General features: G+C 41.9%; 2 protein-coding genes across 5 annotated transcripts; both read right to left on the reverse strand.

Annotated features, from left to right (window-relative positions):
- Positions 1-34,613: 34,613 nt before the first annotated feature.
- On the reverse strand, positions 34,614-46,021 carry LOC147618972 (uncharacterized). Of its 4 annotated transcripts, none has more exons than XM_086774180.1 (9): positions 45,772-46,021; positions 45,120-45,202; positions 44,765-44,845; positions 44,629-44,673; positions 43,934-44,372; positions 43,720-43,804; positions 42,044-43,588; positions 41,472-41,935; positions 34,614-37,514 (listed from the first exon to the last, which is right to left on the reverse strand). In XM_086774180.1, the coding sequence occupies exons 2-9, from the start codon at positions 45,137-45,139 to the stop codon at positions 34,884-34,886; spliced, it is 5,310 nt and encodes a 1,769-aa protein (XP_086630306.1). In that variant the 5' UTR covers positions 45,140-45,202; positions 45,772-46,021; the 3' UTR covers positions 34,614-34,883. The 4 variants fall into 4 exon arrangements, with proteins under 4 accessions (XP_086630306.1, XP_086630305.1, XP_086630304.1 ...); XM_086774179.1 differs by having other exon boundaries at positions 41,472-43,588; positions 43,934-44,037; positions 44,125-44,372; positions 45,772-46,018; XM_086774178.1 differs by having other exon boundaries at positions 41,472-43,588; positions 43,934-44,049; positions 44,125-44,372; positions 45,772-46,018.
- A 26,400-nt stretch (positions 46,022-72,421) lies between these two features.
- Positions 72,422-118,189, reverse strand: LOC147618973 (uncharacterized). The gene is made up of 5 exons (XM_086774181.1): positions 117,978-118,189; positions 116,779-117,607; positions 115,613-116,582; positions 113,334-115,497; positions 72,422-72,784 (listed from the first exon to the last, which is right to left on the reverse strand). The coding sequence occupies exons 2-5, from the start codon at positions 117,527-117,529 to the stop codon at positions 72,755-72,757; spliced, it is 3,915 nt and encodes a 1,304-aa protein (XP_086630307.1). The 5' UTR covers positions 117,530-117,607; positions 117,978-118,189; the 3' UTR covers positions 72,422-72,754.
- Positions 118,190-144,179: the final 25,990 nt, after the last annotated feature.

Genomic DNA, 144,179 nt, shown 5'->3' on the forward strand with positions numbered 1-144,179 from the left:
ATATAAAGATGATAATGGCATTTGAGGGTCTTTAGCACTGTTGTTGATCCAACTAGACTCAGTGAAGTCTCCTTGCTTGCTGGCTTTCTTCGCATGAATGAGTAAGTTTCTCTCAAAACACAATGCGCATGTGATCCTTCTCATTAAATGCATCTGTATTAAATTTTTGTTTTTTTGGAAGCTTGAATGAGCATGCAGTCATAGTCACAAATCTGAAGGATACATTGGTCAATGCAGCAAATATTTGTGAGTGTGACATTAAATCCTATTTGCGAGAGCAACCTGCTAATGTGGCTAAAACCTTGGAAGCCAAAAAGAAGCTTGAATCAAAGACTTCACCCCCGTGGTATCCCGTGGCTAGAGAGGATTTGGCCCAGCTTGTTTACCAGGTAAATATATATTTGGGCTCTTTCTTGTTATGAGAGGATGCAATGATTTCCCCAAAATTTTGTAGGTTGAGTTTTAAAAGGAAGTAAGGACCAAAGTAGTTGAAGTGACAAAAGCTCTAAGTGCGGAGGAGAGGGCTTTAAAAGAAAAGGAGATCTCCACTAAGTTGCGACGAAAGTACACTGATCGTATGCAAAAAGTATTGCAATGTTTGATTTGTTTAAAATTATTATTGTTGTGTTTGTCTCCTACTAATATGAAATGGTTTTGGTATATTTATTAGGTTTTGAATATTATTAATCCATCCCTTGGCAAGGAATGGAGAGAAACTTTGTTTTCTCTTCAATTTGATGGAGCGGACACCATTGTGGGTATTGAAAAGTTGAATTTGATAGCAATCTCTTCCGTCAGTGCGGAGAAAAAGATAACTTGGTTGAGATTGCTTGAGAGTTCAGGATTTGTTCGCAATATCCATAGTATGCCATCAACAAACACAGAGTTCAGAGCATAAGAGTTTTTCACTTTTCTTGCTTTATCTCTATGCTTTATAGAAAAAAATTGTCTTCGCTTTGCATGTTTTCATGCCTTTCATTATTTCTATCATTGTAGGTGGTTGTCTAGGGAGCTGTTGTTGCTGGACATGATAGAAAAGAATGCACTTCGTTCTTTGGAGCAAGAGATAAGAATAGCAGCTACCACAGAGCATCCAATTAATTTGCCCGATGAGCAGCCCTAGAAAAGAAAAAACAAGGTGAGAGGCTAAAAATTCTTCTCCTTCTTCACACAACAAAAGAGGTCTACAAAGAAGATAAAGAGACTAACACACATAATAGAGTATATACAAGTGGTCCATAATGTGAACACGCTAAGTGGAGTGGGAAGATGTGGACTAGTCGGTGTAGTCTAGCTGTAGAATCTCTGGTGAGATATGTCGATGCTAGCTACCAAACCCGCTAGTGACATAAATGTTGAACGGTCATGCAGGTGCCTCATGAGTGTTAGATCATGTTGATCTTGACATCTCAACAAAGATGGAAATGAATCACTAAAGAGAAGAAGGTAATGGGGAATTTTGTAATGTTAGTTCACCAAATTGGTGTGTAGAGAGAAGCGCTACCTCATGAAGTTGGATGCTCTTGCTGTACATGAAGGCATGAGTTGAAGGGGCATATAATCGATAGCCTTTCACCACGACTAAAGGTTTTAAATCAGAGAGCCACTCTCTATTGTACGTCATATAATGCATGGCACCAGTGTGTAAAAATACTAAATATCGCATCCCAGGAGAGAGTTTCTTAGGGAGGGGGCATAAGCTTGGATAGGGGAATCATGTTCATCTTGATTGGAACTATGATCTGATGGAGGTCGCCTAGATCAAGTAGAGGTTTTGTGAAAGCCTTCTATGAGCTGGTTTCTATGAGCTAGTAGGACAACCTTTTCCTCTAAATTTTGGTTTGGGTTTATACAAATTGGCAACCATGGCCATTGGGCATGATGATGAGGATGGGTTAAGGAGGGTGATTCTCATGACATCCTCTTGCAGAATATTGCCACTTAGGGTTTGAACTGTGAGATGGGCAACAGTGGTCTAGTTTGTAATAAAAGGCCGCCATGTATTTGGAAGAGCTGCCAATAAGATCTTTGCCTAGATTGTGTCATCCAGGACCAACCCGGAGATAAGAGCATCATCTAGAATGCCCTACTAGTCCTCTAGGAATTTGGGAACATTTGTACCCTCTCGCATGATGTAATTTATAAGCTTCTTGAGGTAGAAAACCCTAGTGGCTAAGTCAGTGTACTCATAGAGCACTTTCAAATGATCCCAAATCACCTTGGATGTTTGTAATTGATACATAGCTTAGACCTACTTGTCCCCTACGTGAAGGATGATCTCCATTCGTGCTTGGAGGTCCTTCTGTTTCCATGCTACCATATCAATTCGTAGCGGGTGGTGCTACCTCTGTTCCGTTAACTATTGGTGAGAGTTTGGAACACTCAAGGAGCATTTTTATTCACAACTTCCATACTTGGTAGTTTCTATTGGTTAATTTTTTCACTACATATGCACAAGTGGTGGGCACTATAGTAGGGTTCGGGTTTGCCATGAATAAGTCGTCTAGATTGACTATTTAAGGCTATGAGATTAATTAATTAATGTGTTAATCTAGATTCTAATCACAGATACCATGCAAAAACTAGATCTATCTAATTAATCTTAATTAACAATAATAGAACTCACATACTTGCAAAGAAGAGCTCATAGAGAAATTGACAGATGGATTGATTTGAGGCCAATCGGCCTAATTATACATAAGGCAAGACCAGTCAGGCGTGGGCTTTTGCATGGTTAAATGGCTTGGCAAGCCCTACTCATGACCTTGATGATTTTGAACCATATGACATGTTTGCACACCACCTATCTTGTTAGCTACAAGCTTATAGGCTCAAGTTCCTTAGGTGGCCCATAGGTTTTGGAAAGATAGATCTAATCTTAGGCACCCAACCCTTGTTTTCCTTGTTGAATTCTCACCTCCTTGGGTGCTTAGTTGGGAGGCCTAAAAGTCATTTCAAATGGCTACATGAATCCAAATGAATACATAGACAAATGTTTATCATATATGTGACCTACTTCAAAGCTTCAAAAGATCACCTTGTCTACATTTCTTCAATCCCATCCCCCTTGGCCTCTTCAGGAGTCACTTGCATTGCTAAGTACACCTCCTCTACGCTCCATAAAGGCATTTTCAACCTTCGTCAAACCTTCCAATCTCCTTTAGCTTCTCATGATCCTTTTTTTCATGATGCTTAGAAGATTCTCAATTACTCCTTGGTTCCTCCTAAAAGTCTCTCTTTTGAGATCCATCAAACATTTTTGATCTCCTTGAAGCTTTTTGAGGTACTAAGCTTTCCAAGTACTTCTTACAATCTCATTGAACCTCCTTAAGGTACCTTAAAAGCATCCTTATTAGTGCTTTAAGCTACTTAAGGTCCAATAAACTTACCATCAAATCCTTTTGAGCTCCCTTGCGAGATCTTCAACCATTACATAGACTCTTTTGAGCTCTTTTGTAGCTTGCTTGAGCTCCTTTAAGATTCTTTTAAACCTCCTCCAAGCTCATGAGCCCTCCCATAGAACCTTCATGAAGCACCCTTAAGACTCTTCTTAGTGTTCTCAAACTTGTTAATTACCTCCTAGTGAGCCATTTCAACTCTCAAGGTTGGCATGAAGGCAAAATGCTTTCCTCTAGGGGGTTGATGCCCTTATAGAGAGAATAGAGTCAATGGTTGTATAAAGAAGCTTTATTAGGCTCACTTAACACCATATGGGGTTAACTTTGGCTTCACCTTGGACAACACCCTATGTTCATGGTGATTGTCTTTTAACTTGATCTCAATGATTATGGCTAGCTTGCCCTCTTTCCTATCTTCATTGGAGATCACGGCTTCCACTTTTCTACCCTTGCCTTCATAATGAGGACTACCTAGATCACCACGCTTGATGGGATTTGGATCTAGCTCCAAATTTTGGACTTAATGTCTAACATCACTTTATTGTTCTATATCTACAAGAAAGCCACTTGTGACTATGTCTTCTTGATGTTTGATGCTCCTGTGAGTATGCGGAGCATTTGGGTGGATGTGGTGGAGCTAAATTATGGGATTATAATTTTGAAGTTCTTTGGTTACTCCTCTTCAATTTAATTTTCTTTGGAAACCACCTTCGTTTACCTCATTATCACTTACCCTTGCTCCCAAATGTGTTTGACATCTTCTTTTTCCTCATTATCACTACCCTTGGCTCCCAAATGTGCTTGACATCTTCTTTTTCCTCATTCCCACTACCCTTGGCACCCAAATGTGCTTGACTTGATGGACCTTGATGCACTCCCTCTTGCCCTTGGAATCATGAACTTGGTTGCATGGAATGCACTCCCCCTTGCCCTTGGAATCATGAACTTGGTTGCATGGAATGCACTCCCCCTTGCCCTTGGAATCATGAACTTGGTTGCATGGAATGCACTCCCCCTTGCCCTTAGAATCATGAACTTGGTTGTTTGGAATACAACCCTTGGCTTAAGGCAATGTTGGTTAGCTTATCTTCTTCTCTTGGGCACCCAACATTTAAAAACTCTAGCACCATCCTTTGGTCCTTGATGGGCAACACCCAACATTGCGAAAATTCTAGCACCATCCTTTGGTCAATGGGCCTATAGCATAGCTTTTGGCACCCATGTTTTCATGATCCTTGTCATTTAAGGATGTTTCTGGTGAGAATGGCTTTTATGTATCCTACATGGTTCTCATCAGGCCCTTGCTTAAACCCCACAATGCTTACTTCCTCCTATGGCTCTTGCAATATTATGGATTTTCAACTTAATTTGTGATAATGGGAATTCCTAAGTGGTTTTTGGCAAGAATCTCAAGGTGTATTCCATTCTTGGAGACTTTCATGGTTGTGAGTCCTCATGCTTCATGCCTAAAATTGATCCAACTTCAAACACAAACACTATGGTTGGACTTTGATGTGGTTGGTAGGCCTCATGCTTCATGCCTATAGTTGATGGTTGTGTGTCCTCATGCTTTTGCCTAAAGCTGATCCAACTTCAAACACAAACACTACAATTGGATGTTGATGGACTAGATCATGTGTAACCCTGGCCCCTTAATTGTTTGTTTCCTTTGTGGCTTTGTTGCCACAATACTGTAGATATGACTCCTTTCCTAGATCTAGTGGTGATGATGATATTTGTGTTGCTTTGGCTTGGATACCCATTGTAATAGGTACCCAAAGCATCCAATTGTTACTAGCTCATGCATCTATTGTCATTAAGTGTTTCCATGTCACTACTACAAGAGCTCTACTTAGTTCTTCTTGTTGTGTTCGATACAAGATCAAGGTCCTTAAGTTCCATTGGCTCTTGATCCTTAATTTCGATTGGCTCTGACACCTTGAAAGTGTGGCTTTCCCATAGCTTTGGTTTACTTTGCATGAAATTCACTTTATATTCCCCATTATAAGAAGGCATCATACCTACTTCTCCATCCACTTATATTCCCCATTATAAGAAGGCATCATACCTACTTCTCCATCCACTTTATATTCCCCATTATAAGAAGGCATCATACCTACTTCTCCATCCACTTAAGTTTTGTCTTTTTTCATTTCTTTAGTAGCTACCATAGATCCGGAGTGATACCAGCTAATGGATATTAATTAGCATGCTAATCAATTCTTTCCCATAGCTTTAGTTTACTTTCATGGCATTCACGTCATATTCCCCATGGCATGCTAATCAATGCTTTCCCATAGTTTTGGTTTACTTTTCATGACATTATCTTCATATTCCCCATTGCAAGAAGGCATCATACCTACATATGCTAGGGTTTTGTCTTTTTCCATCCACTTCTTTAGTTGAGCCTACCCTAAATCTAGACTAATACCACCTATTGGACATTAATTGGCATGCAAATGAATGTTGGAAGTGATTTCATGCTAGAAACATTGGGATAGAAACAATTAAATAAAGTTAGGAAAGACTTTAGGAAGTGGGTGGCTATCTTGGTTATTCCTGAAGGTTGTTTCATAGATGCAACAAGGCAATCTCCCCTATGGGAAACATGTACACCATGCAAAGAAGGTGTCAAGCACAGTTTCTTGAGAATCTCCTTTTGGGCCTTGAGGTACTTCTTCTTCTCAATATCTAGCTTGGGGTATGCTCCGTGACTAGTATCTGATGTTGTTGTCTCCTCGCACTCCTTTAATTGGTTAACATTTCCCGTTTCACGTATAGTTTTCAATGACTTTCTCTCACATCTTTTCTTTGTCTTATGTTGCCCCTTACAACTTTTCCCTTGTCGAGTCTCCTCAATCAAAGAGTGATTAATATCCTTCTCTTCTTTGTGTGGAGGCTCTTCTAGGGCAATGCCTGTAATCTTGTTGCACTCTACTTCTTCTTGTCTTAGTCCTCGCGCCTAGCCAAGGTGGATGATCTCATTTGACAGTCTTTATAGAGCTTGTTCATTCCAAAATCCTTCACACATTTGTTTGCATGGCAGTTGGTTTGGGCATTCCACAATCTCTACACATTTGTTTGCATTGCACTTGTGCCACTTTGTTTGGGAATTCAACCCTATGATTCCCTTTGTACCTAAAATACACCATGCATATTGTGTTGCTACATAGAATAAGAAACATCCACCCCTTTCATCGTCCATGTGGTATAAGATGTTACTTTCTTCCCCTTGATCTTCATAGCCATAGCCACCTCCAAAATCCCCCGCAATGGTATTACTTGTGTTTACCTCATACCTTATCCTCATCCCCCCTTCTTGCTATATATGGCAGTGGTGCCGTTCTCTCTTACATTCTAGGAAGAATGGCAGTGGTGCCATTCTCAAGGCCTCCTATCACTTCATTGGGAGAACAACAATGGTGCCATTCTCCCATACATTCAAGAAATGGCAGTGGATCCATTCTCAAGGTCTCCCATCACTCACTTTGAAGGGGAGAATGGCACCACTGCCATTCTTCCTTGAATGCAAGGAATAATGCCAAGGAAGAATGGCAATGGTGCCATTCTCAAGGCCTCACATTCCATCATCTTGAGGGGTAGAATGACACCACTCCCATTCCCCCTTACTTTTAGGGATGAATGGCACTGGCTTCTATTCTAAGGTCCTCCCATTGCCTTGAGGGGGAGAATGGCACGACATGCCATTCTCCCTTGCATTCAAGGAAGAATGGCAGTGGTGCCATTCTACCTTACATTCAAGGAAGAATGATAGTGGTGCCTTTCTCAGGCCTCCTATCACTTCATGGGGAGAATGGCAGTGGTGCCATTCTCCCTTACATTAAAGGAATGGTAGTGGTGCCATTCTCCCTTACATTAAAGGAATGGTAGTGGTGCCATTCTCAAGGCATCCCATATCTCACCTTGAGGGGGAGAATCGCACCACTTCCATTCTTCCTTGAATGCAAGGATCGCACCACTTCCATTCTTCCTTGAATGCAAGGAAGAATGGCAGTGGTGCCATTCTCAAGGCCTCACATCCCATCATCTTGAGGGGTAGAATGGCACCAATGCCACTCCCCCCCCTTTTTTTCACAGAAGAATTGCAGTGGCTTCCATTCTCAAGTCCTTTCATTACCTTGAAGGGGAGAACGGCACGGCATGCCATTCTCCCTTACATTTAAGGAAGCATGGCAGTGGTGCCATTCTCTCTTACATTCTAGGAAGAATGGCAGTGGTACCATTCTTAAGGCCTCCTGTGACTTCATGGGGAGAATGGCACTAGTGCCATTCTCCCTTCCATTCAAGGAATGGAAGTGGTGCCATTGTGAAGGCCTTACATAACACCTTGATGTCATCTTAAATGGTAGAATGGGACCACTACCATTCTCCTAACATTCAAGGAATGGCAGTGGTGCCATTCTCAAGGTCTCACATCCCATCACATTGGGAGGTAGAATGGCATCACTTCCATTCTTCCTTGAATGCAAGGAAGAAATGTAGCAGTGCCATTCTCAATGTCTCTTGTCCCATCACCTTGAAGGGGAGAATGGCACCACTGCCATTCTCACTTACATTTAAGGAAGAATGGCAGTGGTGTCATTCTCCCTTACATTCTAGGAAGAATGGCAGTGGTGCAATTCTCATGGCCTCCTATCACTTCATGGGGAGAATGGCACTAGTGCCATTATCCCTTACATTCAAGGAATGGAAGTGGTGCCATTGTCAAGGCCTTTCATCCCACCTTGATGTCTTCTTAAATGGTAGAATGGGACCACTGCAATTCTCCTTACATTCAAGGAATGGAAGTGGTGCCATTCTCAAGGCCTTACATCCCATCATTGTGGGGGGTAGAATGGCACCACTGTAATTCCCCCTTATTTTCAAAGATAATGGCACTGTCTGCTGTCGGAAATTCCGGACACGGAATCACCTTGCCTCTATAGCTGTCCACTCCAACAGCCTTGGAAACACTAACACGAACAGGGGCACCACCAGCCACCGGCTGGAACACTTCTCTCTCAGTTCACCACACCACCCACGCCAGAAAGACAGCGCAAAACAGGGGCACCATAGACAAAGCAAACACCCAGCAATTATATTCCTAGTCAACACTGTATACAAGCTTCTCCCGATACAAAAGCCTTACTCACACAACTTACAAACACTCAGGCCTGGATTTACTGCCAAGGGAATTCCACCACGGCCACACCACCTCAGGAATTATGACCTTGCATCTGACGACCAAGCCTTTTTAGCCACAAACACATCAACACTTCTCTGCACTGCACTCTCTCCACAGTCGGCTTTTCCAATCACCGCGAACCTCTCGCCTGCGTGCTGTGCCAACCACACCAGAAAGAACCCGACCACTGTCCCTTCTTTCATCAGAGGGCGCCCCACTAGCAACCCTCAACTCTCTCTACAGCCCATCACTTCTGTGTGTGTCGCCAGCAGCTACACCAACACCTCTCTCTCTCTCTCTGTGCTGCAACCTTACAACCTCACTTCCTCTGCCACCTCAGGCAGCTTCTCTGCAGTGCTACCGGCCCCACCAGCCAAGCAGCATCACTGTCCTTCTCTTCCAGCGGCCCCCTCTCACACGTTGCTAGCCATTGTCGTCGCCCAAAAACCCAACCAATCAGCACCCTCTTACACGTTGGCACCACAGTCCTTGCCTGCTTCACGTTTCAGCCAACCGCTACACATCCAAAACCCAAACCCTCCAAAACACCAGCTTCAAAGGCTCTTCAGACCCATCGCCAGCCTATCAGCTACGCCAGCCCTTTTCTCTGGTACCACCAAGATGACCCCTCTCACTTGCGCATGAGAGGTGGCTCTCTCACCAGCCTGTCACTTCTGGTTGCAGCCCTTCGGCTCCTCTTCGCCAGCTGCTCTGCCCCACTGCTCCAGTCACCGCCAACACTTGTACGTCGGCGTCTCCAGTCGCCCGTATAGCCGCCAGCTCTACAACGTCGCCCAGCTGCTCTGCTCCTTCTTTGGAGAAGCCTCTCCTGTCCTTTGCAGCTCGCCAGTAGCCCCTTGAACTCCTTCCAGTCGTGAGCTCTCCACGCTCACCAGAGCACCTGTGGCAGCGGTTGCTACCCCTTGCGCTTGCACGCTCACCCGAGAGCCAAAACAAAACAAGGCGGCAACCCACTTTTCGTTTGCTCTCCACGATTCGCCAACCTTCTAGCATCTGCGCTGGCAAGGTAGCTGGCTGCAGCTCAAGCCTCCATGTGGTCATTGCTTTGTTGGCCACATGGATGGTCATTTTATTTATTATTTTTAAAGCTTGGAAAATGGCCACCTTTCCTTTCCACACCATGTTCAAGGCAACACTGGCCCCTTTCAACTTTAATTGCTTCTCCCCATGCTTCCATGTATACCTTCAAATACAACTTGCTAGTGCCCATTGTACTTGGGACGCGCACACATTTCAAGCGACCGAGTGGCTGATATCATCCCCAGCAAACCACGTTTCGAACAGGCCTGCACAAGCTCAAAACAAACCGTCCACCCTGTACATCTGCCAACGCATTCAAAGGCCAAGTCTTCACACATGCCATGCATCCATATGTACACAAGCCCAAAACCATTTTCAGAAAAACACCTGACATACTTTGCCAACCCCCCCATCTGCTAGAGCATTCATGCTCAGCAGCAAAAGACAAATCCCAATAGCTATCCACCAGGATCAAAAGGAAACATCTGTAAGTCACCATCCCATTTCCCAACATCTGTGAAAAACAATGGCTGCATCACTACATACCAAATGTCAACCATATGTGCCAGAAAATCATTTACGTCCATCATTTGATAAGCATTCACAGACTCTGACCACGCAGCATCACCCTCAAATATTTCACCCCCAACAAACCTCCTCGTCTTGTGGCATTGCAACATCTAGCATTCAATTCATCAATACTAGTGAAGGCCAGGTTCCAACATCTTGACCTTTCTGCACACAAAAATCCAGATCCTTTCCAACAGCAGTGTCCACAAACACTTCCAGCTCTTGTAATGTAGGCATCTCTTCACAACCATACGACTCAGCTGGTTCAGAATCCTTGTTATCCATGGACTTTGCCTTTAGCATTTCAGCAACATGCAAAGAAGCCTTAGTTACACTTTCAACCATATCTGCATCCATGTCTATCTCTGGCTCCTGTTCATCAAGGCTAGCAACTTCCCATATATCATCCTCAAGCACAATACTCACATCACAACGCTCTTCATCAGCCCAATCTACATGCATACCTTCTTGAATGTTGCCAACCCCCCTAGTATCATCGTCCAAAGACTCCCCAGCACATAATGCATCAAATGGAAAATCATCCACATCATTCATTGCAGGTACCATACCACCATCCACCAGCTGTTCAAGAAAATCCATAATAATAGGATCTTCCTCCATGCTCTCCACATCCGCATTACAAACCATCTTCACTTCATCACAAGTCTCTACCCCATCCTCCTCCCTTGTAGAATCTGGCAAAGAATCTTCCTCAAAGCATTCTATATCCAACTCCTCTTCCTTCTTATCATTAGCCAATTCCTCTTTGCTTCCATGTGCATGCATGTCATCCAAATCCGAATACAAATGATCTTCAATAGAACATTCCAAATCACTGTCATGTACATCCATGACGTCCTCATCCAAAGAAGAATCCACTGGCAACTCCTCATCTGCAAAAGTCTCAAACCTTGAGCTAGATTCCTCATCCTGCTTTTCATCCACCTTCACCTGCTTTAAAGACTTTGGAAAAAAATCAGAAGGCACATAAAACATCCCCCTTTTGCACCCTTATCGGCCTTTGAGGCTCCTGTCTAATCAAACTTTGCATAGGACTCTTATCCACCTCAACCAAATTCACATGCATATCCCTTGCAGACACAACACCTTCATACGGATAAATACCCATCTCCATTTGCTTCAAAATCTTGCCTTCCTTTTCCCTAGCAACCCCTATTGCATTATCAAATGACTTGGGATTCTTCAACTCAACCCTGACCCTCAAATGGGGTAGCAAACCATCAATAAACAAGCTCTTCTTCAAAAACATAGGAGGAATTTCCTGCTTCAATGTCATACACCACTTACCCCATAAACATGTAAATACCTTCACAAAATCATCCAGTGATTGCCCATGGACCTGCTTCAAGATGCTCAACTCCTGCTAGGCTCCTCCTCTTGCTGCTGAAAATGCTCCAAAAGGCCTTCTTTAAACCTGTCTAAAGTCAAAACACCATGTAGCTCATATGCCGCATCCTGTGCTTCAAAATCCTTAAGCCAGCTTCGGGCATCTCCCTTCAAGAAAATCTTTATCAGCCTCAAAACCTGCTCTTCATCTGTCACATGATTGCTAATGCATGCCAACTCCATTTGCTCCAAAAAGTCACACACATCTTCACCCTTCCTGCCATGAAACTCTGGATAAGACCACATCATGAAAACCTGTAACAATCCCAGAGCTCTCCTTAGTGGGACATACACCCTTCTAGGCAAAGAACAACACCATAGTTCTCCTCAGTGGGGGCATCAGAAAGCTGTCGGAAATTCCGGACACGGAATCACCTTGCCTCTATAGCTGTCCACTCCAACATCCTTGGAAACACTAACACGAATGGGGGCACCACCAGCCACCGGCTGGAACACTTCTCTCTCAATTCACCACACCACCCATGCCAGAAAGACAGCACAAAACAGGGGCACCATAGACAAAGCAAACACCCAGCAATTATATTCCCAATCAACACTGTATACAAGCTTCTCCCGACACAGAAGCCTTACTCACACAACTTACAAACACTCAGGCCTGGATTTACTGCTAAGGGAATTCCACCACGGCCACACCACCTCAAGAATTACGACCTTACGTCTGACGACCAAGCCTTTTTAGCCACAAACACATCAACACTTCTCTGCACTGCACTCTCTCCACAATCAGCTTTTCCAATCGCCGCCGCGAACCTCTTGCCTGCGTGCTGTGCCAACCACACCAGAAAGAACCCGGCCACTGTCTCTTCAGAGGGCGCCCCACCAGCAACCCTCAACTCTCTCTGCAGCCCATCACTTCTGTGTGTGTCGCCAGCAGAGCAGCTACACCAACACCTCTCTCTCTCTCTGTGCTGATCCTCTGCCAGCCTCACAACCTCACTTCCTCTGCCATAGGCAGCTTCTCTGCAGTGCTACCGGCCCCACCAGCCAAGCAGCATCACTGTCCTTCTCTTCTAGTGGGGCCGGTAGCATTGCAGCTTCTCTGCAGTGCTACCGGCCCCACCAGCTAAGCAGCATCACTGTCCTTCTCTTCTAGTGGCCCCCTCCACACGTTACTAGCCACTGCCGTCGCCCAAAAACCCAACCAATCGCTCGGCACCCTCTTACACGTTGGCACCACAATCCTTGCCTGCTTCACGTTTCAGCCACCGCTACACAAACCCAAACCCTCCAAAACACCAGCTTCAAAGGCTCTTCAGACCCATCGCCAGCCTGTCAGCTACGCCAGCCCTTTTCTCTGGTACCACCAAGACGACCCCTCTCACCTGCGCATGAGAGGTGGCTCTCTCACCAGCCCGTCACTTCTGGTTGCAGCCCTCCGGCTCCTCTTCGCCAGCTGCTCTGCCCTGTTGCTCCAGTCACTGCCAACACCTGTACGTCGGCGTCTCCAGTCGCCCGCAGAGCCGCCAGCTCTACCACGTCGCCCAGCTGCTCTGCATCTTCTTTGGAGAAGCCTCTCATGTCCTTTACAGCTCGCCAGCAGCCCCTTGAACTCCTTCCAGTCGTGAGCTCTCCACGCTCACCAGAGCGCCTGCGGGCGGCCGGCGCGGCTGCTACCCCTTGCACCTACACGCTCACTCGAGAGCCAAAACAAAACAAGGCGGCAACCCACTTTTTGTTTGCTCTCCACGATTCGCCAACCTTCTAGCATCTGTGCTGGCAAGGTAGCTGGTTGCAGCTCAAGCCTCCATGTGGTCATTGCTTTGTTGGCCACGTGGATGGTCATTTTATTTATTATTTTTAAAGCTTGGAAAATGGCCACCTTTCCTTTCCACACCATGTTCAAGGCAACACTGGCCCCTTTCAACTTTAATTTCTCCCCATGCTTCCATGTATACCTTCAAATACAACTTGCTAGTGCCCATGGTACTTGGGACGCGCACACATTTCAAGCGACTGAGTGGCTAATATCATCCCCAGCAAACCACGTTCCGAACAGGCCTGCACAAGCTCAAAACAAACCGTCCACCCTGTACATCTGCCAACGCATTCAAAGGTCAAGTCTTCACACATGCCATGCATCCATATGTACACAAGCCCAAAACACCTTTCAGAAAAACACCTGACATCTGCCTTTGTAAAGTCCTCCCATCACCTTGAAGGGGAGAATGGCACGACTGCCATTCTCCCTTACATTCAAGGAAGAATGGCAGTGGTGCCATTCTCCCTTACATTCTAGGAATAATGACAGTGGTTCCATTCTCAAGGGCTCTTATCACTTCATGGGGAGAATGGCACGAGTACCATTCTTCCTTATATTCAAAAAGGAATGGAAGTGGTGACATTCTCAAGGCCTTACATCCCATTATCTTGAGTGGTATAATGGCACCACTGCCATTTTCCCTTACTTTCAGGGAAAAATGGTAGTGACTTCCATTCTTAAGTCCTCCAATCACCTTGAAGGGGAGAATGGCACGACATGCCGTTCTCCCTTACATTCAACGAAAAATGGTAATGGTGCCATTATCTCTTACATTCTAGGAAGAATGGCAGTGGTGCCATTATCAAGGCCTCCTATCACTTCATGGTGGGGAGAATGGCAATGGTGCCATTCTCCCTTACATTCAAAGAATGGCTGTGGATCCATTCTCAAGGTCTCCCATCACTCACTTTGATGAAGGGGAGAATGGCACAACAACCATCCATGTGATTAGATCTCCAAGATCCGGCAACATTGTAGTAGTTTTTTTGAAGATGTGGTCATGACCATGGTTTCACTGGCTAGAGGGACGTATGGGTAATTAGTTAGGATTTCATCTAGGGCTCTATTCATGCTTATGTTAGATGGCTCTAGGACCTTTTCTTGTTTTTGTGGAGCAATTGATGGCTTTGTCAAAAATCCCACAGATTTCATGCTAGATGCCATTTGTGAATTGGCTAATGGCTTGTCCTCTTGCTTAGAGGCTCAAGTAACTATAGGTGCATCTGTCTTTCAGAGCTCTTGAGATTCCTTGGCATGGGTAACGATGTTTTGCTCTTTTCTCATTTCTTCCACAGAGTGATCTAGTCCCATTATCTTCAAATGAAGACTCGGTTTGATTCCAAAGTCCTCGATGGCTACTTGCATAAGTTCTTGCCAAACCAAAGGATAGCATTTCACAGTGACAAGATCCATAAGCATGTTTGTTGCTATGTTATACTCCCAATCTTTTCCCTTTAGAAGTCCTTCCATCCATATGCTTAAGGGTCTTTGAGAAGTTTGCTTAGGGTTCAGATCGATACCAATGGTCTTTTTTTGAATAACCCTATAGTTTGAAGTAGGTGATTGAGGAGTTTTGGGCTATCTTTAGGGGAAGTTGTTGTTATGTCCACTAAAGAGTCCAAAGAGCCAATAGAACTAGCATTTGAGCACCTAGCACTAGCAATCGGTCCTCCTTGTGGGCCCACGCTGCAGTTCTCAGTTGAGCTAGGCATATTATTCATTTTCATAGCTTGTGAGATTGAGCTAGAAAACTCACTCTCCTTGGATGCTACCATAGCCACATTAGTAGTGAGCATCTTGTTGCCATCCCCCTTATGTGCAGCCATTTTTGGAGCTTGTTTTTCTCGAAAGCCCGGTGGTGGCATGATAGATATATTTCTTGAGTAGAGGTCACAATGTTTGGTACCTTTCGTATATCCACAAGTGTTTGATCAATGCACTTAAGAACTTGTTGGAGTCGTGGCTCCATTCTCGTAGCGTGGAAGACTGTTGAGGTAATCTCATGCCAAAAAAGACGATGAGATTGCATACTAATAAGTAGGTCCATTAGCATATTGGTTCTGATGTTGTAATGAGGGTTCTATCAATCCATTTGTCTAAAGGTTCTATCAATCCATTTGTCTAAAGGTTTCATGGAATCTCCAATGAGTTTGCCAGTTGGGGAAGGCACTATTTACATAGATTTTGAGTTTGACCAAGATGGCATGAAAGTTTCTATGCCTTTAGTAGATGTGGGTGCTGTTGTGTCCAATAGAGAGCTTCAAATACAAGGAGATCTAGTGTCAAGCTATAGGGTTTTCTCTTGGTCCACTATAGGATCATTGGTTAATTGCGGTACACTTGATTGTAGGGAGCCTCTTATAGGTATATTGTGCCCTTGGAGTTGTTGTTGTTGATATTGCACTATTGAATTAATGCACTCTATGACCTCTTGGAGGTGTTGTTTCTAGTGCCCATGATTGTGTGGAAAATCTCCTGCCAATAGATGTAGTAACATTGATGTGTTACAAGATGTGTAAGCAGTTGTGTCTCAATATTGTATTGCCAATCAAGTGTTTTAAGTACCCCAGAAGCCCATGTGGTCATATAGCCTGTAAAAGGAGTCATTAGCATGTTAGCTTGAGTAGGCCCGGTTTGAGTTTCTCTCGAAAAAATGTGTGCTAGTGTGGTGCAATTCCTAACAACATGAGTAACGCCCATAACCTGAATCTGATCAATCAGAGCGGTTTTGAATCATGGACCACCACATCGGTGTCCAATTCACACAAAGCATCGAAAATCGGCCAACAGTTTGGTGTAATGGGTGAACCTTAGAGGTTGTGATCGACCCACCGCATCCGACCTTATCATTACGTTCCAGCTCAGATCTTGCTGAGAGTGAGCCCAACAGTGCTCGAAAAAAACTCGAGTTTAGTGTAATACTACCTTCAAATTTTAAAAAATACTTGCATATTTATAGCTTTGAAGGTGCCAATAGTTGCAAAATTTGAGGAAATATAATACAAACCTTTTAAAAAAGAAACTCTTCATTCATAATTTCTTTATTTTATATATGAAGGTTTTCCAATTTTTAAGAAAATAGTTTTTTTCGAGCACTAGAGCCGAACCGTGAAAGTTGCGTGCAAATGCTATGATGTGTTCCCACCATTGCATCTGAAATAGCTTTCCATATGAAATTTTCCATGATTAAAAAATAATAATAATCTATGGAAGCCAATTTAAAGGAGCTGTAATGTTTTTCAGGAGTAGAGGCATTCGTCATGCACATTAAAGGACAATCTTGTGTTTTTATTATTAAAGTCTCATCTTGATTAATTTTAACCACCTTACTAACTCCCAAAAAAAAAAGATTTTTGCAAAGCTCAAAGACCTCTTTCATGCATCCTCTAAATCATGGCCAAAACTCATAGCACACATACGAGAAATGTCAATTATGCATAACCTCTCCAAAACCAGCTCTAAAATCAAGCACAAATCTTGCCAAATCGTGCGCACATATATCCTGATAGACTAATTGGCATCCTCCAGACACTATGGCAATGTTTGTTTTTCCCAGTTTTGACAATTTGAGAGCTAAAAGGTAGTTTTGGCTGTCTCTTTTTGCAAATAACCAAAAAATTTTATGCAACAAACTTCTTTGCTACATATGTCAAATTAAAGCTCAAATTTTGTCGATTCATGTGTACACACATGAAAATAGACTAATGGGTATGCTATGGATGTAATGCTAGGGTTTGTTTCATCAAAATCCCACGATTTTGTGCTCAATTGAGCAATTTGTTTTTCATTTTTCTTGAAAAAATAGTGCAAAACTAGACAAAACTTTACAAAATTGACCAACAAACTTGAAATTGCAAGGATTCAGAGTAACAAGAAGTGATTAGAAAAATGAAAAATATGAAAGTGATGCAAAAAACAACAAAAACACATGATTTTGGGGGATTGTTGTTAATTGAATCATTCCTCTCCTCATTAGTGAAATCCGCTTCAAACAAGCAACTTATGCAAGATGCTTGACAAGAGATTGGTCTCCTAGCAATGGAACGATTTATGTCAGGCCTTTTTGCCACTCAATGGGGATCTTCTCTCATGCCTTAGGGAGCCTAAAATCTAACCTAAAACCAATATGCCATGGGAAAAATACAATTCATTAGTGAGACAACTCTCACTAACCTCTATCTCATTTACTTGAATCGGGTACTCCTTGTGGTAGCTATGTCAATGGAAGCACACTGGAGTAGCTCAGCAAAGCCACAACCACCATGCCTCAAGTTTAGCCACTACTCTCTCTCACTGCCTCCCTCACACACATACTCACACAAGCATTGAGAAGGAAAGAGATAGGCAAGGTTTGAGAGAAGAATAGAGCACTATCTTCACTTGAGAGTATACAAGAATGAGGATTTAGAGTTACAATTTGACATTTATACTTGGCTCATAGTGTTCACACTTGGTTGGCCAATGTAAAAAATGAGGTCCTAGTGCATCAAAGACTACCTACACTACTGCAAACGCCTTGTCCTAGCTAGTAGCTCTAACCTTATTGTCCCATAGCGTGCCTTTCATATACAAGCAGCAATCCCACATGTAAAATAATCCATTATAAGAGAATTATGAATTCTCTAGTGCCTAGGCCAATGAATGTCAAAATATGTGGTGGGCCGACCACAATGTCATACAAGTCTTCAACCCACATCACTTAACATCATCATGTTCTCATTTTGTGGTTTAGCACATTGTTGGCACTAGTCACATCCTCTGATAAATAATGCACAATCTTTCAAAGAGCGTGGGTCATGAGTACCCTGCCATTGGAATATTTTTGTTGCATAATAATATATGATGAAAAGTACCCACTAGCTACCCCTTTGGTGTGCTTGTTTCATGATGTATAAGTATGCATCCTCCCTCGGGCAATGTCTCAATATGTCATCCTTACCTCTTCTACAAAGAGTTCCAGTAATCAATTGGTAAGGTTTTTCTTCTTTAAGAAACTTACTTGCTACATTAATTGGTAAGGTTCTTCTTCGTTAAGCAACTTCCTTGCTAGATCTTTCCTTTGGAAAACCATTAACTAGATACTTCATGGTTTTCGTACTCCACTTTGGTATAGTCTCAACCTTAAATAGTGTAGCATCATGTAGATCATCATCTATTCTAATTCTTGCTTTACCACCATTAGGTACACGAGATAGATGATCAACCATGACATGTTTCTTACCAGGTCTTACCACTACTGTAAACTCAAACTTGAGAAGACTCACAACAACCTAGTGATTTTTTCTATGTGGAGCAAGGTTTATTGATATAACAAGGTAAATTAAGGCTTGATGATCAACATAGAAAACAAATTTATTAGATCTGGTGGTATAATTTATTAGATCTAGAAGGTAATACCATAATTTATTCATGTCATATACCATTCTTTAAACTTCATGCTCCATGGTGGTATAATTTATCTCATCCTCGCACAACTGTCAAATTAGAAAAACTTATGGGGTAGTACAGTTTATGTTCACTTGAGTAGGCTAGAAAACATCTAATTACAAAGTTAGAATCATCAATATGCACATGGCAGATAACATCCCAGTTTGGCACTCGTAGTATTGAAGCACTAGCCAAAGATTGCTTTCAAGTGTCATATGCTTTTTGTCATTCTTCTATCGACTCGAATATGATGACAAGCTTGGGATGTGCAATCTCGGTATTGAAGAGGATGAATCACCCTGTAGTAGCCTACATGTCATATAAACCTTTGGACTCCCTTGTAGTTTATTGGTTAGAATAATTCCAAGATAATCCTAATTTTACTCTCATCTATGGAAATCCCATTTTTGGACACTACATGTCTTAATATGACTCTGTGTTTAACCCAAAATTGGCATTTGAATGGGTTTAGAGATAGGCGATATCTACATCATTAAAATACCTTTCACAAGGAAGATAAATGTTGCTTCCATGAGTGATGAATGAATGTAAAACTCATCTAAGAAATCTTCAAGAATAATCCTTAAAAAATATTTAAATGTAGTGTTCATAAGCCATTAGAATGTGGCTAGTGCATTTTTCAAGCCAAATGGCATGACTCTATAAGCATAAACACCGTGTTCTATAACAAAAACAGTTTTCACTTGATCCTCAAGAGCAATGAAAACTTGGTTATATCTTGAATACCCGTCCAAGAAGCTATATGCTTCCTTGCCAGCTACTCATTTAAGTATATATTCTAAATACATCAAGGGTAATGATCTCTTCTTGTTATACTGCTGCATTGACCTTTTTGAGATCAACACATACTTGCAATTTTCCATGTTTTTAGGCACAACCATGATGGGTGACACCTAGTCCAAATGTTCAATATCATAGATGAATCCAAATTTGATGAGCTTGTCTATCTCTTCTTTAACAATTTTAGCATACTTTGGATTCATTGGACATTTGGTACCATGGGGAATATGTGTTGAATAACCTCAACATGTAATCCCTTCATATCAAGGTAATTCCTTATATTCCTAATTAAGGAGATCAATAAGTTTAGCTTCCTAATTTGGAGTGAGGTATTATGCTATAAATATTGGCTTAGGGTCTTCCCCAGGTTCATTAGCCAAGTCTACTTTTTTACTTCAATCAAACCATCATAAATGCCTTCTGCCACACTTGTTGGTTTTCGTGTGGCAATATCAAACACTAACTTGTGGTCTCCAATTGTAAAATATTTATAGTATTCTAGGGCAGGGCACAAGTTAGGTGTTGGCTTCTTCTTTTCTTACCTTAGCTACTGTAGCTTCCACGTCCTCCTCTTTTTTGGCCAACTCTTTGTTCTTTTTTTGCATTGGAGTGATTATGCTTTGGTTCATCCATGACATCTATTTTGGCTATCAACTCAGTGGGATGAGGGTTGCAATACATAACGTTTTGTATTTCATTTCTCTAGTTGTCAATAAACTTGTGATGTACATCAAGTGCACGAACATATTACAACCATTGGTGGGTGGTAGTTGTCCTCTCTTGTAGCCTTCTATGATGAACTGGTGGCATAGCATTTATGTATTCTCCATTTTCAGAGATGCTCCTTGGTGTTTTGAAGAAATTCATCCCTTTCTTTAGATTGGGAATCTGTATCAGATTCAGAGCTACTCCTTGCAATTTCTTTTATGTTATCAACTCTATTGTGCTTGTGGTAGGAGTTGGTGTCACTTCTGGTCTCTAATTCAGACTCCTCGTCTCACCACCATTGGTGCTTATGTCGGGGTCATCCCATGTGGATTCAAGTTCATTATAAGCATTCCCCTCCACATCAGAAGGTAGAGCACAAATCATTCATAATGGCACAACCTTGGAGAGCTCCTCAATATCTGGGTGTAACTCATGTATATCATCTAGTTCCCCAAATATCTATTGTAGCCATCATCCAATTTAGATTATCTTCAGGCTCAATCGCTTGTTTGTCACACAACATTCTTGTAGGGTGGATCGTTTGCTACATCAGTCTCTTCTCTACAAGTATAGAAGTATTGAGTTGCAACAGTGCTCAATAAGTGGTGGTGTCTCAATGATTTTCAAAATGTCCTCCACTACCCCCATCGAATGTATGCAGCCAATCACAAGATCAACCCGTGGTGATGGAATCATCAAATGGGAGTTAGACATGGTTCTTAGACCAATCATATACCACCTTTTCCTCTGCCATCATAAAGAGGCATCCTAAGATCATCTCATATGATTTTTGGGTTGTTTGGAAAACTCCATAACAATGAAGGTATATTTAACCTGATGTTTAAGAGCCTTGATCTTTAAATCTTCTTACATCTCATTAGGTTTGGGGACAGTCTGTCAGCCATCATAACAATGATATCCAAGACTTCTAGATGTAGATTGGGGTTTTTAACATCGGATAGTGAAGCTCCCTAAAAAAGAAGTGATAGTGTGGCATGTAACGTTACATTTTGGCATCTTAAATCTTGTTTGTGGTGTATCTTGATCATTCTTACTTGAAAGTTGTGATATTGCATATTTGAAATCTACTCATCATAAGCTTCTCATGTCACATGGAGGAGTTCTGACATAAGATTGAAAGGGCTTACTATGGCCCCATGTTTTAGAGAGAGAAAGCATACAATTCCTTAGAGGGTCCCAAAATGAGCTCATAATTTCCCTAATGTTACTCGTGCAGTATCACCATCTAGGACTCCCATTATTGTGATGCTTGGTAATAATATGTTAGACTCATTACCTTCAAAGTATTATCCTAATTTGTTAAAATAAAATTTCACCGTAGATTTGGCATTTTCTTCTTCCACAAGAATTGTTGGCTCTAGTACAATGTACAACTCAAGGGATATATCTTGTATAGCACACAAGTGATATATCTTGTATAGCACACAAGTTTAGTGATACTTCACATGTGGATTTTCACGTGTGGATTCTCGGGTTACTTATGGGGATTAGGACTAAGCTCCTTATGATAGATAGGACATGCTATTCTTCTAGGGCCTTCACATGTGGATTCTCGGGTTACTTATGGGGATTAGGACTAAGCTCCTTATGATAGAGAGGACATGCTATTCTTCTAGGGCCTTCACATGTGGAGATGTTCACGATAACACTATTCCTAGCCTTCATAGTATATGTGGGCAGTGTTCACTTGGGTATAGTCTATGTGTTTAAGCAGTCATGTATAGTGCATGAGGGTATTGTTGAGTTAACTGAGGTGAGATCTCATAGGAGACACATGAAATTTATTCATATGGATCTAGAGAGTTTCACATTTGGCTACGATATTTTCTTAAATCCATTATTGATGAAGATAGACCAATTACTTTAGTGACCTTGGAGATTCTAGGGTTAAGGATTTTAGATGATGATTCCATTTCTCTTGGCATGGGTGGATACGTTGTTAATTCTCAATGATGATGATGTTTATGATTATTGCACTCTTACCTTGGAGGATCATGCACATTTGTTGGGGGGTTCACCTAAAAATATGTAAGTATAGCACTTAAGCTCAAATGAAGCGATTTGATATTCAAAACTTTAAGGTAAATTTATAGAAATACATTTAAAGAAGGGTTTTTTAAATCGGTTTTGAAAAAAAAAACTTGTAAGTCCATTAAGAAAAAGGGGTCATTTTTTATTCATGAAAAACTTCACAGGTGTAAGGAAGTTTTTAAATAAACACATGTAGTACATAGGGTTTCCTAGTAGTGCACCACTCGAGTGATGTTGACATTTACATTCAGTTTTGGATGTGATTTTTGACTTTTGTATATAAATTTTGTATGTGTCTTTTGTGCACGACCACCTTTTGATTTCAAGGAAGAAATTATTGTAGTAGGAGACTACCTTAGCGGTTTCACCTTCCACTTCCTCCTCCTTTTGGACCAACTCTTGGTTCTTGTTTTGCATTTGGAGTGATTAAGCTTCAAATGGTTCATTTGTGACATCAGTTTTGGCTATCAACTCAATAAGAGGAGGGTTGCAATACATAATGTTTTGTAATTTGTCTCCTAAGTTATCAATAAACTTGCGACGATGTGCATTGAATGCACCAATTTACAGCCATTACATTAGGGCCAAAAATGAAAAAAAGAGGGCGCCATGTAAGGATGATTGGATTAACTTTCTTAATCAAAGTGATTTAACTAAAATAGTAGAGACAAATAGTTATATTAAATGCATCTCTTTTACCTATATTTAGAGGAGAGTGTCCTTAATATGCCATCCATTACGTATCTATAGTCTTTAATTCACGTATCCTTTTGGCGGCCCTCTTACCTACTTTAGTACACATTTTCTAAAATAAGCTAATTTTAAATATTTGAATACATAACATACTTCTCTCTTCTATAGGGCATGACATGAGTTTTTCCCTCTCTTTTTTTTATACTATCTTTTTTCTCTCCCTGCCATCTCTTGCTTTCTCTTTGGATCATTTTTTTGCTATGGTGACTCCAAGAGTTGATCAAAACTTAAAGAAAAAGACACCATATCAACTTAGTACTCGACAAAGAATATTGCACTTGGAGAAGTATTCATCACGAAGCTCTACTTGATGAGGCTAAAGCTCAAAGGCTACGTGCAGAAGGAAATAAACATGTAGATTTATGGGTTCAATGAGGTCTATACCCGCTTGACCCATCAACTGGAAAGCCTCCATGATTTAGCAACTTGCATGATCTCTCAGGGGTGTCACTCATAAATATGTAAGCATAGCACGTGGGTTCAACGGAAGGAGTTTTTAAACTACTATTTTTACACATTTTTTACATACAAAAGGGTAACACTTAAAGAGGGTATTTACAGATTGAATAGACAAAGGGTGTGTTTTATTCATGAAAAATTTACAGATAAGGGGTTTTTAAATTAGGCCTTGAAACGCTTGTGATATGGAGGATTTATATATAGCGAACCCCCCGAGCATGATCTTGTTTGATTCATTGGGGATGATAGAGAAGATTTATTTGGATATTGAGATTGAATAATGAAGCTACTATTTTCAAGCAAACTATGCTTGGTGTGTACAACCAATCTGTTAAAGGACTAGAAGATATCATGATCTCACAAACTCAATGTGTAAATAAGTTGGAAAGGCTACTTCAGACATCTCACGAAGAGGTAACAAAGCTTAGACAAACTAACCAAAAATTGAAGGAACATGCACTCCAAAAATCCTAACTAAAAAGCACTCCTTTTGGGTTAAGAGTGAGATCGAGACAGTTTAAAAGTGTCACGTGACTAGCCGCACAAGGGGGTGCTATGAAGAAACGGATGAGGCTTGCTCGAAGCTACATGAAAAGTGTGGGAGATTTCTCCTTGGATAATCCTCTAGATATAATTTCTATGATCAAATCTTCTGTAAAAAACAATGACATGATTGAAATGCTCAAGCTCTCGTAGTGTGTAGGGCTTCGAAGAAAGGTAGTCAAGGAAGTTTGCAATTACTTTCATGACTTGGTCAAGCCTGATGAGGTGGTGGAGGCATGTGCAAAGGTTTCAATAAGCAGAAAGGGATATAGAGCCATATCAAAGCTGCTCATCCAAATACAAACACATTGAAGGTTTAATGACTGTAGAGAAGCCAAAAAAAAAAAAAAGAAATCAGTATTCAACTATGGCATATACAATAACATATTTACAAATGTTAGAAGGGTCCAATCAGTCATGGTGAAGTTCTATCAGTACACAATAGAGGACTGTGAGGGGTAATCTTATTTTTGTTATCAAGATTGATGAGACAAAAATTCTCAAACATCAAAAAATGGAAGGAATTAGTATAGGGCTGATGAACAAAGCTTTAAATTATGCCCAAGGTAAGGAAGACCAATCATTATATAGCACACGATCAGAGATGGAACTATGGTACATAGGGGCAGCTGCTTCAGTACCAGATGAGAGTCATGATACTCTCAAATGGTTGTTTTTGCACACCAAAATTCCAAGCATCATTGATGCTTGCTCAGAATAAAGGAGATATGCTTGTGGTTGATGGGGTAGGAAACTTTACAGTTGAGTGGTACATGAGTGCCGACTGGAAAGCATTGAAGTGCATTTATGGGGTGTGTGGTGTTGCTAGATGTGCAAACCCATGCCTCTATTGCATGGTAGGAATGAACAGTCCGGATTGGTACAACCCTACAATGGATTGTACAAAGCCTCCATCCAGAGATGAGACAAAGCAAGTAACTGGTGATAAAGACCAGACCAAGGCTAAAGGGAAATCAGAGACCAGGAGCAAGGAAAAGTCAACAAAAGTAGCTGAATTCAAGGATGAGCCATGTATTGTGCCTGAGGATCCCAATTGCGATCCCATAATTCCTATATAGCTAGAGAGAGTTCACATTTGTAGTTTACATGAAGAAATTAGAATACTGGATAAGTTATTAAAGCTTCATCTTAAGTATGCTCATTCCATTTTACCATCAGAGCTATTGGATGCATGTTTAGAGCAATGTGAGATTTTACTCTCTAACATGGGCTTTCATGGTGGACATGTGCAACTTGAAAAGGATGACAAGGAATCAGGTACCACTGGTGATGTTTTAGCAGATGTGTCAATGGGAGGAGCTAAAGCTAGGAAGTTCTTGTCAAACTATGAAAACAAACAAGTTAAAACAGTATGGGAATGTTTGAAATCTCTATGTGAGCACAAAACTGACCAAGCTAGTGATCCAAGGATGACAAAGCTTCATGAGGGTCTAGATAGAGCTTGATAATTCTATAAAACTCTTGCGTAAGCAAACCTCTGAAGGCAATTATATAAGTCAATTTGAAACAACAATCAAGATACTTGTGAAAACAATTGTAGTTGCCTCGGAGAACAAGAACATAACCTTCTACCTAGTAAGAGTTTTTGCTTCATGTAATTTGTACATTGACTAATTAATATGATATAAAATGATTATTAATATGTTTTTTTATATGTGAAGCATTTTGTTTGCACATGGCCCATACTTTGTGAGGAACTAAGGGCCTCTTGTTGCTAAATGGAATACTCAAGGCATGGTAAAATCACACTATGCCGCACTTATCAACTATTTTTGTACAACTCGACATGGTGGTGGAAAAACAAAAACAAATACACTATGAGAAATTTTCAACACATTCTACGAAAGGCAAATGCAACGGTACAATGAAATTCTTAAAAATTAGGTTAGTTTATACAACACAAAAACAATCATTGTTATTAACATCAATATATTATAAAATACTTATCATGCTAAATAAAGTGTATCTTTATGCAGGATGGTGATTGAGAAGGAGAAAAAGTCAAAGTGACACAAATTATAATTAAAATTATTCTCAATACAAGTGGAAAAGACTCTTGAAAAAGTTTCTTTTTTACTTTTAATTGTTTGTCTTTCTCAAAGAGACTCCCCTCCTTTTCGGGGCTTTCTTTAGGTAGCTATTGGCCCTCATCTTCAGATAACTACTTAGATTATTGCTTCTTGCTCTTTATCCACGACTGTTTCTACATCCTCAATTTCTTCTTGATTTTCATTGATATCTCCTAGAAATGCTATAGGCTAGGCACTCGAACTCTCCAAACTATTCCTTTCAGCATCTTCAATTCTTGATTGTACATGAATGTAGAAAAGAAAAGCCACATGATGTTGAAGAAGCTTACATTTTCTACTATGTAGTAACGTGCAATGCTCCATAGTTACCTTCACATGGTTAGGAAAAAGTATGTCATACTTTTTCCATAATCTTGCCTTTTTTGAAGTTGTCTGTGATAACATGCTAAGATGATCAAACATTACACCCTCAATAAGAATTCTACTATCATCTATCAATGCATAGAAAGCTTGCATCTCCTCTTCATAATAGTCCTTGAAATGATCAATCACTGAACTCACTTCAAATTTGACATTGAAAGATCACCTATAACATAGAAATAAACTTTCTACACCTGCAAGATATAGGAAGTCAAAGAGTCTCTCTGTTGGTTTTTCTTCTGTTTCATAGGATCACTTTATCACCTAAAGTCATCTCTTTTCAGTTAAAAGCTGTAAGTAGCTAAGGGTTGTACAACCAAGAAGAAATTGTGAGGCTTGGGGGCATTTGGAGGAAGCTGTATTATCCAACAAAAAGAAATTGTGAGGAAGTTGGGTTATACAATAGGAAATTTTGGGGTCTGGAAAAATAACACAATAAATTGGGCAATCCACTTTGGTCGGATTGATCTAATCATATTGTATTTCTATGTTTGATTTGGTGCTTTGAAGAACTACACATGCAAGAGATGATGTGCTAGATAGTGCTTTGAAGCAATGCTGGATAGAGCATGGTGCTTTAAAGCACAACACATGAACTCAATGTGATGTGCTTTACTCAATCTGCATGGTGCTTTGAAGCACTACATGCCTCAGTCAGTCTGCTGGATGGTGCTTTGAAGCCTTGCACAAATGCTTGATTCTATGTGCATGGTGCTTTGAAGTATAACACATGAGCTCAATGATGTGCTTGTTACAATCTGCATGATGCTTTGCAACACTACACATATGCTTGCTTCTTTCTACATGATGCTTTGAAGCACTGTACATGCAAGATGATGTGCTTGACTTAATATGCATTGTGCTTTGAAGAAGCACTATTGCACATATGCTTGACAATGTGCATGGTGCTTTGAAGCACTGCACACATACTTGTTTTAATGAGCATGTTGCTTTAAAGCACATCACATGAGCTCAATGATATGCTTGACTCAATTTGTAGGGTGCTTTGGAGCATTGCTGCACATATGCTTCCCTACTGCATGGTTCTTTTTTGAAGCACTACACATATTGTTCGTTTAATCGGCATGGTGCTTTTAAGCACTGCACATGTAAGATGATATACTAGATGGTGCTTTGAAGCACTGCACAAATGCTTGTTTCAATGGGCATGGTGTTTTAAAGCATAGCACAGTAGCTCAATGTTGTACTTCACTACTTCTACATGGTGGTTTGAAGCTTTGCACATATGCTTGATTCAATCACATGGTGCTAATACTGATGACATTGTGCATACAAATTTCATGTTTCTCTGATTATGGCAGGCTACTTTTGGAAGACAAAGAGAGAACTTTGGAAAAAGCAAGATTGAATTTCAGCTTTATGTTGGAGCTATAGAATAAGGCTAATGGAAGCGCTCGTATCCTTGCTCAGCCTCTTTTGTCAGCTCTGCGTGTGGAATGGTGGGAGGGTATAAGCATTTATGGCTTTAGTAAGTGTTGTGGGTGTGGTTAACCAAAAGAAGTTCTTTTTAGTTGGGATTTTTGGAGTGCATTTTCCTCCAATTTTTGGTTAGTTTGTCTAAGCTTTGTTACCTCTTCGTAAGATGACTGAAGTAGTCTTTCCAACTCATTTACACATTGAGTTTGTGAGGTCATGATATCTTCTAGTCCTTTAACAGATTGGTTGTACACACCAAGAATAGTTTTCTTGAAAATAGTAGCTTCATTATTCAATCTTGAGCAATATCCAAATAAACTTTCTCTATCATCCCCAATGAATCGAACAAGATCATGCTCGAGGGGTTCACTATATGTAAATCCTCCATATCACATGCGTCTCAAGGCCTAATTTAAAAACCCCCTTATCTATAAATTTTTCATGAATAAAACACACCCTTTGTCTATTCAATCTATAAATACCCTCTTTAAGTGGTACCCTTTTGTATGTAAAAAATGTGTAAAAATGATAATTTAAAAACTCCTTTTGTTGAACCCACGTGCTGTGCTTACATATTTATGAGTGACACCCCCAGGAGATCATGCAAGCTGCTAAATGATGGAGGCTTACCAGTTGATGGGTCAAGCGGGTATAGACCTCCTTGAACCCACAAATCTACATGTTTCTTTCCTTATGCACGTAGCCTTTGAGATTCAGCCTCATCATGTAGAGCTTTGTGATGAATACTTCAAGTGCAATATTCTTTGTCGAGTACTAAGTCGATATGGAGTTTTTTTCTTTAAGTTTGGATCAACTCATGGAGTCACCATAGCAAAAAAATGATCCAAAGAGAAGCAAGAGATGGCGGGGAGAGAAAAAAGACAGTCGAAAGAAAAGAGAGGGAAAAACTCGCATCATGTCCTATAGAAGAGAGAAGTATGTTATGTATTCAAATATTTTAAATTAGGGAAGAGCCTCTCACTCGGGGCCTCGCCCACGGATATCTGGATAAGAGACTAATCCCTTGGTTTTTCCAAAACCGAGTCCGGAAAAACTTCCCTCGCCGAGTAGACATAGGCGATTCCTCTAGGATATTTTATTCTAATATAGTCAAGGTCTTAACTAACCAGATTGATCCGACCAAACCCGTAAGTCACATGGTCAGAACAAGGAAGAGACTTTCACTTGAATCATAGAGACCAACACTTTTTTCCTCATCAAGAGGCACGGCCATTGATTCTTTTCCATAGAACAAGGGTTACTTCAACTATCATAACTTAACATAATTGAGTCTCATTTTAGGGATCCATCAGTCCAGCCTAACCCCATCCAATCCCATGGGTTAGCCAACCGGCCAGCCACTGTAATGATAAGATCCATTTATAAATTTGGATATGTTTTTCCCTGGGTACCAGGGAAAAGAGTTCCTAGGCCCCCTACCGGGGCTTCAAGCAAACTTCAAGATAGTCACACCACTTTACACACCCAATATAAAATTTTCTGTTTCATACATTCAGCTATCTTTAAAACAATCTTTTAATGAAACCATAGTATCACTGATCAGAATCCTCCAAAATATCTAGTGAATTCTAATTTCCAATCATTCCTTCATCGGTGTACCTATGGCATCATTGGCAACCAGAACGCTCACCACCTGTTCACTCAGGGGCCTTTTCAATAGTCCCTAGCTCATAGTACCCAGAAATATAATCATATAAGAAAATCCAAATGGACTCTCTGTTGAAGATGAGCAAGATCAACCAACAGATCCATATAAAAGAGCCATCGACTCATCCGTTGAGGACTAGCAAGGCCTGTAAGATTCCTCCCCTAGCCTCTCAGGATGTCCAGTATCTTCCCCTGTAATCAAATCCCTCTTCAGAAATATAAAAGATCTTGTTTCTACCAATTTTGGCCTAGAGAGAGAAAATATTCTAGAAAGAGAATATTCAGATTTTAAATATTTTTGGATAGAAAAATACCTCATCTTATTAAAATAAGTTTCCCTGAAACAGAAGTTCAAAAAGATTTTCAGAAGGTGTATTAGAAATTAACTATAATCTGTTCAAGAGGCATTATCCTGGGGGTGAATATTTTTCGAAATTTTAAATTAAGGTTCCTATGGACCAATAAGATTCATCCAAATGTAGGGAGGAGATAAATAGAAGAATAAAAGAAAAATCTCCCAAAAATGAGTAAATACTCACATAAGATGAAGAGTTGACTAAGGACAAGGTTAATGGTTTAAAAAGAGAGATATTTAGGTGAAATGATGCATTTTTGACACCTCAGTATGGGAGAATTTCCCTCATGAAGGAGACGTCTATTTCACATGCTTGAATGAGTTTTAAACTCCCAAATAATGAGATATTTTCATCTCTCCTCTCTCCTGTTTCAACTAGATCCAAAAAGTGAGCAAAACTGACCTAAAAATGGTCAAAAATTGACCAAACTGATTTGAAAAATTCTAGAATCAGTTTGCTTGGTTAGAGGCTCACTTTTTTCTATAAATAGAAGTCCTCTCCTTTGTTGAAACTTAATAGTGTTTTGCACTGTTACCCTGCCTCTCCCAAGTGCCAAAAACAATGAATTTTACTCATAATTGATTAGTTTTGGACCTTCCCTCTTCCAAAAGATTGGTGGCCACTCTTGTCTCAAACAAGAGTTGAACCCTCAAACCATCAAGCCAAAGGAAAGCTCTCAAATTATCTATGTAAGTTGGAGATTCTTCTCTTTCCCGTTCATTTTATGGTTACTTTAGAATGATTTAAATACTCTTGATGCACTTCTAATTAATTTTAGAGACTTAAAATTGAAAAATGGTCAGCCATACAAAGGAGGTTATGTCAAAATTTTTGAAAAATTTAGAAATAAGTATTATCTTTCATTATTCTAAAAGAGTAATCCTTATGATTTCTATATTCTAAAGTGTCATTTTCATGCATAGAAGATGCATTTTGATTATTTGTATAAAAGAAATTTAGTTTTATTATAAAAGTATTACTTTTATTATTATTGATTTTTATGCATAGAAGTATGCATAAAAGATTATTTTTTTATTATAAAAGTATTACTTTTATCATATTTGATTTTTATGCATAAAAGTATGCATAAAAGATTATTATTTTTATTATAAAAGTGTTACTTTTATCATATTTGATTTTCATGCATAGAAGTATGCATAAAAGATTATTTTTTTATTATAAAAGTGTTACTTTTATCATATTTGATTTTCATGCATAGAAGTATGCATAAAAGATTATTTTTTTAATTATAAAAGTGTTACTTTTATCATATTTGATTTTCATGCATAGAAGTATGCATAAAAGATTATTTTTTTATTATAAAAGTGTTACTTTTATCATATTTGATTTTCATGCATAGAAGTATGCATAAAAGATTTTTTTTTATTATAAAAGTGTTACTTTTATCATATTTGATTTTCATGCATAGAAGTATGCATAAAAGATTATTTTTTTATTATAAAAGTGTTACTTTTATCATATTTGATTTTCATGCATAAAAGTATGCATAAAAGATTATTTTTTTGATTATAAAAGTGTTACTTTCATCATAAATGATTTTATACATAAATTAGATGCATAAAAGAAATTCTTTTATATTAAAAGAGTGATTTTCATCATAAATGATTGTATGCAGAAACATATGCATAAAAGATATTTTTTTATATTAAAAGTGTGATTTTCATCATAAATGATTTTATGCATAAATAGGATGCATAAGAAAAATTCTTTTATTCTAAAAGTGTAATTCCTACTAAATTGGATTTATGCATGGAAAGATGCATAAAGAATTTATTTTAAGCCAAAAAGAGTTATTCTCATCAATTTTGATTTTATGCATAGAAAGATGCATAAAGAAATCTTTTTTTTCAGTTCAATAGTTTCTCTTCCAAGGTTGCAAGTTGATAGAAAGTATCTTGATGCCTATGGAACTCTCTCTCTCTCTCTTATATACCTTGAAAAAGAATCCCCTTAAGGAGTCACTTTGTAAGACAGCTTAAAGCATTAAGACTTGACATAGATCTCTACTACAAATATCAAAAAGTTTTCTTCAATGATCAAACTTGGGAGCTACCACAAAAGCAAAGAGAAAAATCAAGATCATATACACAAAAGACACAATGATGTGCTTATTCTTTCTATCTTTAGCAGTGCATTTGCCCTATCAACTACTCATTTGCTGTACTAATTCTTTATATTTGCTACTTCCCTTAGTACAAGGCTTCATTATGGCTGAGTTTGCCCTGTATCTCCAGAGGTTTGACAAAAACTCAGTACGAAGGGCTTTGTGTGAATATATACTCGTGTGTGTGTGTGTGTGTGTTTGTGTGTGTGTGTGTGTGTGTGTGTGTGTGTGAGCATATCTTGATACAAAGTTCTACACCTACTGTTGGCACTAATGACGTTAGTGGGGACGTCGTCCATACTATGCATAATGGAGTTGATAGTTATATAGTCTTGTGGGTTGACTACCATGAGTATATAACATGCACGTTCCTAAACGGTGAATTTGGGCATGCTCCCGAATTCATCTAGGTTTATATATATCATATAATAAGTTGTAACAACTCAATTAAATAAACACAATGTGAAGTAAACAAGAAGAAATTAGGCTAAGTAGAGCTAAGGGATATGTGAACTAGGTGACTAAAATAAGTTTGTAAAAAACATGGGCCTAAGAAGACACTCAAAATAGGGCTTCAACATTAGAAAGTCCTTGCAAGTCCATGGAATCGTGAGTGTTTATATAGCTCTTGGTACACTATTGAGTGTGAAATCAATGCATTTTTATTATTAATTGCAACAACTATACCTCACCAATCCTAATTTTGCAATGCACAAAATATTTTTGTGTTAGTAGAGCTAATAGTGATGTAGAGGACACCACAATGAGTTTGTGAGATAAAATGTGAAGTGTAGGAGAGAAATTATGTTTGAACATCCTTCTAAAGGCCAAGACACAACCACTCATGCACAAGTCCACAAGTTTTAATAAGCAATTCTAGCCTAATCCATCCACTAAATTTAACAAGGTGTTTAACACGCGTGATCATCTACCTAATAAGTGGCCTTTACCCAACCAAGCAATACCATCTTTCTTAGCTTATCAAAATGTTGGTTTGAAGTGATTGTAAGTTGTATGGACAAACAAAAACAAAAAATTCAACAAGAGGAACGATGTTGCAAATGTGAATGCGGACATTAAAACAACACAACAGAGATGCAGAATCATGACTTTAATCCATTTTAATGGGATACATAAATGCCCTCTATCATGTGAGGAGGAGGAGCCCCCACGTGCAATCCGTTTTAATGGGATACATAAGTACCCTCTCTATCATGTGAGAAGCAGTCTGTGCATGTGCACGTGCACCTAGGCATTGAGAAGGCAAAGATGCAGATAAGAAAGAGGATCACATGATCAAGTACGGCCAATTTTTGAAGCCGTGCACAAGCAACAACACGAATGCATCAGATGACATCTCAAGCAACACCACTCGTCATTATATATATACCTAGATGAATCCAAGAACATGCCCAAATTCACCTTTTAGGAACGTGCATCTTATATGCTCATGTTAGTCAACCCATAAGACTATTTAACTATCAACAACATTATGCATAGCATGGACTAGATACTACGACATCCCCACTAACATCATCAGTGCCCAACAATGGGTGTAGAACTCTATATCAAGATATGCTCACACGCACACACACACATAAGAGCATATATTCACACAAAGCCCTTCTTACTGAGTTTCTGTCAAACCTCCGGAGATACAGGGCAGATGCAGCCATAATGAAGCCTAGCAACTCGGACGAAAACTTCACAATGTGAAATCTACATGTCCACTAATACGACTGAATTATATACCTAGATGAATCAGGAACATGCCCAAATTCACCTTTTAGGAAGGTGCATGTTATATACTCATGGTAGTCAACCCACAATAGCTATCAACAACTTTATGCATAGTATGGACTAGATACTACGACATCCCCACTAACGTCATGGTGCCCAATAGTGGGTGTAGAACTCTGTATCAAGATATGCTCTCACACACGCACTTTTCACACACACACACACACACATAAGAGCATATATTCACACAAAGGCCTTCGTACTGAGTTTCTGTCGAACCTCCGAAAATGCAAGGCAAACTCAGCCATAATGAAGCCTAGCACTAAGGGAAGTAGCAAATAGAAAGAATTAGTCTAGTAAATAAGTAGTTGATAGGGCAAATGCACCGCTCAAGATAGAAAGAATTAGCACAATATCAACTGGCCACAACTCAAACGAAAACTTCACAATCTGAAATTTGCATGTCTGCTTTCCACTTGTCATTATGCATGTTAACAAAAACCAAAATGCTATGGATGAGAGATCCATTCAGAGTCAACATGTAGCAAACTAGATTCTAAAGTTCTTCCCTAGCTTCTTAAGGGAGGTTGCCCTGTTGCAAATAATTCTAAGACAAATCCACGAGGCAGAAAAAAAATCCCCCAAACAAATGAAAACGCACCAGGATGCACTCCCAGGACCGAACATCAGTGCTGCTAAGAGTCAAAAATCAATGTGATACCAGAAATCTGTACAAATATGCAAGATGAAGTGTGTGCACAGTTAAGGCTGCAAGGTAAAAAGGTTCAAAGCCCTAAGAATATGGGTTTACATTGAACTAAGCTTCATGAAACCTCCTTGTCCTATGTTGAGCCATCATACACTTCAGCTTTTAACCTTATATCATCTAGACCAACAATGATAGTAGCTTATCTGAAATCTGCTTGGTTTAAACCTAGGTGCTTGCCCAGTCCACAGCCCTATCAATAGCTGGTTTCCTTTTTAGCAACCCAACCCCTTCTGTCCGAATCAGCAGCCCTCCAGCTACCATAAAACCGACCTCGTCTTGATGGCTTTTTGTCACACCTGCTTGCACATTGATTTTCCACACGGTCCGTCTCTTTGATGCAGAGGTCACCTCTAGGTCTGCCTTGCTCTATTGGCTTAACTGTCTGTGACACAGGCAGGTAGTGATGGTTGGCTTTCTCATTGTCGTCATGTGTGATGTTTGACTTGGTTGAGAAAGGTCTACGGTTGCTACATGTGCTTTGCAGAATACAAGTGGGCTCAACCTGCTTTGCCACATACACTTGTTGCTTGGAACTTTTCGTCGTAGGACCTGTTGTTTCCAAAGCTGACATCGGTTGAGCTTGCTTCCATGGAGACCCATGCTTTTTCTCCTTTATAGAACCCAGACTTCCAGTCTCCCTCAGGGGATCCTGGTCCAGAACTTCCTTGTTTACCCTATCCTGATGCGAAACACCCTCAACATGAGGCTTAACATGCTGTCCAAGGGACAAGGAGAACCCCTTCTGTGGCTGAGGGTGGTCTTTCTGCCGCAAAGGCAGCCCATATGAAGCTCTAACTGAATGCCTCCCATTATTTTTCCATATGTACAAATCACTCGTTGCAGCAGCTTGGCTTGAAGGTGGTAGATGTGTGTGCTTCTTAGATAAGCCTACCATATGTGCTAAGTGTGAAGGATCATTCTCGTTCACTTCTTTGATAAAAGCCTCTTTTGGGGTAAGGTTTTTACGCACAACTTTTGGTCTCCACGATGTATAATACCGACCAGGTTTCACCATCTTGCTTGATGTGTTATCCTCAGACTTAGGCAAAGGTGAGAGTGATCCTAAGTGCTGTTGACTAGGAGCAACACCTGCCTGGCACTCTAATGGAGATGCTTTCCTTGTCTGTTGCTGTCTCTGTCCTTGGTAAGTGGTTACGGCAGACTGCGTGTTATCCTCTGACCTGGAGAAAGATGAGAGTGATCCTGTGGGCTGTTGACTAGGACCAAGACCTGCCTGGCCCTCTAATGGAGATTCTTTCCTTGCCTGTTTCTGTCTCTGTCCTTGATAAGTGGTTTCTGCAGACTGCGTGTTACCCTCCGACCTGGACAAAGATGAGGGCGGTCCTGTGGGCTGTTGACTAGGACCAAGACCTGCCTGGTCCTCTAATGGAGAGGCTTTTCCTGTCTCTTGCTGTCTCTGCCCTTGATAAGTGGTTACTGCAGACTGCTGCATCTCAAGCACAGCTTTATAGGACTGTTTTATCATGTTTCTGACCTGTTGCCCATTTCCAAACTGAGGGGATGATGGAACACTGCTAGAGGATGCTACAACTGGGCACTCTCCAGATGCCTTTTTCATCTGTGCCGTAGGTGTTGATTGGTTCTTTTCGCTTCCCTTCAGGTTGATGACAGAGGCTTCTTTGAGAACCAGGCCCTCCCTTGATTTCTTTTGTCTCCATGAGGCATGCAATGCACCTTGTAGTGAATTTCTACACGCCTTGTTCTCTATCACAGACTTGGCATCTGAAAACGAGCATGATCCTTCACATTGCTCTGATGCAGAGCTATGAGAAGGAGCTGGCTGCTCCTCGTGCAAAGACACATCCTTCACATGGAGTTGCTTCTGTTGCAGCCTGTTGATTGGATTGCTTTCATGATTCTCAAACTTGCGTAACTGAGGGGCTGACAGAGCATGGTCATGCCCTTGGAATCTCTCTTGGAGATGGCAACCTCTCTTTCCAGTTATTTGATACCTAGAAGTAGCCACAGGGAAGCGTCTTTCCCTTATGTTGTTCTGGCTCCATGAAGCATAGAAGTGACCTTGTTTCGTACACGCTGTCCTAAAATTGGTATCTGATGATGTAGCAAGTGGTCGAGCAGGCTTGTCTTTCTCAAGGCTATGACAAGGAGCTGCTTGTCTCTCTGGTCTCTCTCTTATATACAGAAGTTTCTGTCGTTGATAATTCCTTGCTGAGGACTCTTGCAGCAGCACAGATGCAGCTTTATACGACTGGTTTGTATTTTTGTTTAGGCCCTGGGGTTTGCAAAACTGAGAGGCTGAAAGAGAATGGCCAACATGTGAAGCATTTTCATTCTCTTTAGATCCCTCTTCAAACTGCAATGCAGGAACTATCTGGGAGTCTGGACTTGAGCAAGAATAAGAAAGGCTAGGTTTGACACCCTCGCTCATCTTGCATTCTATTCCCAATTTGGCATCCACAGGTCTTGAGGTTTGACGAATCTCAAAGCCATGGATAGGAGATGTCTGCCTCTCTGTTATAGGCATGTCTCCTCTGTGCATCTGTTTCTGTTGTTCATGCTTGCTTGCCACAAACTGCTGTTGCTGCAGTTTCTGTTTTCTAATGGGCCTCAAGTTGTGCCCCTTGTTTTCAACCATCTTGTTCCTGGAAGACAAAGTCTCATTACTTTGCAGTTCCTTGGCCTTTTCTCTTCTTGCTGTCATCGTGTTCAATTCAGCTCCAGTAACAGGTGTCAAGGACATACTTCCACCTGTATGTGGTTTATCCATGGCAAATGAAGGACCATCTCTATAAGGATTTCCCTTTTGCTTTAACTTCTTTTTTAGATGATCATCATGGGATACCTTCATCACAACAGACCATAGTAAGTGTTAAAACTCTCAGTGTGATTTTAGGCAAAGCATGCATACAAGAGAAAGTTATAGACCAAAAAATAACCAGCATCTTCTCACAATAGGATACATTTCAGTACTGCACTGAAACAAAGACAAGGAGGTAGCTGCACATCTTGGAGATCCCTGCCCCCAGCCCCGACCCAAGCCTGTCCCAATTTTGGGGGCTATTTGGCTGCCTGGAAATCAATAATTTGGGCACCCTCAATTTCACAGCCCGCTTACTCCTTTCATAGTCGATCCAAAGTATGCTGTAATCAACCTGCCTCTCGTAGCTCTTTCACAGCTTTAGCTGGTCTTGGAAGTTGGTCTGCTGAGATGTAACATTTACTGCTCCTATTCTCTGCCCCTCGCTCTTATTGGCCAATGCAACCTACACCACCCTTGTAGTTTCCACTCACACCTACTGTCATGACCCTTCGTTTTTCTCTTGACAGTTTGCAACTTGCAAGTGTGCACGGGGACATGGTGGACAGTGTGAATGGCACCAGTTTGGGGGCCAAATGATTAAAGTACCTTCTCATAGCCCAGGGGGACAAAGGTTAGAGGGGACAAAGGTTTAAAAGCCCCTAAAAATAAAAGACCACTCTTTTTGGTGAATCATGGCCTTTTTTTGGAGGGTTATGCTATTATTGGGGGGGAGTCGGGCTGCAGCTTAACGCACGTGCTTTTCTCTTTTGGAGGGGCCTGTTCATGGAGGGGCCGGCTGAACAGGAACTTCTAACTGTTTCTCTCTCTGACGACTGTCGGCCTGGACTGCATGTGGCTGGACTACACGTGGGCTAAACAGAAGAGTAGGGTTGAACAGCAAGCTGGCGGGCTGTTTGCAGGTGGTGCAAAGGGGCTGAACAGCACGTGGGGGCTCTCCCTTTCTTGCTACAAGTCAGGCTGCATGCTGGAGGGGCTCACACGCCTTTTGAGGGGCTGGTGGCTGCAGCTACAGGTTTCTTTCTTGGTGAAAAGCAGGGTCGGCTGCATCTACAGGACCGTTGCAGGAGGGGAGGGGCAGAGCTGGACTGTAGGCGCAGGACTGTTTTATCTCCCTCCCTCTCTCCCATTAAAGACAGCAAACTGCAGGCCGTTTCAGGAGGGGAAGTGCTGGGCTGAACACAGGAGGCGCAGGACTGTTTTATCTCCTCCTTTCTCTCCCATAGAAGGCGGCCAGGACTGCAGGCTATTGCAGGAAAGAGGCGGAGGGCTGAACAGGTCTCTCTCTGTCTCTCTCTCTCTCTCCCTCTCTCTCTCTCTCTCCCTTGGAAGGGAGCGGGCTGAAGAAGGCGCACAGCCAGGACTGTTCTGAGACTGTTTATGGGATGTTTCGGTTGGCTGCAAGTACAGGTCACTTGGATGTGTTTCTTGGCATGGAAGTGATGCAAGCTCGCATGGGTGCATGTTCATAGAGCAGATTGCTTTCTTCCTGCTTGAAAAGAACAAAGGGACCTGCAGTTGTGGGCATATCTATGTTTCATGAGGAAACAGGTCACTGGATGTATTCCGTTGTTGGCATTGTCTTTGAATGGTGCTATGTATGGTTCTGTATGGAAACACGACAAAGGTTTCGAGGGGAAACAAGCCTAAGGGTTCATGTGGAAACAGGTCGTAGGTTTCTCGAGGAAACATGTTTTTGGTTTGGCCAAGAGATAGGTCACATGCACGCAGAGGGTACAAGAATGGACAGTGTGGGTGTCCAACGGAGTCTTCCCACTTGACGGGATCGGTTTCAACTATGCTTCGTGTTTCTCAACAGCGGTATGTTCATGAGTTGCTTGAGGCCTTTGGGATGGAGAACTGCAAGCCTATTACGTCGCCGATGGATCCAAACACGAAGCTGACAGTGAATGATCCTTGTGAGCTAGTTGATGCCTCTCTGTACCGGAAGCTGGTTGGTTCATTGATCTGGTTGTTGAACACCAGATTGGACTTGAGCTTTTCTGTGGGACTGTTGAGCTCATTCATGCAGACGCTGTTTAAGTCTCATTGGGACGTAGGATTGCAGATCTTGCGGTATCTACAGGGTACGAAGGAGATCCAGACATGAGGATATCAACAACGAGATACAGTTTTTCCCTCGGCTCAGAAGCGGTTTCATGGAGCAGCAAGAGGTAGCCAGCTATTGCCTTGTTATCGACATAGGCAGAGTACCAAGCTGCTTGTGGTACTGCTTGCGAGGTTGTGTGGCTACGGAGGTTGCTTGGCGAGATTGGGTTGCCCTCAGCCATCCAGTGCGATAACCACAGCTGTATCGCTATTGCTCGGAACCCGGTCTTCCATGCCCGGACCAAGCACATATAGATACAATAGCACTTTGTTCGTGAGAAGATCTTGGCTGGTGACATGTTGCTTCTTTATTGTTCGACGGAGGACAATACGGCGGACCTCTTCACGAAGTCTCTACCTCAAGCTATGCTCCAGCAGCACTCCAGTTCCCTGGGGTTGGTTCCACATCCAGGAGCTGAGAGGGGGTGTTGGAAGTCATCTCCTATCGGTATATTTACACCAGGGCCTCTGTTGTGAGTGTGCCCACCTTATTTAGGTGTTCTCTCATTTTTCCCCTCCCTATTTTTTCCTTGGTGTGGAGGGCTGTACGATTGCTCTGCTGCCCCCAACTTTCCCCCGTGTGCTGGCCGACATGGTCTGCTGCTAGCCGACTAGGAGATGCTGGCCGATTGGAGGGCAGAGTTGGTCATGGGCATTTTAGCTGCCTGTCGGCTGTTTTTCAGCAGGCCGACCAGTTGCCTGGGGCCATATAAAATGGCCACTTGCCCCCCCACTTTTCATCTTGTATTCCGGAATTTCTCGTGTATATAGCAGAGTTATACGCTTCTCTCTCTCTCTCTCTCTCTCTCTCTCTCTCTCTCTCTCAGTCCCCTGACACGAAAGACGAGGAGAATCCTTACCATAGGTAGCACTTCAAGTTCTATATTAACTGCCCTATTCGATTAGGTGAGTAAGCTAATAAGGACCTTCAAATAAATAATGAACTCTTTCAATTCTCATTACCCACGAATCCTTCCAAGATTCTAAGATAAATCATTGAAGGATTCTCAGATAAATCATTTGGCCAACCCACCTAAATGTATGAGGTTAAAGCTTTTATTGCAAAACACCTATCTCTAATCAAAGCCATGCAAAACAGGCCCTTTGTACAAAGCTCAGCCTCGAATCATAAAAAGCCTTCAAACACCATCTTGCAACAATTACACAAGTAAAGACCAATCGAATGAGATTGCAGGCAAGCTCACCCCAGAATCACAACTCTATCCAGAGCACACCTGAGCTTGATGCTAGAGCTACATCAACCGTGCACATCGCCAAAACCCTGGCTTCCCATACTTCCAGAGTACACTATCCAAATCCAAGTCTCCCACTAGATCCAGGCCATGGCATGATCTGGGTCCTCGTCTCCTGGGAGTCCTGTTAATCCTCTAGGCTTGAAATCATTATTACAATAAAAGCACTGATAAAACCCTTCACATGGAGCCCAATAATTACAAGTCTAATCTCAATAATAAAGCCAGACTAGAGATGTCCTTTAGGCAAATAACACTCCCTACTTCTGTGTTGATTCGGTGAAATAAACGATCTTGGGCTTTCAAGATGGCATCCAAGAATGGTTGCAGCTGATCCTAGGCCACTCTCTTCATTGGGACACCTCTCGCAACATTGAAGGTGGATCTCTGGTTTGCTGGATCCTCTTGGTTTATCCTACATGCAATGAAGGGCCGCCAGCCCGAAAGTACAGAAAGCCATAGAACTACAGAGGTATATTTAAACATATTATTGAGTATAAAGAAGGTAATTAGTACTTGCAAAATGTATCAGAAAAGAAGTCTCAATCAAAGCCATGCTTTGCACTAAAAATGCATTTCTTTTATAAACATATGATTCAAAGGACTGGGTGTACTTTACCTCTGAGATATTTTTAAAGTCCGTAAAAGTTGTTGATGAACTAAGAGCAACGTGGGCCTTGCTGACTTGGAGCCCCGAGACTTTAGGAGTCACGTGGACCTTGCTGACTTGGGGCACAGAAGCTCTCGATGCTGACTTGGCGTCTATGGCAGCAGGCAGTTTTGGCCTCCATTGTTTGACACAACTATAGTAAGCACCTTTTGTCTTTTGTTTATGGTCTTTCGTGCAAGACACGTCTTCAATTTCTGTCTTCTTTGAGCTTTCCTGACTTTTAACAGAATCAACTGCTGCCACGATGTCATGACCACCACTCTGAGAATTGCCATCAGATGCAGTGCAATCTACAGGGACGGAGGAACCACATAATTTCTCAGTGGAAAATGCAGAAAAATTACCAGCTGAGATGGCTCCTAAAGTAGACAAGGAAGACGATGTACTGCCTTGGGACTTGGTCGTCGTGCTGGCTGCAGTGAGAGTGAGCAACATTGACGAATCAACACCCGTTTTGCTCAATACATTCCTTATGTTACAACTTGCTGTCGGAACAGACAAAGCTTCACAAGAACACTCACTGGGAGAGTTTTGAGAAGTGTTGATATCCTTTAGAGCCTTCTGAATCTTTGGCACAAACACTTTACGACCCAGCTTATCCTTCGCAGCAGACCATTTGAGCCTCCATTTCCTACTGCTTTTCTGGTTCAGAGGCCTTGGCTTCACTTCCTGATTGTTTTTACAGGGTGAACTCTCAGCTGCTGTGCTGTTCAAGGTTTCTACATTGATCACTTGATCGTTTGCAGCAGCAGACTCAGTCAGACTAGTTAGTGGAGCATCTTCCTGACCCTTCCTGGCATTTGTATCATGAGTCTCGGCATCAGAGATGACATGTCTAACCTTGCCTTTAGGTCTGATGACACCATTGAGTTTTTTATCAGATACAACAGGCACTTTCATGATGGCTCCGGGACAAGAATGCGATGCAGACGGTGTGCTCTGATGTACTGCAGTCTTCCCATGTGCCTGGAACACCAGCGTTGACGATGCTTCAATAGATTCTGTCACTACTTTGCTTGGCAAGTCTTCCTCATCGCAACTAATGGCCGGGATTGAGACTTCCCTCTTAGCCTCCATACCTGTTTCTTGAGGCAAAATGGTTTCCCTTGCTGACTTCAGGCTTTTGGAAACACCTGCAGCATCACTTCTCTTGATATCAACATCTTCAACAACCTTACCAGCATTTAAGGACTCTATTGGTGCAGTTACGGGCTTGCTTTCATGTTCACCTTCAGGGTCTTCCTTACTGATTTGAACAGAAGAAGGCGAATCAAATGGACCCGCTGCACACCCACCCCCACCATTTTGACTCTCGACTTGGAAGCTATTAATTATCACCTCATGCTGAGACGCTTTTGTCAGCAATGTGATTCGCCTCTCAGGTACAGACACAGCAGACGATGCCTCTTTAGAAACCACTCTCCCATTACGATATGCAGACCTTTGTCTCCCTGTTTTTTTCGACATCCTGTGCTTTTGTGCATTAGACCTGGTTTTTAAGGCCGGAACCAAAGTGGGCATTTGAACCTCATGGACATCTCTCTGCAAACCACCAACAAAATCTTTATCCCTAGAACTTCCACGCACCCAACTATCCTTGTAACCTCCTTGCTCATAGCATACAAACTCAGCTTGTTCACCCAAGAATGCAGAGCTCATGTCAGCAGGTGCTTGAGGCCCACCAGCTAGCATGCCATGCCCAGGTACAACAAAGTGTTCAAAATGTCCAAATTGCAGCGGAAAGTTTCCATACACTCCAGGCCCACCATAATGTTCTGGAAATCCAGGGTGAGGAAGATAGCTTCCATAAAATCCAGGATTTCCAACCATGGTGATGACAACAATATCTCTATCCTTCATACTGCTGTAATAAGGCACATCCGGAGAGCTGTAAAATCCATCGTGCTGAGATGAATCCGGATACATTCCAGGTCCAAAAGCCATCCCTTGACAACCTGTAAGAGGCACTCCTGACCTGCAAAAAGGAGGATAGTTACTGTAAACATCTCCAAAGTAACCAAAGCCTTGGGACTCCGGACCAGCTCTGCTATAGCCACCATCACCACCTGCAGGACAAAACAGACAAATCGACTTGCACAACTAAGGGTTCATTCCACAAGTACAGAACAAAAAATAGTATAATCATAACGCCAAACGCATGAGAGGTAAGTTCATACTACACCAAAACACTACTCACTTTGTTCAGGCCGAAGATTTGAAACCTTCTCAGATCCTTGTGTCTGAGAGCATGCAGGATTGCTAGATTGCCCCTGCTCCTCCAACTGCATTCCCCAGACAATGACTACACATGAGAATGCAAAGGACTCAAACATATGGGTGTATATAACATGGGTCAAAAAACTTTTCAAATTGCCACATTCACAATACCATACGACCAATCCAACTTATACCTTTGCAGCACTATCCCAAGCCTGGCTAGCATTCACTGGAGCAGAGGACAGACTTGTACCACTTCCAGCAGATGAGGATCGAGTCGAATTCTCAGCCAAACTGCCTGCATCACTACCTAAAGTATATCTAGTTTGTACCTTTGCACCACTTTTCCAAGCCCCAGTGCTCACCGAAGATGCATTGCTTGTACCTGCTGATTTATTGCCTCCAGCAGAGGAAGGAGGTGAAGCACTGCTTTCAGCAGATGTGGGTCGTCGGGTAGACCTTTCAGCCAAGCTTCCTACCTCATTACTTGAAACAAATTTACTCTGTGTCTTTGCACCATTGTCCTCCCATGCCCCACTGCTCACTGGAGGTGAAGATGCTGAACCCATTTTTTCAGATTTATTGCAACCAGCAGCAGGAGACCGTCCTGCACTCCCCCAACTAAATGTTCCCCTGCAATCCAAGGCAATAAAGCTTCAACCTCTGAACCACCAAATAGTCAACTGTTAAAATTAATTATTAACATTACAAGCACCCATAGAGGTCTGTGAGGCCTACCAGCATGTTCAATGAGAAATAGAAAAGAATGAAGAGAGAGAGAGAGAGAGAGAGAGAGAGAGAGTAGACAGCTTGCACATTTCTCCAGGGCCCTGGCATGCCAATCCACAAATCATGTAGAGAATTGAAAGTCCACTTCTGTAACACATACCGTGGTACAATCTCTACATCTGGAACTAGCCCCTGATTCTCCAACCTGTAAAAATTGTGCAACATGAAAGTTAACACTAAAAAGACGCATATCCTCTTATGCTCAAAATTATTGAATCCGGCATTAGAATATTTACCTCTGGCTTGGCAGATTGATAGGTTTCGGAGCAGCAGGAATTCTTCCAAGCACAGTCATCCCTCTCCGACCGGAGCCCATTCTGCATAGGGCAACACCATGCAGTAACACATAAGTCAGGTTCATCTGACATGGCACGCAACACATAGCCCTTATGGATCAGGGTCTAACTGGATAATCTAGCTGGCTGGTAGCCTTCTACTAACACTCAGATCATGATGAAATGGGCAGAGTTTCTTCATGGTGTTCCCAAGCCATGGGAAACACCAAGTATCACCCTCTCCCAAGCAGTTAGCACCCTTTCCTATGCTAGCCTACTGCATGCTTAAAAAGAATGAATGCAGGACAACTATTACCTCCTCTCCGTAGTAGCCATTGATGTCAAAGGTCACGCTTTGCAGTAGGGAAGATTCGTGAAGTTCTCGTTCTATGGAAAGGGCTGAAAACCATCAAAATGAAAACTAAGCCCTCCTTGTCAGCATTCAGAAGCTTGCATGTGTATAGTATGGAATCCATGCTAGTTAATCAGTATATTGGACAAATAACTAAAAACCCTAGTTAGTACGTATGACTGACTAGAAACCCTAGACTGTAAGTAGCTGGGCGCAACTAATCCTGATTAACAAACATGCCTAAAAGCAAAACCCTAGTTACCCAGCAAGCTAGTAGAGGACCCTGTTTAACCAGAAGAGAACTCTGAATAGCTGGGATCACTAACCCTGGTTAGTCTGCCAGGAGAACCCTGGCTAACCAGCATGCCTGGTAGAGAAGCATGGGTAACCAACGGAGAACTGTAAACGGTTGGCATGGCTAACCCTGGTTACCCAGCATGCCTAGCGGGTCACCCTGTTAACCAGCATGCTTAACAAGAAAATCCTAAAAAACCAGCTGGCTAAAAACCCTAGTCAACCAGCACCCTGTGTTAACCAGTCGACCAACATGCGTCGACAAAACCCTCCTTGATTTGTAAGCCTTCATACAAAACCCTACATAAACAGAAAGCATTACCTGTACATATCAAGAGCTGGGCAGCCTCATACTTGCCTATCCTTGTGTTTTGAGTGTGTGTGCGCGCGCGCGCGCGCCCGCTTGTGTCTGTTCCAAGCTTACTATGTAGCTGCGCAGCGGCGCAGAAGCAATGAAATGCAGTTGAGTGAGAAAAGAAGCGCCGGCGTTTCTGAGAACACACGTGTGCCAACTTTAGCCTTAGGTCGCAAACGAGGGATATTTTTTCCACCACGTTGACATCATACATACAAACACCCCTAGATTTTTAGCCCTCATTGGAAACATCCTCTTGATGGATTGGGTTGGGTTCACACGACACGCCTTCTAGACTTGAACTCACTCAATGGCTCTCTAAGGCTCTCAACTTCATGTTGCTTGGATACTCAAAAATAAGAAACCGAACAATCTTAAGAGTCACTATCTAGGACCTAATAACCCAGAGTAAACTATGTAACTTCATAGCATCGCTCACGCAATCTCTCACTCAAAGATAGACTTGTACCCTACCATGTGCACTTGTGGGATATTTTTTCCACCACGTCATCATACATACAAACATCCCTAGATTTTTAGCACTCATTGGAAACATCCTCTTGATCAATTGGGTTGGGTTCACACGACACACCTTGTGGACTCGACTACTATACACAATTGTCCACTTGTCAATACATGCCCCATGGGCACCACATTAAACATGTGAGGCCGTCTCCAAGTCACCCACAGTGCCAAATCTACAAATTGAATTTGTGACCCCAGAGAATGTTGGCCACACCCAATTGTAACTCTAAATTTTAGTTGTGATGGAGGCAGACACCCCACCCATCCGGCTCCTCAAAAGGTGGTCGGCATCATGGGGAAGAATATACCCCCTTAAAAAACTTAGCCTTAGCCTAGGTACCTTCCTTGTGTAGCTATGTATTTAGCACATCATTATTGAGAACAACTATTTTTTGGGAGAAGAGGAAGTAAGGGGCAGAGGGGGGAAGAGAAGGACTCATCCACTTCCAGAACAAGTGATGTGATTGGGATAAGCCTACCATGAAATGGGTTTTATTTCAATCAAAGAAAAAGGTATGTCAAAGAGAGTGAGAGAGGTTCATTGACATCTACAAAGGCCGAATATGACCTATGGGACCTTATATAAAGCATACACCATCTAAAGTTATAAAGCTAAACAATTATAAGGTGGAAAAGAAAATTCATAAATGTTTGGAGCCAAGCTTACGTGTATTCCTTTGATGTTTGAGGTTGGGTGTCCAAGAGTTTTGGCTTTCTGAATTTCAAGATGAGAGTTTGCCCCTCATAAAGCAAACCCATTTTCCTCCTTTCCATGCTTGTGTGACCTTTTCTAGCTCAGCTTCTTTATTTATGTTTAAGTTGTGTCGATATGTAAGCTCCTCTAAGATCCACGGCGGATGAATGCCTTTAGCTTTTTAGGAAAATTATTCGCCTTTCCTCTCATATCAAAAGCGATAATAACATGGTCCTTACAAAGCTTAGTACGCTTGATAATGTTTACATCACATTTGTGAGCTTTGTGGAAATAGGTACATTCTCCCATAGAGTGGTGCTTTTCCTGCCATCGGCATTGACTCCTCCCACTCTAGCATAGGTGCTCTGATAGGATATTGTAGGCATATGCTCAGTTATGGTAGTGCTATGTGTGAACAGGGCTTAACCAAGGACACTTTTTCCCATATGGTTTTTCCCCTTGGACATCAAGTGTAAAAGGACACTCTAACATATAATATTTTGTACTTCTATATTATATGGATGTGGCACACATGCAAGGGTTGACTTGCATTTTGTGGATACCACACTTTTGGCTCTCTCTCTCTCTCATTTTTATGTGTGTGAGCTTCTCTATCCTGCACCTAACCCTAATGTGCAGGTTTGTGTGTTTGAGAGTGTGAGTCCAACACCAACAATTGGTATCAGAGCTGGGAGCTGGCCCTAGAATTCTGCATGTGGAGAAGCAGCAGCAAGCCTGCGAATTTTCGTCGACGATTTTCGTCGACAGACTGTGGCTTTTCCGTCGCCGGACTGTTTGTGACGTTTTTCGTGTCGCTACACAGGTTCCGTCCGCCAGTTCCGGCCACCAACAGCCGGCGGCACTAGTGGGGAGTCCACCACCGCCGCTCAGCTCGTAGGCGGCACCGCCCTCTCCAGCCGGCGGCGGCGATAGTCCAGCCGACAGCGATAGTGTAGCCAAATCCACCACCGCCCAGAAGCGCCTGCCTTCCGTCATCGTTGCTCCGTTTCCGCTGGTCCGTCCCTCCCGGCCTTCGCTACTCCCTTTCGGCCCGCCCACAGCCATGGACTGTCGTCGTCTTCGTTGCTCAATACTGGCCGCCGCGCCCAGAGCCGACTCCCTTGCGTACCCACCAGCGACTCCCGTGCTCGTCCTGCGCCCACCACCTCTAGCGCATGCCCAATTAACGGCTCCCGCCCGTTCCGGCTTGCTTGCGACCTCCGTCTGCACAAGCGCGCTCGCCCTGCACCTACCGCCTCCGTCCATAGGTGCTTGGTTTGCTTGCAGGTATATTTTGTTGACATGGCACAGAATGCTACAGATGTATTTGGTGTGCTCACCCAGGAGGACAAGTTGGATGGATCTAACTACTCCCTCTGGAGTTTCATGATCCGTAATTTGCTTGCAGGTATATTTTGTTGACATGGCACAGAATGCTACAAATGTATTTGGTGTGCTCACCCAGGAGGACAAGTTGGATGGATCTAACTACTCCCTCTGGAGTTTCATGATCCGTAATTTGCTGGTAGCCAAAGGGCTTTGGGGCATCGTGTGTGGTGATGACACACCCATACAGCCAGCCACGCCTCAAAGGGAAGGTGCTCAAAGAGCTCCTGATGTAGAACCTGCTCCCACACAAGAGCAGAAGAGATGGGACTCTAGAGCTGCACAGGCCATGTCATTGATAGCCCTTTCAGTGAAAAGGACTATTATTCCGCACATTCGTTCTTGCAAGACATCGAAGCTTGCATGGGACACATTGGAAGCAATGTATCAGGTACGCAACGAGGCAAGAGTTGCCTATTTGAAGAGGCAATTGGATCTTCTTTCTATGGATGAGGGTGACTCCATGGCAGATCATCTCACCAAAGTGAAAGATTTGCAGGAACAATTGCTCAACATTGATGAGGTTATCCCAGACAGACAGATGGTCACCAACACTCTTCATTCTTTACCACCTTCCTACTTGGGCTTTCACACCTCTCTCAACCTCTCAATGAGAGGAGGTGGTGATCCCGTCACTTTTGAAGAGCTCGTGGGTTTACTCTTGCAGGAAGAGCAAACAAGAGCAAACTTATCGAGCAAACAAGAGCAAACTTATCGAGCAACCGTGGTGGAGACAAGGTATTTACAGAGCCAAAGATAAGGGTAAAGCAAAGAGCTTTAAGCATGGGGGACAACAGTCTAGCAAGGCTGGTCATGGACAGCCCTCTTCTAGTGGTGAAAAGTATGACAAAGGGGATGCAAACAAGCCCAAAAAGAAGGGCAAATGTCACTACTACCATAAGCCTGGACACTACATCAGTGATGTAGGAAGCGGATTGCAAAAGAGAAAAGGAAAGAAGCAGGCAATGCAGTAGCAGACTCTTCTGATGACAAAGCACAGCAATCAGCTAATGTAATCCAAGAAGAGTACACCTTTTTGGTCACATGCACTAGTGGCACACCAACTGCTTCAGACACTGATATGTCTTGCATTGCATCTGACAGACAGAATGCATCATGGTATTTTGATAGTGGTGCTTCGAGCCACATCACTTCATGCAAAGATGTATTTCAGCACTTGGTTTATGCTTCAAATGGCCGCTAATCCAATATTTCATGCACGTACCAAGCACATTGAGATTCATTATCACTATGTCAAAGAGAGGCTACATGCAGGGGAGATCAGTTTATCTTACTGCCCTACACATGATAATGTTGCAGATCTATTCACAAAGGCTTTACCTCGAGAAAAGTTTGAAGCTTTCCGCAAAGCTTTGGGCTTACTCTCATACAGAGAGTGACCTACTACCTTGTACAGGTTCACACTTCCACTACAGGGGGGATTTGTAGGCATATGCTCACTTATGGTAGTGCTATGTGTGAACAAGGCTTAACCAAGGGCACTTTTTCCCAAGTGGTTTTTCCCCTTGGACATCAAGTGTGAAAGGACACTCTAACATATAATATTTTGTACTTCTATATTATATGGATGTGGCACACATGCAAGGGTTGACTTGCATTTTGTGGATACCACAGTTTTGGCTCTCTCTCTCTCTCTCTCTCTCTCTCTCTCTCTCTCTCTCTCTCTCTCTCTCTCTCTCATTTTTTTGTGTGTGAGCTTCTCTATCCTGCACCTAACCCTAATGTGCAGGTTTGTGTGTGTGAATGTGTGAGTCCAACACCAACAGATATAGTAGCTTCTAGGAGTTGCATTATAAGCCTATGGGAATCACCACGTTGTTGGATTAAAGGGTGTTACTTGCATGAGCACCTTAAAGAATAGCTTTGGTCACACGGTTTCCCACTCTGATGAGATCTTCATAATCTGTTATAGAAATTTGTGCCAATATATCTTTGTTAGAATGGTTTGCATGTATTGGAAAGGGTGGTGGGTTTATCTCAGTGTAGTTCGCTTTCGTTGGCTTCATGATCGACTTGGGGGTGAATGTGTCAATGGGAAAATCATGATGGAAAGAAGAAGACTCTATGTTAGTAGGTTCCTCAATGCTAGTGGGTTCAGGGGCTGGCTCATGAGAGGGAAGAAGCTTGGAGGATGGAGACCATTAAGGGGATAGGTATAATAATAAGCATTTTCCCCCTCCTTATCTTCATTAAGAGTCTGGGGTGGAGGGGGCTTAGTGGTATTAATCAATGAATTTAGCTCTTCATGAGTACTGATAACAAGATATTCAATATGCTCATATGCCATAGATATCAAAATTTTCTCTAGATGATTATAGATTTTACGATAAAGCTTTAGGATACCATTAGGATGGTATAGTGTACTCTCATGTAGCTTACGTACTTGTAGCTATCGTGAGGCCTCTATCATTCCCTGAGTTTAAAACCAAGCAAATGAGTTAGTGAGAATTTCAAAATTGGGGGGAGTGGAGGGAAGAAAGGTTAGGAAGCATAACGAGCCTAAGCATGTCTTCAATTTCATCCAAAATGGTAGAGTTCATTGGTACTCTACACCATGATATAAAGTTAAGTACTATTGGGTGTACAACATAAGTATATATGGTCATATAAATATAAATATACACCATGATATAAAGTTAAGTACTATTGGGTGTACAACATAAGTATATATGGTCATATAATTTGTAATATAAATATCATTATGAAAAATGTCATTAATCATGGTTAGGTCAACATCTTTATCAAAATTTTGTTGGACTAAAGCAATGTCCCCCTTAGTCAGATCCTCACTAATTTTTAGGTCATAATGTAAGAAGAAGAGGATTAGTGTAGAAAAGAAAAGTGTTAAAGTTTGAGGAGGAGCCCAAGGAATCACTGGCAACAACAAAGCTAATTGTGAAGCTTACTCCACAAGCAAGTTGCTTCATGTGAGCATTCGACTATTTAGCTTATGGCTTGAGTTTGCTAGCTTTGTTGCTCCAATTGGGATATCCTTTGATCTATTTCTATTAATAATGTTGTAAAATAGCCACTTCTCTTGTATCCCTTCCATGCAAAAAAGTTAATAATATCTTGTAGTGGCTTCCTATGCTACTTTGGCCTATTCCTTGAGCTTCAATAGTGTTTGTTGAAGTGCTTCATGCTTCGTTTGTAGCTTTGTCTTTACTTCATGGATGGAGGCTATGAGGTGTGACACCACCTGCTGGTGGTGGTTGATAAGCCATCTCCCATTGCTCCTTGTTTACCTTGATCTCGACATTATTGTAAGATACCTCTTATACCCTTCCTTCTTTCGAGGTAAGTAACACCCTAAGCTTTCTATGAAGATCGCCTAATTAGGAGCCAATCCTTGACTATCTGATATACGAATATAGTCATGGCCTTGGGGGTCTTACCTATATTTTTCTTGGAAAGCAGTTGACTAATTGGGTCCACCCTACCATCCACTTTCCAGATTTGGAATACGGTCATACATGAGGTTTTTAATGGCCAAGCACGTTGTTAATACATATGCATCACATAACAAGGTTCCTTAATTTAATTCCCTTCATTGGAAAACAACATAATTTGGAAAACATCCCTTGGTCCCCTCATTCACCTACAATAACTTAAAACCTATCAATCTCAGGTTTGCAACCCCAAAAAGTAGGTAGTTCCCCAACTCCGTACATAGTCAAGAGTTGGTTGCCCTAGGTGGGGGAATAGCCAATGGCCCCAAACGGATCACTTTGGAATAGTTATCCCCAGGAGAACATGTCCCTTGGTTTATTTAATAGTAATTTTAGAATATATTATCGATCTTTGCCATAATCTTACATCCATATTTCATGCAATAATCCATGCAATAAACATTCTCACATCAGAAAAATAACCTTTGCTATCCTCTCTTTATTTAGTCAAAAATTCCCTAGCTAAATGCATTAAACAATCCTTTCTTAATCAAAAACTTCTAGGTATTGGTCCCACTTACATGACGAGGTGGAGGCCCAATAATCACAGTACGAGGAGGTGAGATGGCCCTCCACTTCCTTGGGAGTGATTTGCAACTATCATCACTTGAGGTCCCATTGTTACCTCGGCACGATTATCCGTTCTTGGATGACCCCTCTCACCTCGCTCCACATGCACATCACCACAAGACATTCTCTACGGATAGAGGCTGGATGCTTTCTCATCTGGGCATGGATCTCCTCTCAAGAGTGACTAATTTTTTGCAGGGAACCCTCTTACTTACAAAAGGAATACTCAACCACTAAACTATAAACACTTTTGATATATGCAGTGAGAATTAAATACTCAATTTTACGGGGTTTAGATAAAAGGAAATTAATTTAAAAGGGGCCTTTTTCCTATACTATCCTATATGTGAAGAGAGAGAGAGAGGAAGTGATATCACACACACACACACACACACACACACACACACACACACACTGAGGGAGCGGTTGTTTATCTCCTTCATCCTCTTGTCTTGTTTTGGCTTCTCGAGGGCTTGCTCTAACTGGTGTCATGTCTTCATTCATGGCCCCTTCTTCTTCTCTTGCTCCATACCTACCAAAATTTCCTTTTTAGTCAGTATGTCTACTTCCTCCAAATCCTCCAAGACATCCTCTTGATGTACTTTTGTTGGTTTTGTTTTAAGACCTCCTTTCATGGGGGGAGAAGTGTCCCTGTAATGTGGCTAAGCACCTTGGTGATGAGGAGGTACGGGTTGACTACGTTGTTATGATATTATGGTAGATAGGTGTAGAGCTCCTTGTGTAATTAGTATGCCTTGCCGTCCCTCAAGTTCGTAGGAATATTTTATAGTTTATGGAGGTCAATCCTATTGTACCTATCTATCGCTGCTTTGATCCGCATAATCGTTAACACTGTTCATCTAATCAATTCATCTACTCTCTCTTTTATATTTGTGTACTCCACCTTGTTGTTGTTGTGAACACTTGCCCCTTAAGCATATTGTCGAAAGGAAAGTCCTTCTTTTCCACATGGTGGAAATGGGTACAGGTGGAAGGGGGTAGCTACATTGCTTGTCAAATGTCATCCTCCCTAATCATGACTCTCCTTGTGTTATCGTCAAGCATAGTGACTTCACTAGTCTTGGTTCTCTTGTCACAAGTCTTAATAAGTTTTCCTTCACTTCCGGTGTCTCCAAGGAGAGCATGCATTTTTCATATTCGTACAGGAAGTATACTTTCCCCTTAGGTCTTGTTCCTTAAGTAGGGACCAAGGTGGGTCAGCTTTTAAGCCCAAGAGACTTTCTTCTAGCCTTTCTTCTTTATTGGGGTAGCACTAGTGCCTCCAGAAGCTTCTAGTTTCAAGGATGGGTAATCAGAATCCTCGTACTCCTTTAAGGGGGGAGCCATGTTAGCCTTCACTGGTCGATAGGGGACTCCTCATTGCTTTTTGTATGCCTTTTTTTGGGGCTTTTTAAGTGCATGAATGTTATATATAGATGTTAGGGCAGCTTTCTTGATATCTAGATTGGATTTTAGTCTCATTTTTCACGATCATGAATATCTGGAGATATTCATGCCAAAAAAATGGTAAGTAATTATTAGTAAAATCATGTTATAATGGTTCAGAGATGTGTGTAGACGATGAATTACGTGCATGGGAACCATTTGTGAGAACTTATGGTAACATGAAAAATGAGTCCGGTTTTTCACAATCGTGAATATCTAAGATATTCACGCCCAAAAAATGTTAGTGATTGATTGATATTGAGAACTTGTTAGGATGATTCAGTTAGCTTTGGGAACATGTAATTAGTAGAAAACATTGTATTCTTCTAGCATGAAAAACCAGGCTACTCTTTTCAGTCATGAATATCAAGAGATATTCACACTAGAAAAATGGTTACTATTAAACAGACTTTGATGCATTTTAATTACACTGGTTATGTCTATGAAGGAATAGAGTTAAACATAGATACAATGTTAGAAATTTTTGGGCATAAAAAACCAGATTGGTTTTCATGTATGATTTTGATAGAGAAAATCACAACAAAGAAAGGTTAACTATGTCATTACTTGTATCAAACCATTAATTAGGGTTAGGAACACAAACCATACCCCAACAGCTCCAAAAAGTCTTAAAAATCATTAAAAAAGCAAGCCAAACTAACTCTCGCATAGGGGACATGAGCCAATAGTCCCACGCAAAAAAGATGCGAGTCCGTTCTGGCCACATGAGCCTATAGATGTGAGCATGGAAATATGAGCTGTGTGAGGTTAGACACGTAAGAGCCATAAGTTTGGACATTTGAGCCTGTTAGACGTGAGCTTGAAGACATGAGTGTAGAGGTAGGTATACCTAATATAGTACGGTCTAGTTATTACTCTGCCACCATAACTCGTATATAGATATACCTATGTCTAGAGATATACCTACCTCTAGAGGTGAGTCTACAGGTAGGTATACCTAATATAGTACGGACCAATTATTACTGCCACCATAAAGACTCATATGGATATATCTACACATGTCCTTGGAAGATTTCTTATCACCCAATCCGTACTAGCTATAAATTCCAAGGAAAATTCTTGTCGTTTGTTATTATTAGGGAATTAAAGTACCTAATAAGTATACACTAACCCTATCTTCATAGGCCAAATTCCTAGATTTCTATGCTTCAAATACGCTAGTTCATATAAAAAAGATGTAAGTCTGCACACATGAGCCTGGACACGTGAGCCTAGAGGTGTGAACCTGGACACGTGAACCTATATACATGAACCTCTGGATACGCGAGCCTAGAGATGTGAGTCAATCTCTTCTAGATAAAAAGGGATCCATCATCATAAGAATACTTAAAATGAGGAGTCCAATTGTTGTCTCCAAAGTATTCTTATGATGATGTGTAGTGCTTCTAGAAAAAGAGGTATCCAACATCATAAGAAAACTTTAAAGTATTCTTATGATGATGTGTAGTGTATTCTGGAAAAAGAGGTATCCACCATCATAAGAATACTCAAAATGAGGAGTCTGGCCGGTCTAATCTTCCTACTACTATTGTTAGCTCTTTGTCATCATAGGTACTATACTTACTTTCGGCCGGTCTAATCTTCCTACTCTCATAAGCAATAGGATGATCATCATGCATAAGTATTGTACCTATGCCATAGCCACTACATCAGTGAGACTAAGGTAAAGAAAGGTCTCGTAAAATCAGGCAATTGAAAAATATGAGTATGTGTGAGTGTGTATTTTAATGCATTGAATGCTCTTTCTTGCCCATCATTCCATATTGTTATGGCTTGCACCCCTTTGTAAGATTGCAAAAAAATCAAGTCATGCTTACCTTAACCTATTGTGGGGACTTACTGATTCACGAGCTCGTATCTCTCATTTGAAGAGTCCAAGCTCCACTAGTTGGTGCTAGCTTCTTCCCCTCCAAATCCCACTCCACAAGGAGCTCCGCATATACACCTCCAAGAGATATCACTCCTCTCACTCTTGCTCACTTTTACATAATGGATAAGAGGCACATGTACAAAGAATCATGCACACTACTCTCAACTCTCTTGCTCATTCAAGACTAGAGCACACGAAAGCAAGTAGATAGTAAGATTCAATTGGCGCACAAAGAGGAATTTTCCTTTAATTATGAGAAAAAGTTACTTACATACATCTAGCCCTTATTCACACTTGGGTGCCCAAAACTTGTAATGAGGTTGGTCATTAGCCAACTTTTCTCATAATACAACATTTTATAGTGCCATTCATGACACTTAGTCTTCAATATAAGCAAAGTCTACCCCATTGTTGTTGACCTTATCTAGCTCTGGCAGATTTCTTTGCAATCCATGTGCTTTTTACTGAAATATATGGTGGGTCTTTTCCCTTTTGGTAACTACAAAGCATCCCCTATATGAGCTATTATGTGACCAAGAGAGGCACTTTTTTTCCACCAGGATGGGTTATCGTACCCCTTTTGGTACCCTAATCATATGACTCTACAAGCGTTTAGTATTGACATGGCACAATCAATTGCTTCGACATATCCTTTCAGCCCCACCTGCTCCAGCTTTTCTTGGGCATCCTCGTCCTTAAGCATCTACAGTGGTATTGGAAATACACTTTTTTTTTGCACCTTTTCCTCATCCAACGATATGCTGCCTTGCACCTTGTTAATATAATCCCCAAGATATGTAATCTTTTACTTGATGGGATTTTGTTAGGATTTTTGTTATATTCGGCTCTTATCCTCGGTAGATGCAATCATACTCAAATGCCATCTTGTTACAGCAATAGTTCAATCTCTTAAGTTACAGAGGCTGGTAGGATCTCCCCCCTTCTTGTGTTTAGGTGTTTGATGTTGGGATGCACATGCCATAATACATTATGTGCAGAAGGGTTTTTGCTTGGTCATGATGGTGGATCACAAACCTTGCAATACCAAGACCCAATTAGAGCTCCCGAGCTAAGGTATCAGAAAAAAGGAGCAATTACTAACTTTTTAAGAAAAATCACATGCTCCCACCAGCATGTTTATCCAAGAAATATATATATATTGTTAAATTACGTACTTTTTACATTGCAAGAAAAAAACATTGATATTACATGATGGCTAGAGAACAAGCACAACTGAATATTAGGCGTTACATGTAAGGGTGGCATGGAGAGAGATTGGTGGATTTAAGACACGTGAATGTAGGCATATGTAAAGGAGATCATGTCCATGTAAGAGACTCCTCTTCATGCACTTAATCAACAAAAGTAGGAAGGACAAGGAGTTCATAGGTCTGTAAAGGAGATTATCCCTGGATACATAGTAGGATATACTTAGATAATGTTGCTGAAAAAAGCATAAGAAATAGCTTTTAAACTTTTCCAATTATAGGTCTAGATCTTTATTTTTTAAATTTCATAGTAAATCATGTTTTTTGTAAGATTTAACCCATACAAAGTGCTCAAATGCAATCTTCCCTTCGATTTGAGTGGCTGGATGACTATATTTGGACATTAGATGTGAGAGTTATGGCAATTTTGAAAAGTTGTCCCAAGTACTTTCCCCAGCGAAAGTACTTGGGCTTGCTTTCTTTCACACTAAGTTATTGTAGTTCATGTGCATGCAGAGGAGATCTTAGTATCTTAGGGACTCCTCCTTAAGTACTTTCCCTAAGGGGGAAGTAGAGAGGAAAAGGAGGTCATGGTAATGTAATGGAGAACATAGCCATGCTAGGGACTCTTCCCTAGGTACTATCTACAAGTAAATAGGAAGGATATGGAGGTCATGTGTGCTTGTAGAGGAGGTCATGCCAAGAAATTCTACTGAACATGTATCCTCACTAACCCTTTTTTTAGTATGTTGTATAATTTCTTGGATAAATATATAAATTAATGCATGTGGAAAATTATAGCTTGGTATTTTTAACTCGGAGGTTTTAGCTCGATAAATGCACATACCCCTTCACATGCACCCACCCCCACACTCATATACTCTTACACATACAGACACTCCACATTCACATTTGCATGCCCACTCACCTTTGCACTTTGTGAACACACGTCACACTTCGATGTGCACATGTGTACATTCACACCTTCATACACACCACCTGTGCATGCACACGCTCTTGCATTGCACACCTACATTTGTGTACACGTGCATGCACCCCACATTCGTTATTCGTGCACCACAACCCCATATGCACAGCTCCCACACTTGCACCCCATCCACATTTGCATGCGCACGCGTGTGCTCATACCCTTGTACTTCGTGTACGCATATCATCATCAACGCTCACATAGGTGCACACACTGGTACACATGTGCCCCTATCCGTGTGCACAAAGCCCTCGCCCCCTTTTCAACACAATAAAATCCACCCCATTTTAACCTAAACAATATATATGTGTAAGTGTGTGTGTGTGTATGTGTGTGTAAACACAACAACAAAAGAAATAAAAAATAATCCCCTCCTCCCCTTTTTTATTTTGTCGATTTTCTTATATTTTTCATATTTTTAATTACTATAAAAAAGAAAAAAGAAAACAAAGACCTGTAATGAATGGGGCTTAGGTTTGAACATAAGGGGAGCCCATGGGCATGGATATGACCGGGCAAGTATGGGGCCCAACATTAATAAGTGTGAAAAGGTGGGCATGTATATAAGTGAACAAATTGTAATTAGGGACATCTTATCATTTTGACTCATCAAATCATACTTCTTGGAGCTTCAAGCTTCTATGGCTATGGTGGTACTCCCTTGAGTGCATGTGGTACTCCATTATGAGTGCATTCTCTTTCTTTCTCTCCCCATCATTACAAGACCTCCCTTTAGGCTATATTTTTATTTTATTAATTAATTAATTAAAATAATAATAATATTAGTATTTTTATTATTAAAAGCCACAAAAAATAAATACCCCAATAAAAAAGAGCAAAAAAATAAAAAATAAAACCAAAAAATTAGGTTCGCCGCCCCTCACCCAGACGCAAGTAACGTGCAAAGTCCAATGATGATTAAAGGACATTTTGGCTCCATTAGGTTGTTAAAAAATCATTTTCTCCTCGTTTTATTACGATTAAGTGTTAAACAACAATTCATTTCATGCGCATGTTGCCGCCCCCCTCGCCTGTAAATAACTAAATCATGCTTCTCTGTATGTCTTATTGTTTTTTAGGCCAGAAGTATGGAGGAGAATGGTGAGGCAGACATAAGAAAATTTGGACGAAGTAATGGGGATCCATGGTGCAAGGGAATAAGCCATGAAAGGTGAGGAAACCTTAGCTCTGCAGAAAACAGTGGCAAGGACAATAAGGAGAAGCCAACTCTGTCTTGAAAAACCACACTTGGGACCTTGTAGATCGTCCTCAAAGACGTAAGTCGAAAGAAACCCGACTTTGGACCTTGTAGATCGTCCTCAAAGACGTATGTCGAAAGAAACATGGCTTAAGGGACCAAGTGAGCAAGTAGAGAGCTAGCTAATAACACTAGTAACACCATTGCTGGACATACCAGCTCGCAAGAGGAAGTTGATTAAGCGCTTCTGAGATTTTGTTGAGAAGGAGAAGGTCAAAAAGTTCAAGGTAGAAAAGGGTTCTGGCACTTGTCTCTTCAAGCTTTCAATGCCTAAAGGGAGTGATGAGTTAGTGTAGCTCCTTTCACAAACTAATTTATGGCAGGTGTGAACAAAGTAATCAAGAACTAGGTCCCCCTCCATGGTGAAAGTTCCAAGCAACCACCTGCAAAGTGAAAGATACATTCCCTACCATCTTGAACATGATTTCACAAATTCAAATTATAAAAAATCCCTTTCTTGTTTCATACCTTTCTTGTTTCTTATCTCTCAGCTCGACCTTGTAGAGGCTTACGGTCCCTACCCATTATCAGATTGGGTTCTTTCATTTTGCAGTATTCACATTCTAAAACAGCAATGGAATGTGGCCCAAAACCTTTCCCATCCACTGCATCATTTCCATTCTCTCGGATATATTGTGGGCTATATCTACTTGGTGGATTGCGTATAAACACTCCAATAAGTATAATGGGCACCTACCCCACAATTACAAGTTAGACATTTTTGTTCAAACCATTGAAAAAACTATTATATACTTATATGTAAACATAGTTTGTGTAGGTCACCTCCTCAGTTCCATCATCATCAATCTGATGGTAAGCTCCTTGCATCTCTAGATACAATGTCTGTTGGAGAGAGAGATTGTGAGATTTCGTGACCTCAACAATGGTTGGAAGATGATTAGGATTGCTTGCTATGACAAATGTCGCATTATCTTTTAAAAACTCATTGGCTAACACACATGTTGCAACCACAAGGTCCTTCGTCCAAGCATTCCATCTAGGCACAATGGGATAATCTGGATCCACAACCAATGATGTAGGGAAATCTGCCCACACTTAAGGGCATCCCTTAACTACCATGGTCGAATGAACAATACTCCCATACTTGTTGAGACCCCCAATAAACATTGCCATATGTGTGGCCCTCCTACAAACAATCATGAAATGTCAAGGTCAATCATTATGGGTTTTAGAAGACACAAAGAAATGATCTATTTGTTTGAATAATTGATAGACTCACAATGGACTAGATCCTCCAAGAATTGTGTCGGCCACATACACTATGCTTTCTTCTATCACCATATGTCGTGGATGAATATCTTGAGATGTTGTTTTAAATCAAAATAGAATATTAAAAACCCAAGAAAAGAGCGTTGCATGAAACTTGCAATGATTAAAATATTCTTAGAAAGAGAATAACATACTAGATGGAGGACCAGCAGAACTAGCTGTATCCCTATTGGAGCGCAATGCTCGAGATCTCGATTGTCTTTTTGTCGAATGCCTAGATTCGGAGTGCACGTCATCTCCCTTCTCTGATGGGCCAAATTCTGATGGAGACTCCTCTCTATCTTCTTCACTACTTGACTCCCCTTGTTGGCCTTTCCCCTTCCTCTTTTGAGTTTTTACCTTTTTTGTTGGAGGCCTCTTACCCTTTTGGAGCTTTTCTGGTGCTTGCTCTTTGCCTTGGCCTTGTGACACACGTGATTTTGCTTTATCTTTGGAGCTTTTACTTCCATGAAGCCCTACACCAATACTTGTCATTATTACATGATGTCAATATGCATTGTTGTAAAGAAATGAATACTACTTCACTTGTTCACAAATCTCTCTTCGGGTGGATATGTGTTGTTTTCATATTCCAGCCACCATGGGCACAATTCCCATTCCTCTGTCCCTGTGAGATCTTCAATCCAAATCTTAGGATAAATGCCTCTCTTCCACCTGACTAGTGACCCATTCTTTGGCTGGATGGTGGAGGGAAGGGACATCAACTTGCTCTTTAAATGTTAGCCACCACCTATTCAAACATATGTCAGCATAAATATAATGTATACATATTCAAAGTACTAATGTATGTTTATTTCATACCTATATAAAACTCGTCGTGCGGTTGACATCATGTGTGGCATAGCATCTACATAATAAGAAGGCTTCATAATAGAAAGCCATGATCCAAACGCATGTGTAAAATGCTTCTTTTTGCACTCCCTAGGTAAGTCAAGAATGGTTCAGCTCCAAGATCCACTACATCCTCGTGAGCCTTTTGAACCTCTGTAGACTCACACTCGATATACCAAGAAATATCTTCAATGTTGTTTGTTTGAGGCAATACCAATAAACATATTTACATAAGAAAGACCGGAATGTATGGTCACTATGACCATAACTTGCATCTATCATTGCTTGTTTTCCACCCGCAATTACTTGTATAATCTTTGCCTTCATAATTTAATTAAAATAAAATTATAAGGGTTATGTGCAAGAGAGATATATGCATGTTCTTTCAACCTTATGTATTGGACACTTACTTTCTCTCAGGCAAGATTGAGTGGCCCAAAAGTTGTAACTTGTCCATGGTCAATTGCTGGCCTTTCACGTTCTAATCTTGGTATTTGAAAATTACATCGAAGAATCCCTTTCCATTGGTAGGATTGGAAATGGCCGCCAAGAGATACCCCCTTTCGGTGTGAAAACCTTTTTTACATCCTTCAAATGTGTTTGGTATACCTTCTCTTCTTCTTCTGTGCGATTGCCTCCACCAGGCAATTGATGTGTCCTCGCGTTTAATGCTGTTTTGAACTCCTATTTCACTCAAGCATGAAAGCTTCATATATTAAGATGTGAAGTTTCAAAAGTAAAGTAATTGCTACAAATAGGCAAGAAAAAATAGCATACCTAGAATACAAATTGGCACAACAAGGTCATGGGCACCTTGTACCATCTTGACCTTGGCTTGTGCTTATCACATGCCGTAATGAGTTCAGCCCATTTTCTCTCCTCATCTGTGAGCTTATCGAGTAAGGTGGTTGGGTTGGCAAGCCCAACCTTTACATTAAAAATATATCATGGGCCAACGTTTGAGGCACATGAACGCATGTCACTTTGCTTAAAGTAACTCATACAAGGTCAAAGACTAGCTACACTATAAAATACATGCAATAATTTTTCCCACTCTATAATCAAAGGCAAGATCAAACCAACATAGGTAATGGAAAGAATAGAGTAAATCATTGAGATGGAAAATACTTACTTTTAAATATTGCATTATTCCACATGCAACCACCCTGTGGTTTCCATCCCATACGATAAGTTTCTTGTTATGAAGGTGTTTCCACCTTTATGAATCCATCGTCTGCAAATTACATAAACACATAACATAATCCTCATGTGTAAAAACCACAAAATAAAATAGCATCAATAAAATAAATATAAGGGGATATGCATACCGCCACATTGAAACGATGGGACTGATTTGTCCAAAATCCATTAGCCCATTTTGCTTCTCGAGGGTTAAATTCCACTAGTTGTTCTCTTAGAAAACTCTCTGACACAATAAATTCACCCTGTGTAGGCACATACCCATGTTGATCAAAACTATCCTCGAGCTCTCTTAGATGATCATCCATGGTCCTTATGGCTAGGTTCACCAAAAGCCTACACAATGGTACCCTTGGAAGCCTTTCTTCCTTGTCCACAAAATGCTTGGACAACCAATCTTGAAATAGTTTTGTAGTCACCAAAACTGGCCAAACTCATCTGAAGGCACATCTTGTGTTGGTGGGTCTTCATGAACTAGCCTTTTCCTAGAGCTTTGGGGGGTCATTGAGCCACTAACATGACTATCCACTACGGGTGTGACTAGGCACTTCGGTGCTTTTGGATCCTTCTGGTTGAGAGACATCCACCACATCATGTTGTGTATGAGCCTTCTTAGAACGTGTTTTAGGAGCCATCTTCTACCTCACACACAACAACGCTTGTTAGGCTCTTAAAAGACAAAACACCATGATGATCAAATAAATAAATACTAAGGAAGGCAGAGAGAGAGAGAGAGAGAGAGAGAGAGAGAGAGAGAACCTGGCAAGGGGGAGGGTTTGGAATGGAGGCTATGATGCAATGAAGGAGGTTTGCTCTATATTTCTAAAGAATAATTAAGATTTAAAAAATAAGTAATGATTAAAAATCCTAATCTAAAAGTAATTAGGATTAATAAATAATAATAATGATTTAAAACCCAAAGAAGGATTAATAAAGATTAATAATGATTTCTAATGCAAAACTTGGCAAAAGTTTCATTATCCAACTTGAATAATAACATTTTTATTGCATTATTTGAGTATTTCTTGCATAGCATCTCACATAATAAATTGTTTTCATTTTTTAACAAAATAAAATTATATAAAATATTTTTTTTGTATGTAAAAATAAAGAATAAGATAAGAACAATTGGTTTCAGAGAGTCTTAAATTGAGTGATATTTTTCTAATCAAGGTTATTCTTGGTTGATTATAATCTACAAAATAGTTCAATTTGGACACACCCACTAATTATTTATGCATATTCTTCTTGTTTTTTGTGCCACATAATAACTAATTTATTAATTATATATTTAAGCACATTTTAGTTTTTATTTTTTTAATAACAAATTATTTTTATTTTTTAACAAAATAAAAATAAAGAACTAAGAACAATTGGTTATAGAGAGTCTTAAATTGAGTGATATTTTTCTAATCAAGCTTAATTTTGGTTGATTATAATCTATAAAATAGTTCAATTTTGTACCCATGGACACATCTACTAATTATTTATGCATATTCTTCTTATTTTTGTGCTACCTACTAATAACTAATTTATTTATTATATATTTAAGCCTATTTTAGTCCCTAATCATAACCCTATATGTAACCCAAACCCTAAACCTAAACCTAAACCTAAACCTAAAATTTTTTAAATTTAAATATTTAAGTTTCTTGGATTATCTCTCCCTTGCCCTCTCTCTCTCTCTCTCTCTCTCTCTCTCTCTCTCTCTCTCTCTCTCTCTCTCTCTCTTCATGGAGGCCAAGCTACTGTTCCGTAGCTTACTGATTCTGACATGTGTGTTCCATTCCTGCAATGGAAAAGATATTGTTAGGCAAGGACTTTTTGATTAAAAAGTCTTATCCCAAGGAGTTCAAGTCCTTAGATGCCATCATTTGTAGAGAAGATGAGGAAAAGCATGTGAGCCTTATTCCACATCAATATATGGAGGGTAATGACCTCTATATCCTTGAGGGGTAACTTTCTCTCTTGTATGAGGTGATGACATTCACTTTAGAATGTCATACACCCATGTGTAATTGGGTCTCTGTGGATCTTGAAAGTCCCTCACAGTTTGTTGATGCAGTTCCCTTAAGGATAGAGGTTCCTTAGACAGGATCACTTTCTCGTCACAATAGTAAGAGCACCGTGGATTTCTTGCTTACAATGAAGAAGGACAACACTTTGACAAAGCTTGTGCGACGAATTCAACGAGTTGTAAGTTGAAGAGCTTCCAAGGTTTTATGATGGAGATGTGATATTCGAGTTTCCAAACATAAAGGGATCTGGTTCAACAATGGCAGGGATGGACCACAAGTTAGATGGTCATATCTGGACAAAGCCAGCCACTTGAAATGTTTCCTTTCAAGGGGTGTGCAGGATTAGCCATTGTATTGGCATAATGGAGTGTCCAACTAACTTGTCCCTGGTATTTAAACACTGGCATTAGCAATGATAGTTGTTTCAAAGGATGCATGAAGAGGACTTGCATAGTGAGCCTCCCAGCCATGCATAATGGGAAGATCATTTGTCACTACTGCAAGAAGCCAGCTACATGCAAGGGATCATGTGGTTGTTATGTGTATTATGTCATGCCCAGTGATGAGACGCTCACTTGGTTAATGATACACGTGGGAAAGCATTCACACACTGTGCAGGCAAGAACATCAAAGAAATTATTAGACAATACAAGAAAAATGGTGGAAAAAGCGGTTAGTGTTGATAGGAATGCCGGTCCAAGAAGGGTGCAAATGTGTGTAGCCACCAAAGAATTGGTTATGACATCATTGGTAAGGGAAGGGGGCCATGCAGAGGCAGCTTGGAGAAAAGGAGTTCAGCGATGTGTTGGAGGAGCTTGGACCTCTAGTTGAAAATAATAAGTATGCATTAAGAATTACTTGAAGAGGTGGTTTTAGCTTATTTAACCAATTGTATATTACAAGTTTCGCACGTCAGTATTGCAAGAACATAAGGGTCCTCCAATAGGGTCAATATAATGATTTCTGCATGACTACTACCCCTATCTCTTGTTAAGTTTGGGTTTTTGGAAACATAACCTACGGAGAAATTATTGGCATTAGCTTATTTGAGTAATTATTGCAGGTAGAGAAGAGTAGTGATCAAGCATGCACACTACGCTCAAAATTATCAGAATCCAAGCATGGAAGTTAGCTAGCCCGGGAGGTTTTCAAGCAAAGAATATCATTATATGATGCTTGTGTCACAAACACGGCCAGTGCCCTCTTGCAAAGTGCAAAACAAAATTCTTACAACTTTGATTGGAGCAGGGCCTAGTCTTGAGAAGCTTGTTGAAAGAGCAAATTCTACCACTCCTAGTCCAGCACACGGCATACCAACTATGAAAAGCAGCACTGCAAGTACTCCCATGTACAAGGCACCAACTCCTTTAAGTGGTGATCGAGAGTCAACAAGGCGTAAGAGGCAATCTTCTGTAGTAATTGATGTGGAGGATGATGCAAGCAATAGGCCAGAGTTCAATGTGCATATTCGAGATAGAAAACCAATTGGAAGACCTAGAAAGATTCATTTCTTAGATGAAGAGACAAGTGAGGGCAGTGAATCCACATATACTAGTGTGGTGGAAGCACCAATACATCAAACCTTCTGGGCAATTAGGAGGACTCCACAAAATAGCAGGGTCAATGTTTGGGGCATTCAGGAAGGATGAGAAAATATGGGCGAACTATTGTGGGATGTGCAAAGGGGGCACCTGCTCCCTTGTTTTTTTCAACAAGGTCTCATGTGGCTGGTAAGACTAGTTAGATGAGCAACATAGATGTAATGCACACATGGGCCATTGATAAGAACATTGATCATCCTCCACACAAAGTCCCTTCAGTTTCGCCTGTGGGGCACAGGGTACCAAACTCTCAAAAGATGAGGTCGATGCATTGCTTCTTGCAGGTTTCAATTTGCAAATGAAGAAAATGGAAGGAAAGATATCCTCGTCTACAATACAAGGAGTGAGCTAGGAGATTCGAAAGGAGGAAACAACAACAGGAAATGTCACATCTCGAGAGGGGCGACACATGAGATACAGGACTAACATCTTAGAGAAAGCAGCAGCAAGAATTACAAGAGCTCTCAAAATGAAAGCAAGGGTAACACAAGAAATGGTGATTGAGTCTAAACAACATAAGGTTTTCGGTGTTTATGATATACATATCAAAGGCCATCCAACATGCACCTGTTCAGATTTCATGGGAAGGATTGAAAAGAGGAAGCCATATCTTGCATGTGAGCACCTATACTTTGTGTACCTGAGGGTTCTCGGCCTCAGCCAAAATGAGAATATGTGTATTCATCAACCAATGTTGACTGAAAGGGATGTCGCTAAGGCTTTGAATAGACATAGGACATACCCAGAGTTAGCCTAGAGTGTAAGCTAGTACAAACATTTGTATTAGGCTAACCTTTTTTTTTGGTTTTTTGAACTTGGCTTGTGAACAATATGGATGCAAAGGGATTCCAAAACTTCAATGGCTAATGTCCTTGTCCACTTAGGGCATGAAGACCTTCTTTTGTATGTAATGACATGACTTTTTATTAATATGGATGGATGAGATTGCAACACTTTAAGCATTATGTGTGATTAATAGATGGAATAGAATGCTACACTTTCTTCACTAATTTATTTGTCCATTTGTCCGCTTTTTTGTTGCAAGGATCTTGTTCTAACATTTTGTTCAAAGGGTGTGGAAAAATAAGTGAGGGGGAGAGAGAGAGAGCTGGTAGAGAGATGTTGGAAAGAGGGTGAGATGGAGAGTGTAAATTAGGGAGTGAGAGTTAGAGTGGGACAATAGAGAGAGAGAGGGAGTGTAGGGATTGGGCATGGAGAGGAGAGAACGTGAGTGAGGGAGAGAGATACATACTATGAAGAGAGTAGAGAGAGAAAAAAGTGCTCGCCAAAAAGGAAGATTCGCTTGTTGGAAATTGCTTGCAAAAAAAAAGTATTCTCACTATGGGAATCAAATTTTTTTCACTTCTCGCACCTCATGGCACACACAAACACATGTAAATAACCTCGTCAATGCCAACCCTCTAGGTACATCTTTGGATGGAGAGACCATAGCGAATGTAAGCTTGGCCCATGGTACGACCTATCACCTAGATACCTTCATCAATGCATGCAATGTCCTCTGTTTTGACTCCAATTCAACACCAACAAAACCTTGTTGTAAAAGATGTATTCTCCACCACGAAGAAGCCTAATCTCTAAGCATGACACTGTGAGATCAGGGCATAATGCCCCATCACGCGCTAAGACGTCTTGGATTGCCGTCTACCCGTGCCAATCGTTCCATGGGACATGGCATTCATCTCGCTGATCACAATGTACAGACCACTTCTACCCCATGATGAAGGGTCCACGCTACTTCCACAACCAAACGGAGGCCGGACATGAAGAACCTCTATATCTCCTATCACTTTCGATAAGCTCCCTCTACCATTAGGGCTTCCCAAAACTTCCCATCACTTTGCTCGTAGATCCGTCTCGAACTATACCACGTAATCTTAGCTCCCACCTTCATGGTGTGTCCTAAACCATCCACTTCTTGGCAGTAGCTTTACCATCGGCTTGGGTAACGCGAGGACATGGGAAGGGGATATTTTAACCAGTCTGTTGGTTAACCTGGTTTCACCCACTCAACCTACCGTAAGACGATTGTTAACCACTCTGTTGGTTAACATGGTTTCACCCACTCGACCTACCGTAAGACGATTGTTAACCACTCTGTTGGTTAACATGGTTTCACCCACTCGACCTACCGTAAGACGCTTGTTAACCACTCTGTTGGTTAACATGGTTTCACCCACTCGACCTACCGTAAGACGCTATGCCATCTTAACTGCGCTTATCATTTGTAAAATGATGCTGGAATATATAAAACAACCTTACCTTGCACTCAATGTCAAATAGGAAAAACATTTCGGAGTTAGTGTACATAATTGCTTAAGACTAGTAAATAGAGGCCGAACCATTTTTAAGTTTGGTTGGCCTAATGTGAAAACTAGTCATGTAAATTTAAGTCATTTTTTACAATAAGAAATACACAATCATTCCTTTGCAATAATTTTCTTATGAGCTTCCGTTCTTCCCTCTTCTTGCTTGCTTGCATGTTATTGGATTCTTACATGCTTGACGGATGCTTGTTTGAATAGTTGTGATTATATGTTTCTCTCTTCCATTAGCTTCTTCATCCCCCATCTTTTGTGAGAAAGAACTATCGTGAGGAAGAACCATCTCTCGATGGATTCTTACATGCTTGATGGATGCTTGTTTGAATAGGTGTGATTATATGTTTCCCTCTTCTATTCACTTATTCATTCCCCGTCTTTTGTGAGAAAGAACCATCACGAAGAACCATCTTTTCTTGCCTCCATCTAGGCATTGAGAGCTCTACCTTCACTCCATTGGTAAAGGAACATTCCGATGTGACGACAGAGCAAAGATGTGACGAATGAGCTACCGCACCCACATTGAGAAGTTACAAATTGCGGCTGTAAGGCAAGACCCAACAACACATGCTTCATCAAGGCTAAGGTAAGCTCTTGACTTGAACATACATAAACCGCGGGCCAACTCTAAAGCATATACTGGGTGGCTCCAAGGCTAGCGACTCACGACCTTCGAAGATATGTTTGAGACTTCCTTCTAGACAAGCTAAAAAGTCTTCCACCGGACTACCCAGTATCCAAAGCCGAGCTACTACTTTTCTACCACTTCTCAATCTACTATTAATGACTCCTGACCATACCTCACCAATTCCAAGGATCGCATCTGTATGTATTAGGGAGAGGGGAGTATGTTAACTGTATTGGTTAATATTGCTTGTGACACAGTTGCGTCTTTTTACAATACCTTTTTATAACTGTGCAAAGCGTTTCATTTAATTGATTTTGAGATGTCAACAAGCTTGCCACCTGTTTAATGTCGGATGATCACTAATTTTATTGACCTTATGACTCGTGTAATGCCAGTAGTATATATATAGCCTAGAACATTAGCTTTCCGGTGGTTTGACATTCATTGTTCATACATTTTGAAGTGAGAAAGGAAAAAATCACATTATCACATTGAGTTTGACTCTCTTGAGCCCTTGTAGCAGTAGCTCGCATTTGTGAATCTTCTCTCTTGTTGAACGCATGCTTGTGGATTCTGATGTATGCTTTGAGTTGTTTCTTTCTTGCTTCTCTTGGTTGAGCTTTTAATAGTTTTCCATAGCTCCATCCCTCTCTACTTACCACCCATTTTTGAGGTCACCCCGCTGGAGACAAGGTAGAGGATCCTAGCTTCTCCACAAGAGAGGGTTGTCTATTCTTAGACGACTAAGATGCAAACGGGCATAGACTCTTTCATTCTTCTTTTCTTCCCCTCGGTGCAAGGCTCAAGACTTCACTATTCCATGAACATTGTGGCAAAACCATATATGAGCTATAGGACTAATGCAAGTGTAGTACTAAAATCATACCCTAAGAGTCCAACATGAGTCATACGGATTACTAAGAACTAGAGCAACATCAATTCAATACCGGTGGTCGAAAGTCTCTGATTTGGGCGTATCCTCCTTTGTATACTGCTCATTTCCCTTCCTCGACTCCGACAGGCCCCCAATGCACACATTCAGTACGGTCACCTTTCTTTTTGTTGTTTTTTCTTGGTTGAATTGCACTGCTACCTTTTGCCTTACCATGGATTCGACCTATTCTTGGAGCATGGGCTCCATCGGTTGGACCTTCGTAGAGATTAATCCTACAATGGTTAATGGAGGATAACCACAAGGTTGGGTTTTCACCTCATGTACTCAGTTTTTGAACTTGATTGAATTGGTTCTTGAGCTCTGTGTTTTCAGCACGCAACTACTTGATTTATTCCTCGAAGGCTAATAGAAGGCTAAGACCAAATCTATCCATATGATGTGAGAGATGGGTTGGCAGCTAAAGCTAGACTTCCAACAAAGGAGAGCTTCTTGCACTTTTTCCTTGCAAGCCAAGCTTACATACAATCCCTTATACAAACTTCATAGAAGGGATGGCACATCTTCAATAGTGACACCTCCCGTACATGGCAAAAGGATCTCGTGTCTGTGTATGCTGTCATGCACATCTCTTGTCGGGCCACGAGAGAGAGGGAGAGGAAACATAGAGGGAGTGGGATCCCAAGGCCATGGAATGCCACATTAATCTATACAAATCTCTTTCAGGTCATCACCCAAAAAAAATAAAATTGTGAGAAACCTCTCCGTGCATCATCTGAGGTAGATGCAATGCATTCAAGCTTGGCAATGGTGCATCCCTTTCCGACTGTTGTAATGTCCCTAAATCCATATAGGCTGTGCAAGAGATGATTATATAGATGCGTAGAGCTTGAAGAGAGCTTCGCGACTATATAGAAACTTTCAAAAACGGGCAACCGAGCGAAAAGTTATGAGCATTTTACTACAAGACTATAAAACTGCCAAAATTCTATAAAAGCAGAGATACACAAAGAATTGCAGTTTTAAACCCATATAGGCTGTGCAAGAGAGGATTAGATAGATGCGTAGAGCTTGAGGAGAGCTTCGCGCCTATATAAAAACTTTCAAAAACGGACAACCGAGCGAAAAGTTATGAGTATTTTACTACAAGACTATAAAACTGCCAAAATTCACCTAAAAGTTAGTAACTTTGGGAGAAATTCTGATCATCAATGAAGTGAGGGATTAAGAAATTAGTTACATATTCACAAATGATCTCATTAATCCCCTTTGGTAAGGCCTAGCACTAAAGGTTCGTAACTGTAAGAGGAAAATTTTCTTTTTCCTAAGTAGATCCTTCTAAAGCCGTCATTCAGTGTCCAAAGGCGTTACAACTTGTAGTCTTCAAGATGGCTTGGTCTTCTTGCTGAAAGGCATTACAACTTGTGGTCACAAAGCTGTCACAATACCAATAGAACCTACATGAACTCAGGGCATCACTTTGTCAACAACTGCTATAGTGGCTAAAGATCACAAGAGTTTGTCCGAGAATGTGCCTGCACTAATACATTACCTAAAAGTTGAAGAACGAGAACATATGATTGAGTAAATGAAAGATGATGTATTGAGGCCATGTAAAGAGATCACATCATACAGAAGTATTCGAGTCTCCAACCAAAGGTGTGACAGCTTACTTGGAGGATCACGTTCACATGGCTTAAAGAACTACAACGTATAAAGCATGTTACAAGCATGATGTTGGTTGACGAAATTTCAACGGCATTCATAGGGGTAAACCCCAGCTGGTAGACTTTCCTTTTCAAAGCATGTAATGAGAGAGGAGAAGTGTCTAGAGAGCTTGGCGATGATGAAAGAGGTTGAAAACAACTCAATCAACCTTGTTGTATACCCGTGGGTTCACCTAGGCAGGGTGCCCAAGAATGTATGAACAATTTGAACTTGGCCTTCTTCACTTCAACCAAGGCCCTATAAATTCTTTATAAATATGATGGAAATATTCCGTCCAAATCCATTGATACATCTGCTTTGTTTCTTTTGCATCCTATTGAGATACTTGGCCATTGTGAGTTTAGAAATTCTAGATGGACACAAGATCTGCAATTCATTTGGTGATCGCTAATGCAATTACTTTTGCATTACTGGATGTTCGAACACTATCACCACCCTGGATTTCTAGTGTCAGATGTGGTGCTTCACCAAATGCAAAGGAAAAGGGCAATGACATTATCTTTGTAATTATGATATTGAAAATTACAAACTAAATGTTACGTATTCCATGCGCAACATTACAATCTAAGAAAGTGCGTTATGCAGGTGCACCCATGCATATGCACGCATGAAAGATGACCATCACTTGAAAAGAAATAAATAAAAAACAAAATCTTTCAGAAAACTGTCAATAAAACTCGGTATTCACCTTAAATACATGACAGTCGACTTCTTTAAAGAACCTCAACACTTTTCATCCTTCAATGGAGCAAACCACATGCTTCAGGTGGTCTCAAACAAAAATAAAAATAAAAATGGGAAGCATAAACTGAGCACAACAGGGGCGCCTTCCCTCATAAAGTACACGAGTGAAGCTAAATAGAGCACAATTATAACTTCCTCTTCCCATGAGGTCATCAAAGAACCTCATGTTCATTCTATCTCCAGGTCTGAGTGTCAGCATATTCTTCCTAGATTCTTTAGGCTGCGAGTGGGTCCCTTTCTCCACTAAGCCTTTTGATATTTACCAATATATCCCTGAGAACAAACACAACAAGTCCATGAAAAACTCCATCACTACAGCGTGTCAAATGAGAGCATGAACCACACTTACACATTGTCTTTAACAGACAAAACTGTACCAAACAGTAGTTGACCAAGCATATCTGACATGCGCAAGAAAGAAAGAAAGATTGTATTAAATGTCTACAAAAGACCCAAAGGGTCTATGAGCCTAAGAACAAGTGGATGTGATTCATAAATAAAACTGAATGTCAGAAACATGAAAAAGAAACATCTATCGAAGAAAACGGGCACACGTACTACATGCCCCAGTGTATACAATGAAGAGGTTCAAAGCTCATCAGATGTCATTCTCCTCCTGAATGGTGTACAGTGCAGCACTGTCCACCTCCTGTGGCACTACATTCTGTGGCATCTAAGGATGTCCTGGGTCTGCAGCTGGACGGGGACGTCCAACTCTCTGGAGAGACTGTGTCCTCTCTGTGGTGACTACTCACAGGTGTGTTTCCAGAGGGTATCGGGTTGGGCTGTGACATCGGTGCTCTCAGCCTCTCACTGGTCCAGCTGAGCTTAGGTGGTGGTTTCCGAGATCTGGGTGGGGCTCAAAAAAAATTCTGTGATGGAGATCTGAGAGGTTTCTTGCTGATCCTGCAACCTGAATGCTGGCTCACCAGTCTCCCAATGACCACAAAGCTCCATCAAGGACAAAGCCCAAACATCATTCTGCATCACCAATGAGACATAGCCAAAACCATCTCGGAAGAGGCAATGAAATCTCCCGTGTATCTCACAGTGGACTAACTCAATCTGAAGGCAGTGTAAGGGTATACTCAACTGACCAACGGTGATCCTCATCGCATGCAGCATGTCTGTGGACATACTCTGGTGCCTCAAGGAAGCCATCCTCATAAACCCTCAAGAAGTGCTCTCTATAGAGTTGGAGCTTCATGGGAAGCTTTGGTGATAAACATCCGCCTCATGTGGTACATGGGCCTTACTCTTGATTGTGCATAAAAACATCACCTGCACTCTTCTTGCGCCCCTCCAGTCCTGGTCTCCCAAAATCACCTCCCTAGAATGGAACCCCATAAATCATAGCTGGCCTCACCATGTGTGTCAAACAACCAACTCTTCGTGCTAGGTTCTTGGAAATGGGCCTAGAAGCACTCTCTCCAAACAGGCCAAAGCAGCATACCCTCTCCCCAGGCAACCCTATGTAGACAGGTGCATGGTGAAGATAGGACCAGTGAAGGTAATCTTCACATAGACATATAAAGTAACTATATCCATGGCCTTGCTTCTTAATGAGAGTCACTTGGTTGTGGGTTAGACAGCATAATCTTGGTTTTACCAGGATTCACTGTGAGATCTCTCCTCACAGTAAAAGTCCAAAGTGCATCCAGATGTCTCTAGAGTCTACAACCCCTCTGCAAAATCCAAGGTGATATGCCATGTGCACTCTTGTAGGGGAGGGAAAAGCCATGATCTCAGCACAGAATTGAAGGCCTTCTTGAAACCCACTGAGCAACAAAGGATGTGTTGCTTCCGTGCCCTCGCTGTCTTCATCAGGACTCTAGGCACAGCTTCATCTTATCATTCCGCAATCACATTAGTAATAAACAGGCAAGACGGAGAAACAGCTTTCTCAACCTTCAGCCATTGTGTTGGACCCAAGTTGAGGAGTACAAGTAGTTTCAGATGGATTCGGCAAAGTTAAAAGCAATCGAAAATAATGCATGAGGCTGGTCTTTGTCCACAAGAACTTCATACAGCAATTTGTGCTTATGGTCTCTCCACTTCGTGATTCAACCAACAAGAAAGCCAAACTCTTGTGGGGAACCACCGAAAAGAAAGCTTTCTATCATCTCAAGAGAGCCATTTGTTGGGAATCAAGGTGTTAGCTATGCGTGAACACACTCTTATGAGTGCGGTAGTGAGTTTGTGCATATCTAGATATTTGTGTGCGGTATGATATAAGCAATGATATCAGAAGGTGAACCTTTGTAACCTCTAAAGGTACTTGTACTTCAGTGAATTGATCAAGCAAACAATCACATCATTCAGTTGTGTACTTCAATCTCTCTCTAAGAGCTTTGTTCGTGTTCTCTCTCTATCCTTCTACACACACACCTATGACATAAAGATCTTTCAACCACCATAGCTGAGCATTGTACCTGAAAACCCTAACCCTAGTTGTTTCATCATTTGGTATCAGAGCCGAGGCCTTATGCTTTGCCAACGCTGCCCCACCTGCCACCTTCGTATTGATGTTGCCCGACTGTCTCTTTGTTGCGCTGCTTCGCCCTGTCCTTGCTGCCTATTAGCTAAGCTCAGCCAAGCTAAGCTAAGCATTTAGCTTAGCTGCCAGCGCCAACCAACAGCAACCAGCGCTGACCAGTCAGCACCGCTGTGAGTGTCTACCGCAACCACTACACTACTAGCGCCTTGCACCTGAATCAACAACCGAAAAAAAAGGGCTCCACGACAAAAAACCACTAGAAACGCTTTTAGTCTTATGCTTTGCCAACGCTGCCCAACCTGCCACCTTCGTATTGATGTTGCCCAACTGTCTCTTTGTTACGCTGTTTCGCCCTGTCCTTGCTGCCTATGAGCTAAGCTCAGCCAAGCTAAGCTAAGCATTTAGCTTAGCTGCCAGCGCCAACCAACAGCAACCAGCGCTGGCCAGTCAGCACCGCTGTGAGTGTCTACCGTAACCACTACACAACTAGCGCCTTGCACCTGAATCAACAACCAAAAAAAAAGGGCCTCCACGACAAAAAATGACTAGAAATGCTTTTAGTCAAAAGGTACAAAGCATTCATCAAAGAAATTTTGGGACTCTTTTAAATTTCTGCAAATCCAGCTTAATCACAGTGTTAGTCCCAAATCTTTCATCTTTTTTCAAAATTAAGGGCATATATCAAGCATTCAAGTGTTGTTGGGAAGCAAGACCTTATCTCTATGGTTGTTATGGTCAGTGTGTACTTGATCTAAGTGTGTGTATACTTGGTCACCATTGTGTATTGTTTTCAGTCATGTCTGTGACCTAATCCTGTGTACTCTACCCTTGGGATCCCATGAGAAACTAGAGCCATGAACCTAGATTTATCCTCAACCAAGGTGGTTCCAAACATAGTGAATGATACGTTTAGTACGATTGGAAAATGTGCTGAAAAGATTCCAAACGTAGTGAACACTACCCCCAATATGTATATACAAAATTTATAGTTTACTTATAAAATTTTGAAATATGAAGTTTGAAGATTCATCAATGAACATTAAAGCACTTATTAATACTATACAACCTTTAATTTCAATGAAGAGAGAGAGAAAGAAAGAAAGAAAAAAATATATATTAACGTCTGCAAAAGGCCAAAATTGGCCTATGAGACAAACAAGTAGTACAATGATGTTCCTCCAGTCATCAGAGGAAAATGTGGAGAGAGAGAGAGAGAGACTTGAGCGCCGCACAGAGGCTACCACACGCACGTAAGGAAAAGCGAAAAAAAAACGACATTGACTTGCGTCCATTTTTTTAACCTATAAAATCAAAAGTGCACGTTTACTAACGTTTCCAAACATTCCAAACTTTTGGAACGTTTGGATTACATCAACTATGTCCTCAACACAGAATGAGGTAATCCCATGGGGGGGATTGTTGGGAATCAAGGTCTTACCTGTGTGAACCCACTCATAAGTGTGGTAGTATGTTTGTGTGTAGGGCTATTAAGCCCGGTTCTGTGTGTGAAAGGCTACTAAGCCTTATAATGTGTGTATAAACCACCTCTAGATAATATCTACATATTATCTATTAAGCCTTATATTGTGTGGGTATCAATAATATCTAAATATTTGTGTGTGATGTGACATAAGTAGTGATGTCAGGAGGAGAACCTTTGTACTTATAAAAGGTAAATGTACTTCATTGAAAATCAATCAAGCAACTACCACGTCATTCTTAAGTCGTGCCCAAGACATTCGGGTAGGGGGACTCCCACAGGGTTGGGACAAGCAAGAGGTAAGGGAGCAAACCGAGATTGATGCAGAGGACTAAATCCCTCATACAAACATCTGGAAGAGGAGAATCAGCAAGGTTCTCCCCTCCATCGACATAGGCAATCCATATCTCATTACCCCAAAAGGGGGACAGCAGGCCGGCCTATGCTATGAAACCAAGAAGGACAAGATCAAGGTTTTGCGACAATCCAAGGCACTCCAAGGCATCGAGCTGTGGCTAGCAAACGAGATTACACCTATGCAGCTCAAAAACAAAATGTAGAACTTGCTACCCGCCAAGCTAGAAAGCGGGCTGTCTACCGCGAAGGAAGAGCCATAATTGAAGACTTCTGGAAGCCTAAACCCCACTAACTGGCTCTCTCCTACGCCACAAGCATTTCATATTACACATGGTAGTTGACCCTTAGCTTTTTATTTTTATTTTTATTTTCAATGTTCGCACTTGTGCCTAAGTGAACCTCGAAGTGGATTGTAATGATTGTGATGTCATATCTTTTGGTCCCATATGCCTTCAAGGCATTCTATGGACGCTAATATGACTCTCTCTCTCTCTCTCTCTCTCTCTCTCTCTCTCTCTCTCTCTCTCTCGATAGATACCCCCGGCTAGCCCTGGAGTCCTCTCTCTCTCTCTCTCTCTCTCTCTCTCTCTCTCTCTCTCGATAGATACCCCCGGCTAGCCCTGGAGTCCTCGAGACAGTTGACACTTGAGGGAGATACAGAGTGCTGGTTGCATAGGTAGGCACTTGGTTTGGCATGCACGGTATGCACATGGAGGCACTCCCTGTTAAAATATTGCATCTTTCTTTTTATGCTGTTGTGGAGCTGTCGGCCTGTTTCCTATAGTCGACTGCTTCATGCACAAGTATATAAGAGTTGCTCCCTTTATTCATCCTATCACATCATTCATTGCCCTATTTGCTGGTTCTTGTACTCTGTAACCTCAAGCTAATAAAGCTCAGTTCTTGCTTGCAATCTCTCTCTCTCTCATGTTTATTTGCTTCCGCTTGTGCACATTCTTTCATGGTATCATTCGCCTAGGCTCTGGCTGCTGCACAATCTGTTTCTCTCCGTTTTCTGCTTCCCTAGATTCTCCAGGCTGTAGATCCTTCAAACAGTGGCTGCATTTCTCCTTTCTTAGCTGCGTTTTTTGCTCTACAACCTCTCCGACTGATGTCAGCCTATCAGACTGGATACTTAGAGGACATGGAGTTCACCTAGTCGTCCACTAGGGACAAAGATGGCCTTCTACAGAGATCACCTCCTATGCCTGACAGAGGATGGGTTCATCATCCGTCCACGCTACATGGGCATACACCTATCCTTTGGGGTGAGATGTGCGATCGGCCAGGTCCGCACCTCGTCCCACCAGCTGAGAGTGGAGACTGCCATATATAGGCCTAGGGCGGCCGCACCAAAGGACAGGATATGCAAGCTCTGTCACACAGAGCCCGAGACAGAGGACCATTACATATGCCGATGCCCCGTGTACTATGAGATTCGGGGGAGGTTCCATTGCCTCTTCCGAGCTAGGTTCTGACCACTTTCCAAGATCATGGACTTCCCGGATCAGAGATGCCTGGGACTTTTTCTTCTAGAGCTCCGTAGACACATGGAGTCCTTAGTGAGATCCAGATCAGTTGTACTTGCTCGAGGACTAGCACAGAGGGCTCTCACTAACTTCTTCCATACCAGCACTCCGAGGGCCGATCCCCCATCATACCCAGACCACAGGCTAGTGTAGGAGGTCGGCTGAGAGGTGTGACACTCGACAGCGCCACTGAGTTACGCAGAGCTCGACGCCCCAGACCCCATGGCCCTCGCCCACGGCCACACCACCACAGGAAGATCCGGGCCATCATCTCCCATAATCGCAGGACCTTCACATGCCAGCTCAGTTTTACCACCTTAAGCAACATGTCACAGCAGCCCACGAGGGATGTATTAGGGTGATATGAGAGCTCTCTGCTCATGTACCTAGATCAGATTTTAAAGTTCTAGATTTTTGTTATCTTTTTTATTACTATTTTGTAATACAACTTTCTTTCTTTCTTTCTTTCTCTCTCTCTTTCTCTCTCTCTCTCTCTCTCTCGGCTCCAACACCATAAGCATGGCTTCCATCTATGAGCCTCCAAATCTAGCTGCTCTTTACTTATTTTAACATGGTATCAGAGCATAACTTTCCTCCTTGTGCGCACCCATTCTCTGTTGGGTAGGAGGGCAGCTAGCCTGCACACACACACACACACACACACACACACACACACAAACACACAAGCTCGAACAGAGAACGTGAGCATAGTTCATAACATACGCGTTTGCATGATGAAGCAAACGTTTGCAAACGTTTGAAACATACACGTATGAAACGGGTACGGTTTTTGAAGGCGCCGACCTGCACGCTTTTTTAATGTTTTATTAATAAAAAATATTGCACACTTTATCGCCTCACCTTTTTCGAAGTGCGCCGACCTGCACCTTTTTCAAACTTCTAAGTGCGCCAGCCGCTGACTGTTAGCGTGCTGCACCAGCCAGCCTATAGGCTACAGGTATTTTCGAATTTTGAAACCCTAACCCCTTCCTGCTGTTTCTGTACTTGCAGCCTGCAGGTTGCAGCCTTCCACTTGGGACTTGGGAAGCTTGGTCCCATGCTGTACAGTGTAGTCTGTACATGTTATACAGAGTCTGTACAGTGTGTACTGTGCTGTACAGTGTTGTACTGTAGACTGTAGTGACTAGTTTGTACATGTTCAATGCTATACAGTGTACAGTGCTGTACCTGTACCTGTAGCCTGTAGGGAGTAGTTACTAGTATGTACTATCATCTATGTAGTATGTACATAGGTTTTTCTTGAAGTTTGCAAATTGCAAGCCCCAAGAATTTCGAGAAATGGGTAGACCTAAAGGCTTAGAATGGGAGCATATGACCGTCGCTAAGTCTCTTTGTAACGGGAGGCGGACGCGTGTATTGGAATCGTATAAATGTGAACAAGATTCTGAGCACTTAACACTTGAGCATTACAACCACAAAGCTGAAAATGACAGAACACCACATAAAGGGGCCGATGATAGGCTGACCCCCCCCCTTTAGGTTATATTACCAAAAGAGTCTGCAAAGTACAAGATTTCGGGTGCCTGGGGATTCACCACCAGCCTGCACCTGATTCTTCCAAATACATCATGAATGAATTCATTTCAAACAAGAGAATCTGTAGGTACATCCGCCCTACACACAGGTACATCCGCCCTGCACAAGCCTCTTCACAGGTACATCCGCCCTGCACAAGAGTATCACAATCCTCACAGGTACTCCGCCCTGCACAGGATGTAAATGGATCTTTAGGCCCTGTTTCCACGCGAGAAACTGATCCAGAAACCTGTGTTCTCCGCGAGCAAGTGTCCCCAATGCTTGCCCTAAACACCTGTTACACCAGGAATCCTTGAGACACATCCATGCTCACATATTCCATTGCTGTCCGGCCTGTTTTATGCAATAACCAGTCCAAAACAGCAGCTTTCCATCGCGAGAAATCCACCTGTAAAGGGTCCTACAGCCCTGTGGAGGTCCCTAGAGCTGTCCTGTATTGTCCAAGTTGACTTTGGACACCTGTAACCAGCTCAAAACTCGCAATAACCAGAAAATACAGGTCTGAAATTTACCAACCAGCCCTTTAGAAGAGTGTGGGGATCATTATCCAAGCTTGTGTGAGTCCGGGAAGCAAGCAACCAGCCCTGTAGCAACTCCAAAAGCTTCAACCAGCTCTCCAATGTGTTGAGTTATAAATAAAACAGCCCAAATGGCCTCTTGAAGGAGGCGCCTTTCTCCAGTGCCACCTATGGGGCTTGGTGGGTACACAAACAGGCTGACAAGTGTCCCCATAAGGTGTCCAGGTAGGTGTCCAGCCCATAGTGCTCCATTTGTCCTGTTTGTATAAGTTTAGGTCCAACCAAATGGGAAATGGCCATAAGCTGTCCGGACTTCATTAATTTTGGTCCAACCAAATGCGAACGCATTATAAGTTGTCCGGCCACTTATTAATGAGTGTGGACCTGCAAACCAATAAACTTTAGTAGTAAATGAAATAGGCTGTAAATTGAGTGTGGACGCACTTACCACCTGCAAAACCCATAAGCCCACAATTTTAGGCTCAAACAGGAGTGCACACACGTGTCCACAAGGTGCCCGGGCGTCCCCGGTCCCTCGGACTTCACAAGCCAAAATAACAAGCATTGTCCAGGCAGCAAGACAATGTCACACAAAGTAAAATAAAGTTATGGCATGCATCATTTATGCATTGTGCACATGTAAACTTGGAGAACCACCTATCATCATTCTTGTACTTGAAAATATTCCGCCTGCCATCATAACACACCATGTGTGCATGGCCGGAATCCACACGGGCACCGCCCGAAAGTCCACAAATGTCCTGCCATGTCCTTGGACTCATATGCATCCACTCATATGATCCATACACATGCCCAGGTATAATACATACATGCATCCGCATGTTTCTAGGCCTGACACGCATCCGCATGTCCCTAGAATATAGGGATTTGTGACATCCCCCCGGCTTCTAATCAGTTGACCGCAACTGAAAAGCCTCCAGATAGGCCTTCAAAAGATCTGGGTAATCCTCGAAGTAGGCCTCATCCATCCATTTCGCATCCAAAGCTGAATAATTCTTGAACTTCACAAGGTACCTACGAACAAGTTTGCCTCCCGCAAGCTTTCGTTCCTTGTGAAAAACAATCTGTTCAGGTTGAAGAATCTCTTCCAGCTCATCCACCTCGGGTGGGTCTTCCAAAACCGGCTCAAACGGTGTCGGTCCAACATAAGGCCTCAATAGGCTCACATGAAAAGCATTATGCATGTTCCAATGATCTGGGAGTACAAGCCGAAATGCAACATCATTGATCTTCTCCAAGATCTGAAAAGGTCCATAGTACCTGTTGGAAAGTTTAGGATACTTTCCCTCTTTTCCTGGCCTCTTCCGAAGGCGTGCCTTTTCAAATTTCAGCAAGACCCAATCACCTTGTTTGAATTGTACTTCCCTTCTATGCTTATCAGCTGCCTTTTTATTCTTGGTTTGAGACCTCTCTATGGCTGTCCGTACATGTGCAAATGCAGTATCCAAGTCTCTGACATACTCATCTGCTGCAAAAATCTCATCCTTTGTACGAAGGATGGGTGGTAGTACCACCTTGCCATAGATAATCTCAAAGGGCGCCTCCGTATTGTTGTAGGCAAACTCCACAAGTGGCAAATACTTCTCCCAATCCGATTTGCGGTCGGATACATAAGATTTCAGCAAGTCGAGGACGGCTGAATTTGCTATTTCACTTTGCCCATCTGTCTGTGGATGGTAAGCTGATGAGAAGTTCAGCTTTGTACCCATATTGTCAAACAATGCGCGCCAAAATAAGCTTGTGGTTCTAGGATCTCTATCCCCCACAATAGATTTAGGCATGCCATGGTGTTTGAATATCTGTGCCAAAAACATCCTAGCCATATGATCTGGCTTTATTGTCTTGCGCACGGGAATGAAATGTGCCTGCTTGCTAAACCTGTCAATAATGGTCCAAATAGCATCATTTCCTTGTGGCGTCCTTGGCAAATCCATAATGAAATCCATAGCAATGCTTTCCCATGGTTCATTTGGTATAGGCAAAGGTTGAAGCAATCCAGGTGCTTTATGTCTGTCAAATTTGACCTTTTGACATACCATACATTCACGTACATATGCTTCAATATCCTTGCGAATATGTGGCCAAAAGAAATACCTCTCCAAAGCTTGTGCTGTGGCCAAAATGCCTCTATGACCTGCATATGGAGGAGCATGACACTCATCCATAACCTTATGGCGAAGGTTCTTTACCACACACATACGATTTTGCATCATGAGATATCCATCTCTTATGACATAAGATGGGACAGCAATACCCTCTTGCAAATCAGCCCATACATGTCCAAAATCCTCATCCAGATGATAAGTATTACGCATATCCGATAAGTCCTCATGGTATGCAACTGTAATAGCATGAACGTGTGGTCGTCTAGATAAGGCATCCGCCACCACATTCTTTTTCCCTGGAGTGTGTAAAATCTGAAAATGAAACATTGAGAGGAAATTTGCCCATCTCATATGCTTCTCTGAGAGCTTACTTTGAGTCAAAAAGTATCTCAAACTTTGATGATCAGTTTTGACCATAAAATCAGCCCCTAAAAGATAGTGTTTCCAAATAGTAAGGGCATGAATTACAGCCAACAACTCCTTTTCATAAACCTGTAAGTGAAGCTCTGCATGTTGCAAGCGTCTGCTCTCATAGGCAATGGCATGTCCTTCTTGATTCAAAACAGCCCCTATGCAGTCCCCACTTGCATCACATTCCACCACAAAAGGTTTATGCAAATCCGGAATAATGAGTACCGGTCCCGAGACGATTGCACTCTTCAACTTTTGAAAGGCATCTCTCTCTTCTTGTGTCCATTTAAAGATTGCTTTCTTCTTCGTTAAGTCATGTAACGGAGCGGCAATGAAAGCAAAATGCTTGACGAACCTCCTGTAGTAAGCACATAGACCAAGGAAGCTCCTCACTTCATGGACTGATTTCAGCTCTGGCCATTCTTGCATGGCTTGTATCTTTGCGGGATCCATGCGCACACCATCTTTTGATACAATGTGACCAAGATAGTGAATCTCTGGGAGGAAGAATTCACTCTTTTTTGCATTTATGTAGAGCTGATTTTCCTTAAGCTCTTTAAACACAATAGCCAGGTGCTCACGATGTTGGGCTTCATTCTTTGAGAATACAATAATGTCATCAAAGAATATACCTGTGAACTTTCTATGTTTTCTGAACACCCTATCCATCATCCTGTTGAAGGTAGCGGGTGCATTTGTAAGGCCAAAAGGCACCACCAAAAACTCATAAAGACCAAAGGCTGTCCTGAATGCAGTCTTGTGTACATCTTGAGGTGCCACTCTCACTTGATGATACCCACTCTTGAGGTCTATTCGGCTGAAACATGCCGAACCTTCAAGCTTGTCCAAGATGTCATCAATGCGCGGAATCGGAAACCGATTCTTGATGGTTATCTTATTGAGGGCACGGTAATCAACACACATCCTGTAAGTACCATCCTTCTTTTGAACAAGAAGTACCGGCGAGCAATATGGCGAGGAACTAGGCCGAATCAAACCCTTTTCCAAAAGTTCATTCACCTGTGCCATAATCTCTTCTTGTTGACTAGCACTCACCCTGTATGGTGGCCTATTAGGTGGAGAGCTACCGGGAATTAGATCTATGCAATGATCTTCCGGCCTCTCTGGTGGCAACCTTGCTGGCAAAGCATTCGCAAAACAATCTTTGAACTCATTCAAAAAGTTAAGCTTGTCTTGATCTAATGTACTAACATCAACACTAGAATGTTCAATGGTATCACGTACAAAAACCAAGTAAGAACAAGCTGATTTCTTTATTGCCTTATTAATTTGTACATGGCTTACAAGAGGTATGGTACTTCCAGTAGTACCAGCATCTATAGAGTGCTCACGGCCTCTATGTACAAAGCTGATTTTCTTCTCTTTGTAAGCCTTAACAGGCTCTAAACGGTGATGCCAGGGCATCCCCAACAAAACATCACAACCTGTAAGAGGAGCCACTAAAAAGCTCTCATAGTCGAGGTAGTCCTGTATATGTACACGGAGCTTACCAATGACCGGAGTTACATCAACCTGTTTGCCCTCAAAGGCGGCATCTGCATTCATTTGCATTCCCATGTCTTCCACATTAAGACCTATGGCGGCAGCCATCTGTACGGATATAAAGTTATCTGTGGAAGCATCATCAAAAAGAAACAAAGCGGGCTGATCCTTCAATTTGCCCCAAGCCTTGCATATGACTCTACTCTTGGGCTCATGCCCTGTATTACCCTGCACATCGGGTACAACATTCACAAGAGGCTTTTGCACATTAGGCTCAGCATTCTTAGGATTCTGTGGGCATTTAGGATATATATGATCTTTACTGCCACACTTAAAGCATTTTCCAGCCTTCCTGTACTCTTCCAATTGCTGTTTTGAGAGCCCAAAATTGTGGCGTTTACCCCCCGGCTTCTTTTCGGAGTCATCCTTTGCATCTCGGCCATCTTTGGGAGCATTCTTAGGTGGCTGTCCACCCTTTTTCTGGTCATAACCAGCCCTGAATTTGCTCTTGTTTTGACCTGCAAATGGCTTATTTGTGGGTGCTTTTATGTGCAAGTTCTCCGCAATCATGGCTGAGTGTATAAGCTCTTGTATGGTCTTATTTGGGTACACTCCCAAGCTTTGTTGGATGATGTGATGGAGCCCCGATTCAAACTTTCTCTTCTTCTCGTCCTCTCCAATCTTCATGAAGGGAGTAACCTTGAGAAGGACTTTCCAAAACTTTGCTATGTATGAAGCAACGGACTCTCCCTCATCTTGGGACAGCCAATCCCACTCCTTGCGTACATCCTTTGCAAAGTTTGGTGGTAAGAATTGATCATAAAACTGAATTTTGAAAGAAGACCAAGTTGGGGCAGCACTTCCATCAAGTATTTTTGCAAGCCACCAATCACTTGCCGTATCCTTGAGATGCATTCCCACATGCCTGAGCATAGACTTTTCCGAAAAGTCTTCATTGCAAAAAGCTATCTCAAACTGTCTAATGAAAGCAAGTGCTTTGGTAGAGTCCATCCGTCCCTGAAAGTTTTCAAACTTTACATCCTTGTCACCGGACTTGAACTCTCGAGGCTTCTTCCTTCTATATGCATCCCTATGTACATCCTGTTCATCTGCATGATGATGATGCCGCGATGAAGATTCACGATCCCTCTTCGTTCTCTCTTGAGCCACACTCTCCAAATGAGTGGAAAGCTCAACACGAGAACGGACATGTCTTCTTGGAGCAAAGCGGGAATGAGTAGAGGATCCCTCATCCTTACTCTTCTCTTGACCTGCATCAAGCCTAGCACCAGAGACTCTTGTCCTTTCAGCATTTGGCACTTGTTGTGCTCTTTCTGCTTGTTGTGCATCATGTGCATCACCACGGGCAGCCATGAGGGGTGGCTTCTTGAAAGCCAAACTACCATCTGCTTCAGTGTATACATCACCCTTAACCATTAGGTATGCAAGTGCAAGCTCTCGGGGTTTCTCAACATCCATTTCCTTTGCAATTGCTTCAAAAGTGACTTCATGGACCGAAGCCTTTGCCTTCGCAGCCAACACCCTTTGTACATCCGGGTCATTTTTCAATGACCTAAGCTCTTCGGTTTCAGCCCTATAGCGTCGCACTTGACGCCTCAAAGATTCCAAATCAGAATGCAGTGTCATGAGTACCTGCATCTCCATAGACATCATTGCCTGCAGCATCTCTTGCATCCCTTGTACCATGAAATTCACGGTCCTGTGTGTTCTCCACACTGTCAGAAATGTGGCTGTCCATGACACTCAAATCAGGTCACCACTTATGATTCCAAGCCTCAGACCGTTTTCCAATGAGGGGAAAAACTGAGCTCTGATACCAATGTAACGGGAGGCGGACGCGTGTATTGGAATCGTATAAATGTGAACAAGATTCTGAGCACTTAACACTTGAGCATTACAACCACAAAGCTGAAAATGACAGAACACCACATAAAGGGGCCGATGATAGGCTGACCCCCCCCCTTTAGGTTATATTACCAAAAGAGTCTGCAAAGTACAAGATTTCGGGTGCCTGGGGATTCACCACCAGCCTGCACCTGATTCTTCCAAATACATCATGAATGAATTCATTTCAAACAAGAGAATCTGTAGGTACATCCGCCCTGCACAAGCCTCTTCACAGGTACATCCGCCCTGCACAAGAGTATCACAATCCTCACAGGTACTCCGCCCTGCACAGGATGTAAATGGATCTTTAGGCCCTGTTTCCACGCGAGAAACTGATCCAGAAACCTGTGTTCTCCGCGAGCAAGTGTCCCCAATGCTTGCCCTAAACACCTGTTACACCAGGAATCCTTGAGACACATCCATGCTCACATATTCCATTGCTGTCCGGCCTGTTTTATGCAATAACCAGTCCAAAACAGCAGCTTTCCATCGCGAGAAATCCACCTGTAAAGGGTCCTACAGCCCTGTGGAGGTCCCTAGAGCTGTCCTGTATTGTCCAAGTTGACTTTGGACACCTGTAACCAGCTCAAAACTCGCAATAACCAGAAAATACAGGTCTGAAATTTACCAACCAGCCCTTTAGAAGAGTGTGGGGATCATTATCCAAGCTTGTGTGAGTCCGGGAAGCAAGCAACCAGCCCTGTAGCAACTCCAAAAGCTTCAACCAGCTCTCCAATGTGTTGAGTTATAAATAAAACAGCCCAAATGGCCTCTTGAAGGAGGCGCCTTTCTCCAGTGCCACCTATGGGGCTTGGTGGGTACACAAACAGGCTGACAAGTGTCCCCATAAGGTGTCCAGGTAGGTGTCCAGCCCATAGTGCTCCATTTGTCCTGTTTGTATAAGTTTAGGTCCAACCAAATGGGAAATGGCCATAAGCTGTCCGGACTTCATTAATTTTGGTCCAACCAAATGCGAACGCATTATAAGTTGTCCGGCCACTTATTAATGAGTGTGGACCTGCAAACCAATAAACTTTAGTAGTAAATGAAATAGGCTGTAAATTGAGTGTGGACGCACTTACAACCTGCAAAACCCATAAGCCCACAATTTTAGGCTCAAACAGGAGTGCACACACGTGTCCACAAGGTGCCCGGGCGTCCCCGGTCCCTCGGACTTCACAAGCCAAAATAACAAGCATTGTCCAGGCAGCAAGACAATGTCACACAAAGTAAAATAAAGTTATGGCATGCATCATTTATGCATTGTGCACATGTAAACTTGGAGAACCACCTATCATCATTCTTGTACTTGAAAATATTCCGCCTGCCATCATAACACACCATGTGTGCATGGCCGGAATCCACACGGGCACCGCCCGAAAGTCCACAAATGTCCTGCCATGTCCTTGGACTCATATGCATCCACTCATATGATCCATACACATGCCCAGGTATAATACATACATGCATCCGCATGTTTCTAGGCCTGACACGCATCCGCATGTCCCTAGAATATAGGGATTTGTGACACTCTTGGCAGGGGTATGTTCATATGCAAGTGCAAATACTGCCCCCATCAATGGAATGGAGGCCCTTTGCGCATAAGGGCACATATCTTGCGTCTAACAGACCAAGGGGTTGGCCCATGTGACAATGCCCCTGAAAGCGCAAAAGACGTGCAGAAGGTTGCATGTTGGTTTGATGCCTCAAGGAGAAGCAGCACTATTGATGAGCAAGTTGCAGATTTGGGTGGAACAAGTGGATTCTCAGCCTCCTTTGTGGGTGAAGATGCAATGCCTGCTGCAGGCAAGAGACATAAAGTCTCTACAAAGGGTCAAATGCAAGGGAGTTTATCAAGAGCATGGCAATTGCAAGCTAGAAAGGATGCCATTGTAGCCACCAGAAGGTTCTTTTATGCAGAGGATATCCCACATTTCAAAGTTAAGAGTCCTTACTTCCCTGAAATGGTACGAGCTATTGGACATGTGGGTTCTAGCTTCAAGCCTCCTTCATATGATGCCTTGCGTAAGAAGGAATTGAAGGATGAAGTGAAATGCATTGACAAAGACTTGTTGGGGATACGAGAGAAGTGGAAGAAATATGGATGCACCATAGTTTGTGATGGATGGTCAGATAATAGGCGGAGACCTATTATTAATGTTCTTGCTTCTTCCATACATGGCATTGTCTTTCTCAAGTCTATTGACACAAGTGGACAATACAAGTCAGGAGAGTACATTTTTGGCATTTTGAAAGATGCAATTCTTGATGTGGGACCAACAAATGTTGTGCAAGTATGCATGGATAATGCATCAAATTGTGTGCGTGCAGGAGAGCTCATAGAGCAAGATGGCCATCTATCTTTTACACTAGGTGTACATGCCATTGTTTGGACTTGTTGTTTGAGGACATTGGCAACTTGCCATGGGTTGAACCTGTGTTGGAGCAAGGAAGAAAGATTATGACCTTCATCACAAGGAAACAAAAGGCACTTAGCATCTTCAGGAAATGTAGTAGCAAGGAGCTTTTGAAGCCTGCTGAAACTCGATTTGCCTACATGTTTATAGTACTGGCCAATTTGTTGGATGAGAAAGTTTATAATTGCTTGAGGAGGATGGTGGTATGTGATGACTGGTTGAAATGGAAAACATCCCACACAGTCAAAGGTGAGGAGGTTACAAGAATAATCTTAGGACCCTCTTTTTGGAAAGATGCCAAGATAATTGTCAAGATATGTGCACCCATCTTGAAGATTCTTCGATTAGCAGATCGAGAAGGAGCAACCATGGGGCTGATTTATTAGCTAACAGACTGCATGATGGAGAAGATACAAAACATGGACATTGATACAGCCAAGCTTGCAGATGTTCAAAATCTCTGTGTTAATAGATGGGACATGATGCATTCTCCTTTACATGCTTCAGGTTTTGTTTTGCATCCCATTTGGAGAGGGAAGGGTCAGGAGTCTGACAATGAAGTGCATGATGGATGGATGACGGTCATAAGAGCGATCTATTGGATATGATACAAAGATGCAAGGTATCTTGATTGATAACTTGGATGTGTATAAATCAGAGGGGGGTTCTTTCTCTCGTGCCCTTGCAAAAGAGGAGAAGAGAATGCACCAAGTAGTGAAACGGTGGGAGACATTTGGTGCAAGTACTCCCAAATTGCACAGCTTGCTATTCGTATGCTTTATCAAGGGAGTTGTGCCTCTCCATGTGAGAAATTGGAGCACTTTCTCTCATTCATACTAAGAGAAGAAACAAGTTGAAGCCCTCCAATACAAAAATGTTGGTTTATATACATACTAATCTACAACTCATCACAAAACTTGAGGCTCGAGGGTTTGAGAAGATGGAGATCACCTTGGACATGATCAACAAGGAAAAAGATGATGAAAGGCTGATTTCTTTGCAGGAGATGCAAGAGCCCAATGACATTGGGACAGCCACAACCACAAATGTTGGGGGCATTGAGGAAAATGTGGATGATGAGTCAGATGATGATGGTGATGAGGATTCTTCTTCTTCCTCTCATGAGGAAGAGGAAGAAGTAGAAGGGGATGAGAATACAACAGAATAGGCTCTTCCAAAGTTCCAAGTTTAATAAAGTATTTTATCTCTAGAGTAGTATTTAAATTTCTGCTATGGATGTTTATTGGCTACAAGTTACAACTTGTGCTTTGATTTATCTAGTTTTCACTATTTAGCCTTGAGGCTTGACCCTTGCGTAAGCAATGAGCCTTTATGTAACTTGTAAGTGTTGTAACTTTGTAAGTTTTTATAATGGAACTTGGAGAGCTTGAGTTTACAATGTATATTTGTTGTATCTATTTGTCTAAATCTCGTCCTTTCTATGAGGTATTATATGGGTCACGTATGTTACTCGGCCTAGGCTTGAAACATACTCGAAACATTCTTACGTACCCGAATGCGTATGCGTTTACTAAACGTATGTTATGAACTATGAACGTGAGGGAGAACGTGCTGCTCGAAACGTACTTGATAATGTTGTAATGAAAGTACAAAAATGAAAGTACTAAAAGCCTAAGGCTAAGTGCCCATTACACAAGAGTGTGTTCACATGGGGAAAAAACCTGTGTCCAGCCATAGGGAAAAAATGCTCGAGTAAGCTAGGTTCACACCTGAACTAGCCGGGAGTGGCTAGGTGGACATGACCAATAAACCCCCCTCAAGTGAACGGTGTGAACGGGTAGCAGGGTGATAAAGCTGTGAATGCTGCCCTGCACTATGCTCCACAGCAAGAGTGATCAAGAGAGATCACGGTGGCAAAGATGAACTGAAGTGCCAATGGAAAAAGCAAGCACTATATGACGGGGATGATGAGAAACCCCAATGTCATAGTGCTAAAGCTAGAGCATGTAATGGCAATTTGACCATTTCAAGTTATGGTCAAATTTCTCAATTTTGGGAAGAGGGAAATTGTGAAAGAAAACCTGTAATGGCACCTGCACCTGTAAATGTTCCAAATCCAAGAGAAGCCCTCAATTTCCGACCAAAATCGAATGACATACAGCAGTTGCTACTCACAACACCTTAGCAGTGCACAGCAACACACAATAGCAGCACATAGCAATAGTCTAGTCGTGCGCACAGGTAGTAGATAAGCCGTAAGTCAAAATTTTAATTTTTTCCTTAGGCTAAGTTTACGTTAACGGTTAACCTTGCCCAAATAATAATTTTTTTTAAAAATGATGCGACCGAACTGAGCAGTGTGCACAGCAAAAAGAGCAGCAGCTGTACACAAATCTGCAGCCATACAACTGTGCACGACAGTCCGTACACTGTAAGGACAGCAGCATGATGGAGAAAACAGCAGCAGAGATGGTGTGACCTGTTGAGAGAGAAGTGTGCGTGCTTGCATGCGATAGGCTGAAGCAGGAGCAGAGGACAACAGGAGGAAACCCTAACCTGCTATGATACCAATGTTGGGTAGCAGGGCAGCTAGCCTACACACACACACAAGCTCTAATAGAGAACGTGAGGGAGAGCGTGCTGTTGGAAATGTACTTGATAATGTTGTAATGAAAGTACAAAAATGAAAGTAATAAAAGCCTAGGGCTAAGTGTCCCACACACAAGAGTGTGTTCACACGAGAAAAAACCTCTGTCTAGCCACAGGGAAAAAATGCCCGTGAGTAAGCTGGGTTCACACCTAAACTAGCCGGGAGTGGCCGGGTGGATATGACTAACATTCTCACCACCGTTGTTGCCACCTATCTGCTTGTGTGTGCTCTGAATGTTGTCGCCCTTATTAGAGCTAGAAGCTGCCCCATGTGTGCACCTAAAGCTGCCACCCTCTATCAAAGCTAAGCTAAGCCTAGTTAGCTCTATCTACTGCCCAGCACTATAGTCGCAACAACACATAGTAGCAACAAGAGTCACCAAACTGCGCACGGAAGTAGCTCCAGCCCGCAAGCTTGACTAGTGCAAGCCACCACATCAATTGCAGCGCATGCATCTTGAAGAAAATTATCTACAGAGATTCAAAAATCAACCTATCAAAGTGCTTCCGCAGAATAGATAACTCACAAAATGTACATAAAAATCAATTTGGGGCTCTCCTCATTTTTTCAAAAGATCTGCTCAATCGAAGCATTAATCTCAAATCCCCCCACATTTTTCAAAGTTGAGGGGAGAGTTGCTACCGCCGCCTATAGGATCATATTCAAAAAACCCTAATTTTTCCAGAGCATAGATGAAAAGTCTGCTCTATGTAATGATGCAACCTCTGAGCCACCAAATGAGTAGGCCAAGTTAGTATCAAGGGATAGTGATGATAAATGTGCTACTACAGAGCATAAATGTGTGTTTCCCTATGTGTCAAACTTCTCTGTGTCTTTTCTATGTCAAGATATGTGTTTGTGTTTTGTATGTTAGACCGAGTGTGCTCTAATCACCATCGGCTAATTGAAGGATAATTTGTAGCTCTCTTATATGGATCTGTTGGTTGATCTTGCTGATCTTCAACGAGGATTCCATCTTGATTTTTATAAGTGAATATTTGCCCATCTTTACCACATGTTTTTGGGAGCTATGCTCACTTGTGCTCCTCCATAGTTGTGGTCATGCCCTCCAATTTGATTGGAATGGTAGCATTCATGTCAAAGTACTTACCCACTACACTAACATGCACATCTTTTGTATACCTTTCAATGCGTTTTCTTTGATTTTTTGGTCAATCTCACTCGCATCTCTATCATCATTGTCGGCTCCAACCCATAGCTATCTGCTCTTCTGTTATTCTAATAGTGTTGCTATAGCCTCCTATAGCATCATTTTCAAAAAGCCCTAATTTTATGGAAACCCTAATTTTGGGCTATTATGTGTACAGGATTAGATACTGTTAGATACATTTCTCTATTAAGACCTTCCCAATTTCATAGCATATAATGGCTTTCCACATGTTCATTGAAAAATTCAATGTGGAGAGTTTCCACACCTCGCAGACTAAGGTGAAGTTTAGTCTGACGAGAGAAGACCTCTAACCTTTCATTGAAGGGAAAGAGAAAATGCCCGAGCAAGAAGATGCAACACAAACAGCCTGGAAGCTCAAAGATCAAAAAGCCTTTGGTCTCATAGCCCTTGGCCTCTCTCATAACTTTATACACCATGTTGCAGATCTCCCTACCTCCATAGAGGCTTATGAAAAGCTAGACAAACTCTTTAGAGCTCACATAAGAAACTCCAAAGTTCCTCTACAGAAAGAGTTCTATGGACTCACAATGCAACCACATGAGACCTTTAACACTCATGTGGACAAAACAAAGTCTCAAATGAACCAACTTGCACAACTTAAAGCAAATGTGGCTCTAGCAATATTAATAAAGTCAATGCCTGAAAAGCACTATAGCAACCTCATCACCACTACAGACCCTACCCAATGTCACCTTGGAAGGGGTCAAAGCCTTCTTCAAGGAAGAAGAAAGGGAGCTCAAAAACAGAGAAGCAAAGAGAGATAGCTCCTTCACAAAGAAAGTAAAAAGTGTTCCCTTTGTGGTAGGAACAATCATGCAGAGGACTACTATTCAAAGAAATTGTGTAAACATTGTGCAAAAAACAACCACAATGAAAAGATTTTCTTTCACAAAAAGGCACATGTCAATATCATTGAGGCATCAGAGCTTCCACAGAGGAAGCACACTATTACTATGATGAATGGGCTTTTTGAAGTCCAAGATATGTGTTGTTTTCTGTTGAGTTGAGTGTTGTTTTCAGTTGTGTGTATGTGACTTGATCCTTGTTTGTCCTTACCCATGGGATCCCATAACTAGCCTGTGAAACCAAAGCCATGTGATTTATCATTGACCAAGAAAACTGGCATGAGAAACCATGACCCTAGATTTATCCTTCACACAGTATGAGGTAATTCCTTGAGAGGAGGTTTGTTGGGAATCAAGGTCTTGCCTGTGTGTGAAGCCACTCTTATGAGTGTGGTAGTGAGTTTGTGTGTGAACCACCTCTTAGAGAGGTAAGAATAATATCTAGATATCAAGCAAACAATCACATCATTCAGTCAGGTACTTCACTCTCTCTCTATAAGAGCTTTGTTCTCTCTTCTCTCTCTATCATTCTGCACATACACCAATGACATGAAGATCTTTCAACCACCACTGCTCTTTCAACCACCAGAGCTGAGCATTGTACCTGCAAACCCTAACCCTAGATGTTTCATCGCCATTGTCTCGAGCACAGTGTTGATTCTTCCGGACCTTCAGAAGTCATATGTGATGCGTGTGGAGATTGCATCGGAGAATTCCTTAACCACGAGAACCATGCAATAGTTGCACTCAAGGCAAATGACTACAAATAGCAAAGTGACTTTGTGTATGGAAAGAAATTTATCGCTGTAACGCATGCTTTGTTGCTGATTTACAGCTGAGTTAGGGCGATAGTTTAGTCTACCGCACTTCGGTTATTACTGAAGGCCGGTTTCATACTGTCCAAGTTTTTGCCTTGAATTTCTAGCACATTGGACTCCTGCAATGTCTGGATTGTGCCTTTTCGACTAAGAGCATCGGCAACGGGGTTGTTTTTGCCAGGGACGTATTCAATCATTCCTCCAAATTGTTGGAACGACTGACTCCATCTAGACTAAAGGAAGTGCTTCCAATGTTTAAGAGTGGCCATCACCCCCAAGAGCTCTTTGTCATACACCGAATAATTCTTTTCGGCGTTATTCAACTTGCAGTTATAATAAGCCACTGACCTACCGTCTTGTTGTAATCAATGGCAAGGTTACTGGCATCCGTAATCACCTCGAAAGGATCATCCCCTGATGCCAACTTCAAACTTGGTGACTCAAAGGCAACTTTCTTCATTGCTTGGAATGCCTCGAGAGCCTTGCCCGTGACGAACACTTTTTGACAACGAGTCTTCACGCCCTTGAGCACGTCAATGAGAGGTGCTACAAGGTCAAAAAAACTTGTCCATGTGGGTGTTGTAGACCTGACAAAGACCCACAAATGAGCAGATTTCTTGGGCTGTAGTGGAATATCCTAGGTAATGAATTCCCAATACTCCAAACTCACTCTTCTTGGCATTGATAAACAACTCATTGTCTTGCAAGAGCTGCAAAACCTGGGCCACATCTCGCTCATGCTGCTCTATAATCCTTGAGAAGATGAGGATGTCATCTAAGAAGATGAAGACGCATTTGCCAATGAGATCCCAAAAAACCCGAGACATCATTTCGTTAAACGTTGCTGGTGCATTGGTGAGGCCACAGAGCATCACCACAAATTCGTATTAGCCGCGCTCGGTCCCAAAAAAGGCGGTTTTTGGAATGTCGGCCTCAAAGATCCAAACCTAATGGTAGCTACTCTTAAGATCTATCTTAGAGAAAATCTTTGCACCATTGAAACGTTCTAAGATGTACTCTATTCTATTAGAGTGAAAAGAGAATGAGAATGAAGAAGACGACACAGTGTTGGGTCCCAAATACCCACTAAAAGATCACGCACCCCCCCCCTCTCTTTCTGCAAGTAGGAGTATTTGTTTATATTATTCTTTGGAGAATATTGTACAATGCTCGAGTAAACAAGCGATATGAATGCCCAACGCAAGGATAAGGAAGACCATACGTCGACTGAGTATCCACCAAAACCAAGGCTCTGCTGAAGACTCTTCGGGCCAAGCAAGTCTAGATAGTTGTAGGACTACACATATGCTGGCTGAATGTTGATGAGGACCTTCCTTGATAGCTTGGAGATGACTAGATGTCTATCTGTTGCTTGTACTTGTTGAATACTTGAATCATGGAATGGAAAAGATGCAACTACTTTTATATGTAAGTAGGCTGCTGCTCGGCCAGTTTGGAGGCTGTCGGCCACTTTTGGTGGACCTGAAAATGCCTAAAACCAGCATTAAATGCTGCGCTTAGGTACTGCTGCCCACCATGCTGTTGGCCGACTGCTCCACGACCTGATTGGCTGCCTGGGGACAACTAGCTACTGGCCGACAGGGGCCATGAGGCTTCCTCATGCTGTCGGCTGCCTCCAAAAGAGGTTCAGGGCCGTTTTACAGCCCTTAACCTGACTGTCTACTGAAGCACCAAATCATGGGTTGATAAAGTATGCTTTTTACATGCCTCTAGTGCAAACCTAGGCTAAGGCTGACTGTACATGCACTTATCTGATGAATTCTCCAAGTGGGTTAAGAGGACTGACTCTCAACTGACCTCTAAGTACGACAAATATTCCTATAAAAAGGTACTACTTGTACAAATGTTGCACTGATGATCATGCCAGTGTGTCACTGTGTACCCCAGTGCACCGAGCACATTACATGAGGCCTCATATACTGAGGCCCTTGACATTGATGATGATGATGATGATGATAATGATGACACTGCTCATGCCAATGATACTGATGGCATTGCTCATGTTGAGGAGGAGCTTGATTGATTAATCATAGTGGACGACTCAAGCTATGGCTTTTGTTTGGTTTCTTTAGACTTGATTCTCTTCTTTTGAGTTTTACCTTTGTACTTTAGGCCTTGGCCTTAGAATGTTAATTTTTTGTACCATCATCATCATGTATGGTGTGAGTCATGACGACTTACATGATGATGTCTGGACTCTTAATGTCTTTCAAATCTTACTAAGCTTGGGTTTTGGCTCTACACGCCAGTCACTACATAGTGCAATATATGTCTTGATCATTGATAAAGTTCTAGCTTCTATCTCTCACATTTTTTTATGTCTCCTTGAAAATGACTTAGAGAATTAGGGTTACGTATGTTTCAGGCCAAGGGACAATACCATACTTTCATACCCGTATGTGTATGCCGTATGAAAAAAATATGTATAAGGGTGCTCCAACTTGGCATCTGAAATCTCTGCTATTTCTAACCAAGTTGTGAGCAGCCCTGTGCAGCCTACCAGAAGGAGAATGCAAGAAGAAGGTCAAGCAATCCAGGGGTAAACTGCTATGAGGAAGGAGGTCATCCAAGAGGTTAACAGAACAACTAGGTGCTGCACACTTGTCCATGTAACATGACTACTATGTGGAAGCGTGCTTAATGATGATTAACGCAAAGCAATAAAGACTAATGCTAATCACATGCTCATGACATTGAGAAGTAGAGAGAAGGAGAAGAGAGTGACTCTTTACCTAACCTACTCCTACTATATATTACTCAATGAATGAGTAATTACAATGATTGTCATAGATCCAATGTAGATCTAAACTATGAATGCTATGAATGAACTTATGCTTACTGTCCTCCACTGTGCGTTAATGGAAAACACTGATTTGGAGATGTACTTGGCTGATCCAAACTGTTAGACTACATGTCCTTGGTCTTGGCTCCGCAATCTCTGTCTCTGAATGATTATGAATGATCCATGACCTGCCTTTATATAGTAAAGTGATAGCAAGTCGTAATTAGGTCAGTTTTCACTTTTCAGGCCATAAAAAATCATCAAAAATGTCATAAAATGTGTTCATATTGTGCCCATAATATGTCCCAGCCATCGGTGCATGTCCTGGGCACCTCCGAGCACCTATAGGGCCACCAAATTGGCTCCAAACTGCCCATATACGGCCTCTAACTTTGCCCTTAAGGCGACTGTAAGGAATAATCATGCCTATGTGGCACCGGATTAACGTGTGCACGTGACAGTCCAAGTCAATGTTCAAGGGCCGGAAAGATGGGTCCATAAACCCCCCCCTTCCCAAAAAAACAGTTAAGGATTCTATTCCGAAAGGAGTCTACTCCAAATCATAGTCACAGGGGACGGAAGGGACGGAAGGTTGGAACAGAGGGACGCCGAGTCGAGACGGATCAGCAACAACGGGGACGGCAGGGGACAGTCGAACGTCCCCCTGGAGGCGTCCCTCACAAGGGACGGGGAAGGGGACAGCGGCAGGAACAGGGACGGATGTGGGGGAGCGGCACGGAGCCGTTGCGCACAATCCGACTTTTTTTTTTGCCCGTTTCTAGTCGTTTGCCTTGGCCGTTTCTAGCCGTTTATGGTTGTTTGGCTTGGCCGTTTGGGGATGCCTTGAGCCATGAGGCTGGGCCTTTGAGGCTTGGCCCTTGAGGCTTGGGCCTTGGCCCTTGGCCCTTGCCTCTCTCTTGCCTTGGCCTTTAGGCTTGGGGCCTTGGGCCTTGAGGCTTGGCCCATGCCTCTCTCTCTCTCTTGCCCTTGCCTCTCTCTCTTGCCTATCTAATATCTATATAAGAACAAGGCTACAAGGCTACAAGCACACACACATTTCAAGGCTTCAAACTTCAAAGTTCAAGCAACTCTCTCTCTCAACTTTCAAGCCTCAACCCTCAAGCTACACTCTATGAGTGTATCTACTCTCTCTAGTCTCTCTCCCTCAAGCCTCATTTTGATGTACTTCCAAAGTAGAATAAGTGTAGAGTTGTACTGATGCTTGTACTTTTCAGCACCTAGGGAGAGTCTCCCGGGTTGCCTTGCTTTGTTCACTGCTCTGTTTTTCTTGTGAGCAAGAGAGGATCTTTTGTAGCCCTACGGGCGTTTTTATATAACTAATGAAAGGATCTTTTCTCGAAAAAAAAAAAGAATAAGTGTAGAGTAGAAAAACTTTTAAAAAAAGTATTTTTTGAGTGCCGTTCCCTCCCCCATCCCCCATCCCGTCCCGTCCCCCGTTACCATCCCAGGTCCCCCGTCCCTTGTGACTATGCTCCAAATACAAGTTCACAAGTGCCCAAGATTCCTCATCCGTTTGCACCTGATTACTCCAAGTACAACAAATGCATACAAATCTAGCAAGCAAGCCTAGTGATTCCCAATCACCTAGCCTACCAATTTCCTCTCCCACAAGAATCACCTCGGATTTTCCTATCCTACATGAGAATTCCCAAAGATGTTTCCCTAGGGCCTAGACTCTTCCGCCCCACTTAAGAGCCCAAGAATCAAACCTCCACGTCCAAAGTGGAGTCTTTACAATGTCTTCACAAGAATACCACAGCCACAAGTGCTTGGGCAACCTGGGAAACTTTCTTCACGAGATTGAATGCCCTAGCCACCACTGCTCACATGGTCATGACAATGAGGGAAAACATGGGATGGATGCTTTTAGCCATAAAACTGATGTACATCTTGTTTTGTTGATTTTTAGGCAACGAAATCCTCCAAATATCAATTTTTAGGGTTTTGGTGTCGTTTGTACAACACACCTATATAGTCTGTACAACTCTTTCTACACATCCTTACATGGTGATGTGGCAGTTTATGCAGTGCTACTCCTACTGCTCTTGGCCATAGAGTGCTGGGGGGTGTGTGTGTGTGTGTGTGTGTGTGAGAGAGAGAGAGAGAGAGAGAGAGATTCCTTTGTGTGTCAAAATTGGGCTTGCCCACTTATTTATACTTTAACAGTTACTTTTTTCCAAAAACTCTTGTGAGTTTTTAAAATAGTTTGCTTTCCCACACCTTTGTGTGCATAAGGCTACAATAATAATGTTTCCCTCAATAAAGCATGGACTGGCCAATCACAATTTTAAGAAGTCCATAAACCTGATAAAAGTGAAAGCACATCTCTCTCTCTACTCTCTCTCCATATCTACGTTTTGCATCAGCATGTTGCCAGGAGTGTTTAGGGCTGAAAGAAGACTCCCAGAGCTTCCGCGTGTTACATTGGTATCAGAGCATCAGGCTCAGCAAAGCTAAACACTGATTCAGTCCCATATGATGGTGTACAAGTGGTGTTCCACAGAGCCAGAGGGGATGGCAGTCCTGTGAGCCAAATAGGTTCGTGGGCAACGGTCCCAAGGAAGGTTTACCCTCCAAGGGTGATGTGAGAGTACCAGACTCATTTCTCAGGAATGAAGACCAAGACGGTGTTCAGAGTCAAGGCAAGGATGGATTGTGGACTAGAGGGAACAAATGCATAGATCTTCGTCTGAGACAGAGTGGTTTGGAGATCGGGCCGGAATTTCAGAGAAAAGGGTTGCCAGGGATGGATGGATGACAGAGGGACTTCGGGAAAGGATTGGGATGATGACAGTCATCCAAGAACAGGTTGGATTCCCGTCATCAAGTTTAGCAGAGGGGGATGTCATGTGCATGAAATGCTCATGGACATTCTCAGGGCTAATCTAGAAGGGGCAGCCAAGAAAAAGACCATTAAAGCTAGGATTTTGGAGCATCAAGTGCTGATTTGGCTAGAGGAGACCAGGATGACCAGGCGGCTGCAAGAGGGAACTGTCGGCTGCAAAAGAAGGCTGTCGGCTGGACCAGATTGAGGCAGCTGCAGAACGCATCACCTTTATGGGATTTTACTGGCAGTCGGCTAGCTCATCTATTTGTTCAAGAGCCTATAAATAGGCTAGGATGCTCATTGTTGTAGTCATTCAATCCTCTAGGGATTGGGTCTTAGGGGGTCCAAGTAGGGACTAGATCTAGGGTGTTTACCACCTTTCTATGAAGGCAGCCTAGGACTGTAGCAAAGTACCTTTTTGTACTATATGAAATATACTAAATTTTCCAGCACCTCTCTCTCTCTCTCCTCTCTCTCCATATCTGCGTTTTGCATCAACATGTTGCCAAGAGTGTTTAGGGCTAAAGAAGACTCCCAGAGCTTCCGCGTGTTACAGGATACTACGACATCCCCACTAACATCATCAGTGTCCAATAGTGGGTGTAGAACTTGGTATCAATATACGCTCCCCCACACCCCCCCTCCCACGCACACGCACATAAGAGCATACCTTCATATAAAGGTCTATGTACTGAGTTTTTGTCAGAGCTCCGAAGATAAAAGGCAGACTCAACCATAATGAAGCCTAGCACTAAGGATCATAACAAATAGAAAGAATTATCACAACAAAAAGGTAGATGATAGGGCATATACACTACTAAAGACAGAAAGAATATCTAACACAATATCAACTGGCTTCAACTTGGACGAAAACTTCACAATGTGAAATATGCATGTCCGCTAATACAACATCATCATCATCATCATGGAGGCTGGAGCTTCTATCAGCTTGCTGTCGACAGGCTGTCGGCAGCAAGCAGAGGCTCTTGCAACAGGTGGGACAGCAGTCAGGCAAAGGCCTGCAAGGTGTGGCAGCAGAAGAAGTGAAGCACAGCATTTAATGCATTTATTACCCATATTCCTTGTCCAGTAACTGGCCAACGGGCTCTGCTGCTGGCCAACCAGCACTCCAGCATAATATATAAGCATCAAGTCATAAATCAAGCAACTCATTCAGTCATTTCAACAATCAAGCATTCCCAAAAGTCAGTAGAGCATATGTAGGACCAAAGGTCAACCCCTTTGGGGCTGACCAAGGGCCTCAGCCATGTACATACATTCAACCACCTTTTTTGTACCATATATTACAAAGAAAAACCTGACACCAATCTCTCTCCTCTCTCCTCTGTCTTAATCATGTTTATCTTGATCTTCATCACGCTTAGGGCTATGGATCAGTACAGCAAGGCTTCTGTGCATGCAACAGTCTAGCTTTCTCAAATTTCAGCAACACCCAATCAATCACCTTCCTTGAGATCCATATGTTTAGTATGCTTATCTGCAGCCTTCTTGTTACATGTGTCATGTGCAAGTTTGCCCATGGACATGTCCTAAAACTAGTCCGGAAGGGGCAGCCAGAAAAAGATGATTAGAACTAGGATTTGGAGCATAAAGTGCATATTTGGCTAGTGTGGACTTGGAGAAGGACAAGGTTGATCTGTCAGCTGAACAAAGGGACTGTCGGCTGCAAGAAGTGCTGTCGGTTGTAGGAGGGGCACAGGTCGTGAAGTGTTATTGCATTAAATGTCTAGTCGGTTGGCCGACCAGCAGTCAGCCAGCACTCTGTTGGTCCAAGAGGCCTATATAAAAGGCATGTTTGCTCATTGATGTATTCATTCACTCCCTTATGGAGTGGGTCCATTATGTAGGACGGTTTTGGGTGTTTTCCACCTTTTCATGAAGGCAGCCCATGGCTGCACATTTAGAGGTACCTTTTTGTACCATATGAATATATTGAATTTTCCAGCTCGCGCTCTCTCTCTCTCTCTCTCTCTCTCTCTTCTCTCTCTTCTATCTGCGTTTTTGCATCAGCAAGTTCTAAGTGGTGTTTAGAGCTGAAAGAAGACTCTCAAAGCTTCCGCGTGTTACATTGGTATCAAAGCATTAGGCTCAGCAAGGCTAACCCGTGATTCAGTCCCATATGAAGGTGTAGAGGTCCAAGGTATCGGAAAAGTGCCCAGGTACGAAGCCCAAGGCAAGGAACACAAGATCGGGAAGAGCTCCCAGGAGGTTTGTTGGTGGTGCTCCACAAAGCCCATAGGGGATGGCAGTCCTATGAGCCAGATAGGCTTTCGGACAACGGTCCCAAGGGAGGATGATCCTCCAAGGAGTGGAGTGAGTGCCAGACTCATTTCTCAGGAATAAATACCAAGATGGTGTTCAAAGACAGGGCAGGAACGGATTGGGGACTGGATGGAACAGATGCATAGATCTTATTTAGAGTCAGAGTGGTTTTGGAGACTGGGCCGGGTTTTCAGTGTTGTCAGAGATGGATGGATGACAGAGGGACTTCGGGAATAGAATGGGATGATGACAATCATCCAAGAACAGGTTGGAATCCCGTCATCAAGTTTAGCAAAGGGGGATGTCATGTGCAAGTTTGCCCATGGACATGTCCTAAAACTAGTCCAGAAGGGGCAGCCAAAAGGATGATTAGAACTAGGATTTGGAGCATCAAGTGCAGATTTGGCTAGTGTGGACTTGGAGAAGGTTGATCTGTCAACTGAACAAAGGGACTGTCAGCTACAAGAAGTGTTGTCGGCTACAGGAGGGGCACAAGTCTTGAAGTGTTATTGCATTAAATGTCCAGTCGGCTGGCCGATGTCACCATTTGATCCATCTCCATTGCTAGAGCCACTTCTATGGGACTGTCACTCCATAGAGCGGCCAGATTTGTGCCATGTTCACATGGAGCCAGGCCAGTGTCCCATGTGAAAGGGCCAGTTTTATGGTGTCACATGGACGGGAGCCCACCCGTGTGCGACCAATGCTGCGTCACATGGACGGAAATCAGTTTCGTGTCACCCGTGTGTAATTTGCTTCATGCTATATGGACGGGAGCCTGTTGGTGCCACCCGTGTATGGCCAGGTTGGTGTCTTACCTATGGGACTGTCACTCCATAGGAAGACCAAGACATATTTATTTATATTTGTCGCGCCAGTTTGGTGCCTGACAGGAATCTCTTGTACAAGTTTCATGAAAGGGAGATTTCGTCCATTATTTGTGCACATGCATTTATGCCTGCATGCATAAATTTGTTTTTACATGACTTGTTTGCATGTGTCTACTTGTTATGCCGTGCCAGTACACTGGACGGGGACGCCCCCAGTGTACCGTGGAATGCTGTTTACTGACTTGGTGGTGTGGCGTGTGAACAGGTGGTAAGTATTTTCATTTTGCCCTTTTTAAAAGAAAAAATCCATAAACTAGAGTAAACCTTAATTTTTATAAGGCAATGTGTTCACACATTTATGTTTTCACTCCCTTGTGGAGAGATCTGGTATGTCAGGCCCGTGACACTTATACAAATATAAATACTCCAAGAAATACAAAAAGTATTGAGGGGGGGACTGGCCCTTTCCGGCCCCAATGCTGGTGTCATTTGTATTTTCAATATTTCCAGTATTTGTGTTGCTGATGTTGTTTCCATTGTTTAATAATGGTTAAATTAAGTGTTCTAAATGTGTATATTGTCTTCCGAACTGTAGGCCTCCTGTAGGGAGCGGTCACATTGGTATCAGAGCCCGGTCGTCTCTCTTTCTCAAGAGAGAGACACGGAGTTTTGAGATCGGAAGCAAGCACGAACACTTAATTCAATGGACAGTCAGGGCAACCCATTGGAAGTGCCGAATTCGAGGGGCCAATCAAGTGCTTCACGGGATTCCGAAGCATTACATGGAAGGCATAAGCCTCTTGAATGAGTCTACATGGGACAGCCATCACGTGGTAAAGAACCCATGCACGAGGAAGAGCCCAATGCATTGAGGGCTGAATTAGAGCACATGAAGAGGCTCTTGCAGGCAAAAGAGCAAGAGCTGAAATTCTTGCATGAAGACCCTCCTGTACAAAGTGTCATAGAAGCCAAGAAAGCTGATGCTATGGTGGACATGACTTTTGAGTCTATGGCTCGAGAAGTGGGTAAGAAGCCAAGGGAGCTGGCACTCTCTTTATCTTATCCGCAAGGGTGACCTTAAAGAGGGAGAGGATGGACAGCTTATGTTCAAGAATCCACCCCGTTTGCAGCATGGAGACCCAGCCTCTCAAAGGTTGAGATCATACTTGTATAAAGAAGAAGTTTCGGTCACCTCCCGCCATGCATCCACTGCTCAAGGCACAGGAGGAAACAAATTTATGCATGCTCAAGGCCATTTGGATTCTAGGTATGTACATCATGGGGACAGTGGTCGGCATGCAAGCCAAAAGACCTTGCCTATTGAGTTGTCTCGTAGCGAGACAAGGTATCTTTCAGCGAAGTCACATGCAGTGGGGCCACAAGAATCAAAGACCCATGTCACTTTGGCTAGTGGAACACCTATCATTGCCCATGAAGCTCATGCAGAGAGAGTTGCCCCATTGGATAAGGGGAAGAGAAAAAGAGAAGAACATGTGCCACATCCCAAGAAGCTCAAGGAGTTCAAAGCCGAGGACAAGTCCGTGAAATTTGATGCCTTTCATGGAGAGTATGATGCCTCTAAGGTGCTAGCTTTTGTGGCCCAGTTTGATATTGCTTTTAGTGATGAGGACTTCACTGAGAAGTCCAAAATTCGTCATGCAAGTATGTTCTTGAAGGGGACAGCTGCCATTGGTGGATCACTGAAAAGACCACCAAAGACCCCATTTGCAGTTGGAAAGAGTTTAAGGGTAGATTTTATGCCCAATTCTTGCCTCCTAATGCGGAGTAAACTCTCACCCAAAAGTGGGATAGACTTGAGCAAAAAGATAATGAAAGTGTGCAACAGTATGTCAATAAGTTTTGGAAAGTGTTGCTTGAGGTAACTCCCTTTATGCAACTCTCCGAGGATGAAAGAAAGAGGAAGTTTCACTCCAGATTGCAACCAGCTTATCGTTCGGGCATTGAATTGCACCCGAAACACACTCTACAACAGCTTATAGCCTCTGCTCATGATACGGAGCAATTGGTGCTCAAAATTAAGCAAGATCAAGGGGGTTCTAAGGGCAAAGAGAAGGCTGTCCCAAACCTGCAAAAAGGTGGACAGCCACCTAAAACGAGCTTCCGGGATGTCCAGAAGGGTGGTAAAGCTGAAAATACCCCATCCAAGGATCATGGGCCAAAGAAGAACAAATTTGGCTTGACTCCCGAGCAAAGGGAGCAATATGCAAAGGAGAGGAAATGCTTTTCTTGTGGCAGCAAAGAGCATATGTTTAGACAATGCCCAAACCGCAAACCAAAGTATGAGGACAAGCAACCCAAGGCAAATGTGCATCCAGTTCCCGATGTGCACGGAAACGCAAAGCATGATGGAAAAAAGAGGATGGTATGCAAAGCATGGGGTCAAATCAAGGATCAGCCCGCTCTATTTATTTTTGATGATTGTGCAACAGATAACTTCATCTCTATTCAAATGGCAGCCGCCTTGGGTATTAAGGTTGAGAACATGGAGCCTCAAATTGAAGCAAAAGTTGCCTTTGCTGGTGGTAAAGAGGTGCAGGCTACCCCACTTATTGGGAAGTTGCGCATACATATTCACGGTTATCTTGATCATGAGCATTTCTTGGTTGCCCCACTTAATGGATGTGATGTATTGCTTGGCAAGCCATGGCATCATAGCCTTGAGCCCCGCAAAGAGTACAAGACAAACAGGATTTCCTTTATGCATAGAGGCCGCATGCATGTTATTGATGTTGGCAAGGAAGGGGATTCTATCCCACTTGTATCTCACATCCAGATTAATAAAGCAATGAAAAAGACTCTTTCTGCGTACTTGGTTTTTGTTCGTGATAGCATTGAACCAAGTCATCAAAATGTGGATGTTTTGACTCAGGATAGGCTGAATTTTCTTCATGCATATAAAGATTGTTTTGCTGATGCATTGCCTGGTGAACTACCTTCTCAAAGGCTCGAGGATCATCGCATAGATCTTGTGCCAAGTAGTTCTCCACCTAACAAACCTGCATATCGTGTGAGTGCCGCACAACAAGAAGAGATTATGAAGCAAGTTAATGAGCTTTTGGAGAAAGGTTTGGTTCAGCCAAGTTCCTCACCTTATTGCTCTCCCGTGCTTCTTGTTCAAAAGAAAGATGGATCATTCCGCATGTGTGTGGATTATAGAGCTCTAAATAAGCTCACCATCAAGAATAGATTTCCAATCCCGCGTATTGATGACATTTTGGATAAGCTTGATGGCTCGGCTTGTTTCAGCCGTATTGATTTGAAGAGTGGTTATCACCAAATACGAGTATGTCCACAAAACTGCATTCAGGATAGCTTTTGGATTGTATGAATTTTTGGTGATGCCTTTTGGTCTCACCAATGCCCCAGCCACATTCAATCGTATGATAGATAGGATATTCAGACCCCATCGAAAATTCACAGGTGTATTCTTTGATGACATCTTGGTTTTCTCCAAGAATGAGCAGGAGCATAGGACTCATTTGGCCACAGTGTTTAAAGAGTTGCGAAAGCATAAACTCTTCATTAATGCCAAGAAAGTGAGTTCTTCCGTTCAGAAATACACTATTTGGGTCACATTGTATCCAAGGATGGTGTAAGAATGGATCCTGCCAAGATAGAAACCATTCGGAATTGGCCAGAGTTGCAAAATGTACATCAAGTACGTAGTTTTCTAGGATTATGTTCATATTACAGGCGCTTCATAAGGCATTTTGCTATGATTGCCACCCCTCTACATGATCTCACGAAGAAGAAATTCACTTTTAAATGGACCCCAAAGGAGCAGGATGCCTTCTTGCAACTCAAGAATGCTATCATATGTGGACCCGTATTGATTGTTCCCGACTTGCAAAGGTCGTTCATAGTGGAATGTGATGCTTGTGGCGATTGTATAGGGACTGTCCTAAATCAAGAAGGTCATGTAGTTGCATATGAGAGCTGTCGATTGCATGATGCCGAGCTTCATATTGATATCTATGAGAAAGAGCTCTTGGCTGTAATTCATGCCTTAAAGATATGGAAACATTATCTTATTGGGGTTGAATTTGTAGTCAAGACAGATCATCAAAGTTTGAGATACTTTCTATCTCAAACAAAGCTTTCGGAGAAGCAGATGAGAATGGCAAACTTTCTTTCCATGCTTCATTTTCAGATTGTACATACTCCGGGAAAGAAAAATGTGGCGGCCGACGCATTATCCAGGAGACCTTATGTGGCAGTAGTTTCAGTGGCCTCTCATGGGGACTTATCTGCCATGCGAGATTTGTATCATTTGGATGCTGATTTTTGCCATATATGGATTGATTTGATAGCTGGTCACTCACATGCCTCTTATGTGATCAAAGAGGGTTATCTTATGAAGGATAACTCCTTATGTGTGGTGAAGGATATGCGTCCAAAGGTTATGGAGGAATGTCACGCTCCACCTTATGCTGGTCATAGAGGTATCATGCCTACTACACGCATGATTGAGAGATATTTCTTTTGGCCAAGCATGCGTAAAGACATTGAGGCATATGTACGTGCATGTCTTACTTGACAAAAGGTGAAATTTGACAGGCAAAAACCTCCAGGTTAGCTTCAGCCATTGCCTATTCCCTCGCAGCCATGGAAAAGTATTACAATGGACTTTATTATGGACTTGCCTAGATCCCAGCATGGGAATGATGCTATTTGGACCATTGTGGACAGGTTTAGCAAGCAAGCTCACTTCTTGCCCGTCAAGAAAACCATTAAAGTTAATCATATGGTGAAGCTTTTTCTTGCTAACATCTTCAAGCATCATGGTATGCCTAAGTCCATTGTTGGGGATAGAGATCCTAGGACTACGAGCCTCTTTTGGAGGGCTTTATTTGATAACATGGGCACTAAACTTGAGTTTTCATCAGCTTATCATCCCCAAACGGATGGCCAAAGTGAAGCTGCAAATTCAGCCGTGTTGGATTTGTTGAAGTGTTATGTGGCAAATCAAAAGACTCCATGGGAGAAGTATCTTCCACTTGTAGAGTTTGCCTACAACAACACACTTCATGCATCCACGGGAAAGGCCCCGTTTGAGATTATTTATGGCAGAGTGGTCTTGCCACCCATTCTTCATACAAAGGATGCGATTTTTGCAGCTGATGAGTATGTGCGTGACTTGGATGTAGCCTTTGCTCAGGTGCGGACAGCCATTGCAAGGTCACAAGATAAGCATAAAAGGGCTGCTGACAAGCATAGAAGAGACATGCAAGTCAAGGAAGGTGATTGGGTATTGCTGAAATTTGAGAAAGCTAGGCTTCGGAAGAGACCAGGACGAGAGGGATCATATCCAAAGCTTTCTACTCGATATTATGGACCCTTCCAAGTGATTGACAAGATCAATGAAGTGTCCTTCAAGCTTGCTTTACCCAGCCATTGGAAGATTCACAATGCTTTTCATGTCAGTCTTTTGCGGAAGTATGTGGGGCCAGATCCAGAGGAGCCTGTCACAGAAGATCTGCCAAAAGTTGATGAGCTTGAGAAGATCCTTCAACCAAAGCAGATTGTATTTCACAAGGAGAAAAAGTTACCACATGGGAAGCTTTCCTGCTGACTACCCTCAACTTCTACAGGCATATCTTGAGGCTTCTCAGTTGACCTCAACTGTTTAGAAGCCCAAGCGAATGTCACCATTTGGAACCTCTTGTACAAGTTTCATGGAAGGGAGATTTCATCCATTATTTGTGCACATGCATTTATGCCTGCATGCATAAATTTGTTTTTGCATGACTTGTTTGCGTGTGTCTGCCTGTTATGCCGTGTCAGTACACTAGACGGGGACGCCCCCAATGTACTGTGGAATGCTGTTTGCTGACTTGGTGGTGTGGCGTGTGAACAGGTGGTAAGTATTTTCATTTTGCCCTTTTTAAAAGGTAAAATCCATAAACTAGAGTAAACCTTAATTTTTATAAGGCAATGTGTTCACACACATTTAAAAGAAGGGCTGGACATTTTTCTAGTGTGGGTGCCCATAAGTGTTAATTATGTATTAAGGTTTTATAACCTTTGATAAAGGCTTTAGCATGGAACATTTTTGGAGATTCCCCACGTGGGTGGTGGCTGGTTTCTCTCTCTCTCCATCGCCTGCTCTCTTTCTCCATCGGTTGCTGTACCCGACTGCTGCCCACGCCTGTACCTAGCTGCTGCCCATGCCTGTACCTTGCTGCTGTACTCGACTGCTGCCCACGCCTGTACCTACCTGCTGTACCCGCTTGCAGGGCTGCCCACGACTGTACCTGCTGCTATACCTGCCTGCACGGCTGCCCACGCCTAAACTTGCAGTTGTACTTGCCTGCAGGGCTGCCCACACGTGTTGTACCACCTGCAGTACTCGCCTACTTGTAGCCCACGTGTACCTACTGTACTTGCTCCAAGTACAGTACTTGCATAGTACTTGACTGGTTGTACCTCCACACGTGTGAAGCACCTGATATCTTGATTGTACCTACTGCAAATTGTACCGGTTGTATCTGGATTGTACTCACCGTACCAGGTGCTATCATATTTTTCTCATTTGTGTAATTCTAAAATTTGTCAATTAAAATTCAGAGAATTCTTTAAGTTGTGTAGTGCAAGAGCAAAGCATGTATATGCTGACCATGCTCAGGAATGTTCCTCCTGGTGTGGTCAATATATTTCCCTGTGTGGTGTTGTTAACCGCGCTCTCAAAGCTTCTGAGAGCCAATGAAGGTTTGACTCACCAAGGAACTTGGGAGCAAAGCTCATTGGGGAGAACCAGGCCACATTCCCTCTGCGGTGTACCCCTTGGCCTGTGTTAGTATGGGCGTGCCAGTTGGTGCACGGTCCCGGAAGACCAGTGAAAGACAGGTGTCCACCCAGTGAAGGTGGGAATGAGCCTGTGATTTGGGGCTATTCTGACCAACACCTCTTCATAAACTTGAACCAGTTTTATTTGGTTGTTTTCACTCCCTTGTGGAGAAATCTGGCCTGTCAGGCCCGTGACACTCGTACAAATATAAATACTCCAAGAAATACAAAAAGTATTGAGGGGGGGGGCCGGCCCTTTCCGGCCCCAGTGCTGGTGTGCCGACCAACAGTCAGCCAGCACTATGTTGGTCCAAGAGGCCTATCAAAAAGGTACCTCTAAATCTGCAGCCATGGGCTGCCTTCATGAAAAGGTAGAAAACACCCAAAACAGTCCTACATAATGGACCCACTCCATAAGGGAGTGAATGAATACATCAATGAGCAAACATGCCTTTTATATAGGCCTCTTGGACCAACAGAGTGCTGGCTGACTGCTGGTCGGCCAACCGACTAGACATTTAATGCAATAACACTTCACGACCTGTGCCCCTCCTGCAGCCGACAGTCCCTTTGTTCAGCCAACAGATCAACCTTGTCCTTCTCCAAGTCCACACTAGCCAAATCTGCACTTCATGCTCCAAATCCTAGTTCTAATCATCTTTTTCTGGCCCCTTCTGGACTAGTTTCAGGACATGTCCATGGGCAAACTTGCACATGACAACACGTACGGAAGATTGACCATTTTTGTTAACGGCAATCAAGTGCTTAATCACTGAATCAACATGCCAAGAAGAAATAAAGGGGAAAGAGAGTGCTCACACCTCATTAGGATCCCAGTCACCCAGTCAAGGGTCCCCTCCCAAAGGTGTATTTTCTTGTGTTACTGTAAAGGGAAAAGAGAGTGCTCACAACATAAATTAGGATCCCAATTACCCACTCAAGGGCCCCCTCCCCAACGGTGTATTTCCTTGTGTTACTACTGTAAATACAAAGTTGAAGTACAATGGTCGTTGAGTGGACTGCAATTTGATTTTGGACCTGCACTTGCCTCTGTGGACTAAAATGCACACAAGCTCTCGCATTCTCTTCTATTGCTGCCCACATAACTGCTGGTGGCTGCTCTGCCAAGAAGAGTGCTGCGTTTAACTGACGCACCAGCTGCCTAGTCGACTTGCGAGCTGATTTAAGCCATAATAAGATGGATAATAGGGGAGGCCAGGCTGCGTTTATATAAATGCAAGAGGGCTGGCTGATCACCACCTTTGATCACCTGCCTTATGGCTGGCCATGGGTGGTCGGCTGGCCCAACAGTTCATACCTGGGCTGTTGTATGAGCTGGCCTGCCCCAAAGCTCGCCTTCAAACCAGTATGCCCTAAAAGGCATCACTCTGAGCACCCTTATTGTCCATGTGCCCTTTTCCCTTGCTTCCAAACCAGGCCTAAAACTACGTGCTAGTTACCTAGGGCTTCGGGTTTCACACCTAATGACCTTTCCTACCAGACTAGTAGTGGCTGGACTTCGATTCCGATACCCAGCAAACGGAAACAAGTGTATTACAATGTCTAAATAACTTGCACAACAGGACTAGCATGATACACATAACCAACCTTGGCACCATAGTAGCAAGGAAACGTGCATCCTACCTTTTATAGGAAACCTAACGTTTCCTACATTTGAAACCTTTTTTTATACATTGAATTTTGGACAGGAGTGGGCCAGCAACTGTAATGATAGTTATCTATTCAATTAAGCATCACTATACATGATGTAGGTGATCGTTCAGATGAAGGAAAGCCAGTGGCAACTCTCATGCAGAGCCAGCAGCAGCAAGGCCTGCAAAAGATGAAGAAGCGCTAGAACAAGCACACACAAGCAGAGAGGAAAGCCATAAGAGGAATGAGGAAAGCTCAAGCCAAAAAACCCACAACCCACTACATTCGTGAGACGGGCTCAATGTGAACAAGCTTAGATTCAAGCTCAATTTTCTCACACAAGCAATACCAAGGTTGTATTTTCATATGGAGCCAAAACTCAAAAAGGGAAATGGAGGATTTCAAATAGAGAGGTTATATGGCATTTGAATTAATGGTTGAACAAAATCAGCAAACATTCCAAGCATTACAGGTGGTGGTAACACCAACAATAGAGATCCAGCATACCATAGTCTCCACACTAGTGGGTGAGGTGGTCGTTAGACAAAAGTTCTAGAAGTTTCAGAGTTTTATATAAGATGTCTTAAGAACAGCCTTTAGCGCAATCAGAGGAGTCCACCATTCGCGATGAGCTGAGTGCATGCACAAGAAATTTTGTTATAGAATGGTGAGTTTTTGATCCATCAAACAAAATCCAACAATCCCATCCAAATCTTCTAAAGTAAGTTCATTCCATACACTTCTTCTCCCCAAGACAGGCTCATCATCACACCTACATAGGATTTCTTTACCTAGAACATTATGGAACAGTGATTCTGACTCTTGATAGATTTCATGCTCCCTCTTGACTTTTAACGAGTCCCCTATTGAGGCAAGTTTCCCCATCCTACATTTCAGAAGTCCACAACTTTGGATGCACGTGTGAGATGTAAAAAATGGTGCACCATGTGCACCACACATGTGAGGGAATGCTCTGTGGACACATTCTACCACGCACAAGCCATTGCTCCACCAGCTTTCATCCCCCGACCTGGAAATCACAAAATAGTTGCCAGTTGGACGAAAGCCCTTCCATTTAATGACAATATATTATTGCACACACATGCAGAAACGCAGGTAAAACCTGCCTTTTGGCTTCGCTAACAACTGTCTCGGGAAGGTGAGGCCCACTTTTCTAGGAGGAGGAAAGAAATTATCCTGAGCCCAATTCTAAAACCATCACAAAAGTTTCATGTCGGTCATCATCACGGTGAAAGCAGCTCAACCTCTCCAACTTCCCCCTGAATAATCATCAATGGGATTTCATCCTTATGTCAATGCCCGAGTTGATCCCCAAGGCAAAGGAGTCCTAACCATCTTCTTAAAAGAAACTATACCAATATGTCTCAGTACAATCCACATAAGCAACAATTGATCTAGTGAGAGAATAGAACTCATTGGTTGGAGTCCTCACAGCTAGACTTAACAGCTGGACTCCACACAGGTTGTTCCTCAATGCCTAGAGAAACCATAGGTTCAAGAAGGAAGCCATGAAAGCTTGGGCCATAAGCTCTAGGAAAGGTGCAATGTATAATATGTCAAAAAGTACCAAATACACAAGACGTGTGCCTTTCATAGTCCCAAGCCCATGTGCCCACATGTATAAATAACCCTAAGCCCCCATGTGCCTAGGCCCATGCCCGATGTGCATGTGCATCCTAAAATTACTTCATTACAACAATTCTCAGCCATCAGCAAGCTAGCAAGTTATTAGCATACACAGAAAACATAACCAAACCATAATGCATGATTAAAAAACTAACTTAGCATGCAACTCAGCAAACACAAACCTGTACAAGCTTAGAAATCTTGGATCGGGAGGATGACATAAATTGATCGACTTTTTCCTGAGACTTTGGGATATGGTGACTTGGCAGAGTTGCGGTGACCTTGTCCACTGCCTTTTTGACAATATTTTTAAATGCATCTTTACTCATATGCCCTTCTCTCCAAGTTGGCTTGAGCACCTCCTTTACATGATCAGCTACAGCAGACCTGAGCAACTTCAACCCACGGATGTTGTTCTTTTTTGTCTTAGAGAGCCCTTGACCTTGCCCAGCGTCAACTGCCTCCCCTGGCTGAAGTGGACTCCAATTCTTACTATCCTCTGGGGGACTCACATTCTCAACTATGCCAACAACTGGGTCACCAGCTGCCTCATTTATATTTGCAACATCTGTTTTTCCCATGTCTAGTCCCGGACTAACATTCTCCAAACGGGATGCTATAGTGTTCGACAGCCCACCAAGAGAATTTCCATCCTCAGCTGTCTTAAGGAAGCTATATGATGTTGACTTCAAACCAGATAGACCAGGCTCAAAGCTGTCTGAAAGAGGATCATACTGATCACCAGAAGTTGATAGCTTCATAGCTCCTGGAAGCTCAATTAAGCTTGGGAGAGGAGGTATTGTTGTGAGAGCATAAGAATACGACAAAGATTTCCCTGTTGTTGGTGGCAAATCTAACGATTGCGAAGAAGTGCCCAAAGATCCAGGCATCGACCATGGTGTAGAATTCTGAAGTCCTTGAGCAGAAACTGTGAGTGATGGCGTAGGATAGATATCATGTGGAGCATTGTTTGCTACATTTGAGAAAGTAAAATGTCTCGAGGTATTGCCTGGTAACGAGGGTGGATAGAAAGATTGATGTGGTTGCGTTGGCAAAGAGAAATGAGAGCTGAAGCCGTGTTGGATAGACAGAAGAGCCTTTGTAGAATCAGTTGGAAGGTCATGTTGCTGTGTTGCGGCTGAATTCACAGGCGAGCCTAAGAATCGAGGTGGGAAGATTGGTTGAGAAGTCACTGGGTTTTGAGCAAGACCAGGCTGAGCTTGGAAGGAGGACCCATACGCTGACGGATGGGATGGCACATAATAGGGATTTGAAAATTCATGCATCCCTGGACGAAAAGCTGACTGAATTGTTCCTGAACTACCATGAGGATAAAGTTGATGAGGCTTTGAATTCTCCCTGATCATTAAACCGGGTGGTTGAACTTGAACCTGATTGCCAGCAGGGAAAGCAATCCCTGAACTCCGATCTCCATCATTACCTGTGTTCATGTAAGTGTTACTCATAGGAGGTCTGAGAGAAGTCACTTGACTGTAAGTTGGTAAACTTCCAGGAGATACAGGAGGTTGCAAGGATTTGGGCTGATGGAAACCAAAAGCTCCACTTTCAGTGGGATAAGGTTGGCTAGAAGGCATGTATTGTTGAACAGCGAGGGAGGAGTTCCCTAAAAATTGACTCATCGAATTGGACTGAGATAAAGGTAACAATGAAGGAAGGGTGACTTGAGAGGAGTGGCCAGTTTCCGGACGAAGTGGGCCTGGAGACAGAGGAGGGGGTAAAACAGATTTATCTTCCTGGGCCAGAGACAACCCTCTTGAACTTGCTTGCACAGGGGGACCTAGAGTTGGGGAAACCAATGACCTAGATTTATCTTCCTGCACCAGCATCACAGTCGTTTCTGATTTCACTTCCGTTCTCTTGGCAGGTTCCTCTTCAGAACCCACTTGCGCCTTCTCCATCTCAGCACTGATTTTTGCCTTCAAAACCACACCCACTTCTGCACCGGCACCTGCATTACCAACCACCTCCACTGCTAGTTTCCCTTCGAAATTCTGAGAAGAAGCTGCCACTTTTGAAGCTCCAGTCATTTCTGGTTCTTCAGCCTCATTTATATCTATCCTTCTCTCTGTACAGACATCTGGCTTGTGAACTGCTGGCTCTAGTACTGTGTGCGCCTCATCCAAGTCTTTGTCAGCATTCAAGCCCCCTTGATAATGGAACCTGCATGAATCACCTCGGAAACATCTTCCTCTTGCATAGTTCAAGCATATGTTGGGTCCATTTCCCTTTACTCCTTTTTTCCCTTTCTCCTGGGGCTCCTGATCACCTCTCTCAGCTTCATCAAGCAAAACTCTTGGTGGTGTTCTGCTACTGCTCCTGCGCTCACTGTCAAAACAGTACATGACTGGATGCAGTTAGTTTAAAGTTAGTCACCATTAGCAAGCTCAACAAAAGGAGTACAAAGAGTAAACCAATTCTTTTCTTAATAGTGAATGCTAACCTGTGCGATCCGTTCATCTGTCCCATTCCGAGTGGAGAATGGCTCACGCTCCGTCTCTTCCGACTAATCTCTTCAAAAGATTGGCTTGCACTCCTACTTTTGCTTCTACTCCTACTCCTACTCTTACTACTCCTACTCCTGCTCCTGCTCCTACTCCTACTACTACTGCTCCTACTCCTACTACTACTACTTCGTCGATATCTAATCTCCTCAAAGGTGCTCTCAGAGGCCCCTTTCTGGAACAGTCTCACCCCCTGCAAGTCTCTTTGCTGGACAGATTCCCCTATCACTGACCCACTTTCTCTGGTGCTCTCTGCACTCCCCCGTTGCTCCAAAGCCCTTGAATCACCAACGTCCGTAAACCTGATACCATGTTCCGGGCTAGCATCCTCCTCTCTTCTCCATCCCCTGGCAGCTTGAGACGGACTTTCATTGGCAAGCTGCAGCAGCTGCACAGACTGACCTTCTTGTCGAGATATTTTTGCCACTGGATGCTCTGGAACTGCCTCGATGTCTGCATCTTGTGCATTTGTATTGAAATGGTAAGCATTAGCTGTTTCATCTGAAACTATAAACCCTTTTCTCAGTTGCTGCTGATCTGACAGTCTGCTCCCATTCATGTCCAAATTCTCTGATGGTTCTGAATCCTCAGAAACATCACTAGTGTCACTGAAATAATTATCTATGAGAGAGCCTCTGTAATCGCCTGTCAGCCTACACTGAGCCCGCTTACCCCTATTCAAAACGTGTACTTTTTCAGGAGGCTCTATAAACTCTTTCTTGAGATCCTCAGACAACATAGGTCTTTGTGGTGCAATAGGCAGACCCACTGTCTTTTGTTCAGAAATTTTGTCCATGTCACCAGCATGTGAAGCCTTTTCTGGTGAAAAAAGCTCTGATCCTGAACTGCTACCTGCCATGGCTGGCAATCCAACTGACTCCCTCTTTGGAGATGGCGACACAAGATCATCTATTACAGACTAAAACTATCAGATCGCACTTTAACACATATTACAGAACAAAAAAAGAACCTCATCAGAAAACTTGATCCTTGCATTTAGGACCATATTCAAAGAGTCCCTGGGGACACTTGGGCACTTGACGAGAACAATAGTGCATACCCAACAACAGAAATAAATTAATTGCTTAAACATCAAGCTGCACACCTTCCATGTCCATATCAGACATCGCTGGGGATCCTGGAACCTCTTCGGCCTGCCCAGGCATGTGACTTGCCTGTTCACTCCATCTAGCATCAATTTCTTGATCCAAATGTTTGTTCAATTTAGCCTCAGCCTCCACTTGTGACTGTAGTTGAAGATCTTGTTTTTTCCACTTGTAGAACTCACGATTGATGACAGCTTCAGGACCTGAATCGTTCTCAAACAAAAAAGCAAACTTTGGATCCCCCGCATGTTTTGCACGCGCCATGCTTTCATATCTGGGACCATTCTTTATCACAAACTCTGCCATACCTTCAATGTTATTTAGAATTTCTGGGTCACTGGGCTTGGGGGGTTGTGCAGGAGGTTGTGGGGGTATTAACTTGACAGTGGCTGTTGGTTCTGCAGCTGAAAGGGGAGGGGAAGGGGATGGAGAAGGAGGAGCTGCGGGAGGAGGGGGAGGGGGGGCATCAATTGGGGGGCTATGTGGTAGGGGGGGAACAAAGGGTAGGGGGTATGATGGAAGGAATGGTGATGGACGAGGAAGTGGCACCGGAGTAGGGGGCGGAGGGGGGTAGGCAAGAGGCCCTCCCGATACATGAGGCATCACAAAGGCCCTGCCAGGCATAGGAGGGGGGGCAAAAGGTGGGGCCATGTTCATAGGTGTATTCATGGGTGTGTTCATGGGTGGAGGGGCTACAGGCACCATTCCACCTGGCCTAAAGTGAGGATAATCTCTGCCTGGCCTAAACATTTTCTGCCTAGAAAACCTTCTTTCCAAATCAGCTGCAAAGTATTGTTGTCACATCAGGCAGCTCTCCAGCAGCCGTGTCTGTTCATCACCCATACCGGTGAGTTAAAAAGACTCACAGCCTCTCTTAAGTCTACTGTTTACCCTAAAATTCAATGGTGATGGTAATGGTTATCATGATTGATTATAGTGCTGATGATGGTGATGTTATGCCAGAGCACATACACATGGCTCTACTAAAGCGCTCAGAAGAATCTCTCTTACGTGAATCGAAGATCAAAACCCGGGATAACAAACCGTAATTGTAAAGCTCAATGTATTGCAAACCTGTGATGCCCACCCCCCCCCTCCTTGACCGTTTTTTCTGTGCTTCTGCAGCGCTTGGGCGAGGTGATGTAAAGCGTTTGTACTGTGCATAAAAACAACAAAAGAGGAATGCGAGAGGTCGTACCTTGCAGAAGCCGCCAAAAAAACAGGGACTGTGGAGCGACCTTCGTTGAGGCGGCAGCTATGGCAGCAGTAGCGTCGTCGTGCGCAGCAAACCCCCAACTATGCGGGCAGGTTCTGTGGAAAAGACAACCCCGTGTCCCCAACACACACGATCGTCTAACTCGGTTCATCGTTCTAAAATTTCATAAATTCCAATATATAGTGACACAAGTAGCTTTACCAGAGAGAGTTAAGTGTCCACATGCCGCCCAGTCCTCTTGGGTTAGGGCTTTGTCCTAGGCTGCCTTGAAGTAAGCGGCGGGTCATGTGCATTCTGCTTGGTTTTTATGCAAACAGTAGCATAGGGGTCAAACTCAAATGTTGTGTTGTGGTTCATCCACATGTCATCAATTCAAAAAAAAATCATAATTAAAACATGAGCCTTTGAAATAGATTGCAACTAGCCTCAATCTGTTGATGGTTTAGTGGGCAAGTATAAGGTTGCCAAGGGCAATGCGTAGACTTATGGCATTGACTATGAGGAGACATTCAGTCTGGTTTTACAAAAATGGCAACCGTGAGAGCTAGCATTGCTATGGCTGCAACAAAGGGTTGGTCTTTACATGAAATGATGCCTTCTTGCACGGTGATTTGCAAGAAGTATACATAATGCAGCCACCAGTTTATGAGAGTGATGCACACCTAGATTTTGTGTGCAAGTTAAGCAAACTCTTGTATGGATTGTAGCAGACACCTAAAGCATGGTTAAGTAAGATCGAGGAGTGTCTTGTTACCATTAGATTTCAGATATCCAATGTAGATTTTTCACTTTATGTGAAAAAGACAGATAGAGGGATCATGCTATTAGTCATCTATGTTGATGACTTGATTATCATTGGTGATAGTGATGCTGATATATATGAGGTCAGAAGACTTTTGAAGTTGAAGTTTGAGATGAAGGATTTGGATTAGCTGCAGTATTTCTTGGGCATAGAGGTGGTGAGATCACCTCATGGCATTTTGTTATTGAAGAGGCAATATGGCTTTGACATGTTGTCAGAGTATGGTATGATAGGCTATAAGCCTATTTCAATGCCATTGGAGCATAACACAAAGCTTTCCATAGATACAAGTGAGCTTTTGGTGAGCTTTTGGAGGACCCCACTACATACAGGCGCATAGTGGGTAGCTTGATCTACATAACCTAATATTACTAGGCTAGACTTTGGCTATGTTATTGGGCTTGTCAGTTTATGCAAGCCCCTAAGAAGCCACACTTGGATGTGACTAGACGTATTCTTAGGTACATAAAGTCCACAGCTGATTATGGACTTTTTTATGAGGCTGGTATAGAGATACAGCTACATGGGTGCACAGATGCTAATTGGGCTAGTAGTGTGTTGAGCATACAATAGGAGCTGACTAGTGGGACCTAAGGAACTGGTCGGAGAACACAGGCCGACAATAAAAAGCCAGTACACTGACAGTTATGCACAGACGACACCGCGCACATGCACACTTATTGTAATCATATGTACTTTATTATAACAGTTTGATAACATAATGATTCTTGTAATAGTAAGGGCAATGGTTGGATGGGACAAGAAGAAGGTCCTTCCAAGATAACAAAGAAGGAAGCAATTAGCAGTTAGGAGATAGATATATAGATGGATAGAAGAGAACAATAGACACAGAGTGAGTCTGAAAGCAAAATAACATTGTATAAGTTTAACAGTAATACAGAGTGCTTGAGCATTATTTATTGTGTACTGTCTGAGTGAGTGAGTGAGAGAGTGAGCTTCTATAGTTCTATGTGCATTCTATGTTTAGGCTAACAGCTTGTGAGTTCTGAACCCATTGGGCTTAGGCATTGAGACAGAATTACTTCTAACCAGTGGTAATTATCTTACCTGTCAAATTGACCATTGACACTTTGGCGATCCTGTTAGGGACACTCTCACCCTTTCTCTCATTAAAAATAGACAGTTCAGATCACAGCCTAGACAAACATGGCAATCAGATTTCATAGGAGAATTGAAGTGCTCTTATTGTGACAAAGAGGGTCACAGGGTCCAGCTTGTGAGTTATGGTGCAAACATAGGACAAGGAGGGGTATCCCAATTGTAAGGTACCCTGTAGAGCAGATCAAAATCAGAGAGGAAAGATGCAGCAAAACCAACAAATAACATAGTTAAATGCAGTGACAGTGATAGAGGACCAGTTTCAGAGTAACTCTGATATGGTTGAGAATGTTGCTTGTGATTGTTCTGGATGTGTAGTCCATGCAAATGATAAGGATGGGAAACAACAGGTTCCTGCCTTGGCAGTGACAAGATTATCCTCCCGCAACACTTCTTTGTCTGGCTTCTTGTGAGGCTTATCTTCTCATAGCTTTTGTTCTTTTGCCTCCTCCAAGCTTCTCTCTGTTCCCCTAGGATTCTATCCAATCTAAAGAGATTTCTTTCAATTTCTTTTATGTGCTTCTTGCACCTCCTTTGTCACTGAGTCTATGACTTGTTTTTGTTTTTTCCATTCCATATTGGTTTCCTTCTGACTGATTGGCTCGTTTGATACAACCAGCTTCTCTTTTCCCTTTTGGGATCTGGTGATGATGGCCACAATTGGTTGTACACGATGACATTTATGGATGTTGCTGGTGCATCGGCCCCTCCTACCTTTTCTTGCAGCTCTTGTTGGTGCTTCTGAAATAGCTCATGACAGATATTGCTATTGTTTTTATTGCATTAATATCTGCGCCTACCCTGTTTCTGACATTGTATCGCCAATTAGGTGTCAGGTGTGTGAATATTTGGTAGATGGCACAAGTTGGCTGCATCTTGCATTCCTCTTTTAGATGTCCTTCATTCTTGCATTCCTCTTTTAGATGTCCTTCATTCTTGCAAATCAAGCAGATGACACATGTTTGGTGGTCAGAGGAGTGTGAGGTCTTACCAAAGTTCACAACAAGTTTCTTTTGTAACCTTCTTGGCCAGGACACCCACCTCGTCTTTCTTTCCTTTGCATTTACTCTTCTTGTTGCGTTTGGTGTCCTCCTCAACTTTTGACCCAGATTTTGAGTCTTTTGATTATGACTCGCTTCTGAAGTCATTGTCTGTAGAGTCGTACTTCTTGTTTTTCTCTTTCTTGGACTTCTTTTCCAAGCCCATGTTGCATTCCGCTCATTTAGCTGCTTCCACGAGCCCGTCAAACCCTTCAGTGTCGATGTTGGTGGTTGCCACCATCGGTTTTAGTTTCTTGTTGAGACCATGAGGGAACTAGTCTGCTTCAAATGGTTCGTCGGCTAGAGAAAGTTGTGCACATAGAGTGCGAAACTTGGTTGCATAATCTTTCACTGTGGCAACATCTTTTGTTTCAGACTTCTCAGCTTGTCCTGTAGTTTAGAGTTAGTCTTGACAGTTCTGAATCTTATGAGGAATGCCTCTTTTAGTGCATGGAAGGTGTGGAAGTGGTCTGGATCATACTGGGATACCCATTCAGTTGGTATATCCCCGAATGTGGCCAAGAACTGGTCCCGCTTCCTTTCATCAAGAACATTGGTGCGAGTGTGATTCACCTTCCACATAGCCTCGAATTTCAAGACATGGGTGTCAGGGTCTTCCTTACCCTTGTAGGTGGAGTATTTGTTGTTTCCACCTTGGTGAGCCATTTGATGTTGATGAATTGTGAGGAGATGTGGAGCGTTTGCCAAGCCGAGCGGGGCGTGCTGCTTGTAGTTGATTCCACATTGAATGGGTAATGAGTTGTCTTGCTATTACTTATGCAAGAAGTTTCTATCATTTTAGAGTAATAGTCAGTAGAAGACGGTATGCTCAAGAAGCACATACAGCCTGCCAAGAGCAACAGAATGAAGCGTGGACAAAAAAGTCCACAAAAAGAGCTCAATTAGCAACAGTGAGGCGGAATCCTCAAGCGCTGAAAGGAGACAGCAGCAGCAAGTAACAAAATAAATTCCTTAACAAAATAGCAGGCCACAGGAAAAGGCTGGACAATCTGACATATGGGAGGATATGAAAGGTCTAAAACTGAACATATCCCTTGATCAACTCATGTTCTTAGTGCCCAACTACCAGGAGGAAATTGCTGAGCAATTTGCTAGGTCCCAAGGAAGAGCACAACAGCTTGTCTCATTCCTCCAGCAGTGAGTCAAAAGCCGACTACAAGTCAATCAAAACAACAAAAATCATAGTAATGGACAATGATGGACCCCAGATAATAGTAATGTTAAAAGGGAAGCAGATCCAAGGAGTGATATTGGATGGAGGCTCGAGAGTAAACATACTCTTAGCAAAAGAACTCGGCCTCACAAAATATGGCCATGCTCCTTTTGCTGTGAAGATTGTAGATCACATGGCACAGTCCAGCCCCTAGGATTAGTTTGAGGGAAACACATGTAGGTTGCTAGGTATGAATTCCCAATCATATTTCTTGTTCTCTGAATGGAAAATGAGGGATCATACTCGATGCTGCTAGGAAGACCATGGCTTCGGCAAGGCAAGATCAAACACAATTGGCACATGAAGCAAATCACAATCAGAAAAGAAAAAAAGAAGGTAAAAATCTCCACAAATCCCAAGAGGAAAGTGGATCCCTTTGTCAAGCTGTTGTATGCAAAAGGATTGAACAAATTGGCACAGGGAGCAAATCACAATCAAAATAGGAAAAAAGAAGGTAAAAATCTCCACAAATCCCAAGAGGAAAGTGGATCCCTCTGTCAGGCCGATGTATACGCATTTAGATTACTAGGTATGAATTCCCAATCATATTTCTTGTTCTCTGAATGGAAAATGAGGGATCATACTTGATGTTGCTGTGGGAAGACCGTGGCTCTGGCAAGGCAAGATTAAACACGATTGGCACATGAAGCAAATCACAATCAAAAAAGGAAAAAAGAAGGTAAAAATCTCCACAAATCCCAAGAGGAAAGTGGATCCCTTTGTTAGGCCACTGTATGTAAAAGGACTAAACAGATTGGCATAGAGAGCAAATCACAATGAGAAAAGGAAAAAAGAAGGTAAAAATCTCCACAAATCCCAAGAGGGAAGTGGATCCCTCTATTAGGCTGATGTATACACATTCAGATTGCTAAGTATGAATTCCCAATCATATTTCTTGTTCTCCGAATGGAAAATGAGGGATCATACTCGATGCTGCTAGGAAGACCATGGCTTTGGCACAGCAAGATCAAACACGATTGGCACAGAGAGAAAATCACAATTAGAAAAGGAAAAAAGAAGGTAAAAATCTCCACAAATCCTAAGAGGAATGTGGATCCCTCTATCAGGCCACTGTATGCAAAAGGACTAAACAAATTGGCACACGGAGCAAATCACAATTAGAAAAGGAAAAAGGAAGGTAAAAATCTCCACAAATCCCAACAAGGAAGTGGATCCCTCTGTTAAGCCATTGTATACACATTCAGATTGCTAGGTATGAATTCCCAATCATATTTCTTGTTCTCCGAATGGAAAATGAGGGATCATACTCGATACTACTGGGAAGACCGTGGCTCTGGCGAGGCAAGATCAAACAAGATTGGCATAGGGAGCAAATCACAATCAGAAAGGAAAAGAAAAAAGGCAAAATCTCCACAAATCCCAAAAGGAAAGTGGATCCCTCAGTCAAGCCACTGTATGCAAAAGGACTGAACATGTTGGAAGGGATTAAAGAGGCTGAGGAGGAAAGAATCCTCAAAGAAAACCCACATCTCATATCCTTGTTCTACTGGGCATAGAAAAGATTGTCCAAGTCAGCAGAAGTACTAAATGTGCAATCATCGGAAGAAACTACACAACTGACACAAAACCAGTGTCAAAGGAGCAAACAGAAGAAGCTAAATCCTTAGGGAAAGAAACTACAATTGATACAGAAGCATTGTCAAAGGAGCAGATCGAAAAAATCTGAATTCTAAAAGGAATGCAGAAGAAGACCCATCAACCAAAGGGCTAAAGGAATGGATGTGCATTGCAAAGATAGGGAGCAGCAGCAATCCATCCGAGTACAAGAAAAGGAGCTCAATCTGGGGACAGAGGAGCACCCGTAGATAGAAAAAATTAGCACAAAGCTAGAAGAAGCAATGCAAAACAAATTCCAAGAACTGTTGACCCAGTATAAAGATGTCTTTACCTGGAGCTACACAAATATGCCCGAGCTTCTACTAACACAAAATAAACCTGAAGAAAGATACAGTTCCGATCAGGCAACACAGGTACATGATGAATCCTAACTATACCAAAAGCAAGTCGATGAAATCGACAAATTGTTGGGAGTAGGATTCATCCAGCCAATAGAAAAAGTAAATTGGCTGAGCCCCATTGTGATTGTGCCCAAAAAGAATGGCAAGCTTAGAGTCTGCGTGAATTACAAGAAGCAGAATGTAGCTACCATAGCAGACCCATTTCCATTACCTTTCACATACTCAATGCTGGATGCTATAGTAGGCCACAAAATGTACTCTTTCTTGGATGGATTCAGTGGATATAATGAGGTCAAAATGGCACCTGAAGACATGGAGAAGATTGCATTCATCATTGCATCAAATGTCATGACCTTCAGACTCCGAAATGCACCCGTAACATTCCAACGCATGGTAAAAGAAATTTTCTATGATTATTTAATTAAATTCATGTGTGTGTTTGTAGATGACTTCAGTGTCTTTGGGAAGTGTGTGGAGCATCTGCACCAGCTACACCTATGTTTGGAGAGATGCATGCAAACTATGTTGAAGCTGAACCTAATGAAGTGTGCATTTGCTATGAGAGAGGCGGAACACTCCTTGGACACATAGTGTCCAAAGATGGAGTTGATGTCAATTCGTCGACCAAGGTCATGAGGATAAGCAAGCTGAATCCACCGCGAAACTTGAAGGATCTCAGTAGATTCCTGGGCTAAATCAAATGGCACAACCAATTCCTCATGTACTTTGTTGATGTCGCACAGCCACTGTATAGCCTCACAAAGAAGGGGGTAGAGAATAAGCCAGATCTAACCGAGAAGCTAGCAAGGTGGATGCTTCTATTATTGCAAGAATTTCAGTTTACCATCATGCACACTCATGGCAATCAAAATGCAGTAGTAGACTTCCTCAACAGAATGAACACAGGAAAGCAACCTACAAGGGTGGTTGATCAATTTCCAGATGTACCTGTTTACTATTCAGTCTGTACCCATGCAAAGAAATTGGTACTTCAACAAGCTGCAGTTCATCACAGAAGGGACATTACCCACATGAGCAAAGATCAATGGAAGAAACTGGCTCTCTAAAGCAGGCATTATCGTGAGATTTCAAGAGCTTTGTACAAAAAAGGCATTGACCAAGTTGTCCACATATGTGTGCCAGACCATGAACAAAGAGCTATGCTAAACAGAAGCACATCAAGGAGTGTCAAGCGGGCACTACTCTAGAGAAACAACGGGCAGAAAAAGTCTTGCAAAAGCAAGCTAATGGCGGCCCACGGTACTTAAAGATGCATGAGATCATGTTAGGCAATGTGATGTGTGTCAACAAATCGAACAGCCCCATCAGTTGGCTGATTGGATGCCTCATTAGCCAGTCCTACCACTTCAACCCTTTCAAAAGTGGGGGAATGAATTTTATAGGACCATTCAAACCTTTACTAAGGAGGACTAGTAACAAATACATCCTCGTGGCATATGACTACTGCACCAGATGGGTGGAGGCAAAAGCCCTCAAGGACAATTCAGTAGCAACAATAGCCAAATTCTTGTACGAGAACATCATGAAGACAAGGTTTTACATTCAAGATATGAAGCAACAGTGTCCAAATCTACAACTTGGACGGGCGCCCGTAATGGTCCAACGGAATACTTATGGCAATTTCTGCTTCAAGAGCATATGGTAGCAAGTTAGGATGAAGTCCCAAGTGATGTATTTCATGGATATATTATGAGAGTAGTCATCGTAATACCATTAGGCCTCTTATGAGCCTAAAGCGCCCGACCGGCCATAGTTTAAGTGAGTGTGAACACTTATGGCCATGTATATAAGTGAAAATCTCTCATAATACGAAGAACTCTCTCATTGTGTAATTGAGTGTGGATCTTGCTAATCTCTCTCTAATGCATGCTAGTGTGAGTGAAGTGAGGTGAGAGAAGGGACAAGTGTACATAGTGCAACACGGCAAGGTGAAAATGCAGGCGAGAGGCTATTAACTTTTTCCTAGGGTTAACAAGAGCAACCACCATTATCTTACATTAAGGAGTCAAGGTAGATACACCAAAAAGCCATGCATTCAAGATATAAAGCAATGGTGTCCAAATCTACAACTTGAACGGGCGCCCGTAATGGTCCTATGGAATCCTTATGGCGATTTTTGCTTCAAGAGCGTGTGGTAGTAAGTTAGGATGAAGTCCCAATAATTCATGGATATATTATGAGATTAGTCATTGTAATAGCATTAGGTCTCTTATGAGCCTAAAGTGCCAAGTCGGCCACATCATAATTGGAATTCAATCATTTAAATGGAAAAAGTGAAATTTTTGTCATATTTGGATTAATGGACATTTTTATTCAATTGTGAGGTGAGAGGAGGGACCAGTACACGTAGTGTAGTGCAGCGGTATGAAAACGCTCGTGGGAGGCATGGTTAAATTGCTTCTCAAGGAGTTGTAGAGCTTGGAGACTTCAAGGATTACGAGCTCGGCCATTGGAAATATCCTCACGACAGTTGCAGTTCACCAGGTAATCTTCTTGTTGGATGTGTTTCAAGGGGGGTTTGGTTGAGCCATAACAGAGGCCATGCTCTAATTTATACTTAAGGAGTTGTGAAGCTTGGAGACCGGTAAGGGTTACGAGCTTGGCCATCGGAAAGATCCATTTAATGGTGATTTGTATGTGATTTGGTGAGGAACAGCTCTCTTTTTTTGTTTTGTAAAGAATGCTTTTTTGCTTAATTTTTAGCTTAAATCATTGTTTTTATTGTTGTTAATTTTGTTTTTAATGTTCCTACGGCTTGCACATAGAGTGTATTAGGCTTTGTTTGCTTCCATTGCATCAAAAAATGCAATAGAATGTATTTTTAGCTCTCTTTTTTAGTTTAACATAGAGTGGAAATCATTAATTTTTAGCTCTCTTTTTTAGTTTAACATAGAGTGGAAATCATTAATTTTTGCTTACTATTGGAATTGACTAATCTTCACTAATGGACTGGTTTTTCTCGTTTAAGAGCGATTAATCCATTCCAAGAGTTAAAAAATCACCATGTGCTTCACCTACATATTTTCTTGATGGTGTGCCATTTTTTTCTAGTTTGTTGGAGGAACTACATCGACATATCTTTTTGGTGATAGGCTATTTTCAGCCTATGATGCAGATGCTGGTGCCTCATGCAGTTTCTTATGTGGCAATTTAACAGGGATTACTCCATGTACTTGGAGTAGAGATTTGATTCTTGATGCACGGCTTCATATATTCATTGTATGATATAGCATGGTATCACATGTACATGTTATGTGCACAACCCTGGAATGACACTATCATATGTGTGGATTCATACTTCAAATTTGTATCCGACCCACTAGATGTGCCATGTGTTAACTGGCCGCGCATTTTTCACATTTAGACCTTAGTCTACGCACCTTTTCATATTCTATCCCCTTCTTATCCCACCTTTTACATATGTGCATGAGGTTACAACTACCTCCTTCCTTTGAATACACACAACAATCTAGTGAATGAATGAACTTCCAATGGTAATCAATCTTTGTCTCTGCTCGGTAATGGTAGTTTTACCACAAACATTCCCACTATACCTTTAATGTAGTGTAGTTAGGTTTGCTTTAGGGTATTTCGCTCTGCTAGCTTGTATGAGCTAATCATCTCTATGTCCCAAGTATGGTTGATAATGGTTTTAATGTCCCTTAGCTTGATCTTGATTTATCTTCAAAAGTTTCTACTCTATGTTAACTAGTTTGTCTGTTTCTACTGCTTTCCTGCATTTAATTTAGGTTGTCTATTTCTGCTTGCATAGCTTTCTTGTATTTAACTCAGTTTGTCGATTTTTGCTTGCATAGCTTGGCTTCTTTGAAGTTGTTTGTGAATAGTGAACTCCTTGAAGTACACATTTCTTGCACCCTTAGCCTATTGTTGCAAATGCTTTTGCATGTAGATCAATGCTTCTTCAATAGCTAACACTCCAACAACCAACACTCCTAGCCTTGTGGTGTATGGAGCACATTGGTGTACACTAGTAGACTAGCTTTGATTCCCAAATAGGGTTAGTTGGTTGTATAAGACAAGCTACAACTTATGGCAAGAAACTTGCATTGCATGTCTCACATGATATTTGCAGTCTTAATCAAATTGTTATCATCACTTCTTGCCAAGGTTAATGATTAATCACATTGTCCTGGTAGTAATACTTGTTGTTAATCACTTTCTTGATTATGAACTTCCTAAGCACTTACTCACATTGATTTGGTAATAGTGATACTCCTCTAGTTTTTGTATTTTGGTTACTTTTTTAGGTTTGACATTATGAGGTTCAATCACACAACTGGTGATCCTGTTTGACACTCAACAATGCTAAGCATGCTCTCTTGAGGTTGCTTTTTGTGTTCCTCATATGTCATGTGATTATGATTTTCAATTTGGGATGGTTGGGCGGGTTCTAGTTTCTTGATTAGAGTGTGAGGTGCACTAAGTGACGAATCAAAACTTGTTTTGTCCTCACCAAGTGACGTACTAGAACTTGTTTTATCTTCTGACTTTCCTTGGATTGTTAGGTTTTTATTATGTTTGCCATGCGACGAGAATGAACTTTCTTTTTTGCTTTTGTATCATGTGTCGCACACGTGGGTTTTGTGGTTTCAGGGGTAGCCTTTGAGATGGATGCATTCGCATCATGTGTAGCTTTTGGCTCCTTTGGGGTTAGGTCCTAAACAGGCTCCTTTGGGGTTAGGTCCTAAACAGGCTCCTTTCCTATGTCCTATATTTCAACCTTGGTTTTGATAGTTTGTTGGCCCTTGTTTTTCTTGGGTTTAGACGGTTTTGCATCCTCTCTTGGTTTTTGTTTGAAAACATACTCTTCTACCCATTTTGAAGTGTGTTCTTTTACATTCTTTTTTACTATTTCTCGTGGCTTGGCTTGCATGCGTGTAAGCGCATTCAAGGGTACCATGTACAATTTCCCATTTTGCACAGTCAAGATGTTAAGAGTTGTATTCAAGGGTATCCTTCAAGATAGGCTGCATTGAAGCAACTTGCCTTGGGCATTCTTAGAATATGTGATTAATGCCACATCCTTCACATATGGGTTATAAAGTGTCAGTGATTGTGGGAATGGAAGTATTCCAAACTGTGCAGTCTGCCACTTTGTGCGGTCCACGATAATAGAAACACTGAAGCGTTTGCTTAACTACTTCCTGAACACCCTTTGGACTGTTTCTGTGTGAGGCAAGGACGATTATAGTATTGATGTAACTATAAGTGAATTAGGACATTAAGATGTGTCGTGACCCAAAGCTTTGCAATGTTTGTGTATCTTTACATTAAATGCTCATTAGCTAATGAGTTGTGTAAAAATGTGATTACAGAATCTCATGCCGTGAAGTTTTTTTTTTGGACTCTAGAGAGAAATTTGAGTTTTCTTGTGTGCAAGGAATATTTTTTGAATTTTAAATTGGGGAGATATGGGCATTTTCCCAAAAAGATAACTGGGAATTAAAAAAGTCAACACTTTTATGATAGCCCCTTACACCCTTCATAAATGACCCCCAAAATGGACAAGTTGACAACTCATTGGTATTTTTACATTGAATGCTCAATAGCCACTAATGAGTTGTATAAAAATGTGATGAGAAATTAATCAAAGATTAACTCTTTCACTAATCTTTCCCTCTTGGAGTAATTAAGGACTCTAGTTAACCACTAATCACTAATAAATTCACACCATTGAGCACATCATTGGATAGGACAAAAAATTGCTAAGCTATGTGCATCAATAATGTATAAATTAGTTCATAATTAGATATTAATTAAATTTTTAATTTTAGTCTATTCTCTTTATGCAAAATTAAGCAAAAGAGAGAAAAATTTCTCAAATTAATGTAATTAGGTGTTTTGATGTATTTAGATGGTCTCAAAACACTCAAGAACACTTATTTCGACCTCTTACATAATTGAAATGGACTTTAAACAACATATTTGTCACCACACAAAACCATGCCAAATAGGATCTCAGGATTGCAACAAGAAAGAATGAATGGTCAGATCATCCTCTAAAGAGAACATCATCAAATTTGAATGATCCACCATAGGTACTAGAGCAAGAGTATGCTTCTCCAATGTCAACTAGAGAATCACAATAATCTAACTCAGACATAGCATCAAAAAAGATATCATCATCAAAAGAATGATCGTCTCATGATTATCATGACTATGATTCACATAAACATAATAATTAAGAATATATGTGTCATCAATAAAGGTATGCATTGCATAGCACAAGGAGGACCTTCAAGAAATATATCCCCCATATCAGCATCAAAGAATATAAACACATAAAACCATAAATGTGTAAGTATAAAAAAACCCATACTCTCATGTTGCAACATATAATCCATAAGCATATGCCTGAACATCCATGATATGAAAGAGCATATGAAAATTTCCATAAAGATTTGCATGTCTTATTACCCATCATAGGTAATAAGTTGAATATATCTCTTGTGAATAGTTGTAAACCCAGTTTTGCATGGATAGGCAAATCAGCTCCATCATGCCTCACAAAATAATGGGATAAACCCTCCATCACATGGAAAAATCCATCAACATGGATCATGCATAAAAATATGATGAATATCATCATGGATCAGCATAGCATCATCAAAAAAAAATCATGAGAAACAACATCATCATGTTAAAAATCATCACCATGATGATCAAGAGAAAGCAAAAAATACATAATCATTGAATTACCATCATCATGATAAAAAGAATCATCATAATTAATCACAACATCCAGGCACAATGCATGATCCATAAAAAAACCATCAGCATATGAAGATCAATACCATGAGAACCCGAAGAACCATCAAATAACATCACATCAATGTGGTCGCCACCCACCACCGTTAGGCATATTAGGCTCAATAGGTGGAACCTCCAAATCTAGATCACGAACATCATGTGCAGTAGACTCGATGTGAGTCTCCACACCTACATGGAGGACTGGATCACCATAAATAGAGTCAAAGAGGCTCATCATATCTGCATTAATATCAATACTAGCCAAAGATAGCTCCTCTAGATCATCAAGAATCTGGATGAGATCATTATCCACCATATTTGAAATTGCATCATGTAATGAAGTAGACTCAATCACATAACCTGCATCTCTCTGCAAGAATGTCACAAAGAGCTCTTCAACAAAATCCATGTGAGGTTGTCTCATCATCATGAGACACATCATTGACAACATCAAGAATCACATCGGCAAGTACATACCCAAAGTGCATACCATCATGGTAATTCTGACCATTTGCCAAACCCTGGGATCCATTTGATGCAAAGCTAGGTATATCCAAGAACTCCTCCTCAAACTTTTGGCCTTCATGGTTATCCCATGCAGTCTCAACCTCCACCATATCCATACCAGTAAAATGGCTATCAATGTCAACATCATCATCACTACTTGACTCTGAGTCACTCTCATAAGCTTCCTCTAACTCCTCTATGGTTGGCTGATCGCAAGGTTTCTATCCTCCTCAAACTTAAACAAACTTACATCTACCCCTCTCATGACATAAGCATCATCCAATGTGCCAAAAAACTCTGACAATTTTTCTCTAGCTTTCTCCAATTATTTAGATGAAGATGCTTTGCAAAAAGATTTAATGATCCCATATAACTCCTTTGCGAAATCTACCATGCGCTAATATTTGCATCCATCTCCCTTACCACAAGGCTCACACATATATTGGCATGCTTTAGTTTTATGCTCCTTGTTTAGATAAATTTCACACCTTTTTTCTTCTTTTTCTTCCTCATTGCGACAATGAGGAGTGTGGGCTCTCATGAACGGTGTGCTACGGTGCACCACGCTGACGTGAGACCAAGCTTGCACACTTTAATGAGAGCTTAGTGCTATACCAAGGTCAATGCCATGCACAAGACACAACATCGGATGTGAAAAAGGATGCCTGTCAGAATGCTTGGCTTGACCCTCGGATTCTTGCTAGTCTGGGACACTCATGAGCCGGACCCCTTCATTTGGAATACGCTGGCTGTATGCCGTTCAAGGCTCCATAAGATGCTGGCGCTAGAATCCCTGACTTTGTCATTTTACGCATCAGCAAGTATGCTGATTATGCCGTTCAAGGCTCCAAAATATGTTGGTTGGATTCCGCTCAAATCCCTGACTTTGTCGTTGCACGCAAGCATGTTGATTATGGCAGATGACATAGCTCACACTCGAATTGCAATGGCTAGAAGAGGAAGACAGAATCACCATGAGAACTGCATGGTTGCAATGGCTAGAAGAGGAAGACAGAATCACCATGAGAACTGCATGGTTGCAATTGCTCCCCATTGAGCAGCAACATGAGCAAATGTGAATAATGCTTGGCTAAATTACGAGTTAACAGGGAGTTGAAGGCAAATTAGACTAAGGTTTTTCCATAATTTACTGAAGGTAAATCAGACACTCCAAGGCTTTTTCCATAGTTTCTCCAGATTTATCTTACTTATAAGAGAGTTCTAATCAATGCAGCTCTTGCACTAGTGGTGCAGTGGCTCTCATTAGATATTAGGGTGCCCTACAATGTGGCACCCCATTCCATCGGCACGTCACAAGTCATGCCAACCGCGTTGGTGACGTGGCCCTTTTTTAATAAACATATATGTTTAAACATTACTGTTTGCACAATTTGTTCAAATGTGCGTTGCTTGATGGGATGGTTAGCACACTTGCCTTCCAAAACAAGGGTCCCAGGTTCAAAACCTGGGTATGTGCACAAGGTTCAAACTTTTGTTTAAACATTGTGTTCAACTGGCTACCAGTTGGAAACGGGGTGCCACGTGTATAGGCACCCGGAGATTTAATGGAAAATCTGGTGCAGCCATGGCTAAGGTGCCATACAATCCAAGATCGAGGATTAATAAATGTCTTCCCAAGAAGATTTTTCTAGTACAAAGCTTTGATAAATCACAATATCTATGGGTAGCTTATGAGGGTGAGATCTAGGAGTTGAGAAGATGGGGAGAATGCCTAGCTAAGGTGAGATCTGGGAGCTACTCCCCTATTTCTCTCCTTCACAATGGAGTTTTGCTTTGGCGAGATCAAAGGTAAATCTCAGCAAGGGCGAGCAAGGGCGCAAAGGCCACATTGTGGACATCGAAGATGGCAACAAAGGGTACAGAGGCCATCTTCACAAAACAGCTGACAAGAAGGGCTTAAATATCAGAAACCTTCTAGAGATGATAGCATGTAAGGCATCGTTAAAAAAAGTGACATATTGGTCTATGATTCATAGCCAATATTGGTATATAATTCATAGCCAATAGGCTCAGCAAAAGGAGGTGGCCTGTGAGAAATATGCATGAGATGCTAAGCCAATGGAGACACAGCCTAGTGGTAAGGTGTTCAAGTCCCATGCATGAGGTGCTGGGTTCAAAACTTGCTGGCTGTTTGATGGCGGCATGAAAAAGCACGCATTCACATGAGCACAAAAGATCCCAAAAAAAAAAAGAAAAAAAGAAAAGAAGGGGCGTTAGATTTTTAGGGTTTCTTTTGCCCTTTCGCACTTCTCTAGGTACTTGACATCTATTATCTAGTAGGTAAAGTCAGAAGACGGCCCAGCCTAGCATCAGGCGAGGTCCCCCCCCACACAATATAGGCTATGGATAAGGCGCATCCCTCGCACTTGCGCAACAACGATTTCTAAAGATAAGCCACCCTCTGGTTCGTCAAGAACCATTAGAACCTTCAACTTGGCCAAAAATAGGTACGGTCCTAAAAGGACGGGTCTCCAACCCTTGTTCATTCACACCTACTTTCCCATCCTCCCTTATAAAAGAGATTGCTCATATGCAGGAGGCAATTTTTGTGTATTGTTGTCATGTGTGAGTTGTGTTGGAGTTGTTCACATGTAGTTATTTTCTGAGTAGATTTGTGCATGCATTGAGCATTGTTGGGAAGTTTGGTATTAGGTTTGAGCGTGTTAGGTGGTGTTAGTGTTCATGCATAGCCATGAGGTACTACTACTAATCTGCATGGTTGACATCTTTTTGCCATATGCATCACCTTGTTACCATCTCAGATTGTAATCATAGGAGATTTGCTCATGCATTGTCATCATGGCTCTATCTCAAGTTACCATTTTGTGTCATGGTTCACATAACTTTTACATAGGATGATTGTTCTTTTGGTGACTTACACGAGTGTCCTACACTCTTAAGTTGCTATGATTATGTTCTAGTCGGTAGATGAATGCCATATAGATTCAAATGTTGATGATGATAATGCATCACACACACATGCACATGATGATAGTGATACACGTGCACATGCTGATACACATGCACATGATATTGATACACGGACACATGGTGATGATATTGATGCATCACATGATAATGTATGTGAGTTAGATCATGTGGACATGATCTCGAGGGCACAATTAGCACCGAGCATTATGGATGATGATACACTTATATCTACTTACATTCCTAAGGATCATTTGGATGCATTAGATAATCATTAGGGTTTATTAGAGGATCATGATGATTGATGATGCATTGGATGCCCATGAGTATGTGATTAGTGATGCATCCATTATTACACATGGGATTGGTGATACTTCACATGTGGGTGTTCGTGGGATACCTGTGAGCATATGATGGACCATGAGAAGCATAGGCCTGAGTTTCTTGTGTTAGATATGTTAGGCTATTCCACTAGAGTATTCAAATGGAGACATTCATCATTCATCCACTACTCCTAGTTCTCATAGCTTTCCTAGATGTGTTAGGCTACTCGTTCACATGTATTCGACATTCATCCCACTACTCCTAGTTCTCATAGATTTCCTGGTAGGGTTCATGTGGATATAGTTCATGTGTTTGAGTAGCCAATCATCATACATAGTGATGACTTTATTAAGGCGAGGCCTCGTAGGAGAGGTGGGTTTATGCACATGGATCTTAGGTGCTTTGTATTTGATTTAGATATTTTCTTAGATCATTGTGATGATCCTATCAATCATGCTTTTACTTTGGAGGATCACACACATACATATGGTCTTGCACATGACAATATGTTGCATGGTATGGATCATGCCCACACATGTATCGATACAATGGATCATGTCTTGGATGGTGCAGATGTGCGGGTGATGTTACATCATGGGTTAATGACATTGGTTCACATTAGTTCTTGCATGATGCCTACTATGAGTCATGTTCTTTTAGCTTCAGTAGATGTTGACATGATCCTATGATCTTTGGAGCTGAGACATTTTCTTTGGATGCATTATATCCCACTTGCGGGGATGTACGGTACTTAATTATATGCATACCTTGTAGTTGCACATCCTGGTTTTGGCCTATACATGGTCATTCTTTTATGCCATGATGATTACTCGACATTCTGGCCATGAGTTATGGGATATCTTGGATGTTAGATTCACACTATAGTTGCGAGGATGGTCTTGCAAGCTTTTCCTTTGCCCCTGGACTACTATGTTGATTTCTAGGGTCCATGATGCATATTATGGTTATCCATTTTACCCGAAAGGATATGTGGCTAGCTTCATCATTGAGGGTGGTACCCTACATTTCCCATTTGATCCAGGTGGTTGTATGATTAGCTTCATCTTCGACGGTATACCACCACCCTTTCCATTTGATCTTGGGGATCATGCATTTTTGGCGTGGGTAATCTTTTGGAATTTTGGCCTTTTGTTTGACTTGGCATCGATATCTAGTCGCGGGTCCATTTTTTGGCGTGGGTAATCTTTTGGAATTTTGGCCTTTTGTTTGACTTGGCATCGATACCTAGTCGCGGGTCAATTTTTTGGATTCTGTATATAGCTTCTTGTATATGTTTGTTTTGCACGACCACCCTTCGATTTTGAGAGGGCGAAATCATCATAGGAGGGGATGATTTATAATAAACGAATTTTAGTATGCATATGCACATGCACATGAGGGATGTGCCTAGGAACATGGGGCTTTAGGTACAATTAGACATGTGTATTGAGGTTGGGACTATAAAAGGCACATGCCTTATTTATTTGGAATCGTTATCACCATTTTAACATATACATTGTTACCTTTCTTGAAGCTTATGACTCAAACCTTCATGGCTAATTCATGGCAAACTTGTCATGTTTCGGTGCTACTCCCTATGATGAGAGGACCTATGGTGATACTCCCTTCATGAGAGCAATCTTCACCTCTATCCCTTGGTCCCTTTCTTGCAATATATATACATACATACATATATATATATATATACATACATACATACATACATACCTACCTACCTACCTATCTACCTACCTACACACACACACGTATAAACATATTTATGTGTGTGTGTGTGTGTGTGTGTGTGTGTATGTATGTATGTACGTAGATAGGTAGGTATGCATGTATGTGTGTGTGTGTATAAATATGTATATATACGTATGTATGTATATATATGCACACACACACACACACACACACATGTATGTATATATATATGTATATGTTAGCGTTGAAAGCTGTGGTGTGAACAACCCTACACATAGGCATTTGTACCCTATGTTGGCAAGGTTTTTTCCTTGTGTGAACACACTCTTGTGTGTTAGCCACATCAGCACTAGGGCTAGGGCTACTAGTACTCTTGTACTCCAGTCATTTCATGTCATCATCAAGTACTTCCAACTATTGCTTCTAGTCTCTCTCTCGCTCTCTGAGTTTGATTCGATTGTGTGTGCGTGGGTGTCTGTATGTGTGTGCAGAGAATCTACTCCCTCATCCAACATTGGTATCAGAGAAATGTTTAGAGTCTTGGGGTTATAGAGCCTACGCCCGTACTCAATTGTTGGCACCTATTAGATGTTTGCGTGCCTGCTCTCGCCTTGACTTTTTGCTGCAGGCCTTGATGCATTTCCTTCATTGGCATTTGCCCATGCTGGTCCCTCACATTAGCCTTGACACTCTTCTCTTTGGCGTCGCTCCTCTCAAAGCGGTGTATCAGTAAGCTCTTACACTTTGCACTTCTCACAGTTTAGGGTTTTTGCCTCCTTATGTATATTGGTCAGCTTTTCTTTTTGCTGCTGTACATTCTAGGCAGCCCCACACATTAGCTCTACACATAGCTTTCAGAAGCTTTCGGCATCAAATTTCAAGTTCTCTTGTTTCTGCTGTTGCTGCTATCTGAGTACCACCTTTCCACTTTCAGCATTGGACTTCTGTGTCCATTGATTTTGCACGGTCAGCTATTTAGCATTCCTTTTGGCATTGGACTTCTACGTCCATCCATTTTGCTCCATCAGCCATTCAGCTATGTCCATCAACTTAGCCTGGTCAGTATTTTAGCCTTTGGCTTTCCTCATTCAGCATTTGCACAATTCAACATTTAGCTTCAGCTTTGCTTGATCCGCCATTTAGCTATGTCAGCCAATTTTGCCCGTCAGGTTATTCAGGCATTTCGCTTAAGCATTTGACTTCAGCATCACATTCACTCATTCGGCTTTAGGCCTTCATCTTTCAATGCTTGGCTGTCTATATTGAGCTTTTTAGCACTTAATTGTGTGGCTTTTGCAGATTAGCAGCTTGGCTTTCAGTGTTGGTCAAGTTTACTTCCTTAGCTGGGTTTACTTTCTTGGTCGGGTTTACCCATTCAGCAGTCTCCTTTCAGCTTTGGCACTCTACACATTCAGCATTCAAATTTTGGACTTCCGCCACGTTCATCGTTCAGCTAATTCTGACCTAATGACCACCTTCAGCTTCAGCTTCCAACTTGCTGATTTCAAGTGAAGTTTTGACGTACTACTACCACGTTGTTGAATTTGCAGCAATGTGATGAGCTATAATGGATCAAATGCAAGAATCAACATAATTTAGCAAGTGATTAGATGATGATTAAGATGAGATTAGTGAGCAATTAATCTAATAGCTCAATGTAGGCATGGATACTAAAAAACCAACAATTCTCATTAGGCTAATGCCTCAATTTATAGGTTGTACATCCACAAGATGCCAAGCATCTAATCTCCCTGATTTCTTCTTGATTTGTGCCACCTCCCCTACATCTGGGGACACCTTTTCCTAGAATCTTTCCACACCCCTATATTCACTCATGCTACCCTTGATTCTCTCATTAGTAGATTTCTCTCACCTTTTCACTGCTACCCACTTAATTATATGTACAAATGTATGGATATGTACAAATGTAGTAATTAATCATAAAGGAATACTAAACTAACTATATTTACTAACATCAAATAACAAGTTGATCATGAATTGACAAGCAATTTACAAATAATACAACATAAAAAATATACAAGTGGTAATACTGAGGTAAGACCAAGTAACATTATAGTGCTAGTTTTTAGGAGAATTTGAGATACATGGCATTTAATGATAACTTCAAAAAGTTAAAATTTCTACCACATGGAGATGCCTATGTTGGTATTTCTACCATCACAAAATATTGCTATACTAGGTATTCCTAGTCTATTGAAAAGGAGTACAACATAAAAGGAGACAAAGGAACTCTAGCCTAATGTGAAGTGGAAGGGTCTAGAATCCATCAGATTTATGAGCCCATTAGTTAATTAATCAAGATTAGTAGATAATTAGTAAATAATCCAAATTTTAGTTATTTTTCACTTCACCCCTTCACCCCCAGCCAGTGGAGGACTCCATTCAGCTTGCACACTCACAATTAGGGCAAGCCCTTCTAACACAAGATAGCCAACTCCCTTGGCTCCAAGCCCATCAAGACGGCGCAGCAAACCGCCAGCGAAGGAAGCAAAAATCGACGTTTTGGTCGACACATTTTTTTCTGAGTAAATTGCAGATTTCTCCTTCATCAAATCAAATGCTTCTAATTCCTCCTAGCCCAAGGTGTATTCAAGCATGCTCTACAAGCTGGTGAAGACATAATTCAATTTTATCAAGTCTACATTGAGATCCAAGCTCTTCATCAAATCTACAGTGTTCCAAATACTCCAAAGTAACCACCAATCTTCAAATTTGATGTAGAAAATCGACCTGTATGTATCCAAGAGAAACTGACTCACGCAGTCTGAGATACCCTGCTTTGATGCGCTTCCACGGCTCCAAATCACAATGTAGTGGTGCAATCAAGTATGGGCTGATGAGTTGGTTTCACTCTTGCTTGTTGAGGAAATCAAACTCAGTGACTCTTTTCATGATGCATCTACTAGCCATGATGATAATGGCAGCAATCAAGCTTTCTATTCACAAAGGGGATTTAGAGGCAGGGGGAGATTCGCATCACGAGGTCGTGGTAATGGTCGTGGATGGTAGGATAGGTCACCACAACAGAATTTTCAGCCCACATATGGTGCTAGAGGTGGTTGTGGATATACACCTCTCAGAGACGCAAAGGTAATCCTCATGGAAGAGGACGTTGGCAAGGCCAACAAGCATCTATGCAAAATGTGGAATGCCATTACTGTGGGAAGTTTGGTCATATGGCACGTGATTGTTACCGCAAACAAAATGATTTAAGAGGGGGTAGAGCACAACATGGTGGAAATTATGCACAACATGGTGGAAATTATGCAAATGGTGGAAATTTTGCATCAATGGCAGTGCAAATCATTTGTTTGCCATGAAACATGTCGTGGGATCTATGATGACAAATGGTGACAACAGTGATGACACTTGGTATATGGACTCTCGAGCATCAAACCATATGACTTGTCATGGCGAATGGTTTGAACATATGAAGCCAATGGATGTGAAAGGCTATGTGGAGACAGGTGATGATTCCCAGCATGCTATCACTCATGTTGGAAGTGTACCATTGGTGATGCACAATGGTGAAACAAAGTCTATGGTAGATGTCTTGTATGTGCCTTCTATTACAAAAAGTTTGGCCTCAGTTAGTCAAATGGTTGAACAAGGTTTACAGGTTTGTTTCAGCAACGAGCATGGTTGCTTCATTGAGGATTTCAAAAATGGATGTAGAGTCATTGTGCCAAAGGCAAGAAAGAAGGTAGGTTATTTAAGTTGGATGCTGGGATCCCTAAGTTGAAATCGGCCATGTTCTCTAAAAGTCGGAATGTGGTACAGGACATTGACATGTGGCATAAAAGGATTGGACATGTGAACATACAAAGGTTAAAGAACATGCAGGCAAGAGGCATTGTTGGTGGACTGCCTAGATTCAAGTATGATGGGAATATGCATGTCTGTGATGCTTGCCAGTTTGGAAAGCAAGCAAGGTTGCCATTTCCTAAAGAAGGCAACATGAGTAGCAGGCCACTTGAGATAGTTCATAGAGTGATGTATGGGTCCTGCACAAAACCCATCCATTAAAGGCAGCTTGTATTATGTGACATTCATTGATGATTTTAGCAGAATGACTTGGATTTACTTTCTCAGAGAGAAACGTGAAGTGTTGGGAAAGTTTATGGACTTCAAAGCTTTTGCAGAGAAGCAGTATGGCTCTTGGATAAAATGTTTGAGGACAGATGGAGGTGGTGAATACACCTCACATGCTTTTGAGAATTTCTTGAGAAAGCATGGCATAAGAAGGCAGCTAACTTGCAGGTACACACCTCAGCAAAATGGTGTTGCTGAGAGGAAAAATAGAGTCATTGGTGATGTGGCTAGGGCAATGCTCAATGAAAAGAGCATGCCAGACTATTATTAGGCAGAAGCGTGTGCCATAGCGGTGTATGTACTTAATAAGACACCCACAGCTGCCATACATGGAAGTACGCCAGCAGAGATGCGTCTTACACGTTTTAGGCCAGACATTGGACACCTCAAAGTGTTTGGTAGCATAGCTTATGTGCATGTGCCAGATGAGAGAAGGAAGAAGTTGGATCCTAAGGCAGAAAAGTGCATTTTTTGTTGGGTATACACAGGATTGCAAGGCATATAAATGTTATAATCCACATACTAGGCAAGTGGTTATCTCACGAGATGTGGTGTTTCATGAACTTGCTAGTTGGTACAAGGCAAAGGAGGATGAGGGTGTCATTGATTCCGTTGATGCTGATGTGCCAGCAGAGTCTGAGAATAGCACTATACGTCCATGGTCAGGATGCTTGAGACATGAGAGTGTGAGCACTGGGAGTAGTGCTGTGGATAAAGGGAAAAAGAAGGTTGAAGGAATTAGCATTACATGTTACGAGTCGTCAAGTTCAGAAAGTTTGGATGAGGAACTTGGCATACCAGTTTTACGCACACCAGCAGGTGCGTAAAACTAGCATACCAGTTTTACGCACACCAGGTGCAAGGTAGGATAGATATGTGCCTCCACATGCTAGAGTGACAGGTGTTCAGAGTGATAGGTATTCAGAGTGATCTGCATGCATTGCCGAGATCCCAAAGGGTCAGGTATCCAGTTGACAGGTTGAAATATCGTGACTTTGCTATGCATTACGCATATATGACCTCTTTGGTGAAGCATGTGGAACCTACATGCTATACAGAAGGCTATACAGAAGCTATTGGGAAGCATGTATGGGAGAAGGCAATGGATTTTGAGATGGATGCATTGGTCCATAATGAAACTTGGGATTTTGTAAGATTCCTCCCCAACCCCTCAAGATGTCCAGTTTCTTCCCCTGTAATCAATCCCCTTTTCATAATAATAAAAGATCTTATTTCTACCTCTTTTGGTCTAAAGAGAGAAAATTTTATAGAGAGAGGTAATTCAGTTTTTAGATATCTTTGGATGGAACAATATTCCTTCTTATTAAAATAAATTTTCTCGAAACAGAAGTTTAAAAAGAAATTCCTAAGGTGCATTAGAAATAAATTATAATGTGCACAAAAAAAGACCTTATCAAAGGGCCCCTGTTTTTAGAAAATTTTGATTAAGGTCCAAATGAAGGTTCGACAGGCCAAAGAGATTAATCCAAATGTAGGGAGGAGATAAATTGAAGAATAAAAGAAAACCCCCCCAAAAATGAGTAAATGCTCACATAAGATGAAGAGTGGACTAAGGACCAAAGAAAAGAATTAAAAAACTGAATTTTGACACATCAGTGTGGGGATCTCCCCTTATGAAGTAGACGCCTTTTTCTCATCATTACTTCCAATTTTTAATCAATAAAATGAGATATTTTCATCTCTCCTCTCTCCCATTTCAAATCTAGATCCAAAAAGTAAGCTGAACTGACCCAAAAATGGTCAAAAATTGACCAAACTGATTTGGAAAATTTTAGAATCAGTTTGCTTGGTTAGAGGCTAACTTTTTCCTATAAATAGAAGCCTCCCCCTTTCTAAAAGCTTAATGGTGTTTATGCACTATTATTTATACTCCTGTCGTCCTAAGCCATCTACATTGAATTTTTTAATAATTCAATTGTTTTTGGCCTAATCCTCTCTAAAGTGAATTGGTGGCCACTGTTGTTTCAAACAAGAGTAGAACCCTCAATCCCTCAAGCCAAAGGAGAGCTTACAAGCTCCATGTAAACTAATTTTCTTACTTTGTTTACGAATTTTAATGAAAAATCTATGGTTTTCTTGATTTTCATGTTTTGCAAATGATTGAATTAAATTCAAATGCTATGCCTTTGATGAAAAGGCCACCCCCTTCTCTTCTTTACATTCCAACCTTTCTTAATCCTAGAAAGATTAACTAAGTGATTAATTAAACTCTTCTTATTGTTTACCCTCTTGAATTTAGAAAATTGTGTTGATTAGAATTCTATAATTTTAAATTGGGTTAATTAAGTTAAGTGAAGAAAGATAAAAATGAGAAATGGTCAGCCATACAAAGGAGGTTATGGCAAAATTTTCCAGAACTTTGTGAAAAAAAAGTTTATTTTTATGTTATTCCAAAAGAGAATTCCCACCATTTTTTGCATCTAAAAAATGGTGGGAATTCTATAATTTTAAATCCTAGAAAGATTAACTAAGTGATTAATTAAACTCTTCTTATTGTTTACCCTCTTGAATTTAGAAAATTATGTTGATTAGAATTCTATAATTTTAAATTGGGTTAATTAAGTTAAGTGAAGAAAGATAAAAATGAGAAATGGTCAGCATACAAAGGAGGTTATGGCAAAATTTTCCAGAACTTTGTGAAAAAAAAGTTTATTTTTATGTTATTCCAAAAGAGAATTCCCACCATTTTTTGCATCTAAAAGAAATATTCTAATTACTCCATGTACATATTCACCTATGAATATGCATGGATATCACTGATATTGTAGCACTCTGTTCTTGACTCCCTAGTCTCTTGGTTCCCTTAGTCTTTGAGTTGGTACTTTGGGTTCTAAGAGAGTGGCTACCCTTGCTCTCTCACGAGGTTTTGCCTCTATTTGGATGGCTTTGTTTTCCATCGTCCTTTCTTCTTTGATCGGGTCTAATGAGGAAGAAAGAAACCCAAAAGTTGGCATCCTATCTGCGGGCTATAGAACGAGAAATCTTGCTCTTTCGCTATGCATAGAAAGATGCATAAAGGAATTTTTATTATTATAAAAGTGTTATTCTTATTAAATTTGATTTCTATGCATAGAAAGATGCATAAAGGAAATTCTTTTATTATAAAAGTGTTATTCTTATTAAAATTGATTTCTATGCATAGAAAGATGCACAAAGGAATTTTTTTATTATAAAAGTGTTATTCTTATTAAATTTGATTTCTATGCATAGAAAGATGCATAAAGAAATTTTTTATTATAAAAGTGTTATTCTTATTAAATTGGATTTTTATGCATAGAAAGATGCATAAAGGAATTTTTTTAATTATAAAAGTGTCATTCTTATTAAATTTGATTTCTATGCATAGAAAGATGCATAAAGGAATTTTTTCATTATAAAAGTGTTATTCTTATTAAAATTGATTTGTATGCATAGAAAGATGCATAAATGAATTTTTTTATTATAAAAGTGTTATTCTTATTAAGTTTGATTTCTATGCATAGAAAGATGCATAAAGGAAAATTTTTTATTATAGAAGTGTTATTCTTATTAAATTTGATTTCTATGCATAGAAAGATGCATAAAGGAATTTTTTTATTATAAAATCGTTATTCTTAT

The sequence above is a fragment of the Cibotium barometz genome, chromosome 34, assembly GCF_041138505.1.
Source record: "Cibotium barometz isolate CiBa-2024 chromosome 34, ASM4113850v1, whole genome shotgun sequence".
Classification (NCBI taxonomy): Eukaryota; Viridiplantae; Streptophyta; class Polypodiopsida; order Cyatheales; family Cibotiaceae; genus Cibotium; species Cibotium barometz.

Coding starts and splice junctions, on each gene's coding strand:
- LOC147618972 (XM_086774177.1), bottom strand. CDS start 45,139: ATGGCTACTACGGAGAGGAG. Junction 44,373..44,628: donor GATGTAGAGATTGTACCACG/GTATGTGTTACA, acceptor CTTGGATTGCAG/GGGAACATTTAGTTGGGGGA. Junction 43,805..43,933: donor CTTGGGATAGTGCTGCAAAG/GTATAAGTTGGA, acceptor TGGGGAATGCAG/TTGGAGGAGCAGGGGCAATC.
- LOC147618973 (XM_086774181.1), bottom strand. CDS start 117,529: ATGTTTAGGCCAGGCAGAGATTATCCTCACTTTAGGCCAGGTGGAATG. Junction 116,583..116,778: donor GTCTGATATGGACATGGAAG/GTGTGCAGCTTG, acceptor AGTCTGTAATAG/ATGATCTTGTGTCGCCATCT. Junction 115,498..115,612: donor CAGATGAACGGATCGCACAG/GTTAGCATTCAC, acceptor CTGTTTTGACAG/TGAGCGCAGGAGCAGTAGCA.